Source organism: Callorhinchus milii, unplaced genomic scaffold (assembly GCF_018977255.1).
Source record: "Callorhinchus milii isolate IMCB2004 unplaced genomic scaffold, IMCB_Cmil_1.0 Scaffold11, whole genome shotgun sequence".
Taxonomy (NCBI): Eukaryota; Metazoa; Chordata; class Chondrichthyes; order Chimaeriformes; family Callorhinchidae; genus Callorhinchus; species Callorhinchus milii.
This window is the reverse complement of record NW_024704752.1, coordinates 1-111,250: the sequence shown is the minus strand read 5'-3', so window position 1 is coordinate 111,250 and position 111,250 is coordinate 1. Positions and strand designations below refer to the sequence as shown.

Below are 111,250 nucleotides of genomic sequence, written 5' to 3'. Positions count from 1 at the left end.
GAGGTCAAGACTGGCATTATCCACAGCTATTATAGAGGAGCAACATGTCCTGTTCCGAAGGAGCTAATTCCAGAATTAGCTGAAATGACTGCTTTGATCCTTCAAGGAGCTGTCTCCCCCCCTTTGCTTCACGTTAGGTCCACAAGTTAGTTGGTTTTAATCACAAGCCTTATGGTGCCAGGACTCATTGCCCATGGAAGGGAGTGAATTGAGGTCCCACCCACCTGTTCGGGTGAATGTTAAAGATCCCATGGCATCATTTGAAAAGAGAAGAGAGTTTATCACTGTGTCCTGGCCAACAATCCCCCAAATAATTAGATAATTATGATAATTAGATAATTATTTGGGGAGGACATGTTGGGCTACGGAGAGAGAGCGTGCGAGTGGGATTGATTTGGAAGCTCTTTTAAAAGAGCTGGCACAGACGATGGGCCGAATGGTCTCCTTCTGTGCTGCATCATTCTGTGATTCTATGAATTGGCCAGTCACTCATATATGTGTGCAAATTGGCTGGCAAGTTTCACCCACAAATTACAGTCAATCCACTTTACACTATACCTTGTGAAGTGCTTTCAGACATGTCAAAGTATCATCCACAAGAATGGGGTTAACTTCCACATAATGGACGGGACCTCGGTTAACTCTTTTCCTCTGGCATACAGTTTCCCAGGCTCTTCATGAATGCACACACCATCTCACTGAGCCAGTACAGAACCTTGGTGTCTTATTCAACCCTCAACTGTCCTTTAAACCCCACATCTGTGCCATGACCCTTTCCGGCTTCCCACACCTCCGCAATATTGCCCGCCTCTGCCACTACCTCTCCCCTCAGGTTGCCGAGACCCTCATTCATATTTTCATTATGTCCAAGCTCGCTGGACTTCCCGACTCTTCCCTTCACAAGCACAGAACCTTAGCACAGCACAGTATATTACATATTACGGCACAGGAGGCAATTCGACCTTTGTCTGTGCCGGTTCTTTGAAAGAGCTGCCCACTAGTCCCACTCCCCCGTTCTTACCCCATAACCGTGTAAATTGTCACTTTTTAAGTACCTATCCAATTCCCTTTTGAAGCTATTATCGAAAATGTTTCCACCATCTTTCCAGGCCCTGCATTTCAGACTGTAACAACTCTCTGGGTAAAAACATTTCTCCTCGCCTCCCCTCTAGTTCTTTTGTCAATTATATTAAATCTGTGTCCTCTGGTTACTGCCAGATGAAACAATTTGTCCCTATCTTCTCTATCAAAACTCCTCATAATTTTGGACACCTCCATTAAATATCCCCTCAACGTTTTCTGCTCTAAGCAGAATAATCCCATCCTCTTTCATCTCTCCATATAATTGTAGTCTCTCATCCCTGGTGTCATTCTTGTAAATCTCCTCTTCCCCCTCTCCAAGGTCCTGGCATTCTTCCTAAAGTGTGGTGCCCAGAAATAGACAACTGCACTACCTTCATCAACTCTCTCTGTTACTTCGTCAAAGAACTCAATCAAGTTTGTCAGACATGATTTGCGTTTAACAAATCCGTCCTTTATTAATCCATGTTTTTCCAAGTGAAAATTAATTTTGTCCTGGATTATGGTCTCTAGATGTTCCCCACCACCGATGTCAGGCTGACTGGCCTGTAGTTCCCGGGTTTATCCTTCTCCACTTTTCTGAACAGGGGTGTATCATTTACAAACCTCCGCAAACTGCTGATTGTTCAGAACTCTGCAGCTTGTGTTCTCTCTCGCACTTAGCTCCTTGAGCCGATCACCCCCACCCTTGCCTTTTAAAGCCCTCCACAGCCTTGTCCTCCCTACCTCTGCAATCTATTAAAACATTACCAACCTGTCCGCTTCCTCCGCTCAGCAGGCATTGGCCTGCTCCATGTCTCCCGCCCATCCCACTACACCATCAGTAATCAGGCCTTCAGCCTTTCTGTCCCCATCATCTGGAACTCCATCCTGGAGCCCCTCCCTTGTCTCCTTCAAGGCCCACCTCAGAACCTTCCTCTTTGACCATGCCTTCAGTCATCCTCCCACCTCCAAACCCTTCACCATCCAGTGACTTGTAATGTCCTCTCAACTTCAAAGGCTTTGTATAAATGCAATTTGTTGTTTTTTTTGGTTGGCAATGACGTGGTAGGGTGCTTAATGAGATGCAAGCATTATTGTTATTTTTATTATAGTGAAAATCTTTCCACTGAGTACAACTCAATCCCTTCCTAGCCTGTGTCAAGTATATGAAGCCAATTTACATTTATTTACATTCATTCCACCCAAGCGAAACGTTCCAAACATTAGCAAAGAGCAATTATCTATCCCATTTTTTAAAAAAAAATTCTTTCAGAAAGGGTCTTTTTTAAGGTTACTCCAGGTCAGTATCACACAAGCATTTGGTCTGAAGCTTGAGGATATTCTAGCTGGTATGAGTGTGACTTCTAGAAAACAAGGAAGTTATATGTAGTATTTGGCTGATCTTTGTCTCAGAAGGCAATTTAGTCACTCAGTTTATTTTTGGTATAATATTTTATTGAAAAATGTACACTTCTTCCCATAGCTATTAGTTTTTGATAATTAACAAGAAAATAAACAAGTTTAATCTATGTGAAACGTTAACACGCACTAAAGATATTTTTAAAAAATTGCACGTAAATAAAATATCTCACTTGCTACATTTGGAATAATTATTTATCTGATTAGCTGCTGATTGATCCATTCTGAAGTTCTACATCTGCTGCCCATTAGGCAAGGCAGCAGGCGCCGCCTTGAGCAGCGCAGGACCAGCATTAGCAGCTGGCTCCTCATCCTCTCCGCTTATTGGCGTCCAGTAATAATGCTTCCGCAGTCCATGGGAGACTTCAGCTAGATAAACACGCCCATTGATCCAGTACGGTTGAACATCAGTTCGATTGGGTTTCAAACGGCCAACTTTAATCAGATTCGCAAATACCTGAAATAATGCAACAAATCTATTAAAGGAATACAACAAAATTTCACACTCACTCAAGATATCTCACTCAGCATCCAGCTCTGTACAGCCCTGCCCAAATAGTACTAGCATATTCCATTACACATACTACATGAAACACTATGGCACAAAGCTAGAACAGCTCTTTGAGGATATATTGATCACCGGCAGAGCTGAATTCAGTTTCAGAGCATACTGAAATTTGTAGATGATCCAGAATATTTTTCTGTCAGCCCAGTATCCGATTTATGCAGAAACTAAGTGCCATCTTTAAGACTACCCAAAGCAAACACTAGTTGCACATATGTCACCTATGTCACATATGTTGCACACATATGTCGTGTTCAAAATTTCCCACGTTTGTAATGGAATGGTTACAAGAATGTTTTCACACAGAGTAGTCGGGGTATGGATTGCCCTGCTGGGAGAGGTAGGTGAGGCAGAATCCATGCCTTTCAAAAGGGAACAACAATGTAGTTCTAGAATCAATCTAATTTATTGGCAAGACCCACAAGAATGTCTGGGCCATAAGGTTTTGATTTGTGTCTTAATTAGTCCTTTCTGCTGCCTTGTTTTACTGGTCTTGACCATTAGCTTTTGTATTATTCTATAATAATAATAATCCTTGCATTTGATATGCGCTTTTCACATCTTCTAGACGTCTCAAAGCGCTTCACAGAATATATTGTAAAGTGAATTGATTGCATATTTGTGGGTGAAACGCAGCAGCAATGTCCCACAAACAGTCGAAGATTGAAAATGACCAATTTATTATTGTTTTGTTTGGAGAGATTAGGTGTGTGGAGTCAGGAAACTTGCCCAAGGTTTCGCCCTCTGCCTGGAATTGAACCCAGGTGATTCGCTTGCAAGGCGGGTGCTCTAACCACTGAGCTACAGGACTCCAATCGAGATTAATACCACTTTTTTTACTGGCTGAAAGTGCTGTGCTTTGGAAAATGACGATTGCTCTGAAATGGAGGAATATTACTGGCAATATTCGGTCTGTAACTGTCAATGCTAATTCCTCGCATCCAGTGACCTTCTGAGTTAGTCAGTCTTCTAAATTTTATTTAAATACTCTATGTCAGGTATATAAAATACTACAAATATTTTCATATGTTCCGATAAAGATTAGTTTCTAAGGCAAGAATTACTTTCTTACTTTACAGGCGGTTTCGTCCATTTCATTGCCCCAGAAATAAAAGTGAGTTAGAGATCTGTTGGCCTTTAAGGCGTTTGCAAATGCAACCAAACCAATCCCAGTGATGGAATTACTGACCACAGCCAACCTGAAATGATAGATCTAGAAAATAAATAATGTAACAACAAATTACATTTGTACAGCATCTTTTACGTTGGGAGGATGTCCCAAGGTGCTATACAGTCAAGGATTTGCACCCGAGCTGGGGGTTGCGACCAGGAGGGGTGGAGGGTAGGCGTAGGAGGGTGACCAAAGGAACGGTCGAAGAGGAGAATTTTGAGACGGGCCTTGAAGGAGGCAAGGGAGGGAGTGAGGTAACAGGAATGTGGGATGCAGTCTCAAACGGAGGGGGCAGAGAAGCTGGAGACCCAACCGCCGATGGTGGGGCTTGCCAGGCAGGGGACATGGAGCCGGGTGATGATGGGAGTGATAGGTTCCCGGAGCCTGGTGTGGGAGATGATACGAGAGTCAGAGTTCCGAATAATCTTGTGGATGGAAGAATCGGGAAGGCCGACAAGAAGGGAGTTAGTATAATCGAGTCTGGATGTGATCAATGCGTTGATGAGGGCCACGGCAGCCTGAGCCGGCGATGTTGCGGAGGTGGGGGAAAGGCAGAATGGATCATGGCGTGGATGAGAGGTTTGAAGGACAGTTGAGGGTCAAACAAGATGCCAAGGTTCTGTACTGGCTCAGTGAGTTGTAGAGGGCATCCATGAAGGGTGATGCTGTCAGTCCTCGAGGTGTGGAGGTGCTGATGGGAGCCAAGCAGGAGGGCCTCGTTCTTGTTGACATTCAACTGGAGAAAGTTAGCTCTCAGCCAGGACTTGATGTTTGACAGACTATCCATCAGTAATGAATGAATGTCAAAATGTAAAATCTACTGTAACCTTGTTTTGTTTTGAGAAAGCTGATCGAAAATAATATTGCTATCATATGGTTGTATTTTTCATATGGACCTTTGTAAGAGAATGATCTTTGAAATCCGTTTTGCCACCCTTTTGATACTGCAATGTCCTTTCTACAAACAGCACTAAAACACAATAATCTTCTGCTCTAATTTTATGCTTGTCTGGAAATTCATTCAGCCATTCTGCCATGAAATCTACTAATATTTTGTTTGCTTAGATGATTGCATTGTCGGTCAAAGTTCAGTAACCTGCCGGCTATTCTCTGGATTGGGCCCGAAGAAATCGTTCATCATCTCCCGAATCGACTTCTCAAATGCCCTCTTTGCCGGACTCTCAGCTCCACCATATACAGGGTCCAACTAATTCAAAACTCCCATCGCCCGCATACTTATCCACCCTAAACTCCGTACCCCCATCACACCAGTTCTAGCCAAGTTCCACTGGCTCTGCATCACCGACAGATCAATTTCAAGATCCTCTCACTGGTTTTCAAATTCTCTTCATGCCCTGGAACCTCCCGAGCTCTCCGACCTGCTTACCCCACAACACACAACCCACTGCCACTGCTCAACTGGCCTTCTGCATGTCCCTCGTACCCTAAGGTCCACCATTGGTGGCCGTACTTTTAGCCACTACGCCCCGAAATTCTGGGACACTGTTCCTCTATCCCTGCTCCTTGCTCCTTCCTTCCCCATCTTCAGGTCACGCCTGAAAACTTTCTTATTCGACCTTGCCTACAATCACCTCCCTCTCCCCCCAGCTCGGCGTTGTGCTCCGCCACCATCAAGCTCACTGGGACGCTACCCCGTGTGAGGGCCGTGGTGTAAATGCAAGGTGTTGTTGAAGAAGAAAGTCCTGCTATTCAACAGCTAAAAATCCATTCCATGTGCTAAAAAGCTATCCCACATTTTGAAATTCCTGCCAGATCAAGTGATACCCACAGCTTGATATGATTGCTTTACCCACCAGAGCCTCTGCATAGTTGGTAGGTGTGAGCTCAGGTGTGCAGGTTGCGTTGCGTGTATAACATATAATGGGCAGCACACAAACACAAGCCAAATTGCTCTTCTGCTGTACTTACGCTTTCAGATTGTGGTTCAAGTAGAGTAAAGACTCACTGATATACACCAATCCTTCATCCTCAATCCTGTTTGCAGTTAGATCCAGAATCTGCAGAGGAGTGTCGTGTTTGAGTAGCTCTGCGAGGCTCCGAGCACCATCACGCGATATCTGGTTACTGTTAGAACATATATATAATTTATAATATACACATATATCTTTATATCATCTGAATAAAACAGTATACATAAATTCACTGTTCTACATAATATAATCAGTGAACCTCTATTGCTGCATTCATTAAGAACTATGACATAAGCATATTAAAGTATTTTTAACATATGTTAAGGTATGTTAAGAGTTTCTCATGGAATCCTGAAGAACATGAGCTGTTCAAGGTTCATGGTGAACTCCGCAACCTCACAATGAAAGGTACTTTCTTTTCCTATCTGTCCCAATATCATCACTACTTTTTCGCTAATGATTGCCATCTTGGTCCTGCAGGTGTATAGTATCACATGTGCTGGAAGCTGGTGATCTATCTCTGATCCTCTCCTCCTATTTCTTATCTATGTCAGGTTGAATCAGTTGGTAGCACTCGCACCTCTGGGTCAGAAGATTGTAGGTTCAAGTCCCTGGTCAGGTATTTTGAGCTAATGCTCTAGTGCAGTGTCAGGGACGTCCTGCACTGTCGGAGATACTGTGGACATGAAAGCACTCCTGACACTGTTGGAAAATAGAAGGGAGTTTCTCCCAATGTTCAGGTCAACAAATTGACCAGTTAATTTGGCCATTTACCTCCTGGCTGTTTGTGGGAGACTGCTATATGTAATTTGTCAGCTGTATTTGCCTACAAATACACACACAGTTACTACATTTAACAGTAATTTCTGTGAAGCACTTTAAGACACTTCAATGTGATAAGGCGCTATATTTGAGAATATCTAAGGTCACAGGATATCACAGAGGTTGGGTGCAGAAAGGCCATTAAGGCATTTGAAGGTGAGGAAGTTGATTTAATACAGTCATACCAAACATCCATGAGCAACCTAGCCTCGGCAGGTTACATTTCTTACCTTTATAAAGAAAACAGAATATGAATCCTTACCAGCGAAGATCAAGGTATCGAAGGGTTTGATTTCTAAGCAATGCTTCACAAAGTTGGTCTACGTCAAAATTGTTCAACCCTTGTTTCCCGAGGTGCAGTTCTTGAAGAGTTTGATTAATTGACAGCATGAGAGCTACATGCGCAGTTACCTTTTCCTAAAGACAATAACATCATTTTTGGATCAAGCCCAGGTTTATTTAGAAAACATTGGCCAACACAGACTCGGAAATTTTGCATTAAATTCATCTTATGACCTCAGTGCTCCTGTAAAGTCTACAATTACCCAATCTTCCTCTCTGTGATCAAAGTAAATTTTCATTGCAAGTTTAAATGTAATCAAATCTGGACTTCTTTCAGTCATCTCTATATAAAAACAGCTCAAATAAGAGGAATATTCACTGCCAACAGGGAATATTATTTAAACTAGCACTGGTAGGGTCCAATTTGTGAGTTGTGCTAATGAATCATAAACCTGTTTGCAGTGAGATTGCTGATAATCAAGGACATTTGGAATTCGCTCTTTAGGCAACCAGTTAAGATGAGTTGTCCGTGTGACTCAGTCAACTGCTTTTATTTAAAGTTTGAGGGAAGCTCTAAAAACTTTCAGTTTACAAGCTCCTGAAGTATCTTTTCCTTGGCTCCACACCATCGGTTTGATTTTGTCTGAAACTGTTCATGTTCAACTTGCTAGCTGCCCCCAGTCCAGACAGACTGTTTACCTGTAAGCTATGAAGCAGAGGTCGGCTGACATTCAGTGATTTGAGATTTCGGTTTTTATTTAGCACAGTTGTTAGTGCAATTAGACTTTCTGTTCCCTAGAGTGAGAAAAACAGAAAATGAACAAAAAGAAACACATGTTTACAAAATGTAGTGAGTGAATTATTTGATGAGCGCTTCACCTTTGTGGCTTTCACTACAGCTATTTCAGAAGTAGAGCCCACAGCTGGCTAAAGATGATAAAGGCAATTCCCCACCAAAGCATTCAGTCTAACAACAAAGCTTCAAAAGGCAAACTGGACAAATATTTAAAAGCAAACTACAATAAACGCCTGACAACAAGACACTAGCTCAAGTCGTCACTAACTCATCACTAACTAGTCACTGCCACTTAAATAGTTGTTCTGTCAATATCCAGGCCGCTTCCCACGCAAAAAGGTTAATAACAGACTCCACTTGTCACACTGCTTTACACATTGTAGTCGCAATGTAGAAATTCTTGTAAATACTTACAGTAACATTGATGGGATAAGTCATCCGATAAGATGGTCTCTTGCATCACAGAGGCCCCCTGTAATCCCCTAACTAATGGGGGCAGAGGTTGTGTGCACCTGCTCAGATACATCGCAGAGGCCTCTGGCCTGTTGGAGGCTGCACTCTGGCCTCCCGCATACCCATGGTGCAGCCCTTCATTAGACCAGATCCCTCTAAGCATATGTGCCCAACATCTGCACAGCGCCCCTTGTGTCCTGGGAGGGCCTATCATAGAATCATAGAATTATACAGCACAGAAAGAGGCCATTTGGCTCATCGTGTCTGTGCCGGCTCCTTGAAAAGAGCTTCCAATTCAATCCCACTCCACCGCTCTCTCCCCATAGCCCGGCAAACTTGTCCTCCCCAAATAATTATCTACTTCTCTCTTAAATGCTGTTATCGAATCGGCTTCCACCGCCCTTTCAGGCAATGCATTCCAGATCCCAACAACTCAATGTGTGAAAAAATTTCTCACCTTTGTTTCTTTTAATAACTATTTTAAATCAGTGTCCTCGGGTTACCAACTCACCCGCCAGTGGGAATTGTTTCCCCTTGTTCACCCTATCGAATCCCCTCATAATTTTGAAAATTTCTATGAAGTCTCCTCTTAATCTCCTCTGTTCCAAGGAGAATAATCCCGGCTTCTCTAACCTCTCCTGATAACTGAAGTCCCTCATTCCTGGTACCATTCCGGTCAATCTCCTCTGCACCCTCTCCAATGCCTTGACATCCTTCCTAAAGTGTGGGGCCCAGAACTGAACACAGTCTCTCGCTGAGGCCTAACCAGTGTTTTGTATAAAGGTTCATCATAACTTTCTGACGTTTGTATTCTATGCCCCTATTTATAAAGCCCAGTATCCCGTACGCTTTTTTAACAGCTTTATCTACCTGTCCTGCTGCCTTCAAAGATTTACTTACAACAACAACAAAATTACATTTACAGAGCGCCTTTCAAGTCGGGAGGAAGTCCCAAGGAGCTGGACAGTCAAGGGTCAGGACCCGGGCATGGGGGAGGGGTGAGGTAGAGGTGAGGGAAGGCAGAGAGGTGGGAGGCCAACTGAAGGCACAATCAAAGAGGAGGGTCTTGAGACAAGGGAGGCAAGGGAGGAAGTGAAGGGACTGTGGGATGGGGTTCCAGAGTGTGGGGGCAGAGAGGCTGAAAGCTCGGCCACCGATGGTAGGGTGGGTCGGGCGGGAGACATGGAGCAGGCTGGAGCCCACTGAACGGAGGAAGCGGGCAGGTTGGTAGGAGTTAGCAGCTCAGAGGGGTAAGAGGGGGCAAGGAATGGGTGGTCTTGAAAGTGAGGACGAGGATCTTGAATTCGATCCTCTGGGGGATGGGGAGCTAGTGGAGACGGGCGAGGGTGGGAGTGATGGGGTCACGGAGCCTGGTGCGTGAGAGTACACGAGCTGCAGAGTTCTGGATGATCTGCAGCTTGTGAAGGGAAGAGTTGGGAAGGCAGATAAGGAGGGAATTTCCATAATCGAGCCTTGATGTGACGAATGCATGGGTGAGGGTTTGGGCAGCCTGAGGGGTGAGGCAGTGGCAGAGTCTGGCAATGTTGCGGAGGTGGTGGTAGGCAGTGCCGGTCAACGCGCAGATGTGGGGGAGAAAGGACAGTTCAGGGTCAAACAAGACACTCAGGTTCCTGACTGGTTGAGTGTGCAGCCGTGGAGGCTAATGCTGCCAGCGCCCGAGGTGTGGAGGCATTGGCGTGAGCCAATCAGGAGGGCCTCGGTCTTGCTGACATTGAGTTGGAGAAGGTTGTCACTCGTCCAGGACATGATCTTGGACAGACAGTTGGTCAGGATGCCAGTAGTCCTGGAGATGAGGGTGGAGGCAGAGAGATAGAGTTGTGTGCCATCCGCATACATGTGGAAATTTACATGGGGTCTGCAGATGATGTCACCAAGGGGGAGCATGTAGAGGGTGAAGAGGAGAGGACTGAGGACAGAGCCCTGAGGAACACCGCACGAGACAGTGCGGGGGTTGGAGGAGAAGCTGTTTGCTGAGATGAAGTGGAGGCAGTGTGAAAGGTAGGACCTGAACCAGTCAAGGACAGAACCTTGAAAGTTGAGGTGGGAAGAAAGGCGGTGGTGGATTGAATGATTGAAGATCCACAGTGTCAAAGGCGGTGGAGAGGTCGAGGAGGACGAGGAGGCAGAGGGAGCCCTGGTCACACATGGTCAGGATGTCGTTTGTGACCTTGACCAGAGCAGTTTCCGTGCTGTGGGCAGCATGGAAACCCGATTGGAGGGGCTCATGGAGGGAGTGGGAGGAGAGGAAAGAGCGAAGCTGGGAGGCAACCGCTCTCTCAAGGACCTTGGACAGAAAAGGGAAATTGGAGATGGGCTGGTAGCTGGATAGCTGTGATGGGTCAAGGGAAGGTTTCTTCAAGGTGGGAGTGATAGTGTCTGCTTTGAGGGGGGTAGGTACAGTGCCAGATGACAGGGAGAGGTTGATGATGTCGGCGAGTAGTAGGACAAGGAGGTGGAGCTGGGATTTAAGGAGAGGGGTGGGGATGGGGTCCAGGGTAGTGGGCTTCATGGAGGATATGGTGGTGATGATAGAGGAGGGGGTAAAGGTGTGAAAGGAGAGATGGTTAGTGGTCGGAGTGTCAGGGTGGGGGGGGTGGGATGGCGGGTAGGGAGGGGGTGGAAATTGAGGGGGCAGTGGCAGCTGAGTGGATTCCCTCGATTTTGGACTCGAGGAAGTCCAGCATTTCCTCGCAATGGGAGTCAGAGGCAAGTATCTGCGAGGCGTGGTGGGGAGGGTGGAGGAGCAAGGTTCATACTTATATGACCCCCAGGTCTCTCTGCTCCTTCACCCCCTTTAAGATTTTACCATTAGCTTATATTGCGTCTCCTCATTCTTCCTCACAAAATGCATCACTTCACATTTCTCCACATTAAATTTCATCTGCCGCGTGTCTGCCCACGTTACCAGTCTGTCTATGTCCATTTGCAGTCTACTGCTATCCTCCTCATTGTTTCCTACTTTTCCAGCTTAGTATCATCTGCAAATTTGGAAATTGTACTTCCTATACGCAAGTCCAAGTGATTTATAGAGATCAAAAACAGCAGTGGCCCCAATACTGATCCCTGGGGACACCACTGCACACTTCCCTCCAGTCAGAAAACCAACCGTTCACCACCACTCTCTGCTCTCTCTCAGACAGTTCTGTATCCGCTGCCACTGTCCCTTTAATATCGTTGGCTTCTATTTTGCTTACAAGTCTTTTATGTGGCACTTTATCAAATGCCTTTTGAAAATCCATATAAACTTCATCAACTGCACTGCCTTCATGTACCATCTCCGTTACTTCATCAAAAAACTATCAAGTTTGTTCGACAAAATTTGCCTTTAACAAATCTATGCTGGCTATCTTTTATTAACCCATTTTTTTTAAGTGAAAATTTATTTTTTCCCGGAGTAGTCTCCAGAAGTTCCTAACTCAATCTGAAATGCGCTATAGAAATGTAATTTGTTGTTGTTGTATAACTTGTCGCTAAGCCCTGTTCCCTTGGAGTTACTAGTCATCAGGAGTTTATTGTATATAAAAGGGTACAGGGAAATAAAATGGGAATTAATGGATAGCTCTTTCAAAGGGCCAGTATGATCAACAGCTTACCAGATCACAGTCTCCAAGGTCCAAGTCTTCTAGAGTGCAGTTAATCTGCAGCATTGTGGCAAAATACATCCCACCTTTATTCCCAAATTTATTGCCATTCATCCTCAAATATTTCAGTGTGTGATTCTGCTGTATTAAGAAAAAAACTCATTTTAAAACAATTATGCAAGTAAAGTCATTTCATCCTGTGAACAAATAATTTTAGAAATATTTGCAATTTAATCACCCCAAAAAGTATGTTTTTTAGCATTTGTTCAGTGATCAATCTAATGGTGTATTGCACTCTTGGTTTATTTTGCACTCCAGCATCCCATTTCTAACTTGCCTTTGAGTGTTAAAGTTTTGGAACGCATTGTTGCCAAAACTTCACTCACACCTCTCCCTCAACTCCCTACTCTCGCATCTCCAATCCAGGTTCCGCCCTGACTATGGCATAGAGCCAGCGCTCGGCAAAGTCACAAATGAAATCCTCTCTCTGTGACCAGGGTTCCCTTTGCCTCCTTGTCCTCCTGGACCTCTCCATTGTGTTCAACACAGTCGATCATGCCATCCTCCTCAACCGCCTGGTTTGAGTCCTACTTAACCAACCGTCAACACTTCGTCTCTGCAAATGTTTTTTCCTTCTGCCTCTGCACAGTCACGTCCAGGGTACACCAAGGCTCCATCCTTGGCCCCCTTTTTTCCTTATCTACACGCTCCCTCTTGACGATATCATACATAGACACAGGGTCAACTTCCATGTGTATGCAGATGACACCCAAACCTACTTCTCCTCCAGCTGTGACTCTAGGTCCGCTGATTTTCTGCCAGCTTGCTTGTCAGACATCAGGGCCTGGATGTCAACAAGACGGAAGCCATACGCCTTGGCTTCTGTCATGTCTTCTCCCCTGTCGCTCTGACTTCCTTAACCTCTCCGGCCTATCCCTAAGACTTACTAAACCTATATGTAAACTCGGCATCAGGTACCATCCCCAACTGTCTTGTCTACCTCGTATCCGTCCCTAACAGGACCACTTTCTTTCACCTCCATCAGATTCCCACTGCCGACCGTACCTCACACCACCAACGCAGCTGACACTCTCATTTATGCTTTTGTCAAGTCACGTAATTTCAATGCCCTTCTCACCGGTCTCCCTAGCTCCACTACCCACAAATTCCAAACAATTCAAAACTCTGCTACCCATATACTCATCTGCTCTAAACTCTGTACCACTAACACACTAGTCCTTGCCACGGTCCATTGGCTCCCTATCATAGTTCAAGATTCTCGTGTTCGTCTACAAATATGTATACCCTGGCACCTCCCTACCTCTCCAACCTGCTTACTCCATACTCCACCACCTGCCACCTCCACTTGACTGGTTCCGGCCTCCTGTTGTCCTCGTCCACTCCGCTCCTCCAGCAATGGCCCTACATTTCCCCCTCCGTCCCCATTTTTAGATCGCGCCTGAAGACCTGCTTTTCGACTGTGCTTATGGTCACCTCCCACCAGCTCGGCATCAGACTCCGCTACTGTTAAATCCTTCGAGATGCTGCCCCACATGTAGGTTGCTTATATAAATACAACAAGAACAAAATTTATTTGTATAGCGCAATTGGTTGTTGTTATGTGCAAATAATATATGTAATCTATAAATGTTGTAGTTTGAGGTGCAAATCTGTTTAAATCTAAGATTTGATTATTTCCTTTAACTTCTTTTCCGCAATTTCCAACTATTTTATGCATTAACCCGTCTACTTTTCTTTGATCTGGAAAGTTGGTGAGGTTGCATGATTCAACTTTAAGGGATATCAGAATCCAACACACAAATGTCCAGCAGACTTTCTGTGAATATAGGAATGTACAGAAATGTAAAACTATCACAATCTATTTGACTGGTCCAATGTAAAAAATATATAAAAAATAAAGAAAGTAAAAAATACTACAAATGCTCTCTCATCTATTTCAACTGAATCATTTTCCAAATAATTCCCTCAGATATGGGCGATTAGTTTTCCCCCTGAGCTCAGGTTACTAAATTCGATTAAGAGTCCTGCTCCTTAAAAAAGCAAATCAGGTTGGGGTTCATTTCTAGAGGGATAGAATTGACAAGCAGGGAAGTTATGGTAAACTGCTATAGAACCTTGGTTAGACCACACTTTATTCTTGAAGGCTTAGTTTATGCTTGAAGGCTTCGTTGAGGAAGGGCAGGAGGAGGCTCATGTGAAGCATGAACACCGGCATATATAATAATAATAATAATTCTTGCATTTGATAAAGCGCTTTTCACGTCGGGAGGACGTCCCAAAGCGCTTCACAGAACACACTGTAAAGTGCATTGACTGTATATTTGTGGGCGAACGCGGCAGCCAATTGCGCACAGCAATGTCCCACAAACAGTCGTAGATTGAAAATGACCAATTTATTATTGTTTTGTTTTGGAGGATTATTATTAGGCTCTGTGTGGAGTAAGGAAACTTGCCCGAGGTTTGGCCCTCTGCCGGGAATTGAACTCAGGTCTCTCACTTGCAAAGTGAGTGCTCTAACCACTGAACTACAGGCATAGACTAGTTGGGCCAAGTGGCCTGTTTCTGTGCTGTATATTCTAATGTATTCTAATGTAATGTATTTTTCCTGGATTCAGATCAGCTAAATTACCATAGTTTGGGAATCAAACCTGGATCCTTCCTGTTCCTTGTAAAGCACACAGTGTATGTAGTATCTAGTTGGTCAGAAAACGGGTAAAATATCACATCAAACACCTGTGCAGTTACCTTGCTCTCTGCTTGATAAACATCCTGTGACTTACTTGCAATGCTTTTGCCAGCCACTCTGCTCCATTGACACCAATCTCATTACACATTAGATTAAGGTATTCGAGTGATTGAGTTCCCTGGAATATTGAGTAATGAGTACTCATTAACATGTAAATGCACAATAATAAACTGGATAAGGATACAAGATCATACAGCATGAACATTTCATAGAATTGGTTTCTGAGCTGGAAGGGAGGTGAGTTTCTAGATAGGTTTTGATAGCCAAAAGGGTAGGGGAGATAAAGGGATTTGGGAAGTGAATTCCTGAGGATTTGGGACAAAGTGGCTGAAAGCTCACCCACCATTGGTGAGACAGAGGACATTAAATAGGTCAGAGATGGCACAATAGCGGGATGACCAAGAGATCATGGAGATAGGGTGGGGCAAGAAAAAGTAGGTATCTGAAGGTAAGGATGAGGATCTTAAAATCAATCCATTGGAAAATAGGGTAATGTGTTTGCTGACCCTGGTATGGGAAGACTATACGGGCTGTAGAGTTCTGGGTAGCTTGGAGCTTATGGAGAGTGGAACTGGAGAGGCTTGGGAAAATCGAGCCTGGAGGTGACAAATGCATGAATGAAGTGGCAGAAGTAGGTGATGATGTAAGCAGTTAATGTTTATGAAAATAATTTTGCTACTTTGAATTTCTTCCTAAATATCAATATCCCAAATGTGTGAGATATGCAGAATTGGTGAGATTTGAGCTTCTTTAGGACTTTCTAATTTTAGTGAAGAGTAACTATAAAGTAAAAGGACTGAAAAGCAGATGCTTCTTGTGGTAATATATTTCATACTTGAAAGCGATCATTTAGAATGGGACAAACCACATCACCTGTAACTTAGTGGTTAGAGGACTCGCTTCACAAGCAAGAGTACCTGGGTTTGATTCCCGGCAGGGTTAAACCCTCTGCTTAACTAACAGTAAGTAGGAACCCGGTTGTTAGATGATTTTGGCGTATTGCTTTTCCGGGGGTAATAATTCCTTCGAAATAAATAAAAATAATCTGGTCACTCAATTCACAACTGTTTGTGGGATACTGTTGCCATGTTTCGCCCACAAAATAAACAGTAAATTCACTTTACAGTATATTCTGTGAAGCGCTTTGAAGACGTGATAAGACACTATATCAAATGCAACGATTATTATTATTATTAAAGTGTCTGAAGACATAGAATTTGAGCTGTGTTGAAACCCAACTGAAGGTTCAAAATGAAGTCACAACCATAGAATTATCTGAAGTAACAGGAGTCCTCCATGACTTGGCTGGTGCTCGCTCCCCCACTGGAGCTCTTTACTCTAATCCTATTCCCTCCTCTCTCCCCATCGTGTCTGTGATGGTGCTCGCTCCCCCACTGGAGTTCTCTACTCTAATCCTATTTGTTGTATTTTCTACAACATGTCTGTACTGGTGCTCACTTTCTCACTGGAGTTCTGTACTCTAATTACAGTCCCCTGCTCTTTGCCTATCGTGTCTGTGCTAATGCAAATTGCAGTGAAGTTTCAATGTTTCTTCTACAATCCTCACCCCAGAAATTCATTGCTTACCAGCAGGAGTTTTGCGATATGTTCTGCTCCACAATTTGTTAGTCTATTGTATCTTAGGTCAAGACCTGAAAGATAGAACAGTATTCAGCAAAGGTATTCAGCAAAATGATGGCTAATGATAGAAACGTTTCAGTGTAGCTAAAATGGATCTTTCACCTAGCAAATTCTTATGTTCTTATCAATAAATAGTTTGGGACATAACATGTCACGTGACAGGATGGTGGAGGGCGAACTGGACATTGATCTTCTTTGGCCTAGCAAATTCTTATGTTCTTACAAATTAAGTTCATTAGCATTCATTTGATATAGACGACCACTTTGAGTTCTGATACCAGAAATAATTGAATTTGAATTAGCCAGAAATTAATAAAAGAGACAAAAACAATAGAATCCAGCAGGGAAGGACTAACCTGTGATAAATGATACTTTGCACAGAGTACAAACTAATGCAACAGCATCAGAATCTGTCAAACGTTTTACTGGAAAATATCTGTAATTTCCAGCCAGATACAGCCTAAAACCGGCATAGGCTTTCCTGGAAAAGAAGCAGGACAATTCATTAACCTAATGGGAACAGACAACAACACTCAACTCATTGTCTAAAAAAAAATGCTTAGGCATGTGGTACGCTTGTGGCACCTATGGCTGTGTGAACTCAACAGAGTAAATCTCAGAAAGTCTGATGTAAGAGGCTGCACAGAAGGGACAATAACAATTATAATCCTTCTATTTGATAAAGAGTCAGGAGGTCATTTCAAGGTACTTCACAGGATATACTGTAAAGTGTGGTGACCGTGTAATTTGTAGGCAAATTAATTATTTCGTCTCCAGTATAAAGACAGCAGTACAACATCCTTAAACAATTATGTATAAAGTATGTGTTTCATTTTTATAATTGCATCTCAGGGATTTTATTGTACCTGAGATAGGGTACACCAATACATTTAGTAGTGCGTCAACGAAAGAACTTTAAAGACTAACTTGAGACAATCCGGTTTGAGCATAGGTTGATGAGATAAAAGGGATGCAGACAACAGCACACGATTAAATGTTATTGGGAACAGGATTAGATGTGGATTTTCAATCTTAAAGTAATTAGATAAACATTTTAAGATTGAGGATATAAAGGGGTTTGGGAGGACAGAGGAATTAAATTAGATCAGATGGTTCATCATGGATTGAAGTGACCAATTTTTTTTGAAGGAATTATTATCCCTGGAAAAGTGATCTACCAATTGACTAGGAACCGGGTTCCTACTTATGGCTAGGTAAACAGAGGTGGGTGGAGTAAAGAAAGTTGCCCAACATTTCACCCTGCCGGGAATCGAACGCAGGTCTCTTGCTTGCAAGGCGAGTGCTCTAACCATTGAGTTATAGGATTCCAATTAATCTGAAAGATTGTTGGCCAGGATACCAGGAGAAACTCCCTTTTCTTTTCCAAAAGTGTCACATTATTGTGCAAGTCTACCTAAAACAGATGAGACCTCAGTTTAATGTCTCATTCAAAACGTGTGAACATCTTTGACGAGAAATGCCACCTCATAGATTGGGTACTCACTGTGGTGATAACTGGAAGATCTGCTCAAGGACATCCACAATATATGGGTTTGGCAACAGTTTCAGCTCTGTACACAAATCTATATAACGTTCTATCAAAAAATATGGGCTTGAGGTTTCTCCCTAAAAACAGAAGAGACATTCGTATCCAGCGACAGTACACAATAGTATAAAAACATGCCATTTAGCACATAAGGTCTGTGCTGATGATTTTCTCCACAGGAGCCATTTAATCCCACTCCCCTGCTTGCTTCCTACACCTTTTAATATTCTTCCAAACATCTATCTAATTTCCTTTTAAAAGAATTTGCTACAGGATAGGGTGGGAGGCCCTCCAATAGCAGAGACCTCTACAATGCATTTTAGTATGGGTGCCTCACCTCTGTCAAACACCCGCAATGCCCCTTGTGGCCCAGGAGGACCTATGCTTAACTAGCCACTCCAGATAACTAGTCGCTGAGTCTGTTTCCCTTGGGAGTGATGAGGTATCAGGAGTTTACTGTATGTGCATTCCAGACACTAACCTGGCTAGAGATAATCAGTCTTTTTGGAGCCATCTCTAAATTTAAACCTTTCTTTACTGGTCAGTGGTTTGTGAACTTTGGACACAAAATCTCCTCAAACACCGGGCACTAGCCTGCAGACACCGGGCACTAGCCTGCAGTCACCGGGCACTAGCCTGCAGTCACCGGGCACTAGCCTGCAGACACCGGGCACTAGCCTGCAGTCACCGGGCACTAGCCTGCAGTCACCGGGCACTAGCCTGCAGTCACCGGGCACTAGCCTGCAGTCACCGGGCACTAGCCTGCAGTCACCGGGCACTAGCCTGCAGTCACCGGGCACTAGCCTGCAGTCACCGGCACTAGCCTGCAGTCACCGGGCACTAGCCTGCAGACACCGGGCACTAGCCTGCAGACACCGGGCACTAGCCTGCAGTCACCGGGCACTAGCCTGCAGACACCGGGCACTAGCCTGCAGTCACCGGGCACTAGCCTGCAGTCACCGGGCACTAGCCTGCAGACACCGGGCACTAGCCTGCAGTCACCGGGCACTAGCCTGCAGACACCGGGCACTAGCCTGCAGTCACCGGGCACTAGCCTGCAGTCACCGGGCACTAGCCTGCAGTCACCGGGCACTAGCCTGCAGTCACCGGGCACTAGCCTGCAGACACCGGGCACTAGCCTGCAGACACCGGGCACTAGCCTGCAGTCACCGGGCACTAGCCTGCAGTCACCGGGCACTAGCCTGCAGTCACCGGGCACTAGCCTGCAGTCACCGGGCACTAGCCTGCAGTCACCGGGCACTAGCCTGCAGACACCGGGCACTAGCCTGCAGACACCGGGCACTAGCCTGCAGACACTGGACGTGGCACCAGTTGTTTGTCACAGTAACATATTGTGAGATAACTGATTGATGACACATAATTGAACAGACCTGAGCAATGATCATTGGGTTAGGATGAACTTTGCAGCTCTGCTTAAAAACATCCTGTTTAGGGTAAAATAATTATTTAGAAGTGTAGCTCAGAGTTTGTTACTGTGAGCAGCTGGCCTGGGTTCCTCAATAACTAATTGATTCAGGTTAAAAAACAAAATTATATTTTAAAGTTCTTTACACTAAATAATCCTTGGATTTGATATAGCACCTTTTATATCAGGAGGACATCTGGATGCATTTCACAGGATTTACTGTAAAGTGCAGTGACTGTGTTTTGAGGCGACATGGCAGCCAATTTGTACATAGCAATGGGATTGGTACAAACTAGTGGCTTGATCTGGAAGCTCTTTTCGGAGCCGCGCAGACACGATGGGCCAAATGGCCTCTTTCTGTGGTGTATAATTCTATGATTCAATGTCCCACAAATAGCTATGAAGTGAAGAGGCCAATGCTGTCTGGCGGCCTGGCACCAGGGCACAGCACAGGGGGAGGCACCAGGGCACAGCACAGGGGGAGGCACCAGGGCACAGCACAGGGGGAGGCACCAGGGCACAGCACAGGGGGAGGCACCAGGGCACAGCACAGGGGGAGGCACCAGGGCACAGCACAGGGGGAGGCACCAGGGCACAGCACAGGGGGAGGCACCAGGGCACAGCACAGGGGGAGGCACCAGGGCACAGCACAGGGGGAGGCACCAGGGCACAGCACAGGGGGAGGCACCAGGGCACAGCACAGGGGGAGGCACCAGGGCACAGCACAGGGGGAGGCACCAGGGCACAGCACAGGGGGAGGCACCAGGGCACAGCACAGGGGAGGCACCAGGGCACAGCACAGGGGGAGGCACCAGGGCACAGCACAGGGGGAGGCACCAGGGCACAGCACAGGGGAGGCACCAGGGCACAGCACAGGGGGAGGCACCAGGGCACAGCACAGGGGAGGCACCAGGGCACAGCACAGGGGGAGGCACCAGGGCACAGCACAGGGGGAGGCACCAGGGCACAGCACAGGGGGAGGCACCAGGGCACAGCACAGGGGGAGGCACCAGGGCACAGCACAGGGGGAGGCACCAGGGCACAGCACAGGGGGAGGCACCAGGGCACAGCACAGGGGGAGGCACCAGGGCACAGCACAGGGGGAGGCACCAGGGCACAGCACAGGGGAGGCACCAGGGCACAGCACAGGGGGAGGCACCAGGGCACAGCACAGGGGGAGGCACCAGGGCACAGCACAGGGGGAGGCACCAGGGCACAGCACAGGGGGAGGCACCAGGGCACAGCACAGGGGGAGGCACCAGGGCACAGCACAGGGGGAGGCACCAGGGCACAGCACAGGGGGAGGCACCAGGGCACAGCACAGGGGGAGACAGCTTTCTATTTGAACTTCGTTATGGGATCGTTAACGTCCACATCAACAGCGCAGAGACTTCGAAAATAAACATCTTCTTAACACTGAGGCCGCGCGGCACCGCCACTGTCCGCAATAACCCATTGAAATACCGCGTCAAAGTGCAGAGGTGATCTCAGCTTTCACTTCCCGGGCCCCCCTCCCCGGGGCCCCCCCCCCGGGCCCCCCCCCCCGGGACCCGGGCCCCCCCCCGGGCCCCCCCCCCCGGGCCCCCCCCGGGCCCCCCGGGACCCCCCGGGCCCCCCGGGCCCCCCCCCCGGGCCCCCCCCCGGGACCCCCCCCCCCGGGACCCCCCCCCCGGGACCCCGGCCCCCCCGGGCCCCCCCCCCGGGACCCCGGCCCCCCCCCCGGGCCCCCCCCGGGACCCCCGGGCCCCCCCCCCGGACCCCCGGGCCCCCCCCCCGGGGCCCCCCCCCGGGACCCGCCGGGCCCCCCCCGGGCCCCCCCCCCGGGACCCCCGGGCCCCCCCCCGGGACCCCGGGCCCCCCCAGGGACCCCGGGCCCCCCCAGGGCCCCCCCGGGACCCCGGCCCCCCCGGGACCCCGGGCCCCCCCCCGGACCCCGGGCCCCCCCCAGGGACCCCGGGCCCCCCCCAGGCCCCCCCCCCCGGGACCCCGGGCCCCCCCCGGGACCCCCGGAACCACCCCCACCCGGGACCCCCCCGGGACCCCGGGACCACCCCACCCCGGGACCCCCCCCCTCCCCGGCCTCCCAGTGCTGACCCCCCCCCCGGGCCTCCCCAGTGCTGACCCCCCCCGGGCCTCCCCAGTGCTGACCCCCCCCCGGCCTCCCCAGTGCTGACCCCCCCCCCCGGGCCTCCCCAGTGCTGACCCCCCCCCCGGGCCTCCCCAGTGCTGACCACCCCCCCCCCCACCCGGGGCCTCCCCCCCGGGCCTCCCCAGTGCTGCCCCCCCCCCCCCCCGGGCCCCCCGGGCCTCCCCCCCCCGGGCCTCCCCCCCCCCCGGGCCTCCCCCCCCCCCCCCGGGCCTCCCCCCCCCCGGGCCTCCCCCCCCCCCGGGCCTCCCCCCCCCCGGGCCTCCCCCCCCCCCCCCCCCCCCCCCCGGGCCTCCCCCCCCCCCCCCCCGGGCCCCCCCCCCGGGGCCTCCCCCCCCCCCGGGTCCCCCCCCCCCCCCCCCGGGCCCCCCCCGGGCCCCCCCCCGGGCCGCCCCCCCCGGGCCCTCCCCCCCCGGGGGCCTCCCCCCCCCGGGCCTCCCCAGTGCTGACCCTCTCCCCGCGTTACCACATCGTTCAGGTCCTCCATTCAGGCGCCGGTGTCGGGACGCGGTTACCCCGAGCAACGCCTCCGCCACAACCGCATTACAAACATTTCACAGCATTCGCGGCACAGAGACAGCAGCGCAGCGGCTTCTCTCCCCCGAGGCTCGGACTGGCGCTCGGTATTGCCCTCAGTATTGCCCTCTCCCCCGAAGCTCGGACTCGCGCTCAGTATTGCGTTAAAAAATAAAATCAGCCAAATCTGTAAGGAAATAACGCTAATTCCTGTAACCAGATATCAGATATTTATTATTATTCGTTCGTTATTCCCCAATATCCCGATGGGTCAGAGACCAAAGGCCAATACAATCAACAGATCTTATAACAGAACAATACCACCGTAGATGTCTTGAGTTCAACACTGTGTCTTTCCAGCACACAATTTGATTCTTCATACTTCAGTCTTCTTGCCGACAGCTTTCAATCTTCCATCTGATATCCTTGTCTCCGCACCCAGGACGGCCCCATCTCCCGTACCCTTGTCTCCGCACCCGGGACGGCCCCATCTCCCGTACCCTTGTCTCCGCACCCGGGACGGCCCCGTCTCCCGTACCCTTGTCTCCGCACCCGGGACGGCCCCGTCTCCTGTATCCTTGTCTCCGCAGCCCGGGATGGCCCCATCTCCTGTATCCTTGTCTCCGCAGCCCGGGATGGCCCCATCTCCTGTATCCTTGTCTCCGTGACCCGGGACGGCCCGTCACAAAGTTATCGGAACTCTTATACCGATGTTCATCCAATCATGGTGCGGACATTAGATCACCTGTCAAATCATGCGGGTGTCACGTGAGCACCTCATGGGGTGTAGTGCCTCACACACATACACATTATCCTTAAGATCCCTGTTATCTGATCTAATTGTCTAAGATAGAGGATTGATCAGTTTAGGGCTGTATCTGGTGCTCATTATTTTGTGGTGTGGGATCATTAGTACATTCCTTTTAAGTGACTGGTTATTCCTTATCAGTATCCCGGGATGGTACCGAGGTCCTCTAGTTTAAACAACTTGCTCATTAGTTGCTATTCTTGAGGGTTGCCTTCTGTCACTTGGCCCTGTCAGAATCTAGCAACTTACAGTCGAGATCCTGTGTCGACCGGTACATTGGACCATTACCTCTGTGGGTTTGTTGTCATTTACTGATAAGAGGTGATCCCCGGCCCCTGTCTGTTATTCTTTCAAAAACAGAGAAAAACAGATGTGTCCTATCCCATGACTGTCAGTTCAGTTGCCCCCACACTTAACTTAAAAGTTAACCCATTCACAACATCTATTATGATTCTAACATTATACAAAAAGTGTATATTCTAACAGCTGTTAAGAGTCTCTGACTTGCCCTCAGTACCGCCCTTCTCTCCCCGAGGCTCTGACTTGCCATGAGTACTGCCCTTCTCTCCCCGAGGCTGACTTGCCCTCAGTATTGCCATGGAAATGTCCCCAAAACAGCCAGGAAAAGAAATAGCAATTTTATTTGGGGAATTGCATTTCTGTGGTGCAGAGCAAAGCTGCGGCTCGTGGTGACTGACAGTGATATGTTTTTTTCAGTAAAGTTACAAGCAGTGGCATTAGAATAATTTAAGAAATGGGCAGAAATTATGGATCAAGTTGACTAGTTTGACTGTGAAGCGCTCTGAGAAGCCGTCTGGCATGGAGGGCACTATATAAATCCAAGTTGTTGTTGTTGCCTTTTCTCAATGTAATAATGTTGTCCTGTTACAATTTTCACATAATGAAACTCAGCAAATTCACTCCATGTCCTATTTTGCAGACTCTCCTCCTGGAGTGACCCACCCAATTTACCTAATGTCAGACAGGTTGGTGAGAGTTAAGGCTTGTGGACCATCGAGTGTGTATTAGGGTAACCGCTTGACTTTAATCAGCTAGAACTGCAGAGCTTGCCATTGAAAGCACTCTCTTGGCAAGAGTCCTACAGCTTGTTCAAGGAAGGGTTAGACTACCCTGTTGGTTATCAAGGTTACCAGGAGCTGAGTGTGAAGAATACCTGCTCCCAGTGACTGGAGGTCTGCTTTTCCAAATCTTGCTGATGAGCGAATCTGGCTGGTATGTATGTCATCAGTATTGTCATGGAAATGTCTCCAAAACAGCCAGCAAAAGATTGACCCAATTTTATTTGGGACATTGTTGACCAGGGAATGAGAAAGTCCCCATCATTCAGATATGTCATTGATAAACACATCACCTTGGAGCCAGCTCAGCATTGTGGAGACCCCTCTTACCCCCATCCCCCCTCAGGAAAATAGTCATTATTGGTTTGACATCTGACAAAGTGCAGGTCTGAGCACTCACTATGGAGACAGCAACTATGTGAGCTTGCTGGTGACCATCCTCCTGCCCACTGCTCTGACACAGATTCCTTCCTATTAGGAAATGATTGAGCACCTCTCTGCTTACCAAGCAAGGTCAATATCAAGCTCTTGATGTACAAGTGTGCGTTCATGAAGCCTTCCAGCATCTGTTGTTCCAAGCTTCAGCTTGGAACTCTGGACACTACTTTGTTTACAAGACAATAAGATTCGAGTTAATCTGAAGTTCACAAGCCAAATAAGGCTCATACAGGAACTGAGAGCCAGTAAATCACTATGCCACTGGCTAATAGTGTTTCTCTCACATAAAGTAACAGGTCAGAAATGTGAAAATTAGACAAAGGCAAGAATAGTAAATCAATTTATTTACAGAAATTCTAGTTACAAAACTAGTTGAGGTATATATACTTATAACAGGCCAGACTGAGATATACTATAACAGGCTGGACTGGACTAACTTACAACTGGCTGAAAGGCAACAGCATATTTAACCCGTTCAAATACAATGACTCTCTTCTTGGACCAGTTCATTTCTGAGTACATACTTTCTGGACCAAACTGCTGCTGAGATAACAGGTTTCTTTGGAACCTGATACTGGCTGCCTTTCCATGTCAAGATGATCCCTGAGCACCATCCTAGTAAATCAGCTCAGGGAAAAAAAAAAATTTCACAGCAGCATTTTTAAAAATATAAAACCATTGTCTGTTTTGGGTCTTTTTTATAGTCAAGATAAAATATTTTGTTCTGGGGAGATTTTACATCTATATTTCAGATTGTTAAATGCCAGCATCAAGCTTGCTCAAGTAAGTTATTTCAGGTCAAAGTTGTCTTACCTTAAACCCCTCCCCTAAGCAGCACCTCCCCTCGTCAGGATCTGGTGCCTCTGATCAGTAAAGATGCTGCAAAAAGATGAATTGTGCTTCTGGGTAACCAGTTACAGGAGGTCGCAGCAATGGGTCTGTGGCCAGTGATTGGCCGTCGGCCAGAGGCAATAACATCTGAGTCTCCTCGGTGGCTAGAGGGACAGGGAGTGGGAGGGAGAGGCCGGGAGGTTTCAGCTCCACAGGCTCTGCTATACGCTGTTTCTGCAGGGAATCCTGGTCCACAAACACACAGTCATCAACGTTGTTCTCAGTGTTTCTTTCAGCTGCAAAAAGAGGAAACTACAAGGTTAAAAATAAAATCAACTTAACCTTTCCTCCCACTGTTGGTACCTACCACATTTTCATGGATTTTGCTGGAAAATAGTGGGACAGGTTTGAAAGACCAAATGGCCTACGCCTGCTCCTATGACGTCTCACACCCACTATTAGTGCCCACAACTGGTCAAAATAAGATGTATTTTCAGAGTGGAGAATCAAATGGTTGGATCAACTGCTCCTCTTAACAGATGAATGTGTCTCTCTCATGTACATGTAATGCTGAAGTGTTGCATCTCACAGGCTCTCCAGGGCAGGTCCATAATAACACAGAAATTAACCATAACTGAAATCCAATTTTGTCTGAATATTCTTCTTTTGGAAGAACACTAGGAATGTTTTACCCAACTCAACTGGATCACATCATCCATGTCATTTTCTGGCAAAAAATTACGTAAACCAAATCAATAAAATCCATCTCCCATCGATCTACCATGTATCTTCCTTTTAACCATCTTCATTGATTAAGCCTGAATGGCATTCAGAGACTTCGATTTCCACATATTCACAAACATCTGTGTGAAGCAATGTTCCTGAGCTAGTTTACAAGCACTAAAACACTCATATCTTCAAACATGAACATTAGAACTGACAGAAAGAAAAAGTACAGGTGAACACTACATTTTAAAACAATAGTGGTCTTCAAAATCATGAGGTGATTTGTTGGGTTAGAAAGGCACAAACTGTTTCCACTGGTGGGTGTGTCGGTGACTCGAGGTCACAGATTCAAAATAGTCTCTAAAAGAAGCCGAGGGGAGGTGAGAAGACATTTTTTCAAGCAGCGAGTTGTTCGAATCTGGAACATTGCCTGAAAGGGCGGTCGAGGCCAATTCGATAACTACTTTTAAAAATACGGTGGACGAGTACTTGAGGAGGATGGGTTTGCAGGTTATGGGGAAAGGGCCGGGGAGTGGGATTGACATTACATTGCTCTATTCAAAGAGCCGCACAGACTCGATGGGCCGAATGGCCTCTTTTTGTGCTGTACTATGTGTTATGATTCTATGAACTCTAGAATAGAGAAAATGGTTAAAAGGGGAGTCAGAAATTTAAAGAAATATTAGTGGATCAAAATACAAATTCTTTTACTTATTTAGTGTAAGAGTTTTCTAAAATTATTATTTTTGATCAGCTGGGTGTCCAACAAATCCAGAAACCCATTACTATTTTTAAGAGTATCCAAACAACACAAGGAGTTCCACATATGCATGACTATACCTGGAAAGTCTAGAATGGAATACACACTCTCTGCCTGGAGGAATGCACCCCGCCTACTTAATTCTGGAGAGAGTAAGAGAGTAGGTCCAGCTTGGTGAGAGCAAAGACTATGGGACATCAGAGTGTGCGTTGGGGTGGGGGAGAGGGGGTAACTGCTGGAGGTTAACCAGCTAAAATTGATATTGCCTGCTACCAAGACCACAACACACCTTGTCAAGCTCGTCACCTTAGAGTTAGCTCAGCCCCAAGTAGACACCACTTACTTCCCCCCACCCCAGGAGAATAGAAACTAGTTTGTCATTTGATATCTGATAAGTGCACTTTTGAGTCCTCACCAGGTGGAGAGCAAGTACCAGTCAGATTCTTTTTAAGCAGCGTAGCTAAGCAGACACACACAAGAACATTGCCATCAATTTTCTCTGGGGATTGTTGGCCAGGTCACTTTTTTGAGTATTTCCACATCTTTAACATCTACCATCTACCTGAACAGGTGGACCAGACTTTGGTTTAACATCTTATTCAAAGGATGGCACATCCAACAGTACAACGCTCCCCTGTTATCCTAGACTGAGAGCTCAAAATCCTGATGTGGGTCTTGAAACCATAACCTAGAAGGTTCTGCTTGGAGGCTTAGTTGAGGAAAGGCAGGAGGAGGCTGATGTGGAGAGTAAACACAGGCATAGACCAGTTGGGCTGAATGGCCTGTTTCTATGCTGTATATTCTAATATATTCTAACCTTCCGACTGAGGGTCGAGCGAGCACTACCATATATATGCCAGCCTGCCACCTGATGTACCAGGCTAACACTTGATGTGGCAGGCTGACCTTTACTATGTAGAACTATATATTGTGTAGACTGTAGAGGCTGGGTGGTTCCTCAAGTTGAGGCTATACTGTAACAGATCAGATATTAAAAATGATGCTGACATAGGCTGGAAAAATGATTTATAAGGAGAATTCAGAGTAAAATATTCTGTGGATTGTGCAGATTAAGGGTTACATTTTTACATAGCTTTTTGTGAGGCAAAATAGGTTTAATGCAAGAGCTGACATGCCTACCTCAATCTGATGCAAGACTTACTGTGAACTTTGTTCTTGTGCTTCTTTAAATTCTTCACATCTGTGTATGAGTTCCCACATAATTCACAGATAAAAGGCTTTTCACCTGAAACAAAACAGCATCTTTCTGTGTAAGTGAATTTAGATCTCAATCACGAATAATCTGATTGCTAGTTAAAACTGATAAGCAGCACTGGGGGTGGGGGGAATCAAACAACACTCCCGAAAAGGCCAGATTTATAGAAACAGGAGTGGCCATTCAGCCCCTTGAGGCTGTTCTGCCATTCTATAAGATCATGGCTGATCTGTATCTCAATTACCCATCCTTACCCCATATACCTTAACAGCCTGACCTAACAAATATCTTTCCATTGTCTACACTCTAGATTTAATGGACTGAAGCTGAGCGAGAGAGAGATGAGGCCAATGAATTAGCAGAGGTGTTCACAATTATTTGCAGTGTTTAGGATTCTATTCATAAAATGCTAAAGTGTGGTGGAAACCTTCTGATCTACATCCAATGTAAGTATTATTATGATTATTATTATCAATACCTGTGTGAGATCGATTGTGTTTGTTCAGTTCTCCTGAGGAGATGAAACTTTTACCACAGGTGCCACAGTTGTATGGCTTCTCACCTGCATGGAGTAAAACAATTAGCAATTATGATAATAAAATAATAATAATCGTTATTTGACATAGCGCCTTATCTCATCTTCGAGCCGTCTCAAAACGTTTCACAGAATACACTGTAAAGTGAATTGATTGTATACTGTGCAAAATGCGGCAGCCAATTTTGCATAGCAGTGTCCCACAAATAGTCATAAATTGAGTGACCAAATTTTTTTTGAAGGATTACCTCCAGAAAACGATCCACGAATTGACTAACAATGGATTCCTACTTACTGCTAGGTAAACAGAGGCGTGGGAAGTAAGGAAACTTGCCCAACTTTTCGTCTTTCCCGGGAATCGAACCCAGGTCCGCTCGCTTGTGAGGCGAGGGCTCTACCCACTAAACTATACAGGTTTCCATAGCACATAAAGATGATAAAACAGAAACAGGTACCAGATTGTCATCCACACAGAATAAATTATTTATACTGAAATGTTCAGTCACGGCACATGAACCTCAGGTCTGACGCAGCGTTCTGTCTCCTCACTGATTAATGCTGGTGGAGGTTTGTCACACACGGCCATTCACTGAGATTACAAACTCAGTGACCATTAAGATAGCAAGTGACAGCGTTGTTTTTAGTGGTGTGAGGTAGTTAAGAGTCAATCGCAATAGGGTGAGTATTTGGGTTCATGGAGAAGAGTCACAGGTGCTCAGAGCCACATAACATAGTCTGTTGAATTTGTTAATTGAAATATCAATCTGTTTATCTCTCTTGAGGTGAAAAATGTTGGCTTAAGTGCTTTCGGTTTATGGCTTTTTGTTAAGATTTTGTGAGTTAATGGGTTTCATGATCCTGTCGGAGTCTATTAGTCTGAACGTAGTTGAGTTAACAAGTTTATGTTTTTGAACTGTTAAAGTAGGAAGGATTGATGGAAGGAGGAAATTCTTAGTCAATCAGGAGTTGAGTTTGTCAAAGTACAAAGAGAAATTCAGAGTGCACCTGGAAGAAACATGTAATTCTCACCCAGAGATAAGATACCACGACAGGGGCAAAGAGAAAGGAGGAAATGATTTGAGAAGGTGGCTCACTCTGCAACAAAGTCAACAACACATACAATCTGCCATTAACAAGTAGGATAATTGTTAGCTGCATTGTTAGAATGTATCTATTGGAATGAAGTGGGAGAAGAGGCACAATAATAATCTTGCATTTGATCTACAATACAAAATTACATTTGTAAAGCACCTTTCATGTTTTCACGTCGGAGGATGTCCTGAGGGATTAAAACCTGAGCGGAGTGAGGGGGTGGTGGTGTTGGGATCAGGGAGGGTGGTGGGGGTATAGCGCGTTATCATATCTTTGAAACGTATAAGAGAATGCTTTACAGAGTATACTGTAAGTGTCCCACAAACAGTCATGGGATTTTTTAAAAAACATTTTAAGTTTTCTTGAAGGGATTATTACCTTCGGAAAAGCGATCCGCCAATCGACTAACAACTGGGTTCCTCCTTGCTGCTAGGTAAACAGGTGCGTGTGGAGTAAGCAAACTTACCTAAGGTTTTGTTTTGCAATTGGCAAACACAACAGTTTTGCTTGGATTAAGGGCCAGGACACCAAGTCCCAGTGGGAATGCAGTGCAGTTTGATGAAAGGTACAGTGTGTGGAGCACAGTCAGTGTGATGACGGGTAAGGTGGTTGGAACACAGTATGGTGGGAGCATAAGGTGGGGTCTCACCTGTGTGTTTCCTTGCGTGTGTGATGAGTGAGCTGGAGACAGCGAATGCCTTTCCACAGGTGTCACAGATGTACGGCTTCTCACCGGTGTGACGCCGTACGTGGTAGGTTAGTGTGCTAGCCTGGGCAAAGCGCTGCCCACACCGGTCACAGACATAAGGCTTCTCTCCACTGTGTTTTCTAGTGAGAAACAAATCACACAAATGGCCAATACAGAAACAATAATTTGGCGATTTGTCACAGAACTGCTTTGTGAGCTTAGCTTTGCTAGAAGACTTGTCCTTACGACAGAGGTTAATGGGTCCAAGCCCCACATTTTGACTTTGAATTCAAAGTCTTGACTGACACTTCAGCAATAATACGGTATAAAATTAGTAATCACTTAGAGGGTAAATTAACAATAATTCACATGGATTTTCAAAAGTCTTGTAAAACAAATTTAATGGAGTTGTTTGAGAAAATATAATCCTTGCACTTTGATAGAAAGCCTTATCACATTGTTGCAACATCTCAAAACGCTTCACAGGATATACTGTAAAGTGGAGTGACCATGTATTTTGTGGGCGAAATGTACCTACAGAGCTCAGTGATCATTACTTTACTTCATTTGACGTAATTATTCTACTCATTGGTGAGTCAGTAAATAGAAGGCACAAATTTACCATAGAATAAAGGGGGAGATTAGAAGAATTTGTTGTTGATACAGGGGATTGTTAGGAAGTGTCTTGACCCATGGTTAAGGCAGAATCCATATTAGCTTTTAAGAGACAATTAGATAAATATCTTAAACGGAGAAATATAAAAGCAGGAGGAAAGCTCTTTCAAAGAAACAGCACAGGCATGATGGCTAAATGACCTTCCATTTACAAAACCATGTTCACTTTCCCGTATCAGTTCATATTTATACAGATGCTTCACTCTTTAATTCTCAGGCACTGGGTGAGGATCATGACTGAGATCCATTAGTTTTCCCTCTCATCAGAAACATCTGACAGAAAATGACAAAAATCCAGGAAGGTGTGGGAAGGATGGGGTTACCTGGCGTGGATCTTCAGGTTGCTAGATGTTGCAAACTGCAAGTCGCAGACCTCACAGGTGTAGGGTTTCTCCTGCCCATGATGCATGCGGCTATGAAACACCAGCTGGCATTTCTGAGCAAAACTTTTATCACACATATTGCACTGATATGGTTTCTCACCTAAAATAATTTAAACCAAAACAAATTCAGCCTGCAGGCCTGAGTAGCCAACAACAAAACTGCAATTGAGATCCTTTACAGATCTGCACACAATATAATGCCACAATACATACTCAACCAAAACCAAAATAACACAATGCCAATTTTAGGCTTACAAGGAGCATGACTGCTCCTGCAATATCCAATTCTACATTTAATAATCCTGAATTCTAGAGTTGACAAGAACTTGTCCAGTTCCCTTTTGAAACCCTTTAAGGTTTTTTGTTTCACCATCTGATGATCACCTTTTAAATGTCATTTTCTAATCCTTTGGAATTTCAAAGTTAGAAAATGATGTGTGACGAGCTCCACCAGAGCCAATTCCTTCAGAACCTCAGGAGTTTAGGTTGCCATTCTGGAACCAATGATGGTACAGTGATGGTAAAGGTTTTACACACCAGCTTTCACTCTATGCCTCTACCTCAGTCATTTCTCCTCCATTCATCATAGATATAAGAACATAAGAATATAAGAAATGCTAGATCAAAAAAAGACCAAAGTCCATCTAGTTTGCCTTCTGCCTTCCTAGCCGTAGCATTGCACATATGATCCGAACTCCCTATGTACAATATCCCATAATGTTATTTTCTAAAAGGAAACTATCTAATCTGTGTTTGAAGGAATCAACATTTTCTGCTTCAACTGTCTCCCTCGGGAGCCTGTTCCACAGGTTCGCTATTCGCTCACTGAAATAGTGTTTGCATAGATTCATTCTGAGTTTACTCCCTTCAATCACAGGTCATGTCTTCCGGTTTTACTATTCTGGACAAGTTGAAACAGCCTGTCATGATCTACATGGTTTTGCCCCTTTAGAATCTTAAAGACAGCGATCATGTTGCTCAATCCTTTCTTTTGCAGCATTAACATGCCCAAGTTAGTTAGTTGCTCCTCATAGTCCATTCCTTCAGTCATTCTGTATCCTCTCGATTTCTCCAATATCTTTTTTGTACTGTGGTGACCAGAGCTGTACACAGTCTGCTACGCACCAGGCTTCGGGACCACATCATCCTCACCCTCGCTCGCCTCCACTGGCTCCCCATCCCCCAGAGGATTGATTTCAAGATCCTCATCCTCACCTACAAGGCCATTCACGGCCTTGCTCCCTCCTACCTCTCCAACCTACTATCCCCCTACCTACCTGCCCGTACCCTCCGTTCCTCTGGCTCCGGTCTGCTCCACGTCTCCCGCCCCAATCGCCCTACCATCGGTGGTCGGGCCTTCAGCCTCTCAGCCCTGAGGCTCTGGAACTCCATCCCCCAGTGCCTTCGCCGCTTCCTCCCTCTCCTCCTTCAAGGCCGGTCTCAAGACCTTTCTCTTTGACCTTCAGCCTTCAGCTCCCCTCTCGACTCTCTACCCCCTCCTCGCTCCCTCCCTTCCCTCCCCTCACCCTGACCATTTCCCCCTCCTCGCTCCCTCCCTTCCCTCCCCTCACCCTGACCATTTCCCCCTCCTCGCTCCCTCCCTTCCCTCCCCTCACCCTGACCATTTCCCCCCTCCTCGCTCCCTCCCTTCCCTCCCCTCACTCTGACCATTTCCCCCCTCCTCGCTCCCTCCCTTCCCTCCCCTCACTCTGACCATTTCCCCCCTCCTCGCTCCCTCCCTTCCCTCCCCTCACCCTGACCATTTCCCCCCAATGCTCGGGTCATGACCCAACTGTGCAGCGCCTTGGGACGTCCTCCTGACGTGAAAGGCGCTTTATAAATGGAATCTTGTTGTTGTTGTAGTCTCACCAATGATTATTTATTTATAGTTATATTATAATAATACAGTGGAGGATTACCTCACTATTTTGGCTGCTATTCATCTTTTGATACATCCCAACATCTGGTTTGCTTTACTCACTGCCCACACAGCATTGTCATGTGCGCTTCAACTTCTTAGATATTTTACACCTCAATGCCTCTATAGCAGATATTCAGCAGGAATATTACTAAAGGAACAACTGACAATGTTGCAATATTTGCCTTTTCCCACCATATTTAAAACATGGTTTGATCACCTATGAAGATTTGCAGAATTCCTACAATAAGTTACAGCATTCAGTGCTCTTGTGAGAGAAGTGTGGATTTGCAACATTGCTTCAATGCAAACTCCGGTGAACTCAGCTACTCTTACATTCAGCAGAAAATCATTCAGTTTCATTTATCAATCCTTACAAAAAATACTGGCTAATAAAAGTTATGAACAATATGACAGCTAAAGATAACTATGAACACATGGCTTTGTAAGCGAGATTGGGGTATTGTCTTGGTTTCAGTGAATTACGTAGACACCGAAACTCAGCTAGTCTGTCTTTTTCAAAAAGTTTTTGTAATGCGGCAACCAGAATTGTACACAGTTCAGAACTGTACAATGAACAATGTTTATATTCCAAATGAGCCCCATCCATCGGGACAAAGGGGAGTTTACGGAGGAAGTTACAGAGGTAGTGGCATGGTGCAGGGACAGAAAGAGAAGCCATTGGAGGAAACAAAGTGTAAGTGATTGGACAAGCAGGAATGGAACCAGGAAATCAAAGAGGAGGATGAGAGGTGATCAAGGAGGATAGAGCGGTCAACAGTGTAGACGGTAGCAAAGAGGTCAAGGAGAACATGAGAGGCACAGGGAGCCCAGGTCACAGACTGAAGGTCTATTATCTGTAACTTTGATCGTGGGTCAAAATTATCTCATAGGCAAAGACAAATTTGAATTTTGGGCTTCTGGATGCAAACCAAACAGTGCCTTACACCAGCACAAATCTAAGGCTCTAGCCCATTCCATGTCATAGAATCATACAGCACAGAAGGAGACCATTCGGCCCATTGAAAAGAGCTTTCAATTCAACCCCATTCCCCCGCTCTCTCCCCATAACCCTGCAAACTTGTCCTCCCCAAATAATTATCTACTTCCTCCCTTAAAAGTTGTTATCGAATCAGCTTCCACCAGCCTTTCAGGTAATGCATTCCAGATCCCCAAAACTCGCTGTGTGAAAACATTTCTTCTCACCTCCCCTTTGTTTTTTTTAACATCTATTTTAAATCAGTGTCCTCGGGTTACCAACTCACCCGCCAGTGGGAATAGTTTCTCTTTGTTCACCCTATTGAATCCCCTCATAATTTTGAAAACTTTTATTAAGTCTCCTCTTAACCTTCTCTGGTCCAAGAAGAATAATCCCAGCTTCTCTAACCTCTCCTGATAACTGAAGCCCCTCATTCCTGGTACCATTCTGGTCAATCTCCTTTGCACCCTCTCCAATGCCTTGACATCCTTCCTAAAGTGGTGCCCAGAACTGAACATAGTCACTAGCTAAAGCTGAAGTGTTTTATAACAGGTTTTATATCACCTGTGTGGGTCCTGACATGTGTTTTCAGCTGATTGCATTGAGTAAAGGCTTTTCCACAGAGATGACAAATGTACGGTTTTAGTCCTTTGTGAATCCTCATGTGTCGTCGGAGGCTGCTAGCTTCAGAGAACATCTTTCCACAAATGTTACAGATTGGCTTCATTTTCAGCTCTTTCCCATCCATCTCAAGACAATTTTCTTGAGGTTCTAAGTTCAGTTTGCATTGTTTTGGCAATGGACCATTGCTCTGTAATTGATTACGTTTCTGTTTCCCATTTGTGTTTTGAACTGTTGTATTCTCAGCTAAAAGATTTTTACAGTCATTGGATAAGACAGATTCAGGATCAACGCCAGACTCTAAGTCTACGTGAACCTCTGGTTCAGGTAACACCAGCAACCTGCCGGCATGCTCCTTACTGTCTTCCACCTTTCTCACACAGTACTTATGTTTCCGTTTAACTCTTATGCACTTGGATCGATTGGCCTCATTTTCTCCCCTTGCTGAGTTCCAATCTGGGTCATGTTTTTTTGCTTTCCTTGCTCCTCTTTTTCTTGTTTTCATGTTCTCTGACTGTATGTAGAACTCCGCTTTGGGATCCCAGCTCATATCACAACAATTAACATTTTGACTTCCATCTGTTGTGCCCTGCTCTCCCTGGATGGGTGAGGTCCGTTGTCCTAGGGACACACCGTTCTCTACAAATGAAGAGGAGATGCAAGTATTGTCATTGCTTCGATCAGCATTCTTCTGTAGGTCAGAATATCCTTTAGAGATGGGGCTCAAGTTAACAGTAAGAGCCTCACTCTTTGCTTTACAGATTCTAGTTACTTCCTCCAACTGAAGGTAACTAGCAGCCACATGGATTTCAGCAGCGTTATATCTATGGATAGACAGAAGCAGGCATTAGAACCATCCTTCCCCCGCTTCCCTCAAAATTAGATGCTGGATGAAAAAGGTAGATTAGAAGTTATAAAATTCATTATTTTTATTAATTAATCTTGGGGTCTAATTTGCAAATTCACAAACAATTTGTAATATTTGTTGCAAATTTCATTTTGTGACTACAGTATTGGATTACAGATATTTGAAATGGGTTTAAAGAGAATCACAAATTGGCAAAGTCAGAAATAAAAGCCATGATTAGCACAATTCGTCTCATTTACAAACATGAAATTAGATCTCATTATGTTTATTTAGCTTCAAGACAAAGATGAAAGTAAACAATGTGGGCAAGAGGCTCAATCAATCCTTTCCTGTTGGATTTACCATTGGTTCCCGTGACATGCTTGCAATGTATTATATGGAGATTCACACATATTGTCTTGACTTGATCCTCAACTAGTTTGGTATTGTCAGGGCTCCATATGTGAATATACAGAATTTTAGGTATCTCCAACCAATACACCACACTAAGAAGACTGATGAACTACCAGACTTTGTAAAATTGGACTAAATTAAATTAAACTGCCCAGGATCTTATTGATGAGAGAGGTTCTCATAGAATCATAGAATATTACAGCACAGAAGAAGGCTACTTGTGCCTGTGCTGGTTCTTTGGAAGAGCTACCCACTCAGTCCCACTGCCCCGCTCTTTCCCCATATTCTTGCAATTGTTTTCCTTTTCAAGTCCCTATCTAATTCCCCTTTGAAAGTTGTTATTGAATCTGTCTCCATCACTCGTTTAGGCAGTGCATTACAGACCATAAAAAATCCCTGTGTAAAAAAAAAATCTCCTCATCTCCCCTCTGGTTCTTTTGCCAATTATCTTAAATATATGTTCCCTGGTTACTCATCCACCTGCCAGTGCAAACAGTTTCTCCCTATCTCTTTCCACATAACAAAAGTCCCTCATCCCTGGTGCCATTCTGGCGAATCTTCTCTGCACCCTCTCCACAAAGCGTTGAATCCTTCCTAAAGTGTCCAGAATTGGACACAACAATAATAATAATAATCCTTGCATTTGACATAGCGCTTTTCACGTCTTTTAGACATCTCAAAGCAGTTCACAGAATATGCTGTAAAGTGAATTGACTGTATATTTGTGGGCAAAGCGTGGCAGCCAATTGCGCACAGCAGCGTCCCACAAACAGCCGTGGGTTGAAATGACCAATTTATTATTGTTTTTTAGAGGGATAATTATTAGGCGTGTGGAGTAAGAAAACTTGTCCAAGGTTTCGCCCTGCTGGGATTGAACCCAGGTGTCTTGCTTGCAAGGCAAGTGCCCTAACCACTGAGCTACAGGACTCCACAATACTCTAGCTGAGGCCTGCTTTTGTACTCTATGCCTCTATTTATAAACCCAAGGATCCCATTTTTTTTAACAGCTCAATCAACCTGTCCTGGCAACTTCAAAGACCTGTGTATGTAAACCTCCAGGTCTCTCTGTGCCTGAACCCTCTTTAAAACGCATTTAGCCTCTCCTCATTCTTCCTCCCAAAATGCATTGCATCACACGTCTCTGCATTAAACTTCATCTGCCGTGTGTCTGCCCATGTCACCAGTCTGCCTATGTCCTCCTGCAGTCTGTTACCATCCTCTTCACTGTTTACCACGTTGCTAAGTTTTGTGTTCTATGTTATCACCTCAAATAATTTTTAAAGTTGGTTTGGAATTCTAACTACACTATAATTATTTATGTCTCCCTGGCTCAGTTGTCAATACTCTCACCTTGATGCCCTCTACAAAAAAACTAATATGAATAAACCAGGAAATTATAGGCTTGTGAAACAGAAGTGCCTTTTAAAAATTCATGCTGACTGAACCTGATTGTCATGTGTTTCTCCAAGTGCTTAATAATTTCATCCCATATTATACATTCTAGTGATTTACCAACAAGTGAAGTACGAATGACTTAATTGTTTTGGTTAACCATCATCTTTTTTGAAGGAGGCGTCAAACCCTGCCAGCTTCCAGACACTTTTCCATAGCATTTTCAAAAGTTATAGTTACACACTTGATTCTTCTTCCCAAACTTCCCTAAGGATCTTCAGATATATACCCAGAACTTTAAAGCACAGAAGCAGGCCATCAAGCCCAACTCTGTGATATATACTCCATATGAGTATCTGCTCCTCCTCATCCTCCTGTATCACTCCTCGCTGAAGAATACCACCAGGACAAGGTGACTTGTTTAAATTTAATTAATTTTTTAGTGGCACTATTAATAATGCAAAGAATCTACATTCATTGTTCTACACTGATTCTGCATTCCCATATCCACCTCTTCTGTAAAAACTGAGGCAAAGTTTTTATTATTTCTGTTATTCTTTCACTCTCCACTGCAAACTTAACTCCTTCACTTCTTAGCAACTCTTCCATGACTTCCATAACCCTTTTACTAATAATGTACTTCAGCTTGTGTGCAAATCCTTGACTGTCCAGTACCTTGGGACATCCTCCCAAAATGAAAGGCTCTATACAAATGTAATTTGTTGTTGTTGTACTTAACATAGAATCATTGAATTATACAGCACAGAAGGAGGCTATTCGGCCCATTGCGTCTGTGTCGGCTCTTTGAAAAGAGCTTCCAATTCAATCTCACTCCCCCGCGCTCTCCTCATAGCCCTGCAAACTTGTCCTCCCCAAATAATTATCTACATCTTAAAATTTGTAATTGAATCGGCTTTCACTACCCTTTCAGGCAATGCATTCCAGATCCCAACAACTCATTGTGTGAAAACATTTCTCCTCCCCTCCCTTCAGTTTCTTTTAACATCTATTTGAAATCGGTGTCCTCGGGTTACCGACCCACCCGCCAGTGGGAATAGTTTCTCCTTGTTCATCCTATCGAATCCCCTCATAATTTTGAATTTTTTTATAAAGTCTCCTCTTAACCTTCTCTGCTCCAAGGAGAATAATCCCAGCTTCTCCAGCCTCTCCTGATAACTGCAGCCCCTCATTCCTGGTCCCATTCTGGTCAATCTCCTTTGCACCCTCTCCAATGCCTTGACATCCTTCCTAAAGTGTGGGGCCCAGAACTGAACACAGTCTTTAGCTGAGGCCTGATAAAGATTCATCATAACTCTCTGACTTGTGTATTCTATGCCCCTATTTATAAAGCCGAGTATCCCGTATACTTTTTTAACAGCTTTATCTTCCTGTCCGGCCATCTTCAAAGATTTACTATATGACCTCCAGGTCCCTCTGTTCCTTCACCATTTAAGATTGTACCATCAGCTTATATTGCCTCTCCTCATTCTTCCTCACAAATGCATCATTTTGCATTTCTCCACATTAAACTTTATATGCCACGTGTCTGCCCATTTTACCAGTCTATGTCCTCTTGCAGTCTGCTACTATCTTCCTCACCATTTACTACTTTTCCTAGCTCAGTATCATCTGCAAACTTGGAAATTGTACTTCCTATACTCAAGTTCAGGGTCATTTAGATAGATCAAAAAGAGCAGTGGTCCCAATACTGTTTTCCAGATGCTTGCCTACTGAAATCTGCTCCACTTGCCCCACTTCATTCCCCAGAACGAGATCCAGCACTGCTTCCTTCCTCGTTGGGCTGGAAACATACTGATCCAGAAAGTTATCCTGCACACATTTCAGGAATCCTTCCCCCTCCTTGCCCTTTACACTGTGTGTTTCCCAGTCAATGTTTGGATAATTGAAGTCCCCCATTATTACTACTCTATTGGTTTTGCATCTTTCTGAAATCTGCTTGCAGATTTGCTCCTATTTCCTTCCCACTATTTGATGGTCTGTAGTATACAGCTAACATAGTAACAGCTCCTCTGCTGCTCTTCAACTCTAACCAAATAAAATTCTGCTTTTGTACCCTCTAGCATATCATCCCCTTCCAGGGCCATAACCATGTCTTTAATCCATATTGCCCCCCAGCCCCCCACTTTTCTTCCTTCTTGAATACATTGTAGCTACGAATATTCAGCTCCCATTCCTGCCCTTGTTTGAGCCAAGTCTCCGTTTTCGCCACTGCATCATAACCCCATGAGGCAACTTGAGCCGCAGCTCACCAATCTTATGTAGGGATTGCCTTATTATTGTTGCTTACATTTTTGCCAATTTCTATTACACTTTTTCTTTCTCATGTCTCTTTGCAGCTTCTCTCCCTTCTTTAAATGTGTCCTTGCTTTTGTTTCTTCTTCCATGTAAATGCTAGGAATTCTTTTTGTTTTACAGTGTCTCTAATCTTCCATACAACCTCTGAATTTGAAACACTCACTTTTCTCTTTATTGGAATATTCCTTTCCATATACAGTCTATTCACACAAATAATACCTTTACTGCAACCCAAGAAGTGCAAAATCTCAGATATCCTCATATATTTTTCAATTGTCCAACCGTCTTTCAATCAAGAGCAAGCAAACACAGAACACTGTTTCTTACCCATCAATATTAATGTTTCCAGTGTATATAAAATCCAGTAGTTTATGAAACCCCTCGGTGCTGATCTGGCTCTGATCCAGGAATACCACACGGCTCTCCAGTGCGTACACAGCTCTGAAATACCCACTGAACGCTGCAAGCACATTACGGTGAGCTTTGAACTGCAGCTGACCAATGACAACTGTGCAGTCACATAGGAAGCCGTTCTCTCTCTGCTTGTTCAGCTGGTCAAGGAGCTGCATGCAATGCTGGTCCTGTAGCACGCTGGCACTGGAGTAATGCTGGTCCTGTAGCACGCTGGCACTGGAGCAATGCTGGTTCTGCTGCATGCTGACAGTCCTCTTTGGTGCTGTGAAGTATTATAAATACATCAGCTCAATTCTTCCACAAATCACTTTATTTATCACAGTGATAACATATCTCGTAAACTTCCCCCCACCCCTGAAACCCCAAACTTGTTGATGCACGATACAACTAAAGGTCAAAATATATAATCGTATTGCAGAAATGTATTCCACACTAATTCTTGCCCCAAAGTGGTGAATATTTTCCTGCAGGGCAAGTACCAAAGTAGCTCCAGGATTAATGATAGAACCTTCAACTTTGAAGCTTCTTTATTCAGGTTGTTAAATATATCAGGGTTTGAAGCACTCCGCTTTTCCCATCTTAAATGGCCTCAAGGTTATTTATCTTCAATTTTAGAAAGGTAAGACACAAGGTACTTCTGCAACTTTGGTGTCAGCCTGATGTCAGGAAGCAGCTCCAAATCTACCCATAGATTACTACAGAACTGGAGCCTCAATCCAATACAGACTAGAGTTGTTGCTCAATTTATTTACTTTAAATAGCTGGATCCATTGCAAATTCAAAGTCAGAGCCTCCGAGTGGAATCCTAGCTCAGTGGTTAGAGCATTCGCCTCACAAGTGGGAGATCTGGGTTTGATTCCCTGACCCACTGTATCCCGGCCCCAGAAACACTGTATCCTGGCCGCGGACACACTGATCCTGGCCCCAGACACACTGTATCCGTCCCCAGACACTGATCCTAGGCGCAGACTCACTGTATCCCGTCCACAGACACACTGTAACCCAGCCTCAGAGATACTGTAACGAGATCTCAGACACACTGTATCCTGGCTTCAGACCCACTGTATCCCGGCCCAGACAAACAGTATCCCGGCCCCAGACACATTGATCCCGGGCCCTGACACACCGTATCCCGGCCTCAGACACACTGTATCACGGGCCCAGACAGACTGATCCTGGCCCCAAACACATTGTATCCATCCCCAGACACACTGATCCTGTCCCCAGACACACTGTATCCCGGCTCAGACACACTGTATCCTGGTCTCAGACACAGTATACTGGCCTCAGACACACTGTATCCCGGCCCAAGACACACTGTATCCCGGTCTCAGACACTGTATCCCGGTCTCAGACACACTGTACACCGGCCCCAGAATCACTGTGTCCGGCCTCAGACACGCTGAATCCCGGCCCCAGACACACTGTTTCCCGGCCCCAGACACACTGTATCCCGGTCTCAGACAGTGTATCCCGGCCCAGATAAACAGTATCCCAGCCTCAGACACACTGTATCGTGGCCTCAGACACACTGTATCGTGGCCTCAGAGACACTGTAACCCGGTCTCAGAGACACTGTATTCCGGCCCTAGACAAACTGTATTCGGGCACCAGACACACTGTATACCGGCCGTAGACACACTACGTCCTGGACCCAGACACTCTGTATCCCGGCCCCAGACGCACTGTATCTTGGCCTCAGAGAAACTCTAACCCAGTCTCAGAGACACTGATGCCGGCTGCAGACACACTGCATCCTGACACCAGACACACTGTATCGCGGCCTCAGACACACTGTATCGCGGCCTCAGACACACTGTATCGCGGCCTCAGACACACTGTATCGCGGCCTCAGACACACTGTATCGCGGCCTCAGACACACTGTATCGCGGCCTCAGAGACATTATAACCCGACATTAGAGGCACAGTATCGCGGCCTCAGAAATACTGATCTCGGCCCCAGAAACATTGTATCGCGGTCTCAGACACTGTATCGCGGTCTCAGAGACATTATAACCCGACACACACTATTCTGACCACAGAGGCATCAGAGACCCCGCACTCGGGCCCCACATCCGCACTCACACACTGCAGCGCAGACGATTCCCTTTCTCACTCACCTGCACCGTTCGCCATACGCAGCAACTACGTCACTTCCTGTAGTGTTGCATTTCCGGGGGAGGGGCTGAATGTGATGGGAGGGGCTGAGTGTGAGGGGAGGGGCTGAGTGTGAGGGGGGGGTGAGTGTGAGGGGAGGGGCTGAGTGTGAGGGGAGGGGGTGAGTGTGAGGGGGGCTGAGTGTGAGGGGGGCTGAGTGTGAGGGGAGGGGCTGAGTGTGAGGGGAGGGGGGTGAGTGTGAGGGGGGCTGAGTGTGAGGGGGGGCTGAGTGTGAGGGGAGGGGTGAGTGTGAGGGGAGGGGGTGAGTGTGAGGAGGGGGTGAGTGTGAGGGGAGGGGGTGAGTGTGAGGGGAGGGGGTGAGTGTGAGGGGGGCTGAGTGTGAGGGGGGTGAGTGTGAGGGGGGCTGAGTGTGAGGGGAGGGGGTGAGTGTGAGGGAGGGGCTGAGTGTGAGGGAGGGGCTGAGTGTGAGGGGAGGGGGTGAGTGTGAGGGGGGCTGAGTGTGAGGGGAGGGGCTGAGTGTGAGGGGGCTGAGTGTGAGGGGAGGGGGTGAGTGTGAGGGGGGCTGAGTGTGAGGGGAGGGGCTGAGTGTGAGGGGAGGGGTGAGTGTGAGGGGGGCTGAGTGTGAGGGGGGTGAGTGTGAGGGGGGCTGAGTGTGAGGGGAGGGCTGAGTGTGAGTGGGGCTGAGTGTGAGGGGAGGGGCTGAATGTGATGGGAGGGGCTGAGTGTGAGGGGAGGGGCTGAGTGTGAGGGGGGCTGAGTGTGAGGGGTGGGGCTGAGTGTGAGGGGAGGGGCTGAGTGTGAGGGGGGCTGAGTGTGAGGGGAGGGGCTGAATGTGATGGGAGGGGCTGAGTGTGAGGGGAGGGGCTGAGTGTGAGGGGGGCTGAGTGTGAGGGGGGTGAGTGTGAGTGGGGCTGAGTGTGAGGGGAGGGGCTGAGTGTGAGGGGAGGGGCTGAGTGTGAGGGGTGGGGCTGAGTGTGAGGGGGGCTGAGTGTGAGGCTGAGTGTGAGTGTGAGGGGGGCTGAGTGTGAGGGGGAGTGAGTGTGTGAGGGGCTGAGTGTGAGGGGGAGTGAGTGTGTGAGGGGCTGAGTGTGAGGGGTGGGGCTGAGTGTGAGGGGGGCTGAGTGTGAGGCTGAGTGTGAGTGTGAGGGGGGCTGAGTGTGAGGGGGGTGAGTGTGTGGGGGGCTGAGTGTGAGGGGGGCTGAGTGTGAGGGGGGCTGAGTGTGAGTGGGGCTGAGTGGAGGGGGGGGTGGGGGGCTGAGTGGGGGGTGGGGCTGAGTGTGAGGGGGGCTGAGTGTGAGGGGGGCTGGGTGTGAGGGGGCTGAGTGTGAGGGGGGTGAGTGTGAGTGGGGCTGAGTGAGGGGGGTGGGCTGAGTGTGAGGGGGGGGCTGAGTGTGAGAAGAGGGGCTGAGTGTGAGGGGAGGGGCTGAGTGTGAGAGGAGGGGCTGAATGTGAGGGGGCTGAGTGTGAGGGGAGGGGCTGAGTGTGAGGGGGGTGAGTGTGAGGGGGCTGAGTGTGAGGGGTGGGGCTGAGTGTGAGGGGAGGGGCTGAGTGTGAGGGGAGGGGCTGAGTGTGAGGGGAGGGGCTGAGTGTGAGGGAGGGGCTGAGTGTGAGGGGGCTGAGTGTGAGGGGAGGGGCTGAGTGTGAGGGGAGGGGGTGAGTGTGAGGGGGGCTGAGTGTGAGGGGGGTGAGTGTGAGGGGAGCTGAGTGTGAGGGGAGGGGCTGAGTGTGAGGGGAGGGGGTGAGTGTGAGGGGGGCTGAGTGTGAGGGGAGGGGCTGAGTGTGAGGGGAGGGGCTGAGTGTGAGGGGAGGGGCTGAGTGTGAGGGGGGCTGAGTGTGAGGGGAGGGGCTGAGTGTGAGGGGGGGTGAGTGTGAGGGGGGCTGAGTGTGAGGGGAGGGGCTGAGTGTGAGGGGCTGAGTGTGTGAGGGGCTGAGTGTGAGAGGGGCTGAGTGTGAGGGGGAGTGAGTGTGTCAGGGGCTGAGTGTGAGGGGGAGTGAGTGTGTGGGGGGTGAGTGTGAGGGGGGCTGAGTGTGAGGGGAGGGGCTGAGTGTGAGTGGGGCTGAGTGTGAGGGGAGGGGCTGAATGTGATGGGAGGGGCTGAGTGTGAGGGGAGGGGCTGAGTGTGAGGGGGCTGAGTGTGAGGGGTGGGGCTGAGTGTGAGGGGAGGGGCTGAGTGTGAGGGGGGCTGAGTGTGAGGGGAGGGGCTGAATGTGATGGGAGGGGCTGAGTGTGAGGGGAGGGGCTGAGTGTGAGGGGGTGGGGCTGAGTGTGAGGGGGGTGAGTGTGAGTGGGGCTGAGTGTGAGGGGAGGGGCTGAGTGTGAGGGGAGGGGCTGAGTGTGAGGGGTGGGGCTGAGTGAGGGGGGTGGGGCTGAGTGTGAGGGGGGGGCTGAGTGTGAGAAGAGGGGCTGAGTGTGAGGGGAGGGGCTGAGTGTGAGAGGAGGGGCTGAATGTGAGGGGGCTGAGTGTGAGGGGGGGCTGAGGGTGGGGGGGGCTGAGTGTGAGGGGGCTGAGTGTGGGGGGGGGTGAGTTTGAGGGGGGTGAGTGTGAGGGGGGGGCTGAGTGTGAGGGGGGCTGAGTGTGAGGGGGGTGAGTTTGAGGGGTGGGGCTGAGTGTGAGGGGGGGTGAGTTTGAGGGGGGTGAGTGTGAGGGGGGGCTGAGTGTGAGGGGTGGGGCTGAGTGTGAGGGGGCTGAGTGTGAGGGGAGGGCTGAGTGTGAGGGGGGGTGAGTTTGAGGGGGGGTGAGTGTGAGGGGGGGGCTGAGTGTGAGGGGGGCTGAGTGTGAGGGGGGCTGAGTGTGAGGGGGGCTGAGTGTGAGGGGGGGCTGAGGGTGGGGGGGGCTGAGTGTGAGGGGGATTGAGTTTGAGGGGGGGTGAGTGTGAGGGGGGGCTGAGTGTGAGGGGGGCTGAGTGTGAGGGGGGCTGAGGGTGGGGGGGGCTGAGTGAGGGGGGTGAGTTTGAGGGGGGGTGAGTGTGGGGGGGGTTGAGTGTGAGGGGCGTGAGTGTGAGGGGGCTGAGTGTGAGGGGGGGTGAGTGTGAGGTGAGTGTGGGGGGGGTTGAGTGTGGGGGTTGAGTGTGAGGTGGGGTGAGTGTGAGGGGGGTGTGAGTGTGAGGTGAGTGTGAGGTGAGTGTGAGGGGGCTGAGTGTGAGGGTGTTGAGTGTGAGGTGAGTGTGGGGGGGGGGGTGAGTGTGGGGGGGTGAGTGTGAGGGGGGTGTGAGTGTGAGGTGAGTGTGAGGTGAGTGTGAGGGGGTGTGAGTGTGAGTGTGGGGTCAGGGCTGAGTTTGTGTGAAAGTAATAATAATAATAATAATTCTGGCGTTTGACACAGCGCCTCATCACGTCTTCTCGACGTCTCAAAGCGCTTCACAGGATACACTGTAAAGTGAATTGACTGTATATTTGTGGGTGAAGCGCAGCGGCCGATTGCTCACAGGAGTGTGTGTTCCACAAACAGCTGTGGGTTGAAATGACCGATTTTTTATGTTTTTTGGAGGATTATTATTAGGCTCTGTGTGGAGTAAGGAAACTTGCCCAAGGTTTCACCCTCTGCCTGGAATTGAACTCAGGTCTCTCGCTTGCAAAACGAGTGCTCTAACCACTGAGCTAAGGCCCTCCCTGGCCTCGCCCCCTCCTCCCTCTCTGACCTGCTGACTCCCTACCAACCCGCCCACTCCCTCCGGTCATCGGGCTCCGGCCTCCTCCATGTGTCCCACCCTCCCCGCCCCTCGCTGGCCGGGCACAGCCTCTCTGCCCACACGCTCTTGAAGTCCATCCCACGGTCCCTTCCCCTCGGTTCCTCCCTCGTCTCCTTCAAGGCCGGTCTCAAGATCCTTCTCTTGGACTGTGCCTTTGGTCTCCCTCCCACCTCTCTGCCTTCCCTCACCCCTACACCCCCCCTCCCCCATGTTCGGGCCCCAACATCTGACTGTTCAGCGCTTTGGGATATCCTCCCGACGTGAAAGGCGCTCTATAAATGTAATCTTGTTGTTAGTTGGAGGAGGGAGAGAGACAAGAGAAACACTGTGTGTGAATGTCTGTCTCTTTCTGAAGGTTTCTGTCTATTTGTGTGAGAGAGATGGCTGAGCTCTCTATTTAATTCATCAAATGCTTATATCCCTCCCTCAATCCCTTCGCCTCGCCCGCTCTTTCCCCATTTTCAGGTTGTGCCTGAAGACCTTCCTCTTCAACGGTGCCTATGGTCACCTTCCCCCTCCCCTGGTTCAGTGTCGGGCTCCGCCATCGTTAAGTACTCTGAGACACATCCCCACGTGGAGGCCGCTGTATAAATTCAAGTTGTTGTGAATTTTAAATGGATTTATTTTCCTATTTCTACAAAAATGTTACTTCAGGACAAGCATCGCAAACTCAAGCATTTTAGACACGTATTGCAAACTCCCCGAATCATATAGTTCAATTTTATATTTAGTTATATATCTGTTTCTCATCCTACCGAGAAGAAAATTGTCACCACAAATAAACCTGCCTCAAAGTCGTAATTTTCAAGAGTAACTGATTAATAGAAAACAATTGTTTTGTCAACTACTGCTTCATGGTGTGTTGCATCAGGGAATATAACTGTATTTAATAATAATACTTGCATTTGATATAGTTCCTTACCATGTCATCAAGATACCTCCGAGCACTTCACAGGATGTATACTTAAAGTGGATTGACTGTGTATTTTGTCGTTGAAACCTTTAAAGCAATTCCTTTATTCTCACCTCATAACAATTCAATACTCCAACCATTAACATTAACTTCACATACACATAAACACATACACTTTCACACACACACACAAATCAGGGTGTGAATGAGGGGCAACAACAACAATATCAAGTATAGGGTGAGAAAGATTGAGTCCGGTTAAGTGTTCCAGAGATAGAGCAAACATTGGATATAGCACAGCCTATTTGCAGTTTTGCAAGAACAAGAAAGGAAACTTTTAAGGAGCAACAACCACAGTAGAAATGATAAAAGGGAGAAAGACAAGAAATGTGAAAAAAAATTGAAAAAAAATTGTGAGATGAAAAAGAGATGAAAAAGAGCCAAAGAAAAAAAAGTAACAGTAAATATTTTAAAAAGTATGCATTGAATACTTTTGATTTCTTTATTAAAAGGCACAAATGGTCAATTCATTATCATAAACACACTTAGTATATTTTAAATTGGTGAACACCTTATTCATCAATTTTATAGAAAATATTGACCAGCATTAGGATGTTAAGTATATTACAATTTGATTTGTGAAAATGCATTCAGATTTCTGGCTTCATAACTTTTTCCTAAAAGTTCTTGACACCGGTTACATTTTGGATCCATGCCAGACTCTTCTGGATGTCTGAATAAACACCGTATTTGTTATCCTCACCACAGCCATCTCCCCAGGACACAGTGGCAGCGAGGAACCAATGCAGAGTGTGTCTGTCCATCACTACCATGGGCCCTCCTGAGTCTCCCTGACATGCATCACTTCCCCCTGGGCAACAAGTGAGATAACTGTATTACATCTTCCTCTCAAAATAAATGTTCAAATTTAATAAAAGTTGTTAAGAATCTCTTTGCTGGGATCCATTGAACATCACAAAGATATTATCTGAATATGAATGCTTCTCAGTCTGCCTTATGCTGTTTGAGCAGACACACGTTCCAGTAAACAAGTTTAACAATAGTTTTTCACAAACATCTTGTTTCTTTGCATAGTTTCATACCTCATCTATGGGTTATAAAAAGGCGACACCTTTATTTAGCCTCAGAAAATAGAAGTTAGTGCACATTTAGTTACAACCGGAATGGTTATTATGGGAGAATGGCTACTCTCTGCCAATTTAACAATTTGTAAACTGGAACCACAGAGAACTCAGGCACTGCTGGACCGGTGAATCAGTTCCTTCACAAAGTCGATCAGAAGATTGCACCGAAAGGAGCAACTAATTTCTGTGTAATAGGGAAGGATTATTGTTACAGAAATACAGTAACATAATAACATGTGTCAGGTGTATGACAACCAGCCTTTGCGACTCTTGCACAATTTTATTAGATTAGGTCAGATTTTTAATCAGTTTCCCTTCTTTTCTTCATATCCCGAGATACCCCTTACTTCCCCAAGTATTGATCGCCATTTTAAACATCCCATTTGATTCTCGATCTGTGGCCTTCTGGGAAAGTGTTTTCCACATTCTCAACACCGTCTATGTGAAGAAATATTTACAGTCACAGATAAATATTCCCAATGGTGAGTGATACCATCTGTTGACATCAGGTCTGTTCCACATGTATGCAGATGACATCCATGTATGTCTGTCTGCTCAATTACAGGACCACTGCTATTTGGACTGATTGCCTAACAGACATCAAGTTTCAGATGAGCTCTAATTTTGTTCAGTTGATTATCAACAAGACTGAGGCTTTTCCGCTTGGCTCTCATTAATGCCTTCACACCTCAGTCCACATCAATTTACATAGATGCTCAATCCATCTCACAGAGTTCAGGGTGTCTTTCATGACCTCTCCCCATCCCCCCAACCCTGACACCCATATCCTTTAAACCTGATATCAAGGCTCTCACTTACTCTACTTTTCCACATCACCTGCTCCACCACAAACCCCACCCCCCAGGTTGTTGAAACCTTCATTCATGCCTTCATTACCTTTAGGCTCTAATTCAATGCTCCTCAAGACTCCCCAACTTCTTGAACTTCCCAGCTCCACAACAACAATTTTAATGCTCCATGAGAGTAAAGATGAAGCACTCACCTTGCTGTAGTCCTGCACATATCATGTCATCAGTCACCTGTCTGCCAAGAGCAGCATACACACTCCTGCATTGATTGTGGTCCACAATGGGAACCTCAATCTGAACACAAGAAGCATCACGTTATATAATTATTATATCCAGTTCATAGGGAAACAATCTTCTCAAGTAGTAATTCTTATCAATTATCAGAAATTGCAGGAGATAAACTGTATCTCATATTGTGAATATACCTCCATCAGAGAGTCTGGGAGCCGGTGTTGGAACTGCTTGCCCCATCCACTAACAAACACCATGTCACCTTAAGCATAACACAAAGAAGGCTTTACTAATTGTAGCATAATTGATACTCAACTTCACAGTGTGGACATGCAAACAAAACCAGCCAGGTGGAACAAAATGTCATTGTTCAAAAGACTGAGGGAGGGGAAATTTCACACAGGTTAGAGGTTGTGGGGAAGAACCGTGGAGACTATAGTAGGGCGTAATGAGATTAGGTTTAATTTCATGGTGAGAATGGAGAAGGACCTGGAATATAAACTAGATGGTACAATGTTAAGCAGGGTGAAGGAACAGAGACACTTGGGGGTTCATATAAACCTTTGAAAATGGCAGGACAGGTAGATAAAGCTGTTAAAAAAGCATCCGGGATAGTAGGCTTTATAAATAGGGGCATAGAATACGAAAGTCAGGAAGTTATGATGAACCTTTATATAAAACACTGGTGAGGCCTCAGCGAGAGACTGTGTTCAGTTCTGGACACCACATTTTTGGAAGGATGTCAAGGCATTGGAGAGAGTGCAAAGGAGGTTGACCGGAATGGTACCAGGAATGAGGGACTTCAGTTATCAGGAGAGGTAGAGAAGTGAGGGTTATTCTCCTTAGAGCAGAGAAGGTTAAGAGGAGACTTAATAGGAGTTTTCAAAATGATGAGGGGATTCGATAGGGTGAACGAGGAGAAACTATTCCCACTGGCGGGTGGGTCGGTAACCCAGGGACACCGATTTAAAAATTATGAGGGGATTTTTTTTCACACAGTGAGTTGTTGGGATCTGGAATGCATTGCCTGAAAGGAAGATGGAAGACTATTTGATAACTTTTCAGAGAGAAGTAGATAATTGTTTGGGGAGGACAGGTTGCAGGGCTATGGGGAGAGAGTGGGGGAGTGGAGTTGATTTGGAAGCTCTTTTCAAAGAGACACAATGGGCTGAATGGCCTCCTTCTGTGCTGTATAATTCTATGATGTATTTGTAAACTGGGAGGGCCAAGAAAGTAAAGTTTGGAGGAATCAGTGACCAACATAGAAAGTTTACAGCAAAGAAGGAAGTCAGCCTATTGGGCTGGTGCTCATTTTCACAACAGCTCTCTCCTCTAATCCCTTCATTAACTTTCTTATTGGTTTCTGCTAGTTTTATCTCATCCTTGAAGCACTCTACTCCAATCCCATTCGATCCCATCTGTACTGGTACTCTAATCCTAGTCCACTACCCTAACCCTATTAACTTTTCTAAGTATTTATTCAATTCCATTGAAATGTTGTTGCTTTTAACACTGGTGGAAAAGGGAACACTTGATACAATTTTCTGGAATTGGAAATACTCTGTAGTGCCATACCATGTGAAGAAGTTAAAATTTACTATTAGTATAAAACATAAATGTATCCAGTTTGGGTGATGAAATAGACTGTATCTTTCTGCTAATATACTGACCCACCTGTAAAAACTGAACAGTATCAATAGCTGATTTTGCAAATATCAGCAGATCCTGCTTTTAGGGAATAAAAATGTTCAGAATCATCACTGAAAGAGATTTGGTTGACAGACTGAATGTTTTTACTTTCTGGGAGCTGTTTACAACATGTACCTGTATGTAGCTTTTCACTCTCGGTATTGTCTGGGAGACAAATTGGCATCACATAATTATTCAGCGTCACTTTGCTAGAAAGTTTTATCAGAGCAATATCAAATTGGAATGTTGACCTGTTGTACGCTGGATGAAGGGCGATGGTTTTGGCATGGAAGGGCTGCTCTGTGTTTTCTTTTATTAATGTTTTCTGCCTCCCTAAAATAAGGAAGCAGCAAACACATATTTGACAAACGTACAAAGATCAAACTGACTCGCAATCTGAAATTATTAATACATTTTAGTCACAATGACTCATTGCTCCATGATGCATGAAAGACATAAAAGACATGGAAGGCCCTCCAGCATGGACTAGTTGGGTTGAATTGCTTGTTTCCTGGTCCTGCAGTCCTGTAGCTCAGTGGTTAGAGCACTCGCTTCTCAAGCAAGAGACCTGGTTTCGATTCCCAGCAGGGCAAAACCTTAGGCAAGTTTCCTTACTCCACACACCTGATAATAATCCCTCAAGAAAGAAAACAATAATAAATTGGTCACTTCAATCCACGATTGCTTATGGGACGCTGCTGTGCGCAAATTGGCTGCCGCGTTTCACCCACAAATACACAGTCAATTCACTTTACAGTATATTCTGTGAAGCGCTTTGAAACGTCTTGAAGACGTAAAATGCGCTATATCAAATGCAAGGATTATTATTATTATTTCCAGGCCACTGTATCATTCTATGTCTCAGATTAGGTCTTGATAAAAGTTATTTCTAAGTGAATACAATTTTAGGGATATTGATCTATCATGATTTTACACAAAAGTCAAAGTTATGTAATTGTAATTACAATAGAAAGTCGTGAGTATTCACAGGCACAGCTTAACACAATGCTTTGTAGACTGAACAATGCTTTCTAATATAAATCTCTAGTGTAGTTAGTGTGCCGTGTCCAACCAACTCCACACAGAAAGAAGCCATCACGAGCATGGGACAGATGATGGGAGTGGGAGGATGACACTGATTGCATTAAACCTGAGATGTGTGATTTGCATGTCAAATTGGATGCACTACCTACGAATACTAACCCAGAATAATCTTAAAAAATGTTGAATTAATAATTTCTAAACTGGCGAGCTCATTTTCAGGTTCATAGGGAGGATGTAGACAGTGAGCTGCTGTCACTATCCAATTCTTTCCTGCAAGGAGACAAAGGCAAAGATTTAACAGAAAATCAAGAATGAACTGCAAGTCCTTTTTTGGGTTAGCTGACACTCATGCAGATGGAGGCCCATCACTATGCTTAAGAGTATCTAAACCACACTTCTGAGAGTTCCACACATGGAAGGGACGTGCATCCATTCCAGATAAACGGAAATTTCTCAATATTTGTGGAACATCAGGAGGACATCTCAAAGTGTACTTAATCCCAGAAAATATTAGGTGCTGGTTGTCAAAAGCTAAGGCTTGGTGACGCAATGCACATATTGGGTATTGCTGGAATTTAATCAGCTAAAACCACATAGACAACCAATGGGAATATTGTCTGGCAAGCTTCCCACTGTCTATCCAGCTAGGACCACCTTAACCATTAGGGCTTTGATTTTCAGGGTTTACATTCATCACAAAATACAGTTACTCTATCGACATCCTCTACAGTTAAGAGCTTTGAAACAACCTCCTGATGTGAAAAGCTCTATATCAAATTCAAATGTTATTATTTATTAAAACAGGAGCTGAGTGGGAAGAATCCCTGCCGCAGTGACTGATTTACTCCTCCACGACCTGCCAATGAGCCAGGCTGCTGGTCTGTCATCAATAGTGCCGTTGAGTACTGCGTATCTGCCTGGCTCAGGAACCGGACTACTGAGAACGCCACAGATCAGCTCAATTCTAATATTCCATCACCTTGGTGTCAGCTGAACTCCAAAGAGACACCACTTACCTCCCCTCAATGAGGATTGCAGGAGGGAGGTGAGAATGAGGAGCTCAATCCAAGAAGCCAAAAATGTCAATGCATTTAAGAGAAAACTTGATGGAAACCTGAGAGCGAAGGAAATAGTGTATAAGTGAGGGGATTAGGAGGGGTGAGGTCTTGTGTGGAGTATAAACACCAGCATGGACAAGTTGGCTCAAATTGTCTGTTTCCATGCCGTATCACTCTATGAAAGCAGTCGCCAAGTACCATTGATGGGATTCCTATGCAATGCTGCCTTCTGGAGGCAGAACCAGGAAACACCAGTGGAATTTCTATTTAGGAATGCAGTAGTTATAATTGATATCTACAGTGGTCCCAGCCCTTCCATGTTATACATCTTTTTATCATAAGTAGGTAAAACATGTACATGGCAAGTACCTATGCCGGCTGCACCCACCTATTAATGAGCCTCCGCAGAAAGGCATTCCATTCTTTGCCAGCATTGCAATCCAGGGCGACGTGCCTTTTCTCACTTCCTTTCCCTGCGCTATTTTAGGTAGAATAGAGATTCGCTTTACACGTGGCTTCCCACACACTAGAAAGTAGCACAAAAAAACTAAATTAACTCAAAATAGTGCCAGTGGTGAGAAGCAGATATCTGTGAGACATTTGTGCCCAAAAGAAATTGACAGAGAAATGGGAAACTTCAGTAGCAGCTACCAAGATGCGATCCTGCATGAATACCAGTTATTGTTGTTTTACAGTGACACAGCAGTCACATTGGTTTAGAGCAGTTAATTCCAGTAGGGAACCTAGTACCAGCACAGACACAACAGGGAAAGAGCAAGGAATGCAATTAGAGTAGAGAACTCCAGTGGAGGAGCACCAGCATACACTGGTGTCTGGCTGTTTACACCAGTTCCTATATAAATTAGCATCATATTCTGAGAGATCAGAACTGTCACTTGTCCAGTTTCAATAACAAAAAATCTGTTATGTCCCCTATACCCCAGGAGAGATGCAGAATTTTGACCTTCGTTCACACACTTTGTTGTATGAAGTAGAAAACAGTGTTGTAAGATACCTGGGCCACTTCGGCCAGGAGACTGCGAACTCCCCTTGGAGCTAGCTGTAAGGTAACGTGGAATGTCAGAATTGAGTCCACCCTCTGTGGTGATCTTGGTTCCTGAGCCACGTGGGCAGTGCTGATAACACACCGACCAACACGGCTCATCAACAAGAATTCAAGGGGCAGAAGAATTACTGGAGCAGTTGTTAACTCTGCAAGCCAAAGTTCTAATGTGTAGGGAGGCACACCTTGGAGCAGGAAGTTTGCAGACAGTGGTCTCAGTGCCAACCTATGTGTTTTGACCCATTTAAACTCCAAGGCACACTATGAGATTCTCCAGCCATAGCTCTTACCAATCTGTGCCTAATACTCTCCAGGATTAGGTAAGCAGTGCGTGTGCCTCCAAGGAGGCAGTGCACATTCCATTCCAAATATGGAGACATTTCCATGTATAGGTAGCATATATATATATATGGATACTCTTACACATGGTGATAGACTGCTGCGTGTATCAAGAACACAAACTGACCAAAAATAACCCTAATGGTAAGGGAAAGATTTGGAGATAATTTCATTTCCCTTAAGATGAATAAAATTCCAGAAACTGTACATGTTGTCTATCACAAGGTACATGTTACTATCTATTCTAAATAATATAGGTTTATTTTAGATTTTACAGAAGAACAAAATACAGTAAAATATTAAATCTTAAAAAAATAAAGAAAATTGGTGGGTTTAAGTACAACAAAACCAGAAATACAAATATTTGGTTCTTCAGTGTCTGCTACAAGAATATGGATACACTGTGCATGTAAAATAGCAGCAATACTGCAATATAACATAGTATAACATATAACAGTAACATAACCAATTGGTAAAACAGTGAATGTCACTGAGTTTACCTGTGTTTTGGGGATTATTTAGGAATTGGCTGTGAGGAGTTTAGCCTTGTGCCTGGGCAAGAGTTAATTTCAAGCTGGAAAATAAGTACCTTTATTATTCAGTGATTGATGGAAAAGCAGGAACTGGGTTTGATTCTTTCTGGCTTTTTAACAGTCTCTAAAGGCAGTTCAAGGTATTAAAATATAATGGATAAAATTTCTCATTTAAACCAGTGTAGTTTTTGGTTGCCTTTTCAGCTTGAACAGTTTCTTATTCACAGGCTTGACTTAACCACATAAACTGTACTTTGGGTGACACACAAAATAGCTGAGATAAGATATCTCCGAATAGTGGAATTAAAACTCCAGACTTCAAATAAGAGACTTTAAGGCAACAACTGAAGGATTGGGCAAAGGACAGAATATAGAGAAAACGGCAGCAAATAATTTGAAACCATTTAGCAATGGAGGAAAAGCTGAGTAGATTCCACTGAGACACAATAAGTTAATTGTGAGATCTGGACCTAAGTAGTTAATAGAGTTTACTTTGCACAGAATATATATTTTTTTAAATGTTATCGAAGAGAAGAAGGCCATTGAGACCTGGTGACATTTATTTTGCGGCTGAGAGGGAGATTGAAGAAAAAAAGTCAAAACCTCAAAAACAATCATCTCAGGAGATGAAACTGTTAGAAGTCAACAGCTACCTGACATCAGTCACTGGATGGTCTGAATCTCAATCATTCTCAATCCTGTATCTCGCAACATTTCTCAAAATATGTAAAGTATAGCACTAAACTGTTAAGTTATTACGAACTGCCAAAGTTCCCACTTGTAGCTCCAGTATCTGTAGCTGCAGTTATACAGTACCATCGGGAGTGATGGCCAGATTATACTATCTGCTGTATGCTGCTCTCACCTGGGGCAGGAATGTAAATATCAGAATACAGTGGTTAGGAGTAGACCATTGGTCCATTCAATTCCTCACAAGATTAATTTAATATCTTTCTGTATGGACAATCAGACACTTTAAAAGATCAATAGTTCAGATGAATGGGGATTTCAGCAGGATGTGGAGTGATCGAAGAGTGACAGTGGAATGATCGAAAAGTGGTGGGCAGCAAAAGTGGAGTATTGGAATCAAATTGAGTGAAAGTGGAATGTCAGTATAGTGATAGTGGAGTGACAGGGAATGGATACTGAAATGACTGCGTGATGATGGAGCAATGTGGCATGAGAGTGGAGTGACAGTGGAATGATTGGCAGGGATTCAGGGCCACAGTTCCCCACATACTGAGTTTTTCAGTTTGATGTCCAGGGATGGTTGGAGAGATTCTCAGGGTTGAGACCAGTCGCTTCTGATCAGGAATGTTTAGCTCATCACCAATTAACGACTATCATGCACTTGCTCAAAAAAGGTAAGAAGCGAATATGTCCAAATTTGTTGATGACACCACTGGAAAACTGCAGAGGCAAATAGATTAAGTGATAACCTGACCATGATAAGTGAATTTTCATGTAGTAAATTCCGAGGTAGTATACTTTGGCCATAAGAATCTTAGATTGGAATATTTTCTAATTAGGAAAGCAGTGGATTGAGGTATTTAAGATAATGAAGTTAAGATAATTAAGATAGTGGAGTCCTGTAGCTCAGTGGTTAGAGCACTCGCTTTGCAAGCGAGAGACCTGAGTTCAATTCCAGGCAGAGGGCGAAACCTTGGGCAAGTTTCCTTACTCCACACAGAGCCTAATAATAATCCCTCCAAAACCAAAAACAATAATAAATTGGTCATTTTCAATCTACGACTGTTTGTGGGACATTGCTGTGCGCAATTGGCTGCCGCGTTCGCCCACAAATATACAGTCAATTCACTTTACTTTTCAAGTGTGTTCTGTGAAGCGCTTTGGGACGTCCTCCCGACGTGAAACGCACTATATCAAATGCAAGGATTATTATTATTAATGGAGGAAACCAACAAGCTATTATGAATCTTCCTCTATATAAAATATGGAGACCAAATCTCAAAATTAGATCTAATCCAGTTAGAAATGAGATGACAAGCCAATATTGGAGAATGCACATCCCCAGAACAACAACAACAAGAAGATGTCATTTATAGAGCACCTTTCACGTCGGGAGGACGTCCCAAGGCACTGGACAGTTGGGTCAGGACCCGAGCAGTGGGAAATGGTCAGGGTGAGGGGAGGGAAGGGAGGGAGCGAGGAGGGGGGAGATGGTCAGGGTGAGGGGAGGGAAGGGAGGGAGCGAGGAGGGGGTAGAGAGTCGAGAGGGGAGCTGAAGGCTGAATGGTCAGGGTGAGGCCACTGATGTTGAATACTTTGCATGTCAGGGTAAGAAATAGAGCAATAAGGCAAAGGCAGTATCATCACTGCTTAGGTCATTGGGCATTGCTAGCAGTGGCCAAAGGTCTGAATCCATCAACCAACCCAAATTGCAGTGCAACAAATTCTGGGACTCAAATTGTAATGGTGGGCAGTGAATGATGCCTTAAGTGGTCTTAAACATCTAGCTAATGTCACAAAATAGACAAATGCAGAGTTTACACAGCAAACACTCAGTGAAGTTAAATAACAAAAAAAGCATTTTCTGAACCCATGGATTTCTGGGTCAAATGGCAGTTAAATGGCAATGTGAATTCTTCTTTCTTCAGTCTGGATCCACAAATTTCCAGCCTCTAATTGGTTAATCTGAAACATTGTTCATTTCCTGCTCCAACCAAGCTGCATAGTTGGATACTTTGGTGTAAACACCATATACACGTTTGCTGCCACATTTCTCTGGTCCTCCCCAGGACACAATGCCCTGGGCCACCCATCGCTGTGTAATTGGGTCCTGGATAACAAAGGCCCCACCACTGTCCCCACGACACGTGTCCTTTCCACCTTCATAAAACCCAGCGCAGAACATGTTATCGGTCACATTATAGGTTTCAGAGCGTGACTCATAGCTGTCCTTACATTCAGCTTGGGGTGTGACAGGGAGCTTCACGTACTGCAATGTGTTGGACAATGTACCATGCTCACTACTGGAGATATCATCAATGGTCACATTCAGATTGGAGATACCCCAGCCAGCAACCAGCCCCAGTGTGTTGGGGTGAAGGCCTTGCATCTCATGGTGGAAGGCAGGCAAACACAATGGCATCACCAGAATATCCATGGACACCTTTTCTGACAGCTTTACTAAAGCAATGTCATTGTTGTATGTTCTGGGATCAAACGCTTTGTGAAGAGTAATTTTCTGAACTGCCCGTTTCACAGCATCCTCCTTGTAACGTACATCATGGAGGCCCAGGTAGATGGTGACATGTTCAGTTGGAACCAGAGCCACACTGTCATCCCGTCGCTGAGACCGCAAGACATGAGCAGCAGTCAGAACCCAGGAACCAGAGAGCAAAGCTCCACTCCCATACCACTTATCCTTTGGGACCCGCGTTGTATCCTCTGCCACTATCAGCACTTGCCAGGGAAAGAAGCCCGGCTCTGCAGTCCGGCCTCCAACAATCCGCTTGATCAGTGCCGGCAGGACACTAGCAGGCCTCCCACAGACTAGCAGCAACAATAAAAATACATCAGAAACATAATAAACTCTACCTAGAGAAACATCAGTAACAATACACTCCCCCTCACTGTAACACAGTAACAATACACTCCCCCTCACTGTAACACAGTAACAATACACTCCCCCTCACTGTAACACAGTAACAATACACTCCCCCTCACTGTAACACAGTAACAATACACTCCCCCTCACTGTAACACAGTAACAATACACTCCCCCTCACTGTAACACAGTAACAATACACTCCCCCTCACTGTAACACAGTAACAATACACTCCCCCTCACTGTAACACAGTAACAATACACTCCCCCTCACTGTAACACAGTAACAATACACTCCCCCTCACTGTAACACAGTAACAATACACTCCCCCTCACTGTAACACAGTAACAATACACTCCCCCTCACTGTAACACAGTAACAATACACTCCCCCTCACTGTAACACAGTAACAATACACTCCCCCTCACTGTAACACAGTAACAATACACTCCCCCTCACTGTAACACAGTAACAATACACTCCCCCTCACTGTAACACAGTAACAATACACTCCCCCTCACTGTAACACAGTAACAATACACTCCCCCTCACTGTAACACAGTAACAATACACTCCCCCTCACTGTAACACAGTAACAATACACTCCCCCTCACTGTAACACAGTAACAATACACTCCCCTCACTGTAACACAGTAACAATACACTCCCCCTCACTGTAACACAGTAACAATACACTCCCCCTCACTGTAACACAGTAACAATACACTCCCACACATAGCAACACAATACATTCTCTTTAATAGTGTGGTTCATCAAGCAAAGTTGGAAGAGGAGGAGGGTAGGAGTAACGCACATTCAAAAGCACATTCAAATAGCTATAAAAATGTACAAACACAGGTCACATTATTTCATTCCAGTATCATAGAATCATACAGCAACAGAAGGTTGGTCATTCGGCCCATCGTGTCTGTGCCGGACCTTTGAAAAGAGCTTCCCAATCAACCCCACTCCCCCGCTCTCTCCCCATAACCCTGCAAACTTGTTCTCCCCAAATAATTATCTACTTCCCTCTTAAAAGTTGTTATGGAATCAGCTTCCACCAGCCTTTCAGGCAATGATTCCAGCTTGTGAACAGCTTGTGCGAAAAAATTTCTCCTCTCTTCCCCTCTGTTTCTTTTAACAACTATTTTATATCAGTATCCTTGGGTTACCGACCCACCCGCCAGTGGAAATAGTTTCTCCTTTTTCACACCATTGAATCGCCAAATAATTTAAAAAAAATTTATTAAGTCTCCTCTTAACCTTCTCTGCTCCAAGAAGAATAACCCTCACTTCTCTAACCTCTCCTGATAACTGAAGTCCCTCATTCCTGGTACCATTCCGGTCAATCTCCTTTGCACCCTCTCCAATGCCTTGACATCCTTCCTAAAGTGTGGTGTCCAGAACTGAACCGAGTCTCTCGCTGAGGCCTAACCAGTGTTTTATATAAAGGTTCATCATATTTTGTATTCTATGCCCCTGTTTATAAAGCCTAGTATTCTGTTTGCTTTTCTTTTTAAAAAACAGCTTTATCTACCTGTCCCTGCCCTGCTGCCTTCAAAGATTTGCTTATGTGGATTCCCAGGTCTCTCTGTTCCTTTACCCTTTAAAGATTCTACCATCAGCTTATATTCCTCTCCTCACTCTCCCTCGCATTTCTCCACATTAAACTTCATCTGCCATGTGTCTGCCCATATTACCAGTCTGTGTACGTCCTCTTGCAGTCTGCTACTATTCTCAATCTTTACTACTTTTCCTAGCTTAGTATCATCTGGAAACTTGGAAACTGTATTCCCTATACCAAGTCCAGCTACTTTGCATAGATTTAAATATGAATAAAAATGTAAATATAAATGCAATTTATTATTATTTTTTATATAGACCAAAAACAGCAGTGGTCCCAATACCAACCCCTGGGGACACCACTGCACACTTCCCTTCAGTCAGAAAAACAACCATTCACCACCACTCTCTGCTCTCTGTCTCCCAGTTCTGTATCCGCTGCCACTGTCCCTTTAATACCGGGGATTTCTATTTTGTTTACAAGTCTCTTATGTGGCACTTCATCAAACGCCTTTTGAAAATCCATATAAACTTCATCAACTGCACTACGTTCATTCACCCTCTCTGTTACTTCATCAAAAAACTCAATACTGAGGCCAGCAGTAAGGTAAGTAGTATACTGTAAGGTCCCGAGCAGATAGATGAGGTGCTGTTCCTCGAGCTTGCTCTGTGGCTCATTGGAGCAGCGTAGGAGACCATGGAGGAGAGGTCAGAGTGGGAGGGAGAGTTGAAATGGCAAGAGACCAGAAGCTGAGGGTTGAGCTTGTGGACAGAACGGAGATGTTCGGTAAATCTGTCGCCCAATGTGGGCATGTGTTTGATCTGCTGTTTTGATACTCACTTGCATGAGACACTGGAAGTAATCCAGAGATCACCTTTGAGGTCCTACTCTTTAAACCTTTTCTCTGTCATACACCTCAGTGGGACCGCACTCGCCCGGTTCGAGTCCTACCTCATGAACCGTCAGCAGTACATCTGCACAAATGGCTTTTCCTCCCACTCTCACCCGGTTACCTGTGGGGTACCCCAAGAATCCATCCTTGGTCCCCTCCTCTTTCGGATCTACATGCTCCCTCTTGGGGATGTCATCCGCAGACATGGGGTTCACTTCCACATGTATACAGACGACACCCAACTCTATTTTTCCACCTCACATTGTGACGCCCAGTCCCCTGATGTTCTGTCAGTCTACCTGTCAGACATCAGGAGCTGGATGAGCACAAATTTCCTTCAGCTGGATGTTGACAAGACAGAAGCCATACTCTTTGGCTGTCATCAACATCTAAAATCACATGGCTTGTACCTCCTCCACCTCCTTCTCACCGACCTCCCCCTAAAACTCTCCAAAACCGTACGCAACCTAGGCGTTGGTTCGACTACCAATTATCCTTCCACCCCCACATCCAGTCCCTCACCAACACCACTTTCTTCCACCTCCGACACATCGTCCGTCTCCACCAATACCTCACTCCAAAGCCACTGAAACCCTGGTCTACGGCTTTGTCAATTAAAGGTGGTATATCTGAATGCGCGAAGCATTCGAAACAAGAGAGATGAACTAACTGCACAAATAGAAACAAACGGGTATGATCTGGTAGCCATCCCAGAGACAAGGTTACAGGGAGATCAAGGGTGGGAGCTAAATATTCCAGGGTACGTGGTGTATAGGAAAGATAGGCAATGTGGTAAACGAGGAAGGGGGGCGGCTCTGCTAATAAAGGATGGGATAAAAACAGTAGAGAGGAAAGATTTTAAATCAGAAAAGCAGGAAGTAGAGTCAGTATGGGTAGAGGTATGTAACAACAAGGGGCAGAAAACTCTAGTGGGAGAAGTTTATAGACCCCCGAACAGCAGTCACAGTATCTCTCAAAGTATAAATCAGGAAATTAGCAGAGCTGTAGCAAAGGAAAAACATTAATTGTGGGTGATTTTAATCTGCACATAGATTGGGACAACCAAATTGGGAAAAATATGATAGAGGAAGAGTTTATAGAATGTATTAGGGATAATTATCTCGATCAGTGTGCCGAGGAGCCAACCAGGGAACAGGCCATATTAGACCTTGTTTTGTGTAATGAAGCAGAGCTGATCAGCAAACTGGAAATTAAGGCTCCTCTCGGGCAAAGTGATCATAATATGATGGAATTCAGCATTACGTTAGAGAGAGTAGTTAAGTCTGAAGCAAAGGTCTTAAATTTAAGTAGAGCCAACATTGCTGGTATGAGAGAGGATTTAGCCAAAATAAACTGGGAAATTCCCAGCGAGCAGGTATTCCTTTGAGGAATAAGAATGCCACGGGAAAGGTGACCCAACCGCGGCTAACGAGAGCAGTTAGAGAAAGTATAAAGTTAAAGGAAGAAGCCTATAAAACAGCTAAGATGAGTAGTAAACCCGAGGATTGGGAAAACTTTAGGGATCAACAAAGGAGAACCAAAAAAGTGATTAAGAGAGAGAAAATGGAATATGAGGGCAAACTAGCGAAGAAAATAAAGACAGACTGTAAGAGTTTTTATAAATATATAAAGAGGAAGAGGATGTCAAAGGTAAATGTGGGTCCGTTACAGGCAGAGACGGGGGGAATTATAGTAGGGGACAAAGACATGGCAGAGTCATTAAACAAGTACTTTGCTACTGTCTTCACCTTAAGAAGACACTGAAAACCTACCAAGAATAGAGGGGAACCAAGAAGACAATGTTAGCGATCAACTTGGAGGAATTAATATTAGTAAAGAAATGGTTTTAGGTAAATTGTCAAGTCTTAAAACTGATAAATCTCCTGGACCTGATGGCCTACATCCGAGGGTTTTAAAAGAGGTGGCTACTGAGATAGTGGATGGCTTGTCCTTGATCTTCCAAAATTCTCTGGATTCTGGACCGGTTCCCATTGATTGGAAGATTACAAACGTAACACCACTATTTAAGATGGGCGGGAGAGAAAAGATGGGGAACTATAGACCAGTTAGTCTGACATCAGTGGGAGGGAAAATTCTGGAGTCCTTAATTAAAGATGTTGTTATAGGATTCCTGGAAGACCATAACAAGATTAGGCAGAGTCAACATGGCTTTACAAAAGGGAAGTTGTGCGTAACTAATCTTTTAGAGTTTTTTGAAGATGTATCTGCAGGTTAGATAGGGGGGAACCAGTAGATGTAGTATATATAGATTTTAAAAAGGCATTTGACAAAGTGCCACACAAAAAGCTATTGCACACGTTAAGGCTCACGGGATTAATGGGAACGTATTAGCATGGATTGAAGAGTGGCTAACGGGTAGAAAACAGAGAGTAGGGATAAACGGGTCATTCTCAAATTGGCAGGATGTGACTAGTGGAGTGCCACAAGGATCAGTGCTTGGGCCTCAGCTATTTACAATTTACATCAATGATCTAGATGAGGACATTGAATGTAACGTATCTAAATTCCTGGATGACACTAAACTCGGTGGGAGAGGGATGCAAAAAGATTGCAATGGGATATAGATAGGCGAGGGGAGTGGGCGAGTAGGTGGCAGATGGAATTTAATGTGGGGAAGTGTGAAGTTATTCACCTAGGTAGCAAAAATAGAAACACAGATTATTTTCTAGAGGGGGAGAGATTAGATAGTGTTAGTGTTCAGAGGGATTTGGGTGTCCTTGTACACTAGTCTCAAAAAGTTAGTTTGCAGGTGCAGCAGCAACTAAGAAGGCGAACGGCAGTTAGCGTTCATTGCAAAAGGTTTACAGTACAAGAGTAGGGAAGTCTTGCGGCAACTGTACAGGGCTTTGGTGAGACTGCGCAGAGAGTATTGTGTGCAGTTTTGGTTTCCTTATTTAAAAAAGGACATACTTGCCCTCGAGGGGGTGCAGCGTAGATTCACTCGGTTAGTTCCTGGGATGAGGGGACTGACCTATGAGGAGAGGCTGAATAAACTGGGGCTATATAGTCTAGAGTACAGAAGAATTAGGGGAGATCTTATTGAAATGTACAAGATTCTTAAATGGCTGATAAAGTAGTCACTGAGGGTCTGTTTCCCCGGTGGGAGAATCTATAACGAGGGGTCACAGTCTTAAAATTAAGGGTCAGCCTTTTAGAACAGAGTTGAGGAAACATTTCTTCATCAGATGGTAGTGAATTTATGGAATTCACTCCCCCAGAAAGCTGTAGATGCTCAGTCCTTGAACATCTTCAAGGCTGAGACTGATAGATTCTTAAAAAATAGAGGCATTAGGGGATATGGGGACAGGGCAGGTAACCAGAGTTAGGTCAGAAGGTCAGCCATGATCTTATTGAATGGCGGGGCACAGGCTCGAGGGGTCGAATGGCCTACTCCTGCTCCTAATTCTTATGTTCTTATGTTCTTAAAATCCTCACCCTTGTCTTCGAATCCCTCCACTCCTCTGCACCCCCTGACCTCTCTCTCCTCAAAACAATGCCCATTGCCTTCGCTCTACCGGGTCTGGCCTCCTCGTCCCCCGAGTCCTCTGCTCCACCATCAGCAGCCGTGCCTTCAGCCACTATGCTCTGAGGCTGTGGAACTCCCTTCCTCACTCCCTTTGCCTCGCCCCCACTCTTCCTATTTTCAGGTCTCGGCTGAAGACCTTTCTTTTCGACCGCTCCCTTGGTCACCTTCCTCCCCCTCTCCCCGGGATCCATCACTGTGAACCACTCTGAGATGCCATCTGGCATGGAGGGCACTATATAAATCCAAGTTGTTGTTGTTATTGTTGGGTTCTCTTGCTTGTTGATAAACATGTAATTTGAGGAGTGAAAAAACAAGAAAATTTGCATGGGTTTCCCCAAAACAATCTTTCCATTCACTGTGTTTACGCCCTTCGGTGTGTGTAATCAGTATTGTGAGTTTTGAATTAAAAAGAGAAATTCTGATAAGTTTCTTTTCCCAGAGGGTTGTCACAATGATTTGCAAGGAATGGCTGTTAGAGCTCCACATTGGGACTTTCAGCTCACACTCCAGTGCAGTTCCGGGGGAAGCCTATTATAACAATAATATTAATAATCTTTGCATTTGATATAGCGTTTTTCACATCTTCTAGAGTTTTCAAAGCGCTTCACAGAATAGACTGTAAAGTGAATTGATTGTATATTTGTGTGCAAAACATGGCAGCCATTTGTGCACAGCAGTGTCCCACAAACAGTCGTGGATTGACGTGACCAATTTTATTAGTTTTTTTTTAAGGATTATTATCAGGCGTGTGGAACAAGGTTTTGTCCTGCCGGGAATCAAACCTAGGTCTCCCACTTGCGAGGCAAGTGCTCTAACCACTGAGCTACAGAACCCCTGTAGTATATTATCAGATATGCTGCCCATCTGATAAAATGTTAAATTGAAGTACCTTCTGCCTGATCAGGAGGATGTTAAATTTTCCATGGTAGTATTTGAAAAGAGAAATGAGATAAAAGCACTGTCAAAGTGCTTTAACATTACTGCATTTGTTGTCTTAGTCAAAACTGCAAAGCCTGTTCTCCACATTCTCTCACACTGTTCTAAAAAACGGTGAAAGGAGCTGGGATTAGAATCAGTATAACCTTAAGAATTCTTGGAAACCATTTTTTCTCATATTATTACAAGAGCAATAAAACCACTCAGTCTTGGAGTGTCTGGCACATTTTTTTGGGGTCCGCTGGGTGTCTGACACATGCGGAAACCCATCATCATGTTTAAGATTATCCAAACCAATATGATAGCTCCACTGCATCCTGCCTATACATGGAAATTCCCTGGATATTTATTGGAATTGAAAGTTTTCCCGCTGCTTGTCCAGCTAGGACTAAAAATATCCTTCAGTGCTTTGGCTTGTAGGGTGAACAGGAGCTGAATGGGAGGTTTGCTCCTCCAAGCCCTGCTGATGAGCCAGGCTGGGCTGTGCTGTCACCCGGACTAGAAACCGTTACAGAGGATTGATTCTGACATTCTGTTGCCAAGGATGTTACCTTGCGGCCAGTTAGTGGAGTCCTGTAGCTCAGTGGTTAGAGCACTCGCTTTGCAAGCGAGAGACCTGAGTTCAATTCCCGGCAGAGGGCCAAACCTTGGGCAAGTTTCCTTACTCCACACAGAGCCTAATAATAATCCCTCCAAAACCAAAACAATAATAAATTGGTCATTTTCAATCTACGACTGTTTGTGGGACATTGCTGTGCGCAATTGGCTGCCGCGTTCGCCCACAAATATACAGTCAATTCACTTTACAGTGTGTTCTGTGAAGCGCTTTGGGACGTCCTCCTGACGTGAAAAGCGCTATATCAAATGCAAGGATTATTATTATTATTATTATTATTAGCCTTGGCAAATAGATGCCTGCTTTGAAGCCAACTCCAGGTTGCGTAGCAACAGGTCAATGTCGGACAGAGACCTCCCTCCGTGCAGCCACTTCCCGTGTTTTCCACAAACCCAGCTCACTGCTTGATCCTGGACTTTGCAAACGGGCTGGAGAAAGCCTCACTGCTCCATCGCCAGGAGCTCAGAACCATAAACAACAACAACAACAACAAGATTCCATTTATAAAGCGCCTTTCACGTCAGGAGGACGTCCCAAGGACTGCACAGTTGGGTCATGACCCGAGCATTGGGGGGAAATGGTCAGGGTGAGGGGAGGGAAGGGAGGGAGCGAGGAGGGGGGAAATGGTCAGGGTGAGGGGAGGGAAGGGAGGGAGCGAGGAGGGGGGAAATGGTCAGAGTGAGGGGAGGGAAGGGAGGGAGCGAGGAGGGGGGAAATGGTCAGGGTGAGGGGAGGGAAGGGAGGGAGAGAGGAGGGGGGAAATGGTCAGGGTGAGGGGAGGGAAGGGAGGGAGCGAGGAGGGGGTAGAGAGTCGAGAGGGGAGCTGAAGGCTCGGTCAAAGAGAAAGGTTTTGAGACCGGCCTTGAAGGAGGAAAGGGAGGAAGCGGCGAAGGCACTGGGGATAGAGTTCCAGAGCCTGGGGGCTGAGAGGCTGAAGGACCGACCACCGATGGTAGGGCGGTTGGGGCGGGGGACGTGGAGCAGACCAGAGCCAGAGGAACGGAGGGTACGGGCAGGTAGGTAGGGGGATAGTAGGTTGGAGAGGTAGGAGGGAGCAAGGCCGTGAATGGCCTTGTAGGTGAGGATGAGGATCTTGAAATCAATCCTCTGGGGGATGGGGAGCCAGTGGAGGGGAGCGAGGGTGGGTGTGATGTGGTCGCAGTGTCTGGTGCGGGACAGTACACGAGCTGCAGAGTTCTGAATGACCTGCAGTGTGGAGGGAGGTGGCGGGAAGGCCGGCGAGGAGAGAGTTCCCGTAGTCCAGCCTTGAGGTGACAAAGGCGTGAACCAGAGTTTCAGCAGCGTGAGGGGTGAGGTAGTGCCGTAGTCTGGCGATGTTCCGGAGGTGATGGAAGGCGGTGCCAGTTGTAGTGCGGATGTGAGGGAGAAAGGACAGCTCAGGTCGAACAAAACGCCGAGGTTCCTGACTGGCTTTGAGAGGTGGAGAGTGCAGCCTTGGATGCTGATGGTGTCGGCGCCTGAGGTGCGGAGGCGCTGACGTGAGCCAATCAGGAGGGCCTCGGTTTTTCGCACGTTGAGCTGAAGAAAGTTGTCTCTCGTCCAGGACTCGATGTCGGACAGACAGCTGTCAGGACATCGGTGGTCGTGGAGTTGAGAGTAGAGGAGGAAAGGTAGAGTTGGGTGTCATCCGCATACATGTGGAAGTTAACTCCATGTCTGCGGATGATGTCACCACAGGGGGAGCATATAGAGGGTGAAGAGGAGGGGACCGAGGACAGAGCCCTGAGGGACACCACATGAGACAGTGCGGGGGGTGGAGGAGAAGCCATTCGTTGAGACAAAGTGAAGACGGTGAGAAAGGTACGACCTAAACCACTCAAGGACAGTGCCTTGAAGGTTGAGGTGGGAGGACAAGCGGTGGAGTAGGATAGCGTGGTCGACCGTATCGAATGCTGCCGATAGGTCGAGGAGGACGAGGAGACAGAGGGAGCCCTGGTCACAGATGGTCAGGATATCATTGGTGACCTTGACCAGGGCAGTTTCTGTGCTATGGGCAGCACGGAAACCTGACTGAAGGGGTTCAAAAAGAGAATGGGTGGAAAGGAAAGAGCGCAGTTGGGAGGCGACAACTCTTTCCAAGACCTTGGAGAGAAAGGGGAGGTTGGAGATGGGCCGGTAGCTTGATAGCTGCGACGCATCAAGGGAGGGTTTTTTCAGGGTGGGCGTGATGATGGCAGTTTTTAATGGAATGGGGACAGAGCCAGAGGAGAGGGACAGGTTGATGATGTCAGTGATATGTGGGGCAAGAAAGTGGAGCTGGGAGATAAGGAGTGGAGTGGGGATGGGGTCAAGGGAGCAGGTGGTTGGTTTTAGGGATAGGATGAGTTCAGTGACAGAGGGTGGGGAAACGGGTACGAAGGTGTGTAGGGGAGGATGGGTAGGAGTCGGAGTGTGGGAGGGAAGGGGTGGGTGGTGGGTGGAAGTTGGAGGGGAAGTGACCGCGGAGCGGATTCCCTTGATCTTGGATTCAAGGAAATCCAGCATCTCCTCGCAGTGAAGGTTGGAGGAGATGACCTGCACGGGGTGGCGGGGGGACGGAGGAGTCGGGTTGTGGTGGAAAACAGTAGCCTGGGGTTGTTCTTCGCCTCCAGGATTATCCTGGAGTAGAAGGACGACTTGGCCGAGGCTAGAGTGGAGCGGTAAATTTTGAGGAGGTCCACCCAGATTTGTCGGTGGACTGTTAGGCCAGATTTGACACAGGTGCGTTCAGCGGCCCGCACCTGGCTCTTCAGTGAGCGGAGGTGGGTGGTGTACCAGGGGGAGGAGCGGGAGTAGGAGACAGTGCGGGAAGTGATGGGGGCAAGAGTATCGAGTGTGGAGGAGAGGGTATTGTGGAGGAGGGAGAGAGGAGAAGAGGGGTTAGTGAGGAGGACTGTTTGCACACAGCTTGGCCTGCATTGGGGATCTTGGGACCAGCATAGCCATAAAGCTTTTGGTAGCCTGAGCTAACATAACGATCTTACAGTAAACTGAAAATATTGTGGGTTCTATATTTCCAATACTAAATTCCCAATACTCTATACCATATACCCAATACTCTCTACTATATTCCCAATAGTCTATACAATATTCACAATACTCTATACTATATTCCCAATACTACATACTATTTTCCCAATAATATATACTACAACCCCAATACTATATTCACAATACTATATTCCCAATACACTATACTATTTTCCCAATACTATCTACTATATTCCCAATACTATCTACTATGCTCCCAATTCTACATACTATATTCCAAATACTAGATACTATATACAATATTCCCAATACTATATTCCCAATACTATATTCCCAATACTATATTGCCAATAGTCTATTCCCAATAGTCTATTCCCAGTACTGTACACTACACTTCCAATACTATCTACTATATTCCCAATACTATCTACTATATACCCAATAGTATATTTCCAATACTAGATTCCCAATAATAGATTCCCAATACTATATACTATATTCCCAATACACTATACCACACTCCCAATAATATCTGCTATATTCCTAACTCTGTATACTATATTCTCAATACTATATACTATATTGCCTATACCATATTCCCAATATTCTATACTATATCCCCAATATTCTATGCTATATTCCCAATATTCTATACTATATTCAAAATACTATCTACTATATTCCCAATACTATATTCCCAATACTATATACTATGTTCCCAATCATATATAATATAATTCCACCATTATATTCACAATACTATGTTCACAATAGTCTATAACATATTTCCAATAATATCTATTATATACCCAATATATATTCCCAATAATATATACTGCACTCCCAATACTATCTACTATATTCTCAATTCTATATATTATATTCCAGATACTAGATACTATATTCCCAATACTAGATGCTATATTACCAATACTATATTTCCCAAGCTATATTCCCAATACTATATTCCCAACACTATATTCACAATATTTCCAATATTATATTCCCCATACTGTGTTCCCTATATACTACACTTCCAATACTGTCTAATATATTCCCAATTCTATATACTCTATTCCAAATACTAGATATTATATACCCAATACTATATTCCCAACACTATATTCCCAACATTATATATTATATTCACAGTATTTCCAATACTATATTCCCCATACTGTTTTCCAAAACTATATACTACACTTCCAATATTATCTACTATATTCCCAATTCTATTTACTATATTCCGAATACTATATACTATATTGTCAATACTATATTCCCAATATACTATACTATATTCACAATACTATATTCCTAATACTCTATAAGATATTCCCAATAATCGATACTATATTCCCAATAATAATTCCCAATAATATCCACTATATACCCAATACTATCTACTATATTCCCAATAATGCATACTATAGTCCCAATACTATATTCCTAAAACTATATACTGCACTCCCAAATACTCTATACTGTATTCCCAATAATCTATACTATATTCCCAATACTATATTCCCAATACTATATACTATGTTCCCAATGATATACACTATAATCACAATACTATATTCTCAATACTCTATAATATATTCCCAATAATCTATATTATATTCCCAATACTATTTCCCAATAATATCTACTATATTCCCAATGCACAAAACTATATTCCCAATACTATATACTATGTTCCCAATAATATATACTATAATCCCAACACTATATTCACAATAATACACTCTCATTACTCTATAATATATTTTGAATAATCTATACTATATTCCCAATACTAATTCCCAATGATATCTACTATATTCCCAATACTATATTCCCAATACTATATACTGCACTACCAATAGTAACTAATATATTCTCAATTCTACATACTATATTCCAAATACTAGATACTACATTGCCAATACTATATTCCCAATACTCTATACTATATGTCCAATCTATATTCCCAATACAACAACAACAAGATTGCATTTATAGAGCGCTTTTCACGTTGGGAGGACATCCCAAGGCGCTGGACAGTTGGGTCAGGACTCAAGCAGGGGGGATATGATCAGGGTGAGGGAAGGGAAGGGAGGGAGCGAGGAGGGGGTAGAGAGTCGAAAGGGGAGCTGAAGACACGGTCAAAGAGAGAGGTCTTGAGACCGGCCTTGAAGGAGGAAAGGGATGAAGCGGCGAAGGCACTGGGGGATAGAGTTCCAGAGCCTCGGGGCTGAGAGCCTGAAGGCCCGGCCACCGATGGTAGGGCGGTTGGGGCGGGGGATGTGGAGCAGACCGGAGCCAGAGGAACGGAGGGTACGGGCAGGTAAGTAGGGGGATAGTAGGTCGGAGAGGTAGGAGGGAGCGAGGCCGTGTGAATGGTCTTGTAAGTAAGGATAAGGATCTTGAATTCGATCCTCTGGGGGATGGGGAGCCAGTGGAGGCGAGCGAGGGCGAGGGCGAAGGTGAGGGCGAGGGTGGGAGTGGGAGTGATGTGGTCCCGAAGCCTGGTGCGGGACAGTACGCGAGCTGCAGAGTTCTGAATGACCTGTAGTGTGGAGGGAGGGCCGGGAAGGCCGACGAGTAGAGAGTTCCCATAGTCCAGCCTTGAGGTGATAAAGGTGTGGACCAGAGTTTCAGCCGCGTGAGGGGTGAGTTAGTTCCGTAGTCTGGCGATGTTTCAGAGGTGATGGAAGGCGGTGCCAGTTGTGGTGCGGGTATGAGGAAGAAAGGACAGCTCAGGGTCGAACAGAGCACCGAGGTTCCTGATGGCTTTGAGAGGTGGAGAGTGCAGCCTTGGATGCTGATGCTGTCAGCGCCTGAGGTGCGGAGGCGCTGACGTGAGCCAATCAGGAGGGCCTCAGTTTTGCGCACGTTGAGCTGAAGAAAGTTGTCTCTCGTCCAGGACTCGATGTCGGACAGACAGCTGTCAGGACATCGGGGGTCGTGGAGTTGAGGGTAAAGGAGGAAAGGTAGAGTTGGGTGTCATCCGCATACATGTGGGAATGAACCCCATGTCTGCGGATGATGTCACCACAGGGGGAGCATATAGAGGGTGAAGAGGAGGGGACCGAGGACAGATCCCTGAGGGACACCGCACGAGACAGTGCGGGGGGTGGAGGAAAAAACATTCGTGGAAACAAAGTGAAGACGGTGGGAGAGGTACGACCTAAACCAATCAAGGACAGGGCCTTGAAGGTTGAGGTGGGAGGACAAGCGGTGGAGGAGGATAGCGTGGTCGACCGTATCGAATGCTGCCGATAGGTCGAGGAGGACGAGGAGGCAGAGGGAGCCCTGGTCACAGATGGTCAGGATGTCATTGGTGACCTTGACCAGGGCAGTTTCTGTGCTATGGACAGCACCGAAACCCGACTGAAGGGGTTCGAATAATGAATGGGTGGAGAGGAAAGAGCGCAGCTGGGAGGCGACAACGCTTTCAAGGACCTTGGACAGGAAGGGGAGGTTGGAGATGGGCGGTAGCTTGACAGCTGTGACGCATCAAGGGAGGGTTTTTTCAAAGTGGGAGTCATGGTGGCAGTTTTTAAGGGAATGGGAACAGAGCCACAGGAGAGGGACAGGTTGATGATATCTGTGATAAGTGGGGCAAGGAGGTGGAGCTGGGAGATAAGGAGTGGAGTGGGGATGGGGTCAAGGGAGCAGGTGGTGGGTTTCAGGGACAGGATGAGTTTGTGACAGAGGGTGGGGAAACGGATTTGAAGCTGTGCAGGGGAGGATGGGTAGGAGTCGGAGTGTGAGAGGGAAGGGGTGAGGGGTGGGTGGGAGTCGGAGTGTGAGAGGGAAGGGGTGAGGGGTGGGTGGGAGTCGGTGTGTGGGAGAGAAGGGGTGGGTGGGAGTCGGAGTGTGGGAGGAAAGAGGTGGGGGTTGGGTGGAAGTTGGAGGGGAAGTAACCGCGAAGCGGATTCCCTTGATCTTGGATTCAAGGAAATCCAGCATCTCCTCGCAGTGAAGGTTGGAGGAGATGACCTGCGCGGGGTAGCGGGGTGGACGGAGGAGTCGGGATGTGGTAGAAAACAGAAGCCTGGGGTTGTTCTTCGCCTCCAGGATTATCCTGGAGTAGAAGGACGACTTGGCCGAGGCTAGAGTGGAGCGGTAGGTTTTGAGGAGGTCCAGCCAGATTTGTCAGTGGACCGTTAGGCCAGATTTGAGGCCGGTGCGTTCAGCGGCCCACACCTGGCTCTTCAGTGAGCGAAGGTGGGTGGTGAACCAGAGGGAGGAGCGAGAGTAGGAGACAGTACGGGAGGTGATGGGGGTAAGACTGTCGAGTGTGGAGGAGAGGGTGTTGTGGAGGAGGGTGAGAGCAGAAGAAGGGTCAGTGAGGGATGAAGGCCAGAGGGAGAGGAGTTCAGAGGACTCCAAGGCAGTGGTTAGGGATTGTGGGTGTAACTTCTTCCAGGGGCGGTAGAAGATGGTGGTGGGTCTGGTGGAGGTGGGGAGGGGGTGGATGTGGTGAAGGAGATGAAGTGGTGGTCGGAGACGGCTTTGTCGGTGATAATGACATCCGAGACACTGAGGCCCCGGGTGATCACCAAATCGAGTGGGTGGCCGTGACTGTGAGTGGGGGAGTTGATGTGGAGGGAGAGGTTGAGGGAGGAGAGCAGGGAAGAGAAGTCTGAGGAGATGGAGCAGGAGGGGGTGAAGTGCAGGTTGTAGTCACCCAGGATGGTGAGGTGATCAGAGCAGAGGCAGAGAGATGTAAGTAGGGTAGAAATATCGGAGATGAAGGTGGGAGAGGTTTTAGGGGGTCGGTAGAGGAGGAGGATTTTGAGTGAGAGGAAGGAGGGGTGGAAGAGGGTGAGGTGCTCAAAAGAGGGTTAGGGTTAATACTCTATACTATATTACCAATACAATCTGTTATATTCCCAATACAATCTACTATATTCCCAATACTATATACTATGTTCCCAATAATATATACTATAATCACAATACTATATTCTCAATACTCTTTTAATATATTCCCAATAATCTATATTATATCCCCAATACTATTTCCCAATAATATCTACTATATTCCCAATGCACTATACTATTTTCCCAATACTCAATACTCTATCCTCATCCACCGCCTCTCCTCTCACCTCAACAGCTCTGTCTTTGACTGGTTCTGATCGTACCTCTCACACGGCCTGCACTTCATCTCCACAAACGGCTTCTTCTCTAGCCCCCGGACAGTCTTGTGCGACGTTCCTCAGGGCTGTCCTTGGGACCCTCCTCTTCAATATCTATATGCCCCTCTTGGTGACATCATCCACAGACATGGGTGGGGTCAACTTCCACATGTATGTGGATCACACCCAACTCTACCTCTCTACCTCCACCCTTGACTCCAGGACCACAGAATGTCTGCCGGATATCAAGTCCTGGATGAGAGCTAACTTTCTTCAGTTGAACGTCATCAAGACCAAGGCTCTTCTGGTTGGCTCCTCAGCTCAGGCGCTGACAGCATCACCATCCATGGTTGCACACTCCACCTTGCTAAGCCAGTCCGGAAGCTTGGGGTCTTCTTTGACCCTCAACTATCTTTTTTGCGCCATGACCCGCTCTGCCTGCCCCACCTCTGCAAAGTTGCCCAGCTCCACCAATGTCTCACACCACAGGCCGCCGAAACCCTCATACATGCTTTCATTACATCGAGGCTTGACTATGCAAACTCACTGCTTGGTTGGCTGCTCCCTCCACAGGCTGCAGATCATACAGAACTCTGCAGACCGTGTCCTCTCCCACTCTAGACTCCGTGACCCTATCACCCACATCTTGCCAAATTCCACTGGTTTCCCATCACACAGAGCATACAATTCAAGATCCTGGTCCTCACCTTCAAAGTCCTCCATGGTCTTGCTCCACCCTACATCTACGACCTCCTGCATTTGACAAAGTGCCACTTAAGAAACTTATAAACAAAATAGAAGCTCACAGTATTAAAGGGACTGTGGCAACATGGATCCAGAACTGGCTGGGAGACAGAAAGCAGAGAGTGGTAGTAAACGGTTGCTTTTCTGACTGGAGGGAGGTGTGTAGTGGTGTCCCTCAGGGGTTGGTATTGGGACCACTGCTCTTTCTGATCGATATCAATGATCTGGAACTGGATACAGGGAGCACAATTTCCAAATTTGCAGACGATACTAAGCTAGGAAGAGTAGTTAACGGTGAGGAGGATAGTACCAGACTGCAAGAGGACTTAGACAGATTGGTAAAATGGGCAGAAAAGTGGTAGATGAGGTTTAATGTGGAGAAATGCAAAGTGTTGCATTTTGGTAGGAAGAATGAGGAGAGGCAGTGTAAGCTGATGGTACAACCTTAAAAGGGAGCAAATGAACAGAGAGACCTGGGGGTCCACATAAGCAAATCTCTGAAGGTGGCAGGACAGGTTAGATAAAGCTGTTCAAAAAGCATACGAGATACTAGGTTTTATAAATAGGGGCATAGAATTCAAAAGTCAGGAGGTTACGTTGAATAACCTGGTTAGGCCTTACTTAGTTGGAGACTGCGTTCAGTTCTGGGTACCGCACTTTAGGAAAGATGTGAGGGCATTGGAGAGGGTGCAAAGGAGGTTTACCAGGATGGTACCAGGAATGAAGGAACTTGGTGATGAGGAGAGGTTAGCAAAACTCGGATTATTCTCCCTAGAGCAGAGAAGAGTAAGAAGGGATCTGAGAGGATTTGATAGGTTTAACCGGGAAAAACTGTTTCCACTGGCATGTGGGTCAGTAACCTGAGGACACCAATTTAAGATAGTTGTTAAAAGAAACAGGGAAATTAGGAAAAATGTTTTCGCCTAGCGAGCTGTTCGGATCTGGAATGCATTACCTGAAAGGGTATTGGAGAATCATAGAATCGTACAGCACATTCGGCCCATCGAGTCTGTGCGGCTCTTTGAATAGAGCAACGTAATTTCAGTCCCACTCTCAGCCCTTTCTGCATAACCTGCAAACCCGTCCTCCTCAAATATCCGTCCACCGCGTTTTTAAAAGTAGTTATCGAATCGCCCTGACCGCCCTTTCAGGCAATGCGTTCCAGATTCGAACAACTCGCTGCGTGAAAAAATATCTTCTCACCTCCCCTCGGCTTCTTTTAGAGACTATTTTGAATCTGTGACCTCGAGTCACTGACACCCACCATTGGAAACAGTTTGTCCCTTTCTAACCTGTCAAATCCCCTCATGATTTTAAAGACCTCTATTAGGTCTCCTCGTAACCATCTAGTGGAAGCTGATTCAATAACAACTTTTAAGAGAAAAGTAGATGGGTATTTGGAAAGGACAAGATTGCAGGGCTATGGCGAGAAAGTGGGCTAGTGGGATTGAGTTGGATTGCTCTTTTCAGAGCCGGCCCAGACACGATGGGCCGAATGGCCTCTTTCTGTGCTGTATGATTCTATGATTCTATATCCCCAATACTATCTACTATATCCCCAATACTATATACTATATTCTCAAAACTATATTCCTATTACTATCTACTTATACATCCAATACTATCTACTACACTCCCAATACTGTCTACTATACTCCCAATATTCTCTACTATATTGCCAATATTATCTACTATATTCCCAATTCTTTCTACTATATTCTCAATAATCTCTACTATATTCCCAACACTGTATACTATATTCCCAAAATTCTGTACTATATTCCCAATACTCTATACTAAATTCCCCAAACTCTATACTATATTCGCAATAATACATTCCCAATAGTATACTATGTTCCCAATACTCTATACTATATTCCCAATACTATCTACTATATTCCCAAAACTATATACTATATTCCCAATGTGAAACCTTCAGAAAGTTTCCTTACTCGACACGGCTGATAATAATCCCTCAAAAAAACCAATAATAAATTGGTATTTTCAATCCCCGACTGTTTGTGGGACGCTGCTATTCTGTGACGGGCTTTGAGACGTCTAGAAGACATGAAAAGCTCTATATCAAATGCAAGGGTTATTATTATTACTATCATATTACCAATACTCTCTACTATACTCCCAATACTCTCTGCTATATTCCCAATTCCATATTCCAAACACGCTCTGCTCTATTCCCAACACCCTCTGCTCTATTCCCAACACCTTCTGCTCTATTCCCAACACCTTCTGCTCTATTCCCAACACCCTCTGCTCTATTCCCAACACCTTCTGCTCTATTCCCAACACCTTCTGCTCTATTCCCAACACCCTCTGCTCTACTCCCAACACCTTCTGCTCTATTCCCAACACCATCTGCTCTATTCCCAATAATACATTCCCAACACTCTATACTATATTCCCAATACACTATACTACATTCCCAGTACTATATACTATATTTCCATTGCTCTATGCTATAGTCCCAAAACTATCTACTGTATTCACAACACTTTACACTATATTCCCAATACTCATCTCTGACCACCATTTCATCTCCCTCAACTCCCATATCCCTCTCCCCACTGCTTCCAAAACCTACTACCATCTTCTACCATCCGTGGAATAAGATCTCCCGGCAGTCCCTCTCCGCTGCCCTGGAGTCCTCCGAACTCCTCCCCCTCTGGCACACCTCTCCCACCAACACACTTGCTGCGCTTACAACAACAACAAGATTTCATTTATAGAGCGCCTTTCATGTTGGGAGGATGTCCCAAGGCGCTGGACAGTTGGGTCGGGAACCGAGCAATGGGGGGGATTGGTCAGGGGGAGGGAAGGGAAGGGAGGGAGCGAGGAGGGGGTCGAGAGTCGAGAGGGGAGCTGAAGGCTGAAGGTCAAAGAGAAAGGTCTTGAGACCGGCCTTGAAGGAGGAAAGGGAGGAAGCGGCGAAGGCACTGCGGGATGGAGTTCCAGAGCCTCGGGGCTGAGAGGCTGAAGGCCACCGATGGTAGGACGGTTGGGGCGGGGGATGTGGAGGAGACCGGAGCCAGAAGAACGGAGGGTACGGGCAGGTATGTGGGGGAATAGTAGATCAGAGAGGTAGGAGGGAGCGAGGCCGTGAATGGCCTTGTAGGTGAGGATGAGGATCTTGAATTCGATCCTCTGGGGGATGGGGAGCCAGTGGAGGCGAGCGAGAGCGAGGGTGAGGGCGAGGGTGAGGGTGGGAGGGATGTGGTCGCGGTGTCTGGTGCGGGACAGTACACGAGCTGCAGAGTTCTGGATGACCTGCAGTGTGGAGGGAGGGTCGGGAAGGCCGACGAGGAGAGAGTTCCCATAGTCCAGCCTTGAGCTGATAAAGGTGTGGACCAGAGTTTCAGCCGCGTGAGGGGTGAGGTAGTGCCGTAGTCTGGCGACATTCCGGAGGTGATGGAAGGCGGTGCCAGTTGTGGTGCTTATGAGGAAGAAAGGACAGTTCAGGGTCGAACAGAACACCAAGGTTCCTGATGGCTTTGAGAGGTGGAGAGTGCGGAGCTGATGTTGTCAACGCCTGAGGTGCGGAGGCGCTGACGTGAGCCAATCAGGAGGGCCTCAGTTTTGCGCACGTTGAGCTGAAGAAAGTTGTCTCTCGTCCATGACTCGATGTCGGACAGACAGCTGTCAGTTCATCGGGGGTCGTGGAGTTGAGGGTAGAGGAGGAAAGGTAGAGTTGGGTGTCATCTGCATACATGTGGGAATGAACCCCATGTCTGCGGATGATGTCACCACAGGGGGAGCATATAGAGGGTGAAGAGGAGGGGACCGAGGACAGATCCCTGAGGGACACCGCACGAGACAGTGCGGGGGGTGGAGCAAAAGCCGTTTGTGGAAACAAAATGAAGATGGTGGGAGAGGTACGACCTAAACCATTCAAGGACAGGGCCTTGAAGGTTCAGGTGGGAGGACAAGCGGTGGAGGAGGATGGTGTGGTTGACTGTATCGAATGTGGCCGATAGGTCGAGGAGGACGAGGAGGCAGAGGGAGCCCTGGTCACAGATGGTCAAGATGTCATTGGTGACCTTGACCAGGGCGGTTTCTGTGCTATGGGCAGCATGGAAACCCGACTGAAGCGGTTCGAATAATGAATGGATGGAGAGGAAAGAGTGCAGCTGGGAGGCCACAACGCTTTCAAGGACCTTGGACAGGAAAGGGAGGTTGGAGATGGGCGGTAGCTTGACAGCTGCGACTCATCAAGGGAGGGTTTTTTCAAAGTGGGAGTCATGGTGGCAGTTTTGAGGGGAATGGAAACAGAGCCAGAGGAGAGGGACAGGTTGATGATATCTGTGATATGTGGGGCAAGGAGGTGGAGCTGGGAGATAAGGAGTGGAGTGGGGATGGGGTCAAAGGAGCACGTGGTGGGTTTCAGGGATAAGATGAGGTTGGTGACAGAGGGTGGGGAAATGGGTTCGAATGCGTTTAGGGGAGGATGGGTAGGAGTCAGAGTGTGGGAGGGAAGGGGTGGGTGGAAGTTGGAGGGGCAGTGACCGCGGAGCGGATTCCCTTCTCCACAGCACCCTCTCCACCACACTCTTCTCCACAGCACCCTCTCCACCACACTCTTCTCCACACTACCCTCTCCACCACACTCGACGCTCTTGCCCTCCCGATCTGCCACCTATTCCCGATCCTCACCTTGGTTCACCAGCCACCTCAGCTTGTTTAAGGGCCAGGTTCGAGCTGCTGGACGCACCTGGCTCAAATCCGGCCTAATGGTCCACCACCACATCTCATCAAAACCTACCTCTCCGCTCTCACCTTAGCCAAATCGTCCTTCTATTCCAGGTTAATCCTGGAGGCGAATGGCAACCCCAGGCTCTTGTTCTCCACCAACAACCGGCTCCCCGCCACACCTCGCAGATTCTTTCCTCTGACTCTCACTGCGAGAAAATGCTGGACTTCGTTGAGTCCAAAATCAAGGGAATCCACTCAGCTGCCACTGCCCTCCCAACTTCCACCCCCTCCCTACCCCCACTCCACACTCCAACAATTATCCATCCCTCCTTCCACACCTTTGAACCTGTCACCCCTCCTCTATCATCACCACCATATCCTTCATGAAGCCCACCACCTGCTCCCTGGACCCCATCTCCATCCCTCTTCTTAAATCCCAGCTCCACCTCCTTGCCCCACTACTCACCGACATCATCAACCTCTCCCTGTCATCTGGCACTGTTCCTTTCCCCCTCAAAACCACCATTGTCATCCCCACTTTGAAGAAACCTTCCCTTGACCGATCACAGCTATCCAGCTACCGGCCCATCTCAAACCTCCCTTTCCTGTCCAAGGTCCTTGAGAGAGCCGTTGACTCCCAGCTTCGCTCTTTCATCTCCTCCCACTCCCTCCATGAGCCCCTCCAATCGGGTTTCCATGCTGCCCACAGCATGGAAACTGCTCTGGTCAAGGTCACAAATGACATCCTGACCATGTGTGACCAGGGCTCCTTCTGTCTCCTCATCCTCCTTGACCTCTCCGCTGCCTTTGACAGTGTGGACCACTCAATCCTCCTCCACTGCCTTTCCTCCCACCTCAACCTTCAAGGTTCTGTCCTTGACTGGTTCAGGTCCTACCTTTCACACCGCCTCCACTTCTTCACAGCAAACAGCTTCTCTTCCAGCCCCCGCACTGTCTCGTGCGGTGTTCCTCAGGACTCTGTCCTCGGTCCCCTCCTCTTCACCCTCTACATGCTCCCCCTTGGTGACATCATCTGCAGACATGGGGTAAATTTCCACATGTATGCGGATGACACACAACTCTATCTCTCTGCCTCCACCTTCAACTCCAGGACTACTGGCACTCCAGCACCTCGGGCGCTATCAGCATCAGCCTCCATTGCTGCACACTCAATCTCACTAAGTCAATCAGGAACCTGGGTGTCTTGTTTGACCCTGAACTGTCCTTTCTCCTCCACATCCGCGCCATGACCGGCACTGCCTACCACCACCTCCGCAACATTGCCAGACTCCGCCACTGCCTCACCCCTCAGGCTGCCCAAACCCTCACCCGCGCATTGGTCACCTCAAGGCTCGATTACAGGAACTCCCTCCTCATCGGCCTTCCCAATTCTTCCCTTCACAAGCTGCAGATCATTCAAATCTCTGCAGTTCATGTACTCTCACACACCAGGCTCCGTGACCCCATCACTCCCACCCTCGCCCGACTCCACTGGCTCTCCATCCCTCAGAGGATTGAATTCAAGATCCTCGTCCTCACTTTCAAGGCCATCCATGGCCTTGCCCCCTCTTACCTCTCTGACCTGCTGACTCCCTACCAACCTGCCCGCTCCCTACGTTCAGTGGGCTCCAGCTGCTCCATGTCTCCCGCCCGACCCGCCCTACCATCGGCGGCTGAGCTTTCAGCCTCTCTGCCCCCACACTCTGGAACTCCCTTTGCCTCACTTCCTCCCTCGCCTCCTTCAAGGCTGGTCTCAAGACCCTTCTCTTCAATCGTGCCTTTGGTCGCCCTCCCACCTCTTTGCCTTCCCTCACATGTATACCACCCCCTCCCCCATGCTCGGGCCCCGATACCTTTGGGACTTCCTCCCAATGTGAAAGGTGTTCTATAAACGTAATTTTGTTGTTATGGTACTCTACACTATATTCCCAATACTCTATACTATATTCCCCTAAATATATTCCCAATAGTATATATTATATCCCCAATACTCTATACTATATTCCCAGTACTATATACTATATTCCCAATACTATATTCCCAATACTCCATACTATATTCCTAGCACTATATTCCCAATAATCTATACTGTATTCCCAATTCTATCTATTATACTCCCAATACTATACTTCCAATACTATATTCCCAATACTGTCTACTGTATTCCCAATACTCTACTATATTACCAATACCCTCTACTATATTCCCAATAATATATTCCCAATAGTATATACTATATTCCCAATACTCTATACTATACTCCCAATTCTATGCACAATATTCCCAATACCATATTCCCAATACTATACACTATATTCCCAATACTATATTCCCAATACCCTCTACTGTATTCCCAATACTCCCTACTGTATTCCCAATAATATATTCCTAATAGTATACACGATATTCCAAATACTCTATACTATATTCCCAGTACTATATACTATATTCCCAACAATATATTCCCAATACTGTATACTACATTCCCAATAATATATTCCCAATACCCTTTGCTATACTCCCAGCGCCCGCTCCTCCGTGCCCCCAGTGCCCACTCCTCCGTGCCCCCAACGCCTGCTACTGTATTCCCAATACTATAGTCCCAATACTATCTACTGTATTCCCAATACACTGCATTCCCATTACTGTATACTATATTCTAATACCATATATTATATTCCCAATAGTATATACTCTATTCCCTATACCATATACTATCACAATGTGAGTTTAAATGTTACACATAATAAAGCATTTAAAGCCTCAATTTCATGGCATTGACATGAACATAAGATTTTTCCATTCACTTATTCAAGTCTGTAACATCTTTGGAACAAACACAAAAACAAAATACATTTCATATCTTACCTGGCTCACATCTGGGGAGTTTTGTTCCGAGCTCATCATTGACCCAAAACCCATTCTCCATACAGGCATAGGTACCTGGTTATAAACAGAAATGGCTGTGAGAAACGTGAACCATTCAGCCCACTCTGAATATCAGAAGCTATAACTGTTCACCAATAAGACATAATTACATTTGAACCACAAAGTCTTTACCTGTGGTTAGTAGCTATACTGCCTTGTGTTTAGCTCAATACCTAATAAATATTTGGACACTCACTGTTCATCTCTGGAATCATTACATAAAATACGTCTTGGCAACAATATTGCACAGCAGATCCGTATGTTGTCAGATTGCCTTTTGTCTGGAATCTGGGAAATCCATCTTCGAGCACCTCGGGAGTCCCACAGTCTACAACTGAGCAAGTAAAAATACAGTAAAAGCCTAGCTTTGTACTTAAAACAATTGTATTTAATTCAAGTTCTCTAACTATATCGCCCTAAAAGAATAGTGCTGCACGTATTGCAAACAATATTTGCATTAATATGTTCTTACATCATGAAACTAATTTTCAGTCATGTTTATTGTCAAACCTTTTATAGCAAAAAGTATGTAAATATTTTACAACTCTAAACATTGTTTCATTTATTTACTTGAACTGAATTATACCAGGAACCGCTCCTTGTCCTGTTCAGCAGTCTGAATCCTGAGCTGCTTTCCATGTATTTGGTGCTCCGCACTGCCTGAAAACACTGCTTGTGAGTGAGCGTTTCAAATTGCATTATAATCCAATGAGTCGCCTGTTAAGTAACATAAGCTCATTCATAATGAATGAGGTTGGACTTCTCATAAACCGATGTTAATTTCTAGCATTTCAGGTAACTATTTCATCTCCCTTTGTAATCCATGCACTACACAACAGTAACTTACTGCTGGATAACTAATGATTATCATTCTGAAGCAGTAAATATGTCTAACAATACTTGTTGACAATGTACAAACCAAATTAACACCATTGATAGTTGTCTACCAGTAATGAAGCTCCTGTAATGTGTGCAATACCACAAGCTTATTCTGCCCTTTACCACACTGAGTGCGACAAATAAAGCACATCAACAGAGAAAGGAGCAACTGTTCATTAATGGTGTGTCCAGCTCAGAGTTCGGGGCAGACAGGCAGACAACTGCAGACAGTGTTAGCCAGACTCGACAGATTGAAGCTGAATCCATGTAGAGGCTCAACAAAGGATTTCAGCTTCTCTATTGTGCCAGAAATGTACAGAAGTAAAACAAGTGATCAGACAGTTAACAAAACACTGTTCAGCTCCCCCATTAAAATTGGCCACAGAAATAAACAGCCTGATCACATGCATTAGTGATGACTGATGACTGGGTAATAATTCCTTACAGCCATCACATGCCACATATGGGCAGAGGAAAATAAACAAGTGATCAATTAATCAATTATCTCCAGCACTGCCCAAGGGAGCACAGTGAGGGGTTGAATGATGCATGGACATTAGTACAGTAAAACTCACATAAGTCAAATCAGTCGGGACCATAACATTTATAACATTTATAACAGACAAAGTCCGAGTTGCAGTCAAACTTGCATAAATCGTATAAAATCTGTTTTAATCAATAATCATACTGCACATGTGTAATTCACTGCAGCCTATAAGTGAACTTCCGTTGACGGGTCAGGATGTCATTTCCTGCAATTCATGCAACTGATAATTGCAGGAGTATTGGAGGAGAGGGGAGCATCATTAACAGATAGGAGATAATTAATACTAGTAATGCAAAGAAATCTAAGTGGTTTTGATAGGAAACTGAATGGGACTCAGTACAACAACAACTTGTGTTTATGTAACACCCTTCATGCCGGACCAAGTCTCGGAGCACTTAAGAGCGGTTGAACCCGATACTGAGCCATGAGGAAGGGGACGGTAACCGTAGGCACAATCAAAGAGGAAGATCTTCAAGCACAACCTGAAAATGGGGAGGTGGCAAGGTGAAGGGATTGAGGGAAAGAGTTTCACAGCTTTGTGGGGTAGTGGCTGAAAGCATGGCCACTGATGGTGAGGCCGAGGGTCCGGGGATAAGGAGGGGCCGGAGCCAGTCGAGTGGAGGCAGTGGTAGTGGTTTAGGGAGAGAGCAGGTTGGAGAGATAATAATAATAATAATAATAATCCTTGCATTTGATATAGCGCTTTTCACGTCAGGAGGACGTCCCAAAGCGCTTCACAGAATAGACTGTAAAGTGAATTGACTGTATATTTGTGGGCGAAATGCGGCAGCCAATTGCACATAGCAGAGTCCCACAAACAGTCATGGATTGAAAATGAACAATTTATTATTGTTTTGTTTTGGAGGGATTATTATTAGGCGTGTGGAGTAAGGAAACTTACCCAAGTTTCTTACATGTACGAATTAGGAGATTATACAATTTATAAAGATAAGATTTATGTGAGTTTTACTGTATATATAGTAGTGATCACACCACAAGCATAAATCCTTCAAAGGTTTTAATTTTCAGAGTGTACTTTTACTGTGAACAAAGCAATAACCAAGAAGTTAAAACATTACAGAATTACAGAAGCATGTTAAGTGGAAGACCCAGGGTCAAAATAGTGATGAAAACCATCTACTTCCCACCTCTGAAGATATTGGCATTTCTGCAGAAAATGGTATTGAGTCAGCACTTCTGTCACACAGAGAAGCAGATATCAAGGATTAATGCTTCTTACGACTATCCAGACTTTGCGAGAGATTTTGAACACCAGCTATTTAAACAGGATGAGGTTGCACTGGAGCTGAGTTCTCTAACCCCCATCCAACAGCCTTCCAATATCCTTAAATATTTGTTAATTATTTATCCAATTCCATTTTAAATTCTGTTATGGACTCAGGTTCAACAGTCATTTGTGATAAAAGTATTCCACATTCTAAAATTTCTTGAAAACAGAAAATTTAAACCCTTTAACCTTTAATCAATCTCTACTCCACTCAAACAGTTTCAACGTTTTATGCCTCCTCACACCACTAACATCACATCCCAGTGAATATCCACTGTATCCACTCAATGAGTGATATTCTTTCTGGAGTGATGTGCCCAAAACTGGACAATGTACCACAGATGGAAAATGATCCTAAACTATTTTGATGTTAGTTATTCTAAATCTGTTGCAATTAGCCTTCACAGATGTGATTCATTCCTTTAGATGCTCTAGTTTGTATCTACAATTCAGCCATTCTAGAATCTTCTGATTTGCTGTAAAGACAACTTCACATCCATCTCAATCCATTTTAACTGGTTGATCAGAGAAAGGCACATTTTCCTTCTACCATCGAGGACTCTTTTCAAACTGAATTTACAAAATTTTGACTGTTTTTAATCAGAAGCCACTGCTATAAGCATCTGAACACGTTGCCACACTGCTGCACTGTTGATAGGTTTGTTCGTTCTGACAAGTGGCTCCAGTTTCGTTCTTCTGTCAGCTGGTGCTCAGCAGTCTTTGCTTCATCAACAGTCGGAGTAATCGTCAGTTCCTGGCCCCCTTCTCTGAGTCAGTGAGAATGAAAGGACAGAAAGCAGAGAGGCAGAAAATGAATTGCACAAACACTTGTACAAAGCTCAGGAAGTGGTAAGTTTGTGAGACACTAAAAAGTAAAACAAGATAAATAGAGATGGAACAATGTCTTGCCCCTCGTCTTTGGGTGACTTGTTTGGTATTTGCTTCCAAGTGGCTATACTTCATATACAAGCCTAGGTAATCCAAACTGTAGCAAGCATTAGAGGTGAGCACAATCTATCCATAACCTTCACCGTGCTCCACCGCCCCACCACACACATACACACACACACACAGTAGCACAAGATAGTGTTCCATAGCTGAGTATTCTCTGCCGAGCCTAGTGAAATTGAAGTCAATTGTAATGCTTTCACTGTTATCTCCGGTAACCATCAGTGGACTCAGCACAAGCCAGGGTCAAACCTGAATCAGATATCCCGTAGTTCAGTACCGCACCACATGTACATTTACACGCTAAGCTTGATTTAAAATAATAGCTTCAATTTTGTCTCTTGTTCATAGACATCCGATTCAGTGATGTCTGTGAATAGAAGCTATATTTTACCTACATCAAAGAATGGTGCAATGTGCACTTTTACATAGAGTGACTCCAGTGCAGAACAATTGATCTTTAATTAACAAATATGACCAGATGCCTGGTTCCTTCCCTCTATAACCCCAAAAGCCTCATTGAGAGTTTCAAGAACGTTTACATTGAAGTACACAGGAAGATATGCCAATTTCCTGATGAGCAGAAAGATTGCAGGTGCAGTTTAATGTGGAGAAATGCAGTTTGCAATAGAGTCCTGTGGTTCAGTGGTTAGAGCACTTGCCTCGCAAACGAGAGACCTGGGTTCAATTCCTGACAGGGCGAAATGTTGGACAAGTTTCCTTATTCCACACTGAATACGTAGCAATCAGTAGGAACCCGGTTGTTAGTTGATTGGCGGATCGCTTTCTAGGGATAATAATTCCTTAAAAAAAAATTGGTCACTTCAATCCACGACTATTTGCGGGACACTGCTGTGTGCAATTGGCTGCTGTGTTACTCCCATAAAATATAGTCAATTCACTTTACAGTATATTCTGTGAAGCGTTTTGAGACGTCTTGAAGACATGATAAGACATTATATCAAATCCAAGGATTATTATTATTATTGGGGAGAAAAAAAGATAGTGTGCTGAATCCAAAAATGTACTTGATCAGAACAGGAGAAACTGGAGTTTTGATTGAGTTAAGAAAGCAATCGTCTATGCATGCTGACATTGTTACTGTGTATTACAATAACTACACAAGTTAAATATACCCATAAATACAATTACAACAAAAAACAGCAACTTGCATTCATATAGTGCCCTTCATACGGGGTAGTGTCTCACAGCGCTTAATAGTGGTGGAACCTGATGCCAAGCTGGGGCGAGGGTGGAGGTGATCGTAAGCATGATCAAAGTGGAAGGTCATTGGGTGTGATCTGAAAAGGGGAAGGAGGGGACAAGGTCGAGGGATTGGGATAGTATTCCAAAGTTCCGAGATGCAGTGGTTGAAAGCACGGCCGCCGATGATGGAACAAAGGGGATGAGGGACAAGCAGGAGGACAGAGCCAGCTGAGCAGAGAAGGAAGCTGGTGGAGTTGGAAGTAAACAAGTCAGAGAGGCAGGGAGATGCCAGGGCGAGATGGGATTTGTCGACGAGGGTAAGGATTTTGAAGTTGACCTGTTTTGTGATAGGGAATCAGTGGAGCCAGTCGAGGATTGACGTGAGGGGCGGGTACAGAGTTTAGAGTGGGTGAGTACACAGGAGGCAAAGTTCTGGATTAGTTGGATTTAGTGGATAGTGGAGCTGGGGAGACCGATGAGGAGGCCATTTAAATAATTGATGTTATACAACTGCAGCTATCTACTCAGCTACAAATTCCCTGCTCTTTCCTTTCATCCTTTACAAATGTAATTTTGTTGTTATTCCTTAGCAAATTATTATTTTGTGGACATTGGATCAGGAGAGGACTGGTATTGACTACAACGTCCCTTGGCAGAGTAATGTAGACATTTAGTCAGCAATATATAGAGAGCACCCGTGATAACTGTCGGTCGTTAGGTCCTTCGGGAGAGATGGGGAGAAAAGCAAAGGAAACCTTATAACAATATACAAAAGTGCACAAATTGTATTCAGTGAAAATTCTGTTTCTCATCTGATGCCACTGTCCCTTGCATGCTGTCAGAGAAAGACAAATTTCCCATTCACCAAGTGTCACCAGTATCATTGAATCATAGAATTATACAGCACAGAAGGAGGCCATTCAGCCCATCTCATCTCTGCCAGCTCTTTGAAAAGAGCTTCCAAATCAACCCCACTCCCCCGCTCTCTCCCCATAGCCCTGATCAACCCCACTCCCCCGCTCTCTCCCCATAGCCCTGATCAACCCCACTCCCCCGCTCTCTCCCCATAGCCCTGATCAACCCCACTCCCCCACTCTCTCCCCATAGCCCTGATCAACCCCACTCCCCCACTCTCTCCCCATAGCCCTGATCAACCCCACTCCCCCGCTTTCTCCTCTTAGCCCTGATCAACCCCACTCCCCCGCTCTCTCCCCATAGCCCTGATCAACCCGTCCCCGCTCTCTCCCCATAGCCCTGATCAACCCCACTCCCCCTCTCTCCCCTTAGCCCTGCAAACTTGTCCTCCCCAAATAATTGTCTACTTCTCTCTAAAAAGTTAACGAATCAGCTTCCACCAGCCTTTCAGGCATTGCATTTCAGATCCCAACAACTCACTCTGTGAAAACATTTCTCCTCCCCTCCCCTCTTTCTTTTAACAACTATTTTAAATCAGTGACCTCAGGTTACCAACCCACCCGCCGGTGGGAATAGATTCTCCTTGTTCACCCTATCAAATCCCCTCATAATTTTGAAAACTTCTATTAAGTCTCCTCTTAACCTTCTCTGCTCCAAGGAGAATAACCCTCACTTCTCTACCTCTCCTGATAACTGAAGTCCCTCATTCCTGGTACCATTCTGGTCAATCTCCTTCACACCCTCTCCAATGCTTTCACATCCTTTCCGAAGTGTGGGGCCCAGAACTGAACCCAGTCTCTCGCTGAGGCCTAACCAGTGTTTTATATAAAGGTTCATCATAACTTCCTGACTTGTGTATTCTATGCCCCGATTTATAAAACCTAGTATCCCAGATGCTTTTTTTTAAAAATGGCTTTATCTGCCTGTCCTGCTGCCTTCAGAGATTTATTATATGAACCCCAGGTCTCTCGGTTCCTTCACCGCCTGTAAGATTGTACCATCAGCTTTTATTGCCTCTCCTCATTCTTCCTCCCTAAAATGCATCACTTCCATTTCTCACACATAATTTCATCTGCCCGTGTCTGCCCACGTTACCAGTTTGTCTATATCCTCTTGCAGTCTGCTACTATCCTCCTCATCACTTACTACTTTTCCAGCTTAGTATCATCTGCAAACATGAAAATTGTCCTCCCTGTACCCAAGTCCAGGTCATTTATATAGATCACAAACAGCAGTGGCCCCAATACTGACCCCCGGGGGAACACCACTGTACACTTCCCTCCAGTCAGAAAAACAACTGTTCACCACCACTCTCTGCTTTCTGTCTCCCAGTTCTGTATCCGCTGCCACTGTCCCTTTAATACCGGGGATTTCTATTTTCCTTACAAGTCTCTTATGTGGCACTTTATCAAATGCCTTTTGAAAATCCATATAAACTACATCAACTGCACCTTCTCCGTTACTTCAGCAAAAAACTCTATCAGGTTTATTAACAGAGGGTTTTTTTCATGAAATAACATTATGGGATATAGTATATGGGTAGTTTGGGATATATGTACATGCGACCGCCAGGAAGGTGGAAGGCGAACTAGATGGACCTTGTTCTTTCTTCGTCTAGCATTTCTTATGCTCTTATATGTTATTGGACACAATTTGCCTTTAACAAATCCATGTTGGCTGTGCTTTATTAACTCATTTTTTTTTAAGTGAAAATGTATTTTGTCCCAGATTATAGTCTCTAGAAGTTTCTTCTCAGCTGACGTTTGGCTCACTGTTCAACTCTTCAGCCTCCCATATGCTTCGTAGTGGCTCGTCTTTTCTCGAGCTCGGAAACCCTGAGCTCAAACTCGAGCAGCTTGAAGCACTTCCTACACACGTTTGTCCAGGACACACAAAGAATCCTGGAATTACCACATCACACATTGTGCATGCAACCAATCTCAGCTGCCCTGATGTATTCCCAGACTTGTTTTATATTATTTTAATATAAATATTAAACATTTATAAATATGCACCTCTTTCCCCCTCTGCACCAAATTGCCATTCTCACCAAATTCCTGCACAGAATTCCCACTCTGTTCTGTTCTCATTCTGTTGGGCTTGCTCACAAAACTTCCCCTATAAAATAGGCCTCAGACACACCCAGTTTCAACAGGTCAGCTAATTTACTAATCCCTAACACGTGGCCTGTGACTAACTGCCAATTTGACATTGACGAAGGGTCATGGACCCGATAAGTTCACCCATTTTCCTTTCTCCATAGATGCCGCCTGACTTGCTGATTGTTCCTAGTGATCTCTGTTTTTGTTTCAGATTTCCCAGCATCTGCAGTATTTTGCGTTTTATGCCAATTTGCCTTCTTTGCCTGCTTAAATAAAGGTTGTCTCTTCCTCAAAAAACATTTCCCACTCTTCTGCTGAATGAAAGAGTTCTCTCTTGCTCTCTAGTATCTCTCTTGCTGAAGAATTCCCATTCTCACCAAATTCCTGCACAGAATTCCCACTCTGTTCCGTCCTCACTCAGGTATATCCTCATTCTGCTGGGCTCCCTGCTGAAGTAGCTCTCATCATGATCATTAGTTTCATTCTCCTCATATTGTGAACAGCATCTATGCCAGCCTAGCATCGCTTCTCCAGCCTGTTTGACTACAAGTTTGCAAAGTTGCTAAAATGGTCTCCTTCGCAATTTAATCCTCAATTCACAGTCCAGAATCAGGCAACTGTTGAATCAGAACTTATTGGCACCCACCATGTTACATCTCTCCTTGCAATAAGATGTGGTTCCCCTCATCACCCCCACCACCCCATGTAAAGGTTTCCTGAGTGTGTTGTGAAGTATTTAAACTCTTCCTTGTGTGTTACTCATTGCAATGAGTAACATGAGTAATCTGTTGTTGTTGCAATGCTTCACTTACTTTTACAAGTAGGAATGCTGCTGCTCCATATTCCACTTTTCTGACATTCGATCTGATAAGCCTCCACTTCATCTCCATCCTGCAAAATACAGCCATCAGCCAGGTACAATGTGAACACAGCAAGTTACTGTCACTAACTGTCCAAGAAACCATCAGGAATCCAGTCATAAGAAGGTAACAGGGTTAAACTTACCTTAAAGAAGATGACTGGGTTAGAAAGTCAAAACTATCCATTAGTTAGTTGTCATAAAAGCTCCAGTTTGATTCATTTTACATAATTGAGAAGAAGTAGAAACAAGAGAAAAGCTAAAGAATTTGAATGAAAATAATTGCAAAACCCACATGAATAAATGTAAATGTCTAATAATAAAATTAGGGTGAGAAAGCTTGGCTTGAAATATTCTATGTTCACTTCATTCTATTTGCAGCTGAAATACAAAACATTGCTGAAAATACAAGTAATAATCACACCGCTCTACTGCAGTTCCACACATCAATATATTGTGTGATTTTATACCAAGGAGTGCACTATATTAGAGGAGTTTAGTTATAATACCTTCACAAATTTATATCCAGGGTTGCATCTTATCTGGACTTGATCTTTAAAGGAATATTGTTCAAGAACTGGTTCGATTTTCCCATTATCTGGTGGGGTTAGCAGTGGGCAAGCAGTCCCTGTAGAAGCACAAAGATATATTAAATAGAATTCTACCATAATAAAATCAAGACTTTTAATAATCATTGAACAAATCAGCAAACCTTTCTGGAATTTTCTTTTCTCAGAGATACTTTAATACCGATGTCCGATGTTCAGGCACATTAACAACCTGTGACAGGGACTGTATGCTGGGTGCAGTGCTTTTCTGCACATTGTGACACATTGCTGCTCTGCGCACAGCTACTTTGCACATGCACTTCACTGTACAACACCTATAAACTCTTTCCTCCACAAGCTGCAGATCATCCAGAGCTCTTAGCTCGTGCCCTCTCCTGCAACAGGCTCAGTGATCCCATCACACCCACCGTCGCCCGGCTCCACTGGCTCCCCATCCCTCAGAGGATCGAGTTGAAAATCCTCATCCTCACCTTCAAGGCACTTCCACAGGCCTTACCGTCTCTTACCTCTCCAACTTGCTAACCCCTTATCAACCTGTCCGTTCCCTCCGCTCAGCAGGCCTGCTCCATGTACCATCAGCAGTCAGGCCTTCAGCCTCTCTGCCTCCACCCTCTGGAACTCCACCCATATTCCCTTTGCCTCAAAACCCTCCTCTTCGACCATGCCTTTGGCCACTCTCCTACACTCTCTGCCCTCAACCTGCCCTGATCCCAACCCCTCCCCCTGCTCTGATCTTAATCCCCAATAGCTGACTGTCAGCAATTTGGGATCTCCTTCCGACGTGAAAGGCGCTTTACAAATGTAATTCTGCATTGGAGTCCTGTAGCTCAGTGGTTAGAGCACTCGCTTTGCAAGTGAGAGACCTGAGTTCAATTCCAGGCAGAGGGTGAAACCTCGGGCAAGTTTCCTTACTCCACACAGAGCCTAATAATAATCCTCCAAAAACCAAAAACAATAATAAATTGGTCATTTTCAATCTACGACTGTTTGTGGGACATTGCTGTGCGCAATTGGCTGCCGCGTTCGCCCACAAATATACAGTCAATTCACTTTACAGTGTATTCCGTGAAGCGCTTTGGGACGTCCTCCCGACGTGAAAAGCGCTATATCAAATGCAAGGATTATTATTATTGTATTGTATTAACTTTGTCTTTAGAACATACATAAGGTTCTTATAGAAACTCAACAATTTGTGTGTCAGCTCACATTGGAATTTGAACTCAGTGAGTAAAGCAAACCAGATGTTGGAATGTATCAAAAGATCAATAGCACCCAAAATAGTGAGGTAATCCTCCACTGTATAAATGATTGGTGAGACCATACAAAGCAGTTTTTAGTTTTCTTCCCCCCATTTTGTTCTGCAGTATTAATACCTCTATTCCCCTGCTTCGTTGCAATCCCCCCTTTGTTCAGCATCATTAACACCTCTTTAACCCATCATTCCCTGTCCTCTACCTATTTTCTCTTTTGTATTCCTTGCCCTGCCTCCCCCCTCTCTGTTAGCCCTTAAAAGCCTCTCCCTCCCAACATGTCCCAGTTCTGACGATGGGTCGTGGACCCGAAATGTTGACTCACTTTCCTTTCTCCATAGATCATGACAGGCTGTTTCAATTTGTCCGGAATAGTAAAACCAGAGGACGCGGCCTGCAATTGAAGCGCTTCGAGATGCCGTCCGGCTTGGAGGGCACTATATAAATCCAAGTTGTTATTGTTGTGGTGGTTGAAGGGGTTAAACTCAGAAAGAATCTACGCAAACACTATTTCAGTGAGCGAATAGTAAATCCATGGATCTCTCTCCCCACCTCTCTCTCTCCATCCTCTCTCCCCACCTCTTGCTCTCTTCCCCCCCCACCTCTCTCCCCCCCCCATCTCTCTCCCCCCACCCCCTACCCCCCAACCCTCTCTCCCCCCAACCCTCTCTCCCCCCAACCCTCTCTGCTCCCACCTCTCTCTCTCCCCCACGCCCCTCTCTCCCAATCTCTCTCCCAAGCGCAGGTCACTATCTGCATTGGCAGGTGCCAGCTGTTGGTTGCTAAGGACACGGTTGGTAAGAGACACGGTTGCCTTCCTGACAGACTGCAGTAAAGCCTCTGGGCACTGCGTTCTCCCAACTACTAGCTCCTGCTACTGCCCTGAGAGGACATTCACCAGGGAGGGAGTGGAAGTTAGAAATGGTAGAAATGGTCACGGGCCGCATAACATCACCCACCAGGCTGCCTGTTGGACCAACGCTGGTCTAAGCTGACAATCCAATGCAATGCTGGGGGGTGGGGAGGGGGGATGTTGCATTGTTTGAGGTGCCGTCCTTTGGATGAGACATTAAATTGAGGTCCAATCTGCCTGTTCAGGTGGCCATTAAAGATCCCATGGCACGATTCAAAAAGAAGGGAGCTTCTCTCTCCTGGAGTCCAGGCCAACAATCCCCCATATAATCAGTCAATGGCTATTTGTGGGACATTGCTGTACGCAAACTGGCCGTTGCGTTTCACCCACAAATTACGCAGTCAATCCATGTTACAGTATATCCTGTGAAGCATATGAGCTGTCTCAATGGCATGATAAGGCGCTGTAACAAATGCAAGATTTGTTATTTTTTTCAAAGATTATTATTATAAACTCATTTGCAGGGACAAATAGTTCAGTGGGTAATTACAATATTCTAGGATGTTGCAGTAGGGAGACACTAAACCGAGGCAGGGATTTAAGGCACGTTATACATGACAGATGAGAGGGAGAAGTTTCTGTTTGGCTGTGTCTTCCCTAGTGGGAATACACCAAGTACATTGGCCAGTCTTGATGGTGTGAGTGAAAAATAATACTTTGCATCAAAAAGTTACACTTTTAACCTGTAGACAATCACTCCTCTGGACATTCTAGTGCGCTGCCTTTCTCCACATTGACATCCCTCACCTTGAAAAATCCAGAGATTTTTGTTTAATCATCCTAACTCTGTCAGCTACAGAAATACTATAAATGTTCAAAGCAGAGTACAATTAAGCCAATTCTGCACTCACACTGCTGGTTTACATTCTTCAACCCAGAGTCCTGTCCCTGAGATCGGTAGGAATCTAGGGGCAAAGGGCAGAAGTCAGCAACATCAGAATGAAAGCCACAGTGGAGCAGGTCAGGCACAGGCAAGTAGCCTGTCTCTGCAACAACTGGAAACTCAGCAGTTAGATTTACCACCTTCAAGTCTGAACCAAGTATAAATCAGACTGTCCCAATTTAGTTAATCTAATAAGGAAGGGGGACACATTACAGATAGTTATTTGAGGAAAATATTCTCGCCCCACTCTCTAAACCCTTTCCTGGCAACTAGCATTAAACCAGAGGAGGATTGTGAATAACAGCCACGACAAAACCCGCTTACTAAAAATAACAAATTAGTAATAATTTCTTTCAAACACAATCAGGATCAGTAAGATCATCCCCACTACAACTATTTGCAAGCACAGTATCAGTAGGTACTGTGTATCCTGTAGATAACGCTTCACATCGTGCCCAACAATGCCACAAAGAGATCATTAGATTTCCTTTATGAACCTACCCAATAGTCATCCCTCTGTCTCATAATATTTCATATAAACACTCAGTGATCCCATTTGGAGTCAGATCTCACATTTCGCCAACACAGAATGGCACTAAATCTCTAATATACACAAGTCAATGTCAATGTGTATGGGCAGAGGCGGGCAATGTTGTAGGTGAGGGAAAGCAAAGAGAGTGAGCCTGGATGGTTGGGGGTTAAACAAGACACCAAGGTTCTACACTCCTCCACAGAGTAAGCATCCAGCACTGCACTGGAGCAGCAGCCGAGACTCGGACAAATCTCGACTTGGGACTTGAACCTGAGTCATCTGACTCAGAGGTGACAGTGTAACCGACTGAACCAGGCAGACAACTGAGACTGGGAGAAAAGTGGCTGAAGGCTCATCCACCAATGGAGTAGAACTGTCAGGGGACATGAAGCAGTGCAGAGTTGGTGGAGGGTTTGGCCGGGGGAGTAGAGTCACAGAGGTATTGTAAGGCAATATCTGATCCTGTGGGGCAATATTTGAACCTCGATCTGCTGGGATATAGGGAGCTAGTTGGAGCTAGGCAAGAATAGGGGTGATGAGCTTGCAGATACTAGTGTGGGAAACAATGCAGTTGGTAGAGTTTGCTTCATGGACTAAAAGCTCAATGTAACCAGCACAAGAACAACCTAATGATATGACATATAGGAAAGAAACCACAGGAAAGATTTGTTTCAGAAACACTCCGAGCCGTACTCAAGAGCAAGCAGCTCACCCAAGGACATGTAGGAGAACGTCCAGCCATTATTCTCTCCTGAGTCATCACTGTGGAACAGGATCTGCACACTGTTGGTTCCGGTCTCGATCAGTCCAGGGCTCTTTTCTCCACAAAATGGACCAAACTCTTTTTTCCCAGCTTTGATCTGCAACAACAAGCAATAAAAGAGAATAGCACATAAAATTTCCTATAATACAAATGCAACAATTATTTTAAACAGAAAGTCAGTAAAATGCAATAATTCCTGCTCAGCCCCTAGAAACAAACAGCCAATCAGCCCCAAACACCAGTGCCAAGCTGCTCACAAATGAAAAGGATAGAAAATATCAAAATGCAGCTAATGATTTTGTTGTTCAACTTAAAGAATCCAGTGTGCGGGCAGGTCAGTCTGTGCCCAGTGTGCGGGCAGGTCAGTCTGTGCCCAGTGTGCGGGCAGGTCAGTCTGTGCCCAGTGTGCGGGCAGGTCAGTCTGTGCCCAGTGTGCGGGCAGGTCAGTCTGTGCCCAGTGTGCGGGCAGGTCAGTCTGTGCCCAGTGTGCGGGCAGGTCAGTCTGTGCCCAGTGTGCGGGCAGGTCAGTCTGTGCCCAGTGTGCGGGCAGGTCAGTCTGTGCCCAGTGTGCGGGCAGGTCAGTCTGTGCCCAGTGTGCGGGCAGGTCAGTCTGTGCCCAGTTTGCGGCCAGGTCTGGTTGTGCCCAGTGTGCGGGCAGGTCTGGTTGTGCCCAGTGTGCGGGCAGGTCTGGTTGTGCCCAGTGTGCGGGCAGGTCTGGTTGTGCCCAGTGTGCGGGCAGGTCAGTCTGTGCCCAGTGTGCGGGCAGGTCAGTCTGTGCCCAGTTTGCGGGCAGGTCTGGTTGTGCCCAGTGTGCGGGCAGGTCTGGTTGTGCCCAGTGTGCGGGCAGGTCTGGTTGTGCCCAGTGTGCGGGCAGGTCTGGTTGTGCCCAGTGTGCGGGCAGGTCAGTCTGTGCCCAGTGTGCGGGCAGGTCAGTCTGTGCCCAGTTTGCGGGCAGGTCTGGTTGTGCCCAGTGTGCGGGCAGGTCTGGTTGTGCCCAGTGTGCGGGCAGGTCAGTCTGTGCCCAGTGTGCGGGCAGGTCTGGTTGTGCCCAGTGTGCGGGCAGGTCAGTCTGTGCCCAGTGTGCGGGCAGGTCTGGTTGTGCCCAGTGTGCGGGCAGGTCTGGTTGTGCCCAGTGTGCGGGCAGGTCAGTCTGTGCCCAGTTTGCGGGCAGGTCTGGTTGTGCCCAGTGTGCGGGCAGGTCTGGTTGTGCCCAGTGTGCGGGCAGGTCTGGTTGTGCCCAGTGTGCGGGCAGGTCTGGTTGTGCCCAGTGTGCGGGCAGGTCTGGTTGTGCCCAGTGTGCGGGCAGGTCTGGTTGTGCCCAGTGTGCGGGCAGGTCTGGTTGTGCCCAGTGTGCGGGCAGGTCTGGTTGTGCCCAGTGTGCGGGCAGGTCTGGTTGTGCCCAGTGTGCGGGCAGGTCTGGTTGTGCCCAGTGTGCGGGCAGGTCTGGTTGTGCCCAGTGTGCGGGCAGGTCTGGTTGTGCCCAGTGTGCGGGCAGGTCTGGTTGCTCGGAGGGTGACTCACCTTTAAGTAATCATAAGGACAGGGTACTTCGGGATGGTCCTCCACATCAAACTGTTCCAGAAACTGCAGGTTGATGAAGAGACCCTCCTCCAGCTCGATTCGATAGAGACAATCACTACTCTTGGGATACGAGTTGGGGTAGTCAGGGCTGCTGATCACTCCAGATTTCTCAGTGAAAAGGTTGTCATTACACTCGACTGAGGGAAGCAAGAGCAAGATGGAGAGAAAGGGAGAGAGAGAGAGAGAAAAAAAACAGAGACAAAATGAGATAGAAATAGAGAGAAAGCAAGATTTCAAAAAGTGAAAGAGAGGGTGAGAGAAATAAAGAACAAGATAGAGAGCAAGAGAGAGAGAGAGCGAGAGAGTGAGGGGGAGACAAAGAAGGAAGTGTCAGTTCAAATGTTGCACCGAGGGTCAGAAGAAAAGTAGGTACAGCCCACCGCCTCCACCTACCCTCAAACCCACCGACCCTCACCCCGACTGAGCATCATCCACACCGACCCACACCCCCACCGACCCACACCCCCACCGACCCTCAGCCCTTCCACATATCTAACCCCACACCACCTACCCTCACTCCTACCTACCCCCAAACCCACCTACCCTCACCCACTCCTACACTCACACCCCACCTACCGTCAGCCAGCCACCTATCCTCACCACCCCACCTACCCGACCCTACCTACCAAGATAGGCAATGTGGTAAACGAGGAAGGGGGGCGGCTCTGCTAATAAAGGATGGGATAAAAACAGTAGAGAGGAAAGATTTTAAATCAGAAAAGCAGGAAGTAGAGTCAGTATGGGTAGAGGTATGTAACAACAAGGGGCAGAAAACTCTAGTGGGAGAAGTTTATAGACCCCCGAACAGCAGTCACAGTATCTCTCAAAGTATAAATCAGGAAATTAGCAGAGCTGTAGCAAAGGAAAAACATTAATTGTGGGTGATTTTAATCTGCACATAGATTGGGACAACCAAATTGGGAAAAATATGATAGAGGAAGAGTTTATAGAATGTATTAGGGATAATTATCTCGATCAGTGTGCCGAGGAGCCAACCAGGGAACAGGCCATATTAGACCTTGTTTTGTGTAATGAAGCAGAGCTGATCAGCAAACTGGAAATTAAGGCTCCTCTCGGGCAAAGTGATCATAATATGATGGAATTCAGCATTACGTTAGAGAGAGTAGTTAAGTCTGAAGCAAAGGTCTTAAATTTAAGTAGAGCCAACATTGCTGGTATGAGAGAGGATTTAGCCAAAATAAACTGGGAAATTCCCAGCGAGCAGGTATTCCTTTGAGGAATAAGAATGCCACGGGAAAGGTGACCCAACCGCGGCTAACGAGAGCAGTTAGAGAAAGTATAAAGTTAAAGGAAGAAGCCTATAAAACAGCTAAGATGAGTAGTAAACCCGAGGATTGGGAGAACTTTAGGGATCAACAAAGGAGAACCAAAAAAGTGATTAAGAGAGAGAAAATGGAATATGAGGGCAAACTAGCGAAGAAAATAAAGACAGACTGTAAGAGTTTTTATAAATATATAAAGAGGAAGAGGCTGTCAAAGGTAAATGTGGGTCCGTTACAGGCAGAGACGGGGGGAATTATAGTAGGGGACAAAGACATGGCAGAGTCATTAAACAAGTACTTTGCTACTGTCTTCACCTTAGAAGACACTGAAAACCTACCAAGAATAGAGGGGAACCAAGAAGACAATGTTAGCGAGCAACTTGGAGGAATTAATATTAGTAAAGAAATGGTTTTAGGTAAATTGTCAAGTCTTAAAACTGATAAATCTCCTGGACCTGATGGCCTACATCCGAGGGTTTTAAAAGAGGTGGCCACTGAGATAGTGGATGGCTTGTCTTTGATCTTCCAAAATTCTCTGGATTCTGGACCGATTCCCATTGATTGGAAGATTGCAAACGTAACACCACTATTTAAGATGGGCGGGAGAGAAAAGATGGGGAACTATAGACCAGTTAGTCTGACATCAGTGGGAGGAAAAATTCTGGAGTCCTTAATTAAAGATGTTGTTATAGGATTCCTGGAAGACCATAACAAGATTAGGCAGAGTCAACATGGCTTTACAAAAGGGAAGTTGTGCGTAACTAATCTTTTAGAGTTTTTTGAAGATGTATCTGCAGGTTAGATAGGGGGGAACCAGTAGATGTAGTATATATAGATTTTAAAAAGGCATTTGACAAAGTGCCACACAAAAGGTTATTGCACACGTTAAGGCCCACGGGATTAATGAGAACGTATTAGCATGGATTGAAGAGTGGCTAACGGGTAGAAAACAGAGAGTAGGGATAAACGGGTCATTCTCGAATTGGCAGGATGTGACTAGTGGAGTGCCACAAGGATCAGTGCTTGGGCCTCAGTTATTGACAATCTACATCAATGATCTAGACGAGGACATTGAATGTAACGTATCTAAATTCCTGGATGACACTAAACTCGGTGGGAGAGGGATGCAAAAAGATTGCAATGGGATATAGATAGGCGAGGGGAGTGGGCGAGGAGGTGGCAGATGGAATTTAATGTGGGGAAGTGTGAAGTTATTCACCTAGGTAGCAAAAATAGAAACACAGATTATTTTCTAGAGGGGGAGAGATTAGATAGTGTTAGTGTTCAGAGGGATTTGGGTGTCCTCGTACACCAGTCTCAAAAAGTTTGTTTGCAGGTGCAGCAGCAACTAAGAAGGCAAATGGCACGTTAGCGTTCATTGCAAAAGGTTTACAGTACAAGAGTAGGGAAGTCTTGCGGCAACTGTACAGGGCTTTGGTGAGACTGCGCAGAGAGTATTGTGTGCAGTTTTGGTTTCCTTATTAAAAAAGGACATACTTGCCCTCGAGGGGGTGCAGCGTAGATTCACTCGGTTAGTTCCTGGGATGAGGGGACTGACCTATGAGGAGAGGCTGAATAAACTGGGGCTATATAGTCTAGAGTACAGAAGAATTAGGGGAGATCTTATTGAAATGTACAAGATTCTTAAATGGCTGATAAAGTAGTCACTGAGGGTCTGTTTCCCCGGTGGGAGAATCTATAACGAGGGGTCATGGTCTGAAAATTAAGGGTCAGCCTTTTAGAACAGAGTTGAGGAAACATTTCTTCACTCAGAGGGCAGTGAATTTATGGAATTCACTACCCCAGAAGGCTGTAGATGTCAGTCCTTGAACATCTTCAAGGCTGAGATTGATAGATTTTTAAAACACCGAGGCATTAGGGGATATGGGGACAGGGCAGGTAATTAGAGTTAGGTCTGAAGATCAGCCATGATCTTATTGAATGGCGGGGCACAGGCTCGAGGGGCCGAATGGCCTACTCCTGCTCCTAATTCTTATGTTCTTATGCCCCACCTACATTCAGCCCCCCACCTACCCTCATCCCACCTACGCTCAGCCCTCACCCCACCCTACCTACCCTGAGCCCCCACCTACCCTCAATCCCCCACCTGTCCTCAATCGCCCACCAATGCTCAAACCCCACCAATGCTCAATACCCCAACAATCCTCAATCCCCCACCGATCCTCACCTCCACCACCTACCCTCACCCACTACCTACCCTCACTTCACCCAACCTCCTCCCAGGCCGCCCCCAGCCCTCCCCATCTGCCCTCAGGCCCCACCCCCACCTTTCCTCAGGACCTCCCCCCACCTCCCCTTAAGCCCCACCTCCCCTCAGGCCCCACCTCCCCTCAACCCCCCCCCACCTCCCCTCAACCCCCCCACCTACCTTCAACCCTCCACACCTCCCCTCAGGCCCCCCACCTACCCTCAACCCCCCACCTACCCTCAACCCCCCCACCTCCCATCAACCCCCACCTACTTTCTGCCATCCACACCTAGCCTCAGCTTCCCCACCTCCCCTCAGCGCCCCACCATCTACCCTCAGCCACCCCACACACACTCCCACGATTGCTGCAACCACCTTTGCAGGTCCTGTTGTCTGAATGCAGAATGTAGCCGAATCGGCATGAGCAGTAGAAGCCACCAATGTAATTGTGACAGAAGTGATCACATGTCAGCCCCTCATCCAGCTTCTCCTCACACTCATTGATATCTGAAAGACACAAATAAGGACAGTGAGTGACGAGTGTGAATACATGTTAGATTAGGATAGTACAAATCCTTAAAACAAAAACAGAAGTCGCGGAGAAATGCCAGAAATTATTTTTTGGATGTTGAGGCTGATGCGGTGGAAAGTGAGGACCAGGGGTACCCTACCATGGTCCTGGGAAGAGGGGGAAGTGGTGAGGGCACAGTTGCAGGAAATAGGGCGCCATTTCCGGCACCTCCAGATTGACCCAACCATTAAACATATCTTTCCCTCCCCTCCCCTCTCAGCATTCCGAAGGGACCTTTCCCTCCATGACTCCTTGGTTCATTCCTCCATCAACACCAACAGTTCCTCTGCTCCCCCCGGCACCTTCCCATGCCAGCGCAGGAGATGCAATTCCTGCCCTTTCACCTCCTCCCATAGCACTGTCCAGAGCCCCAAACACAGATTTCAAGTGAGACAGTGATTCACGTGCACTACCACCAATGTGGTTTACTGCATTCGCTGCTCACAATATGGTCCCCTCTACGTTGGGGAGATTGGCCAAACGCAGGTTGGGTGACAGATTTGCCGAACGTCTCCATTCTGTCCACAAGCTCAACCCTCAGCTTCTGGTCTCTTGCCATTTCAACTCTCCCTCCCACTCTGACCTCTCCTCCATGGTCTCCTACGCTGCTCCAATGAGCCACAGAGCAAGCTCGAGGAACAGCACCTCATCTATCTGCTCGGGACCTTACAGCCCTCTGGCCTCAGTACTGATTTCAACAATTTCAGACCATAACAGCTCTCATTCCCCCTCTATGTGACCATCACCACATTATCTTGGTCCCAGATACACCTTTTCTCTCCCTGATCTACCTGTTTTGTTGAAAGTTATTTCCCTCCCCCCTACTTTTGTTCTGCAGTATTACACCTCTATTCCCCTGCTTTGTTGCAATCCCCCACCTTGTTCTGCATCATTAACACCTCTTTAACCTGTCCTTTTTTCCTCTTGTCTTCCTTGCCCTACCTCCCCTTCTCTGTTAGCCCTTAAAAGCCTCTCTCTCCCAACATGCCCCGGTTCTGACGAAAGGTCATGGACCCAAAACATTGTCACTTCCCTTTCTCAAAAGATGCTGCCTGATCTGCCCAGTGTTCCCAGCGACTTTTGTTTTCAGATTTCCAGCAGTATTTTGTGTTTTCTTTAGTACAAATCTTTGACTGTCCAGTGCTTTGAGAAGTCCTCCCGACATGAACAACAACAACAAAATTACATGTGTACAGTGCCCTTCACATCGGGAGGACGTCCCAAGGTGCTGACAGTCAGTCTTTTGTACCCGAGTGGGGGTCGGGATCGGGGAGGGTGGAAGGCAGGGGGGGGAAGGAGGGTGACTGAAGGCACAAACAGAAAGCTATTCAGCCCAGAGCCCACCTCGTGGCTACATTCTCCCTTGATTCCAAGATGACCTTCTTAACACAACCTAATATCTCTCCTTTGTAAATATTTATCCATCTCCCATTTGTTGTCAAAGCCAACAGTAACTTTTTTATGAATCTTTAACAAACCAAGGCAGTCACTTCAGCCTCACGCCGTCCCAGAGATGACTGGGGAAGCATTGGGAGCACAATCACTCACCTTCAGCAGCATAATGAACCTTGAAGCCTGTGAAACGCTCCTCATTGGAGAAGTCTGACTGGAAGGTGAGTGACATGGTATTTCCATGGGAGTAGATGGTTTGCTGTCCTGGGGTCTGTTCGGTGTCTGTTCTCTCCTTTCCACAGAATAACAATGGCTGCTCAGCCCCACTCTCCACCTGAATCGGGAGCAGACAGAACACAAGAGGAGTTTCTTCTGCATTTTAATTGATAGGATTTATGATCTAGTATTCGCAACTGTGAGGATGGAACAGGAAATGCAGGTATGGAACTGAACTTGGTCCACTCACGTACTGGCTGGCATACAAGTCATTTCTGCTTTCACAAGCAGCACAGAAAATAACAGTAATTCGTGTATTATTCACACATTGGTGTCAGACAAACTCTCTCACAGGTTAGGCCACCTTACATAGTGTTGTCGTGCTCGGAGTGGCTTGTATATGTGGCAGTATATGGAGCAGTGTATGTGGGTGGTGTGTACTGGTGTGAGCGAGGCAGGTGGGAGCACACAGTGCCTGGGCTGGTGTGAGCAGAGGGAGCTGGGCTAGTGTGAACACAGGTGACTGGGCTAGTTTTAGCACACAGTGACTGGGCTGGTGTGAGCACAGTCACTGAGCAGGTGTGAGCACAGCAACTGGGCTGGTGTGAGCACACAGTGTGTAATGACTGCGAGGAGGAGTTATTCTCTGGGGAAACTCACTCCATTATTTAGTTTATTTAAAATAAACAAAAGTCATCCTAATGTTTAATTGGCAAACAGGAGTTGAACTGCTCAGTACAGCTCCCACTTATCAGTGTAAGTCTATAAACTCCATCGCAACACCCTCACCCTCAACACCCTCACCTCCACCTCAACACTTTCACCCCACCTCATCTCCACCTTCAACATTTTGCCCCTCTCAAATTCTGAACTGCTTCCTACCCTACAAGTACAACAATCTCTTCCAAACATTAAAGTCTAAAAGATATGCATCAAAGCATGACTCAAATCTGGCCTCACTGTCTACTACACATCTGGCTGGTCCAAACCAAAATTTCCTTTTCACTTCTCCAAAACTTCCCCATCTCCATCTCTTTTGCCAAATCTTCCTTCTATTCCAGTATCCTGGAGGACACAGATAACCCCAGACTCCTCTTCCCCACTCACACCCCCTCATTCATTCCCTATCCAGGAGCGAGGGGCATTACCCGCAGCGGTTCCAAGAGGAGCTGAGAAGTGTAATGATAGAAAATAATATCTCAGGATGCAGCATATATAGTTTGGAACATGAATGTCAAGCGAATTCCAGGATGTAATGATTATTTTGGATGTATTTTGTAGGGAATACAGCAGTTAATTTGTGTACAGAAATATCCCACAAACAGACATTAAATAAACACCGTGTTGAGACTTGAGCTCATAGTCTAAGTCGATAGAGCATTGTAGTATTGGGAGGAGACATTGTCTGAGACGCTTCCCTGATATAAGAACATAAGAATCTTCTGGCAAAAGAAGACCAAGGTCCAGCTCGTTCACCTTCCACCATCCTGGCAGTTGCTTGACATGTCGTGTTCCAAACTATATATTGTATCCCCAGATATTATTTTCCAGCAGAAATCATTTGTTCTTGAAACAAACAACATTTTCTGCTTCCATCATCTCCCGAGGGAGCCTTTATATTCACTACTCGCTCACTGAAGTGATGTTTATGCAGATTTGCTCTGAATTTACTCCCCTTCAATCGCAGGCCCTGTCCTCTGGTTCTACTGTTCAGTACAAAATAAAACAGCTTATCATGGACGACATTATCTATTCCCTTCAGGATCTTAAAGACCATAATCATATTGTCCCTCAACCTTCTCTTATCCAGTGTGAACATGCCCAGTTTATCTAATTGTTTCTCATGGTCCAGTCCCTTCATCCCCTCAGTCATTTGGTTGCTTTCCTCTGTAACCTTTCAATCACTGCAATATCCGTTTTAGATTGCAGTGACCAGAACTGCACACAGTATTCCAAGTGCAGTTGCATCAGTGATTTATAAAGTGGCAGCATTACCCCACTATTTCAGCTCAATATTGCCCTTTTAATACAGCCCAGCATCTGGTTTGCCTAACTCACTTCTACCGAGCACTATTGCGATAGCTTTATTTTATTATCAATCAGGTCATTTTCTGTACAGATTATTTTCTTACCATTTAAATAATAGTCCCTTCCTGGATTTTTGTCCTCATGTGAAGCACTTTGCATTTCTCCACATTAAATTTCATCTGCCATCGATCTGCCCAATTCCCAAGAAAGTTCAAGTCCTCCTGTAACCTCTCTTGTTCATCTTTGCAGTCTACCACCTTCATTAGCTTTGTGTCATCTGTAAATTTAGGCACTGTGCTTGTGACTATTAGCTGCAGGTAATCTATGAAGATGTTAAGTAAAAGAGGTCCTAAAACCGACCCCTGTGGAACTCCACTGATAACATTCTCCCAACCTGATGACATTCCCTGTACCACCACCCTCTGGGTTCTATGGATCAGCCAATCCATTGCAAGATACTTCCTCTGAATTCCTGCTTTCTTTACTTTCAGTACCAGCTTTTCATGAGAAACTGTATCAAAAGCGTTATTGAAATCCAGATATACATTATCCACTGCCTTCCCCTTATCAAAGCTCCTTTGGCATACAGTCAAAGAAAACTGGTAAATTAGTTTGGCTTGAGCTACCCTTCCTAAACCCAGATTGGCGATTTTTTATCATTTTATTATTCTCCAGACGCTCCACCACTTTATTTTATGAGATGTTAAATCAAGATGCCATTTGCTGAATGTTAAAGATGCTGTGACACTATTGGGAAAAAAGGGAGTTTTTCAATTTATCCCTTTTTTCCTAGTCCCTAACCAACAGACCTCCAGATAAATTGGTTATTCTTTTTATGATTATTTGGGGAACCTGATGGTGCACAAATTAACTGCCATGTTTGTCTACAAAATATAGTCACTACACTCTGGCAGGAATCTCGTGCAAAGTATTTACAATATACATTGTATATGCTAAATTAAATGCAAGGTTTATTATCATTAGATGAAATAATCTAATAATTATTACTGCTCAGAGTACAGCTCAAATCTATCTCTCGCACATTGTGCTTTACCACGGCCAATCTAGCATCAGTCCCTTCACCCAGTGAATCTGGGAGCTCAATGTACTGTGGACCAGGGATTTCCAGTGATGTTAGCAAAATGAATTTCAGTTAACAGCCGTCACAATGAAGAAATCTTTTCCAATCCATGTGGGCGGGATTTAATTTACTTTCATTATTATGACAGGGCATAGATAACTCTGTAAAGGATGGTGGATAATTGTTACTTTCTGTTCAACAGAGCATGTGTTGGCAAAAGGAGACTTTTGGGAACTGGAAACTATTGTTTTCAGGCTTATCCAAGAAAATAAACAGAAAAATTGCAGAAATTAAAATACAACATTGCCACACCTACAGAAGCGAGGAATTTTATAGTGCCTTCTGATTTCAAAACGTTTCAAAGCATGAATGAACAGGTAATTACTGCACTTGTAGTCAAACGCAGCAGCCATTTGTGGTAGCAAAGTCCTACAGAGATGAACGAACGTAGCCCTTCAGAGCCTAAATGTAATTTTGACAATTGAGAATCATTGGATATACATCAGCGTTGTGTGAAGCTGATCACAAACCGCGAGATGGTTCACAAACCATCTACTAAACTGGCTAGTTTGGTTGGAGGACCTCTCACGTTACAAAGGCCCACAATCTTAGGGTCATTTGAGGCTATATGTGTGGTGCAGCTGGGCATGTTATTAAAACATGTCAGTGTCAACGACAAGCTCAGCTGCTGATGGGAGACAGCCGGGCTTGCTGCACTCCCTGCATTGATCTGTCAGGCTTCTCTTCATCATCTGAGAACAGAAACAAGTTCAACAGTTCACAGTAAATCTAAACAAAGTGCTGGAGAATATTTACTGAAAACTTCTTGTGTACATTCGGAAAATCATTTACTCTGTTTCAGAAGTGCTGGTAAATAATTGTGTTGCGTGTGTTTGAAGGGGAGTCGTGGGCCTCATGAGGCAACTTCCCTTTGGTCAAGTTCCATGCTTTCTGTGATGTACAAACTCCTGATAACTTGTAACTCCAAGCATAAAGGGCAGTGACGAGTTAACCATGAGTGGGCGAGTTAGGCATATGTATAAATATATAATTAAATGCAACCAGGATATTGACAGCTTGTTGACCTAAATGGTAACAACAAGTTAAGACACGGCCACGTTATTAGAGGTTTTACTCTAAATTGATTGATACTTTCAACATTTTGAAATAAACATTTTGAAATATGTGATACAAAACCAGATAGGTTCTCCAGCAATCTTGTAGACATTCCAGCGCCCGAGGATTAATAGCACATTTCTATCACTGGCAAAGGATCATTTAACTTTTAAAAAAAAGTTTTGCCTTCATTATATTTTACTTGTAACCATTCTCTGCCACAACTAATGCAGAGTTGAGTTGCTCATCAATCCAGCTCCTCAGGACTTCTGGGTATCTGCTATTCATCTAGTAAGGGCTCAGGTCTGGGCTTGTGAGATAATCTAATAACAAATCAATGCCTAAACTCATTGGGGGCAGAGGTACGGGCTGACACACTTGGCAACAGAAGATTGAAATTTAGACAGACTCGTGTGGTGGTCTTGCTTGTCTGGTTCCTGTACCAGTCAGGTCTGAAGAACTCCATAGCATGGTTAACCGAGTTGCTGACTTGTTAGCAAGATTTGGAGGAGCAGAGCAGATGCTGCGAGCTGGAATTCAACTCCTGTTAATACTATGAGCCAAAGGACTAACTTTGGTCCTAGCTGGACAGCAGGAAGCTTTCCAGGCAATTGGGGTCAAATTTCACCCACGTCTAAATTTACTCTATTGACACAGCATTTCAGAGAATGCATAATTTGGCAAATTGTTGAACTCAGTTTTACCTTTGAAATCCATTTTGTGCATACCTCAAGAGACAGAGTGCTTACTCCACAACCATACATATGGTTGTCAGTAATTTAGTTTGGAGACTTAAACATGTTGATGTTCCCAGGCAGAGTAAATGGTTTACGTTGCTTCTGTGGTGAAATAAAAGCCTCCCCAACTCCTCTCTCCACAGGCTGCAGATCATCCAGAACTCTGCAGCCCGTGTCCTCTCCCGCACTAGGCTCTGCAACCCTACCACCCCCATCCTCGCCCAACTCCACTGGCTTCCCATCACACAGAGGATATTTTCAAGATCCAGGTCCTCACTTTCAAAGCCCTCCATAGTCTTGCTATCCCCTACCTTTTCGACCTCCTAACACTCTACCATCCTGCTCACTCCCTCCACTCAGCGGGATCCAGCCTGCTTTACATCGCCCGCCTCGCTCAATCCACTATTGGTGGGCGGGCCTTCTGCCACTCTGCCCCCACCCTCTGGAACTCCATCCCGCAGTCCCTCTGCCTCGCCCCCTCCCTTGCCACCTTCAAGATCCATCTCAAGACCCTTCTCTTCAACCGTGCTTTTGATCTCCCTGCATGGCCCCCCTGCCCTCCACCCTCCCCAACCCCAACCCCCAGCTCGGGGACATCCTCCCAAGGTGAAAGGTGCTATACAAATGTAATTTTGTTGTTATTGCTGATGGGTTTTCAAATGCATTTTGACACCTAGCTGACCAAAAAGAGTAATTTTCTCCGGGCATTTGTCATGCCTATATTTTAATCATAAGCCATTTTGTTAACTGGTATAATACTATATAACTCGTCCTATAAACTGTGCACAAAATCCTAGAGCTCCCATTTCTCAATTTGGCTGGAAAGCTGCAGCTTTAAATTGTTTTTGAAAAATTTGAGAAAAGAGAGGCTTGGCCTATAAATGATATAAATCGTCTTAAATAAACCTAGTTTTCCCTTCTTTCTAGTCCTCTGTTGATCACAGTTCCCAGGCAAAGTAGATGGTTTACATTGCTCCTGTGGTGAAATAAAGGTCATTCCTAAGCACTGTAATACCAAAATTAATACAGTGACGTCAGATTCTGTACAGATCCTGACCTGCCATTGGGAGGATGATCACATGAGCAGACGCCAGGATTGGCTTTAACTTTGCCAACAACAGAATTTGTTTGGCGGTATCTGAGTCACTAAGGCTCTAAGTCCAATCATTCTGGTTGCACAGGTGGGATCTCACCTTCACAAAGTCATATTCACACAAGTAAGACGGCTCCAGGTCAAAGTGCATGAAGTAGAGTTTGATGCGGAATCCCAGTGGCACCGAAATGTTCCACGTGATGTCCGAATCGCTGGGATAGCCCTCGGGGAAATTTGGGGACAAAATGTAGCCGTACATCTCATTCAGATCAGTGGTATTTGCTTCGGCAGCGACCAGCAAATATAACACCAAGAACAACAGACATCTGAGAATAATAAGCACAAAGTACACACATTTAAAACGGGGGAACATCAGCAAAATTGCACAAAACACAGGTTGTCAATTCCATCTATTCACTTGGTTCCAGGAACTTCATTTAGGTTTTACTGATATGAGATGGTTTCAGAGTTTCTGTTTAATCGAGTTGTTGACGATATAAAGGAGCAACTTTAGGAAGTTAGGACGGGAGGCATCCTAGGTTACTGAGGGAAGTAAGGGGGGAAATAACGGAGGCTCTGGCCACAATCTTTCAATCCTCCTTGGACACCGGGGTGCTGCCAGTGGACTGGAGGGTTGCAAATCTTATTCCCCTGTACGAAAAGGGGCAGAAGGATAAACTTGGGAACTGGTCTGTCAGGAGCGGGGAAACTTCTCGAGACTATAATCCAGAACAAAATAAATTTTCACTTAAAAAATATGGGTTAACAAAGGACAGTCAACACAGATTTGTTAAAGGCAAATCATGTCTAACAAACCTGATAGAGTTTTTGATGAAGTAACGGAGAGGGCGGATGAAGGCAGTGCAGTTGATGTAGTTTATATGGATTTTCAAAAGGCATTTGATAAAGTGCCACATAAGAGACTTGTAAGGAAAATAGAAACCCCCGGTATTAAAGGGACAGTGGCGGCGGATACAGAACTGGGAGACAGAAAGCAGAGAGTGGTGGTGAATGGTTGTTTTGCTGACTGGAGGGAAGTGTGCAGTGGTGTCCCCCCGGGGGTCAGTATTGGGACCACTGATGTTTTTGATCTATATAAATGACCTGGACTTGGGTACAGGGAGGACAATTTCCTGATGATACTAAGCTGGAAAAGTAGTAAACAGTGAGGAGGATAGTAACAGACTGTAAACATAGACGGACTGGTAAAATGGGCAGAAACGTGGGAGTTGCAGTTCAATGTGGAGAAATGCAAAGTGATGTACTGAGGAAGAATGAGCAGAGACAATATAAGCTGATGGTAAAATCTTGAATGAGGGTGAAGGAACAGAGAGACCTGGGGGTTCATATAAGTAAATCTTTGAAGCTGGCAGGACAGGAAAGCTGCTAAAAAAGCATCCGGGATACTGGGCTTTATAAATAGGAGCATAGAATATACAAGTCAGGAAGTTCTGATGAACCTTTATATAAAACACTGGTTAGGCCTCAGCGAGAGACTCGGTTCAGTTCTGGGCCCCACACTTTAGGAAGGATGTCAAGGCATTGGAGAGGTGTGAAGGAGATTGACCGGAATGGTACCAGGAATGAGGGGCTTCAGTTATCAGGAGAGGTAGAGAAGTGAGGGTTATTCTCCTTAGAGCAGAGAAGGTTAAGAGGATACTTAATAGATGTTTTCAAAATTATGAGGGGATTCGATAAGGAGAACAAGGAGAAACTATTCCCACCGGTGGGTGGGTCGGTAACCTGAGGACAC

General features: G+C 45.9%; 3 protein-coding genes across 9 annotated transcripts; all 3 read right to left on the bottom strand.

The window, feature by feature from the left end:
* Positions 1-2,521: 2,521 nt before the first annotated feature.
* lrrc34 (leucine rich repeat containing 34) lies at positions 2,522-22,157 on the bottom strand. 2 transcript variants are annotated; one of them, XM_042339187.1, is made up of 11 exons: positions 22,096-22,157; positions 18,016-18,137; positions 16,868-16,992; positions 16,458-16,522; positions 14,905-14,988; positions 12,116-12,244; positions 7,952-8,047; positions 7,233-7,387; positions 6,147-6,302; positions 4,119-4,245; positions 2,522-2,938 (listed from the first exon to the last, which is right to left on the bottom strand). In XM_042339187.1, the coding sequence occupies exons 1-11, from the start codon at positions 22,114-22,116 to the stop codon at positions 2,714-2,716; spliced, it is 1,305 nt and encodes a 434-aa protein (XP_042195121.1). In that variant the 5' UTR covers positions 22,117-22,157; the 3' UTR covers positions 2,522-2,713. The 2 variants fall into 2 exon arrangements, with proteins under 2 accessions (XP_042195121.1, XP_042195120.1); XM_042339186.1 differs by lacking the exon at positions 14,905-14,988.
* A 2,640-nt stretch (positions 22,158-24,797) lies between these two features.
* Positions 24,798-42,438, bottom strand: mynn (myoneurin). 3 transcript variants are annotated; one of them, XM_007911600.2, is made up of 8 exons: positions 42,399-42,438; positions 40,191-40,539; positions 34,838-35,718; positions 31,317-31,476; positions 30,280-30,458; positions 28,482-28,565; positions 27,950-28,033; positions 24,798-25,597 (listed from the first exon to the last, which is right to left on the bottom strand). In XM_007911600.2, exons 1-8 carry the CDS (start codon positions 42,412-42,414, stop codon positions 25,338-25,340), a joined length of 2,013 nt encoding a protein of 670 aa, XP_007909791.1. In that variant the 5' UTR covers positions 42,415-42,438; the 3' UTR covers positions 24,798-25,337. The 3 variants fall into 3 exon arrangements, with proteins under 3 accessions (XP_007909791.1, XP_007909793.1, XP_007909794.1); XM_007911603.2 differs by having other exon boundaries at positions 25,538-25,597; positions 27,928-28,033; XM_007911602.2 differs by lacking the exon at positions 28,482-28,565.
* A 5,224-nt stretch (positions 42,439-47,662) lies between these two features.
* Positions 47,663-109,819, bottom strand: masp1 (MBL associated serine protease 1). Of its 4 annotated transcripts, XM_042339017.1 has the most exons (15): positions 109,598-109,819; positions 103,383-103,560; positions 101,639-101,770; positions 97,712-97,908; positions 96,140-96,287; positions 91,790-91,908; positions 91,234-91,312; positions 82,733-82,870; positions 82,477-82,551; positions 53,364-53,501; positions 52,077-52,187; positions 51,009-51,206; positions 49,379-49,446; positions 49,148-49,247; positions 47,663-47,870 (listed from the first exon to the last, which is right to left on the bottom strand). In XM_042339017.1, exons 1-15 carry the CDS (start codon positions 109,754-109,756, stop codon positions 47,677-47,679), a joined length of 2,034 nt encoding a protein of 677 aa, XP_042194951.1. In that variant the 5' UTR covers positions 109,757-109,819; the 3' UTR covers positions 47,663-47,676. The 4 variants fall into 4 exon arrangements, with proteins under 4 accessions (XP_042194951.1, XP_042194948.1, XP_042194949.1 ...); XM_042339014.1 differs by lacking the exons at positions 47,663-47,870; positions 49,148-49,247; positions 49,379-49,446; ... (1 more) ...; positions 52,077-52,187; positions 53,364-53,501 and adding exons at positions 57,134-58,426; positions 94,864-94,917; XM_042339015.1 differs by lacking the exons at positions 47,663-47,870; positions 49,148-49,247; positions 49,379-49,446; ... (1 more) ...; positions 52,077-52,187; positions 53,364-53,501 and adding an exon at positions 57,134-58,426.
* Between the last annotated feature and the right edge of the window lie 1,431 nt (positions 109,820-111,250).

What these genes read in the sequence shown, in the direction of transcription:
- lrrc34 (XM_042339187.1), bottom strand. Translation starts at nt 22,116, where the DNA reads ATGGAGGACCTGAACGATGTG. An exon ending in ACCTTGGAGACTGTGATCTG is followed by an intron (nt 8,048 to 12,115) that starts GTAAGCTGTTGA and finishes TTCTCACTCTAG; the next exon opens with GGAACAGAAAGTCTAATTGC. An exon ending in CTCTGCTTCATAGCTTACAG is followed by an intron (nt 7,388 to 7,951) that starts GTAAACAGTCTG and finishes TATTGTCTTTAG; the next exon opens with GAAAAGGTAACTGCGCATGT.
- mynn (XM_007911600.2), bottom strand. An exon ending in GGAAACATTAATATTGATGG is followed by an intron (nt 35,719 to 40,190) that starts GTAAGAAACAGT and finishes GTCTATCCATAG; the next exon opens with ATATAACGCTGCTGAAATCC. An exon ending in ACACAATCGATCTCACACAG is followed by an intron (nt 28,034 to 28,481) that starts GTATTGATAATA and finishes GTTTTGTTTCAG; the next exon opens with GTGAAAAGCCTTTTATCTGT.
- masp1 (XM_042339014.1), bottom strand. Translation starts at nt 109,756, where the DNA reads ATGTACGGCTACATTTTGTCCCCAAATTTCCCCGAGGGCTATCCCAGC. An exon ending in GGTTCATTATGCTGCTGAAG is followed by an intron (nt 101,771 to 103,382) that starts GTGAGTGATTGT and finishes TGTGTCTTTCAG; the next exon opens with ATATCAATGAGTGTGAGGAG. An exon ending in GAAGAATGTAAACCAGCAGT is followed by an intron (nt 91,909 to 94,863) that starts GTGAGTGCAGAA and finishes GTGCTTCTACAG; the next exon opens with GGACTGCTTGCCCACTGCTA.